Here is a 140213-nt window from a genome sequence, read left to right as displayed (position 1 = left end):
TAGTTATTATACCCTATAATATGATTTATGTGTATGTATCATTTTTTTAAAAAGGAGGGGTTCTCTTTTATCATTCTTATATTATTCAACATATTTTTAAATATCTTATTTCTATTTAATTTTTTTATACATTTTAATTTACTTATTTAGCTTTGGTTTTCTCTTATTTTGATATTGTTTAGTTGGTTAAATGTTACATATTATTTATTTTGTATATTAGCATGAAATTAATTATTTATGGTGATTTGCATAAGACATTATCATATGTATATTGCAATTTATATTTGTTGTATTTGTTATGCATTATATGGTATTTAGCATGGAATAATAATACATGAACATTTATGTTGCTTATGATGTATAAAGTGATAATGTATATTGTGTAATTTATACCATTATTACTATTTTCTATACTATATTTGCATGAAATGATGAAACATGTATATTGTAATTAGATTTATTTAATTCTTTGTGATATACAAAACACATCATTATTTTTAAAACCGAAAGATATATTCCACCTAATTCAAAAAAGAATTTTAAAAGTGAGGCAATGTTTTAATGTTTGGAAGCTTCGAGAAAAGTAGTGCCCTAACTTACTGGGTTGCAACTTTTCTCGTTGAGTTCGAATAGTCAAGCACCCTTCTAAGTTTTAAGGTTTTTCAAAATACGAGCAACTATCTTGAGATTTCAAAACATTGTGTCTTAACTTACCGGATATGGCGTTTTGTCGTTTTGCGATAGGGATTTTCAAAAAGGGCTAGCTTAGCTTTGAATGTCTTAAAAACATTACTTCCTAACTTATTGGATGTAATATTTTGATTCATTTGATACAAGTGAACCCTAATTTTCAAAATTAAAATATTCTAAAGAGGATTGCATTTTAAGAATTTTAAACTTCCGACATTAAAGACATTTGATAGTCAATTAGGTACCAATTTTTTGGGCGTTATGAGGGTGCTAACCCTTCCTCGTTCGTAACCGACTCCCGAACCCATTTCCTTGATTTCATAGACCAAAACTAATGATTTTAAACAAAATGATTTATTGGTGATCCAATCACACCTAAAAAGATTGGTGGCGACTCCCGTTTTCGTTTTTCTTAAAGTCGATTCTCATTTTCCAAAACTCGATTTTTAAAAATGGTCTCGATAGCTTGGCGACTCCGCTGGGGACTAATAAGAGAGTCAAGCCGTGTAATTGATTATCTCTTATCTTAATGTCAGAAATTAAAAATTTTAAAATTTAATCCTCTTTGCATTACATGTGTTTGTATTATTGCATGTGTTGCTATATTCTGATACGCATTGCATTTGCATGACCGTTGTGGTCACACCCTTAAGTGGGAGTGAGAAGCTACGCCTTCGTGAGGTTTTCGCCTCCGTGCAGGATAGTGGATCACTTTCGGGATACATCCGTGCCTATGGTTTCGTGAGATTTTCATCTCCGTGTAGCCATAGGGAAATGTATTCCCCTGAACTGAACTCGATTCAAATAAGCCTATAATGGGTGAGGATCGAGGAATCTGCTGGTTCGGATACCTCAAACTTTAGAAACAAACCACATATAGAAAAACCGTAAGAGCTCAATATAGACAGAATTATACTTAGGTTATCTTTGTGTTTATTAATATCATATGATACTGACTGTTTTCTTTCTTTTCTGCATGTCATTTTGCATTTAAAAGGTATCGATTCACGGTCAGTTTCTAAGTTAGAAAGTTTTATTATGGAGAACGGACTTCTTGATAGAATGGAGGGCAACGCTAATGTCCATAGATTGTCGGAGCAAACTCAGCTAGGAAAAGGGGATAGCATAACTGTGGGATATATGTCGGATGTCGCCGACTACACTCAGTGTCGTTGTCACACAGAATAATCTGCAGGAGCTTAAGGCGATTTAGGATCAGTGGGGCAATGAGACCAAGCAATCATTCTATGGTAAGTACGGAGATTTGCCCTATTTGTTTGATATTCAGGTTGATGAGAACTTGTTTCGAGCTCTCACTCAGTTCTGGAACCCAGCATACAGTTGTTTTACCTTTGGGGAGGTAGATTTAGTGCCTACTGTGGAGGAATACACAGCCTTACTTTGGTGTCCTAGATTTCAGTGTGATAGGATTTATTCTCGAGCTGCTTGTGTCCCAACCTTTGGTAAGAAGTTGATGACTATTACGGAGATGAACGAGCAGTGGATTATGGCTAGAATTAAGGAAAAGAGTGAGAGTAAGTGCATCCCATGGGGAGCTTTGAAAGATCTGATCCAGACACATCCAGACGAGGTGAAGAGGGTAGATATTTTTGCCTTAAGCTTATACGGATTGATGGTTTTCCCCAAGGCCTTGGGATATGTGGACGAGAGGACTACAGATCTCTTCCATCGACTTAGCAAACGGATCACTTCTGTTCCTGCGATTTTGGCGGAGACATTCAGGTCCTTGAATGCATGTAGGAGGGCCAGTGCGGGCAGGTTTGTTGGTTGTGCTCAGTTACTTTTAGCTTGGTTCTACAATCACTTCCGATTGATAGATAAGGTGGTTTGTCGGGTCTTCTTCGAGGATTACTCTCCGTTGAAGGACATAGCAGCTTAAACTAGGAAAGTTGATGTTTCTGAAAAAAATTGGATAGCGCTACTTCAGAATTTGCAGTCAAAGGATGTAGAGTAGAGGGCTCCATGGATGATTCCTGGTGAGATCCTTTACCGATACGGCGGTTTTGATTGGGTCTCTCTGTTGGGAATTTGGGGCGCCATCGGTTATTCCCTTTTGCTTGTGCTGAGGTAGCATGGATTGAGACAGTTCATACCGGCAACTTACGGTTTGGTTCAGAGTGAGTTCATGTATAGAGGAGCTGACTACAAGAGGAAGGTCAGTGAGATCTTTAGTGCTTGAAACAAGACTTGTCGATTAAAGGGAGTAGTTATTAGCCCTGCTACGACTCCGGAGTACTTCGAGTGGAGAGGTAGAAGAATTAATGATAACATCCCTAAGCCAAGCATGGAAGTAACTCGACTGATAGAAGAATATTTGCAAGTGACGCCCTCGGAGTTAGAAATTATGAAGCAAGAGTTTGAGAGAAAGAACTTGGAGTTCGAGAAGAGGATAGCAAAGCTCGAAGAAGAGAAAATGTACTTGAGCCTAGACGTTGACGTTCAAAAGATAGAGATCGAGAAAGAGAGGAAAGAAAAAAGGAAGATCGAGGAGGACCGAGACGATTTAAAGGAACACTACAAAAGGGCACAGGTAGCTTTGAAGAAAGTAGGACTAAGAAGGTTTTCAGATCAGGGGCAGAAAGAGGTCTAAGAGGAAAAAACTAAAGCCGAATATTGGGAGAAGAAGTTCCAAGAGATGCAATCGCGGAATTTGACCTTAGAAAAAAAATCAAGGTTTAAAGACTAAAGTAACTGAGCTCGGGTGATCCCTTCATCTGCATCGAAGTCATGATTCTACGGTTGAGGTAAAGAAATTAAAAGGCAAAGTTGAGGAGTTGGAATCAGCATTGCAGGATAGTAAGCTCTTAATCGAGCAGCTTGAGGTACGAGAAGATCATTTGAAGGGAGAGCTTCATCAGTCTAGAGGATAGGTTAGAGAAAGGGATCACGTCATTAGAGAAGCTGTAGCCCAGATTCAAGAGGTTGCTGAACACGTGCAAGACTTGGCAATACGAGCTGATGTATTGAGTTTGATGTATGAGTCATCATCGGATATAGGACGAGAGTTAGCCATTTTATTAGATAAAGTTAAAACTTTGGGCATTAGGGCGAAAGCGTATTTGTAATCCTCTTATATGTAAAGATATTCTTTTTCTAAATAAAGTTTTCTAAATGAGATTGAATCAGAATCGATGTCCTTTTTGTATTCATGCATTTGCATCTCATAGTATTTCATCGCATCGTTTGCATTCAAAGTTATAGAAAGACCCTAATTAGTTAAAATTACCACAGAAGTAGAAAAGAAAATCTGGAAACCACGCATTAGTACGGAACTCGTGCAAAATCTAGGAATATGGATCAAAGGTTTGAACAGCTACAAAAGGATATGCAGGACCAATTGCAAGAGCAATTGGCCAAGATGCAAAATGACATGAGGGAGCAAATGCTAGAGGCTCAGAGGAATATGATAACTGAGATAGCTCAGTTACTGAGGGCCACTAATAAGGGAAAAGCCCCTATGGCAATCATTGGTGAGGAGGAAGAGGATCATCCTCCAGGCTTTACTCCACCCCACGGGCCTACACAAATCGAGGCACTTCTTAGGAGGCCGTCTGTCACTATAAGGCCTCAACATGGACCGGTTGATGCTGGGATCCACATGAATAACCCAACTGGTTCAGGATTCAATTTAGGTGACAACCCTACCAATCCTCTCATTCCTGACTTAGACGTGGCTGAAAAGGAAGATTTGAGAGCCGAAGCTGCAAAACAGTTGGAGGAACGTTGTAGATGGTTGGAGGAGAAATTTAAGGCTCTAGAGAGTGCTGATGGGCATCATGAAGTTGATGCCAAGGATTTGAGTTTGGTCCCAGACTTGGTGCTTCCCTATAAATTCAAAATGCCGGAGTTTGAAAAGTACAACGGGACTACTTGCTCAGAGGCCCACATTACGATGTTCTGTAGAAGAATGACCGGATATGAAAACAATGATTAACTGTTGATTCATTTTTTCCAAGATAGCAATCAGTTGAGTCGGGCCAAAATAAATTCATGGAGGGATCTTGCACAAGCCTTCATGCAATAGTACAATCATGTGACCGACATGACTCCTGATAGGATCACGCTGCAAAACATGGAGAAAAAGCCTAATGAGAATTTTAGGCAATATGCTCAAAGATGGAGAGAGGTTGCCATGCAAGTTCAACCACCATTGTTGGAGAAAGAGATCACCATGTTGTTTATCAACACTCTGAAGGCTCCATTCATTACTTATATGATTGGAAGCACTACCAAAAGTTTTGCGGACATAGTCATGGCGGGAGAGATGATTGAGAATGCCATAAGAGGTGGAAAAATTGAGGGGGAAGCGGCTAAAAGATCGGCCATAAGGAGAAAAGACAATGAGGTGAACAACATAAGTAACTTCAACTCGAAGGAAATTACAGTTGGTCAACCCAAAGTAGCTGCGGTTGGGCAACAGGGTTCTCAAATGCAGGAATCGGGCACAAGGCACGAGAGGATGCAATTCATACCTATCCCTGTGACGTATCGTGAGCTTTATCAAAGTTTATACGATGTACATGCTATTGCTTCTTTCCACTTAAAACCATTACAGCCTCCATATCCTAAATGGTATAATGCAAAAGCCAGATGTGAGTACCACGCTGGAATATCGGGGCACTCAATTGAAAATTGTACCGGATTCAAGAAGGCCGTGGAGAGGTTGATCAAGATGGGGGTTGTAAAATTCGATAGTACCCCAAATACTGAAAACCCTTTGCCAAATCATGACATTCAAGGAGTAAATGCCATTGGCGAAGCTAGTGAGAGAAGGATGAAGAAAAATGTTGCTGAGGTGAGGATGCCTATGAAGGTGATTTGGGAAGAGATGATGAAGAGAGGGATGATAATCTCTAGGAGAGAAAGAGAAAAAATGGGGAACTACTGTGAGCTCCATGGAGAAGAGGGTCATGAGACCCAAAATTGTGAAGAATTCAGAGCCTTGGTGCAAGGCTTTATCGATAATAAAGAGCTACAAATTTTTGAAGGTAGCTCTTATAAAAGAGAAATAAGTATGCTAAAAGGTGAACAAAAAGGAACCAGCCGGCCGAGGATCATTATCTCCCTGCCAAGGAATAACGAAGTGGGGACACCAGCAGTGCCCAAGGTCATTATCCATAAACCTACTCATTTCCCTTACAAGGATAGCAATAGAGTACCATGGAGTTATGACTGTAGTGTGACAGTGTCGGAAGAAGAAAATATAGCCAGTGCATCTAAAGACGTACAAGTTGAAGGTTCCCACACGCGGAGTGGGAAGCGTTATGATACGAAGGGCATCAGAGTGGAGCCCACAAAAACAAAAGGTGTCGAGGTTGAGAAGGAGAAAGAGACCGAATTACCCATCAATGAGCCAGTAAAGAGGGAGGAGGCTAAGGAATTTCTAAAGTTCCTTAAGCATAGCGAGTATAGCGTGGTCGAGCATTTGCGTAAACAGCCAGCTCGCATATCAGTGTTGGTTCTACTTTTGAGTTCTGAGGTGCATAGGGAGGCGTTGATGAAGGTACTTAACGAAACATATGTCACCCATGACATAACCGTTAATAAGCTAGACCGATTGGTGAACAACATTAGCGCGGATAATTTCATTTACTTTAATGATGATGAAATCCCATCGGGGGCAGGGGGTCAACTAAAGCCTTGCACATCACAACTCGATGCAAGGGGTACACACTCCCAAGCGTGTAAGAGCCTTTGACGGTACAGAAAGGAAGGTGATGGGAATAATTGACATTCTCTTAGAAATCGGGCCGAACGTGTATAAAGTAGACTTCTTGGTAATAGATATCAAGCCTTCCTACAATTTCTTATTAGGTAGGCCATGATTACACTCAGCGGGAGCAGTACCCTCGTCGTTGCACCAGAAATTGAAATTAGTGACCGATGGACGGTTAATAACCATCAATGCGGAGAAGGACATTATAGCCGCAGTCACTAGCAAAGCCCCTTATGTGGAGACGAATGAAGAGTCTATTGAGTGCTCCTTCCGCTTTTTAAAATTTGTGAATGCAACTTTCATTTTGGAGGGGAGCAAGCTACTGGTGTCAAAGATAGCAAAAGCTACGAGAATGGCTCTATGAGTGATGGCGGAAAAGAGAGCCTTACCAAGAAGAGGTTTAGAAAAGTATCTGCAAGGAGGGACTCAGATCCCAAAGTTGATTGAGAAGAAAGATTGCTTTGGTTTGGGCTTCAAGCCAGACTATAAGCAAAGAAGGAAAGACATCGAGAAGCGTCAAGAAAAGAGAATGGCACGTTTAGATGGAAGAGAAGTGGGGTGGGAATCGATGACGTTCCCTCCTATATCCAAAACCTTCATATCAAGAGGATTACTTATAAAGAAGAGTCATCAGATTAATACTGCACACGACGAAGGATCGGAGCAAAGGAACCTTGAGGGCATTCGCCCTTACGAATCGGGAAGCTCTTTGAACAATTGGACTGTGGAGGAACTTCCTGTAGTCTTTAGGAATTCTTCAGAGTAATTCTCGAAAAATTCTTGTTACTCTATAGCCTAGGAGTAATAGGATTACATTTGTGAAAATAGGCTTATGTTCATCTATTATTATTTAAATAAAACATAACTTTTATCAATTTCAGCGAGTATTGTTTCATTTTTATCAACCAATATTTCGTTAGAATTTTAATTCTTATTCTTTCATTCATAGTACATAAATAATCATTCTTCAATTCATTCATTCTTTGTATATTCTTTATACTTTGCAAACCCCTATATATCAATAACATGAGCATTGATATTACAAATCCTGATTTCTCTCGCGAGTAAGACATGTGTTTAGAGGAATCTCAGGATTTTGAAGATGTCCAGGATTGTGATGTGTCTCCGAATCTGTTGAGAATGGTAAAACAGGAGGAGAAACAAATTATGCCCCATGAAAAAGAGGCAATAGAGAATGTAGCCCTTGAGGAAAGGAAAGATGTGAAAATTGGGACACTTATTGCCAAGGACACAAGGCAAGGACTGATCGAGTTGCTATGTGAATTCAAGGATATCTTCGCATGGTCCTATCAGGATATGCCAGGATTATATACCGATATTGTGGTGCATTGTCTTCCAATAAAACAGGATTGTAAACCAGTCCAACAGAAGTTACAGAGAATGAGGCCAGATATTGTTCTGAAAATAAAGGACGAAGTTAAAAAGCAGTTCGATGCGGGTTTCTTACAAGAGGTAAAGTACTCGGAATGGGTAGCTAACATTGTGTCTGTTCCTAAGAAAGATGGAAAGGTACGAATGTGCGTTGATTACCGAGATCAGAACAAAGTTAGCCCAAAGGACAATTTTCCTTTGCCACACATCGATACTTTAGTAGACAACACGGCGGGATATTCGTTGTTCTCTTTCATGGATGGTTTCTCGGGGTACAATCAGATAAAGATGCATCTAGAGGACATGGATAAAACTACCTTCATAACCTTGTAGGGTACCTTTTGCTACAAAGTGATGCCGTTTGGGTTGAAGAATGCGGGGGCAACATACCAAAGGGCCATGGTAAACTTGTTCTATGACATGATGCACATGGATATTGATGTGTATGTTGATGATATGATTGCCAAGTCGCGTACAAAAAAAGAGCACATTGAGGTCTTCAGAAGATTATTCTTGAGATTGAGAAAGTTTCAGTTGAAGCTCAATCCGGAAAAGTGTATCTTTGGAGCTAGATCGGGAAAGTTATTAGACATTATAGTTAGTGAAAAGGGAATTGAAGTTGACTCAGACAAGGTCAGAGCCATACGAGAATTACCTCCCCCACAAACTCAGAAGGAAGTTCGAGGATTTCTAGGAAGACTGAATTACATTGCTCCGTTTATTTCACAACTAACTGAGAAGTGTGATCCCATTTTTCGTCTCCTTAGAAAGCACAATCAAGGTACTTGGGATGAGGAATGCCAGAATGCTTTTGAAAAGGTTAAACAGTACTTTTTGAATACTCCGGTGTTATCTCCACCCAGTCCAGATAGACCACTAATACTGTATTTATCAGTATTCAGCAATTCCATGGGATGTATGCTTGGCCAACATGATGAGTCAGGAAGGAAGGAGAAGGCGATATATTACCTCAGTAAGAAATTCACCGAATGTGAAATGAGATACTCGCCTATTGAAAAATTGTGTTGCGCTTTAATTTGGACAACTCGAAGGTTAAGACAGTTTATGCTATATCATACTACTTGGCTTATTTCAAAACTTGATCCTTTGAAATATATGATGGATTCAGCAGCGTTGAATGGGAGAATGGCGAGATGGAAAATACTACTTTCAGAATTTGATATAGTCTATGTGAGTCAAAAGGCTATAAAAAGAAGCACGATAGCAGAATTCCTCGCTAGCAGAGTGCTAGAAGACTACGAGCTTTTGAATTTTGATTTTCCAAATGAGGAGTTGATGTGTGTAACAGCTGCAAAGGATCATCCTTGGAAGTTGAGCTTTGATGGGGCATCCAATGCAGTGGGAAATAGAATTAGGGCAGTCCTGGAATCCCCGAATGGCGATTGTTATCCATTCACATGCAAACTAGATTTTGATTGCACAAACAATATGGCCGAGTATGAAGTATGCATCATGGGACTCCGAGTGGCTATAGAGCTAGGAATAAGAACCATATAAGTATATGGAGACTCTGCATTGGTGATTTACCAGCTTAAAGGAGAATGGGAGACAAAGGATCCTAAATTGATTAATTATCGAAAGGTAGTTCTGGGGTTACTTGAGGAGTTCGATGACATCACTTTCAACTATATCCCACGAGACGAAAACCAAATGGCAGATGCTCTAGCAACTTTGGCTTTAATAATTAAAGTGAATAAAGAAGAAGAAATGATACCCATTCAGATGAGTATCTTTGAGGCTCCAGCTCATTGTTGTAACATTGAGGAAGAAGAAAAGGATGATAACCTTTGGTATCAGGATATATTGCGATATGTGAGAGATCGTAAATACCCAGAACAGTCAACTGAGAATGATAAACGAACTTTAAGAAGATTAGCATGTGATTACGTTTTGGATGGAGACATTTTGTACAAAAAGAAGAAAGGACCAAGTACTATTGAGATGTGTTGACGCCATGGAGGCTAAGTTAATCTTGAAAGAAGTTCACGAGGGTGTTTGTGGGACATACGCTAATGGTTTCACGATGGCTAGACAAATCATGAGGTTCGGATATTATTAGTCTACCATGGAAGGGGATTGTATCAACTACGCCAAGAAATACCATAAATGCTAGATCTATGGAGACAGGATTCACGTACCACCTTCACCTCTACATGTTATGACTTCTCCATGGCCTTTTTCTATGTGGGGCATGGATGTCATTAGGCCAATATCACCAAAAGCTTCAAATGGACATCACTTTATTTTCGTGGTCATTGATTACTTCACAAAGTGGGTTGAGGCTGCTCCTTATGCAAATGTTACTAAGTCGACTGTAAGTCGATTCTTGAAGAAAGAGATCATTTGTCGATATGGGATGCCTGAGAGAATCATATCAGACAATGCATTGAACTTGAACAACAGAACGATAGCAGAAGTTTGTAGTTAGTTCAAAATTAAGCATCATAACTCTTCTCCGTATCGTCCAAAAATGAATGGGGCAGTAGAAGCAGCCAACAAGAACATCAAGAGGATAGTGGGGAAGATGATTGAGACTTATAGAGATTGGTATGAGAAACTACCATTTGCGCTCTTAGCTTATCGAACGTCCATCAGAACTTCTACAGGGGCAACTCCTTTCTCATTAGTTTATGGGATGGAAGCAGTATTACCCATTGAAGTAAAGATACCGTCTCTCCGAGTCTTGTTAGAAATAAAGTTGGATGAGGCTGAATGGATACAATCGCGATATGATCAGTTGAACTTGATTGAAGAAAAGAGGCTAAGGGCCATTCATCATGGTCAGATGTATCAAAAGCGAATGATGCGTGCTTACGACAAGAAAGTGTGACCAAGAGAATTCCATGAGGGGGATCTTGTGTTGAAAAAGATCCTTCCTATTCAGAAGGACGCTAGAGGAAAATAGATGCCGAATTGGGAAAGGCCATATGTCGTGAAAAAGGCTTTCTTTGAGGGTGCATTGATCTTAGCGGAAATGGATAGGAAGAGTTTACCCAACCCAGTAAATTCAGACTCAGTCAAAAAGTACTTTGTCTAAAGGAAAGGAGAATCCAAGGTGAAAACCCGCAAAGGGCACCTTGAGTTTTTTTTTTTTTTAAAAAATGATGGAGAATCCAAGGTGAAAACCTGCAAAGGGTGCCTTGTGACCAAAGGAGTTTTTGAGTTGAAAACCCGAAAGGGCAACTCAAATTTTGAAGAGCACACGGTAATCTTGATATATCTGATTCAACAAAAAGTGAAGCGCATTGCATATCGGGGCATCGACAAAGTAATTTAGGTCTTTTAAACACATGTTGAACTCAAGAAAGTATTCATGGAGCTGGCATATAAATGCTCAAGCGGCGATATCTAGGGCATCTAACTTTTGTCCTGTTAGCTATCTTTAGATTCTTATTCTTCTCAAAGATAGTCTTTCAGATTAATTTCTTTTGTATTTTTGACAAATTTATTCAAATCTAATTATTCTCAAGATTAAATTCATATTCCATTATTCTTGAAGTGTGTTGCACTAAATAATGATAGATGAACTAAATAATTTTCACAAATGAAGTTTTGCGTATTACTCTGAAAATTTCTAGATGGTACAAGAATCTAAAATAGGACAATTGTTCGAGAAATTCACATAAGTGAAGGTTGAAAGAACTTGAGGAATTTTTTTCTGCCGGTTCGAAATGATGATAGGACAAATCAAATGATTCAATTCTAAGAAAAGATCATCTTACAAATATTCTCAGTGAAGAATGATACAAGCCTACAGGCTGAGCAGGAATAATACTTTGAAAGAAGTAAAGATAAACGAAAGAATGAGTGGTGACATCTGGAATAGGAGTCATATTCATAACATTTTGCATCATAACATGTCTAATTAGGAGCATTTGACTCACTTCGATTATAGCATCCTAATCATCAAGCATGAGCACATATGCATTCTACAGGTTATGTAAATCAAAGATGATGCGCCTTAACCCCCTAAGCAGTAGGGTAACAGACCAAAACATAGCAGATCTAGCCTTCACGTGTTTACACTGAAGCAGGTCCAAGATAATAAGATTTGGCTTCTCTATCTTCAATGAGAAGCAAATTGAAGACATAGCAGATCTGACTTTTAGATGTTTTCATATCAAAGCAGATCCAAGATAACAGATCTGGCATCTTCATTTCGACGGAGAGCAGGTACATAGTAGGTCTAACCTTCAAGTGTTTATACTGAAGCAGATCCAAGATGATTTGGGCATTCTTGTGTTTACAAGAAACAAATCGAAGACATAGCAGATTTGACTTTCGGATGTTCTCACACCAAAGCAAATCCAAGATAACAGATCTGGCATCTCCATTTCGATGGAGAGCTACATAGCAGATCTAACCTTCAGACGATTTTACTGAAGCAGATCCAAGATGATTTGGCATCCTTATGTTCACAAGGAGCAAATCGAAGACACAGCAGATTTGGCTTTCACGCGTTTACGCTGAAGCAGATCTAAGATGATTTGGCATCTTTGTATTGTCAGAAAACAAATTGAAGAAGCAGATTTGGCGTCTCTGTGTTCGACGGAGGGCAGATCGAACATATCAACATGACAGACTTGAGTTTGCAAAGAGCAGATTGAGGACCATGATCCGATAAGGCCGGGCAAATTTGGTCTTTCTATGAGTCTTTACTCGATTCCTGTTACATAGCAATGAGCAAAGAGGGGCAGCTGTAGTAGCGCAAATTTGACCGGGCTCAAATAAAACAAAAGAAAATAAATAAATAAATAAATAAATATTTATTTATTAAATAGTCCATTAAAAAGTCCACGTTACAAAGGCCAAACATTGGGGTCCAATGTCTAAACATAACAGACCAACCCAAACTCCACATCGGGCCCAAATTTTAAAACCTGTTACACAGTAGACCCCTAAAAACACTTGATCCACCTATCAGGCTAACCCAAATCTAAAAGCAGCCCAAAAGGCCCAAATGACTTAAGAGAAATAGGAAACCCTAGGGTTTCCTAAAGACTGCAGGGCTGCAGCATCTTCTGAAAACCTCGGGGAGCATCTGTTCAACTCCCCAAATCGAGGCCATCAATGCATTGTTGACACGCCATTAATGCGCTGTCCAGAAGCTTGTCTCTCTCACGACCGTCCAACTCCTGAATCAAGGCCCGATCAACTCTATTCCAGTGACCTTTTCACTGCCGAGATCATTGCCCCCGTAGCAGTCCTAGCCTTGGATTGTGCCACCATTGGCGCTTCAGCACTCATCACGCCAGCGGCCCTTGAATCACAGAGATCCTCGCGGTCACTTGCAGGAAAAGAAAAGAAATCAAAGCAAAATTGCAGCAAATAGATTAGAATAGGGTTTGGAAAGAAATCTTTCGATTTCTTTCCAAAATAGGCAGTAGATTAAGGCTATAAAGCCTTTTCTCTAATCTATAAAAAAGAACACACACACACAGAGAAAAAAAACACCAGAGAAATATACCAAGATACTGTACACAGAATATTTTTGCAATAATACACCAGAGATTTTTACAGGAAACGAAGGTGATATATTTTTTATTTCATTCTCTTTAGCGCAAGTTCATGCATATAATACATGGAAAAACAGAGGAAAAAAGGTACCTTTAGATTCGTCGCGAAAAGCAAAGCTTTTCGGATCCCGACTGGCGTGTGTGGCGTAGTCGGCGACGGCACGTGGGTGCATGTGTGCCCGATGGTTGGAGCTTGGCCTGACGGAGGCCAGAGCCCAGAGGGCCTCTCCTCTCCCCTCTCTTAGAGAATTCTTTTAGGTTTTTTTTTTTAAACTCGGGTTTCAAAAGAATTTTGAGCTAAAATTTGATTTATATAGCTTAAATGAAACGGTGGCGTTTTAGTTTAATTCAATAAGCACAAAACGACGACGTTTCTGGGCCTAGGATCCGCGTGTTGACCCGATTACTCGGGGAGGATCCGCGTGTTTTTGTAGAGTGGGTTAATTGCCCAATTGGTCCTCTCGCATTTTTAATTTTTATAATTTCATCTTATCTATTTTTCAATTTAACTCTAATTTTCTGAATTTATTTCAATTTAATCCTAGCGCGCTTTTAAAATCAGTTCCAGAAAAAGACGTCGTTTTGGGATTAGGGCAAATTGCCCAGTGAGTCCCTCGGCTTTAGTCCATGTTCCAATTTGGCCCAGTTTTTTTTATTTGTAATTACCCTAAATTCCTTAATTAAATTTAATTTTAATCCTATGTACCTTTAATTTAATTTATTTAAAATACTTTATATATATATATATATATTTTTTAATAAACATTAATTATGTATATAATAATATATTATTTTATTTATATCACTTGTAACATTATATATATATTATTATATGTTATATATTTTATTATTTATTTCATTATATTCATATATGTAAAATATTTGTTACATTATTATTATTATTATTATACATATTTCATATTATATTTTACTATCTGTCATAATATTTTTATATATTATATTATATATACATTTTATATTATATAATTTATATTATTATATATTTTATTTGTAAATTATGTTGTACACTATATTACATTACCTTTATTTTATTATAAAGTATACATTATTTTATTATTTATTAATATACATTTTAAAATTTTATAAATAAATGTAATATTAATGCTTGGTATATTTTATATATAGTTATTATACCTATAGTATGATTTATGTGTATGTATCATTTTTTTTTTAAAAGGAGGGGTTTTCTTTTATCATTTTATATTATTCAACATATTTTTAAATATCTTATTTCTATTTAATTTTTTATACATTTTAATTTACTTATTTAGCTTTGGTTTTCTCTTATTTTGATATTGTTTAGTTGGTTAAATGTTAGATATTATTTATTTTGTATATTAGCATGAGATTAATTATTTATGGTGATTTGCATAAGACATTATCATATGTATATTGCAATTTATATTTGTTGTATTTGTTATGCATTATATGGTATTTAGCATGGAATAATAATGCATGAACATTTATGTTGCTTATGATGTATAAAGTGATAATGTATATTGTGTAATTTATGCCATTATTACTATTTTCTATACTATATTTGCATGAAATGATGGAAACATGTATATTGTAATTAGATTTATTTAATTCTTTGTGATATACAAAACACATCATTATTTTTAAAACCGAAAGATATATTCCACCTAATTCAAAAAAGAATTTTAAAAGTGAGGCAATGTTTTGATGTTTGGAAGCTTCGAGAAAAGTAGTGCCCTAACTTACTGGGTTGCAACTTTTCTCGTTGAGTTTGAATAGTCAAGCACCCTTCTAAGTTTTAAGGTTTTTCAAAATACGAGCAACTATCTTGGGATTTCAAAACATTGTGTCTTAACTTACTGGATATGGCGTTTTGTCGTTTTGCGATAGGGATTTTCAAAAAGGGCTAGCTTAGCTTTGAATGTCTTAAAAACATTGCTTCCTAACTTATTGGATATAATATTTTGATTCATTTGATACAAGCGAACCCTAATTTTCAAAATTAAAATATTCTAAAGAGGATTGCATTTTAAGAATTTTAAACTTCCGACATTAAAGACATCTGATAGTCAATTAGGTACCAATTTTTTGGGCGTTATGAGGGTGCTAACCCTTCCTCGTTCGTAACCGACTCCCGAACCCGTTCTCTTGATTTCGTAGACCAAAACTGATGATTTTAAACAAAATGATTTATTGGTGATCCAATCACACCTAAAAGATTGGTGGCGACTCCCGTTTTTATTTTTCTTAAAGTCGATTCCCATTTTCCAAAACTCGATTTTTAAAAATGGTCTCGACAACTACCAAAGGGATATGTGAAAATAAAAGTGTGAAACGCCCTGAGTTAATTAAGTTTGTTTTACAAATTTTGTCATAAGTAAGTATTTGTAGTTGTGGTTAAGTGCTCTAATTTGATGTTTAAGGTCTTAAGTTCGAGTTGTAGTTCAATTATCTTTTGTTTCTAATCCTATCTGATTTTAAATAAAAATATGCTTATTGTCAAAATAATTTTGGAGCTGTTTTATTATTTTATTAAAAAAAGAGATTGTTAGAACTAATAATAATAATAATAATTGTCTTTTGTTTTAACTCTTGGGCTTGTTTTGAATTAAACAAAGCAAGTGTCTAATTCTGGTCAAATTCTATTTTATGAGTAAACATTTATTTTATTTATTTTGTTTTTGAAAATTAAAAAAAAAAGAAGAAGAAAAAAGGATCCCAAAAACCCACGTTTCCTCTTTTTGGTATTCCTTAAGTCACGTCCCAATTTCAATTGCAAAAATTTGGTTTTCTTGTTCATTTGTTCGTCAGTTCTTTTTGGGACTTTGTTTGGAAATCTTCTTTAACATTGGTTGTTGTTCGTTGGGTTTGCAATTTGCTTCTATTAGGTAATGTTTTAATTAGTTATTTGATTGATTAATTTGGGAGTTTTGAGGCACAACAGGTGTTGTTAAAATTTTCTTTTTAATGATTAATTAGTTCGTTGCATTTAGGAGAGAATCGTGAGATGTTTAGCACTCATTCAGCATCGTAATTTTGTGGGGTTGCAGTTTGATTATTGGTAAGAGTTTGGAAGCGTGTTACTGTTATTAATGAGTTCGATTATTAGCTATCTTGTGCTTGAATGTTGCAACTAATCTTTTTATTTGGCATATTTAGGTCTCGGGAGTTCTCTGGTTGCGTTCTTGTCAAAACTGATTCAGGTGTGTAACGAAAACACAAGAAAACAACGACCGGGGAAAGCTGAAAATAGGGCTTTTCGGCGCCACACGGCCATGTGGTAGGCCATTTTGGGCCGTATAGGTCACACGGGCATGTGGGCCCACACGGGCAAGCCATATGGGCATGTGAGCCCAAATTTCAAAAATTTTCCTTAGGGTCGTACATGTCATCTCGATTGACAGTGGGCTTTCCGTAGGGTTAGTATGTGTGGTATAAGCCTTAAAGCATGAAATCTGTTACTATGTTAGATTGAAATTAATGTAAATGACATTTATATGAGTATTATGAAATACAGTATGTATGATATGTTCTGTTATGTAGAAGCATGTGAAATATCTGTTATACAAGCATGCATGATATGTTAATTCTGATATCTGTTAGTTTGTTTTATATGATAATCTTTCTGTAATTGGCTATAGGGCGAGATTTGTATTATGAGGAAGAAGTGTTCTGTGTGAGGCGATATTTCGCCATTATATTGACAGCAACGCTGCGATTATTTTGAAAAGTGTCGTATAAACACTATACGATGTACAGGGTTGGGTAGTTGTTTTATACCCCACGTGGTGTGATGGGATGATTAGAGTTGATATGTAGAGGATGGGGGTAGGATTTTACATATTTGTATCTGCATACTTCTGATTCTGTAAAAGGTTTACAGCTGTATCTGTTCTGCATGAGATTGAGTCTGAATTTCTGTTTATATACACATTACATATTGAGTTTCAAAACTCACTCTCTGTTTGTTTGTTCTATTCAGGTAACCCTCAGATTTAGGTGAGTCGGTGTGACAGAAGCTCAGTGGTGACCACATTTCCGTAAAATTTCATTATCTTAAAATTAAGTTAAACTTTGTTGACTTTTGAGAATTTTATAATTTTGGGACTCTCCGGACTTTTTGGGACTCTTTTTGGTTTTGGATTTTATTTTGGTTATTCTAAGTGTAACAACCAATAAAAAGATTTTCTGAAAACGACAACTTTTCTAAAATAACGGTTTTCAAGAAACAATTTTATTTTCCAAAATATGACATTTTAAAGAAACTCCTCTACAAAACATTCGGTTTTATAGAAAGGCGTAAACGAGCAATGATTTTAAATCAAATAAGTATATTAATAAGTTTTCCAAACAAATCAGACATATTAAGTAACAACGGTTACGACGATTCACAATTAAAAAGGAATTTTTTTTATAATTTTCCTTTGTAACATTTTCAGATTCAGCCATAACGTTTGGGCCGGATTTGGGGTGTTATATTTAGTGGCATCAAAGCCAAGTTGCAAAACTCGGGATATGAAATTTTGGGTTCAAAATTTTATTTGTAAAAAACTAGTTTTCAAGTAAAGTTTATTTCTTGCAATTTGAAAAGTAAGTATGTGGTACACCGAGTCTCCAATGCCAGTCCTGTAATTACTTCTAAACTTAGAAATACTGTAGTTAGAAAACTCTAAAAAGTCTGAAACTACACTGAGTTAGCTAGGGACTGAAACTTCTGATAAATATTTGAAGCATAAAATTCTTGCTAATGAACACCGGAACTGATGCATAAAATTTTGTAATGTAGATAAACCTTTGATTACGATAAGTGTTTAAGGAACATGTGGTTGTGGTACTCATGGGCACGACGGGCACCGTAGAGGGACTCGAGCTGAGTCGTCCTTGATAGGCAGTATGCCTAATTTGGATACAAGCAAGACACCGGGTACACCTTCAATTGAGACTGGGTCTCAAAGCCACTCGGCTGGGGACGACGCATTGTCCTAGGCCATGCTTAGAGTCACGGAGAGGGTCACTGGACCCCATTCTAGTTTTGAGAGTCGTGGGTCGGTAACTGAACGACTCCAGTCTAATGGTTCTGAGCTTTTTAGGGGCATCACTAGAGTCGCACCTACTGTGGCTGAATACTTGGTGGAGGCTACCAAGAGGATAATGAATGACATTCACTGTACTTCTGAGTAGAAACTAAAGGGTGCAGTATCTCTTCTTCGCGACGAGGCATACCAGTGGTGGTTATAGGTTGAGGAGGGTACTCAGCCAGATCATATTAATTGGGAGTATTTTAAAACCGCCTTTTAAAGAAAATATGTGGGAACGAGTTATGTGGATGCTCACAAATGCAAGTTCATGAACCTCACTCAAGGGGATAGGACTGTGGCTAAGTATGAGGTTGAACTTCTGAGATTGAGCCGTTACGCTCGAGGGATGATGTCATCTGAATATGAAAAATGTATTCACTTTGAGGATGGTTTGAGAGATAGTCTGAAAGTTCTGATAGCTCTATAGAGGGAGCGAGAGTTAGCCATTTTGGCGGACAAGGCGAAGATCACCGAAAAGGTTAAGCACTTTAAGCATCAAAATAGGGACCGATAGAGGGGTAAGAATAAGAGGGATTCAGAGCCCTCTAATTTTGTTCAAAGGCCTAAGAAATGGGCCAAACCTGATAGGCCTTCTAGAGTTGGAGTTCCAATTGCTCCTCCTGTGGCTCAGCTGTGCAGTGACTGTGGTAGACGCCATTTGGGCAAATGTTGGAGGAGGTTAGGAATGTGTCTACGATATGGGTCGATGGAGCACCTGTAATACCCCAAAAATTTCTATAATAAGATATTATCTTTGATATAGTAAAATAAGGAAATAAAGCAGCAAAAAGAAAAATTTTGAGTTATGAGAACATTGGTATGTATATTATGATATCTTGATTTAGGAAAGGACTAAATTGTAAATGTGAAAAAAGTTTTGTTACCTAAAAGTAAATACTCAAAACTTGAAGGGCTAAAGTTTAAATATGAAAAAGTTGAAGGACCAATAGTGAAAACATTTTAAGGGTGGAATGATCTAGAAATTAAGGAAAATGGATGAATTATGACCAAATTAAATAGGTGAAGAATTATGAGGGACTAAATTATAATTTACCAAATTAAATGATGACTCAAGGATGAAATTTTAAAAGATAATAAAGGGCAAAATGGTCAATTAGAAGAGAGAGAAATCTAGAAGGTAATGATGATATTGATGATATTTTATAATTATTTAATTAGATAAATATTATTTTATTAATGAGATATTTTATTATTTTATTATTATTTCATTATTATTTTTTATTATTTATTTAGTATAAAAGGAAGGATGAAAGGAAGGAGAGATGAAGAATTATCATCCTTATGAAAGGAAGGAGAGATGAAGAATTATCATCCTTCCTTTCCATGCATCAACGTGAGAACAAGAGAGAAAGAAAGAAAGTTTTACTTTATTTACAATTTGGTCCTTTCACCAAAAATCTACCATTTTCACTTAGAAATCAAAAGAATTTCCATAGCCATCAAGAGAGAAAGATGACAAGGAGACTATGGGGAGCTAGAATATAAAGTTAGATTCAAGAAATAGAAGCTGGAGGAGAGAGAAAATCAAGTTAAAGATTGAAATCAATAAGAAAAAGGTAAGAACATTAAGATTTCAATATATTTTTAAGTTTGATGTTACTGAAAAATCATGGAATTGATGTTAATGTAGAGTTTTCTTATATAAGGTTTTATGTTCTTTATATGTTAGCGAAGGAAAATAAGAGAAAGGGATGGGAAATATTGTAGAGAAAATAAATAAGGGTGTTATAAACTTAGTAATAAACATTTTGCACTAAAATAGTTTTGGACAGATGCAATAGTTTAACTTTAAAAATCATAAAAAATTTAGAAAATGAATTATAGATTTCATTAAAAATGAAATTAAATTTTATTGAGTCTAGTTTTTATAGAAGAAACAGTGTAAACAATGGAATTGTAAATTATGAGATATAATAAATTTAGTGAGACAAGGTCAAAATGATTTCGGGTTCCCCTGCTTTGAATTTGGAAAATTATTAAAAATTGTATAAAAATACTTTGGGGTTTAAATTCTTAATTATTCTATTTTCAAGAGAAACAAACGGGAACATCATCTGAATCCCGTACTAAGAGATAATTAATTTTTAGTAATGAAAGGTCGAAACTGTCAAACAACAAAACAAGGATAAATTTAAAGATTTTACTATACTTATTGGCTAAATTATAAATTTTAAAATTTTTATGTTAGAAATATATTTGAGTCTAGTTTCAAAAAAACCAAGCAGATATTAATTTGGAATTCTGTAACTCAAGATATAAATAATTTAGTTACTATAACTCAAATGGATAGCTTGACATGAACATATAAGAAAATAGTGGAATTATGTATATATTAAGGATGTGGAATGGAGAGGAGGAGGAGGAAAATAAATATATGTATGTTTAGCTAGCAAGGGTTTACATTAAAAATGGACAATTTACATGTTTTAAGCTCAGAGATTAAATTGAACAAAAGTAAAACTTTAGGGGCAATTTTGTAAAAATGTCAAAAATGACCAAATTGAAGGAAATGAATTGTTTTATTGTTTAAATTAATAAATTGAATGAAATTATTAATTTAAAATTTGAAAAAAATCGGGAAAAATAGAAAATTACCAAAATACCCCTAAATCTTGGTATTTTTGCAATTTAGCCAAGTAAGTTTGTGTAACTAAAATTTGTATATTTTTATGCTTGTATTGGATGTGTGAATATAAATTATATAAATGCTATGAATATATTTGAAATTATTTGCATATGTCCAACAAAGCCCGATAAATGATAATGCCTGATAAGTGAGAAGTTCTAGTTGAATATTGAATATTGATGGATAAAGGTGATTTCCCATAAGGAATGAGGTCCTGCATGTGTTGCTGATGGGATTTAGCTCGAACGAGTGATCCTTGACCTCATTACAAAAAGGATTTAGCCCGGACGGGTAATCTTGATATAAGCCTTCTCAAGCATATGTTAAAGACATATTTAGCCTGGACTGGTAATTCTGATCCTACATTGAAATTGGGATTTAGTTTGGACTGGTAATCCTAATCTCACTGATTATATGTTGTAGACAGGATTTAGCTTGGACTGGTAATTTTGCTACATAGTTCTTGCGAGCATCCTGATTGGTAGTGAATTTGCATGTGTTGCATACTATTATAGCTCTTTGTGAGCATCCTATTACATGATTCGATCGATTGTGATCCTGCATACGTTACAGACACAAACACAGATATTTGTGAGCGTCCTGACATGGCTCGCTTGAACTCTCTAAGACATGGCTATCCGGTGCTCCTGTTACATGGCTCTTTGTGAGCAATTATAAGTTTCCTGATTTAAAAGTTCTTTGTGAACTTCCTGAGATTTAGCCCAGATGAGCATCCTGATATGTGGCACGAGAGTGTGCTTTTCGATTATGTGCCCTAAAGGGGTACCACTAGATACAAATTGACAGATTACAAACTTGTATACTTTAAGTGTATTATATGAGGATCCATCGATATTTCAAATAAATTCAATTGGCAAAGTTTTGAAAGGGTTAAATGTAAACTAAAGATAAATTACCATGGAATGAAATATGAGACAGGGGCGAAGCCAGAAATTTTTTTTAGGGGGGGCCGGTTGAAATTTTAATTTTTTATAGTTTATATTTTTATAATTTGTAAAGGACTAAATTGAATTTTTATAGTTTTAAGGGGGCCAAAGTGCAATTTTACCTTTACTAATTTAAAATTTTTAAAAAATTTCAAGGGCCTAAAATGCAATTTTCCATTTTAGGGGGCCGGGCCCATGCCAGCCCCCCTGGCTACGCCTCTGATATGAGATATGAAAATATGACATGAAAAGATATTATTTTTACATGTATCTGCCTGAAATATATGAAAATAATGTTACATGAAATATGAAAGTATGAAATGTTTATATATGAACATGAAATGGTTTGATGAATACGTTCATCTATGAGAATAGATTTGTACACCTTGAGTGTACTATCTATATAGTTATTGTTATCTGAATTGATTAATGAGTAAAGTTCTGACATGAAATAGATTAAACTTGAGATGAATTAATATGAATAGCAAATGACATAAGTTAACCAAAATTGTTCCAAAAATTTTGGTAATACGCCGTAACCCTGTTCTGGCGACGGATGCGAGTTAAGGGTGTTACAACACCGTATTAGAGATTGCCTACAGAGCTTTGATCATATGCAAGCTCCAACTTCAAGTTTTGTTCAACCTCAGAGGGCAGTTCAGCAGCCACCTAGGGGTCGTGGTCCAGCCAGGGGTGGTAATGGTACAAGTAGAGGACAGAGAGCACCAGGCAGAGGTGCTAATCAGACTGAGGTAAGGCAGCTTGCGCTGGTTTATGCTGCTAAACGTCGTAAGGACAGGGACGCTGCTTGTGTGATTATAGGTATGTTTCTGATTTTTTATGTTCCTTATTTTGCACTGATAAACATAGGGTTAACACACTCCTACGTAGCTAGTTCTGTCTCTGAAAATTTGGGGATTCCTGTTGAGAGTACCTTTGGTGAGATTTATGTATTGAGTTCACTAGGTCAATCTGTTCGGGTGAATAGCCTATATAGGAATGTACTGTTGGAGGTATAAGGGGTTGTATTTTCGACTAATCTAATGGAGCTACCGTTTGGGGAATTTGATTTAATTCTAGGTATGGATTGGCTTGTGGAACATCGAGTCAATTTAGATTATGCGACTAAAAGGGAGTTATGAGATCCAAGAGTGATGTAGAGGTGGTTATGATCAGTGAGTGTCATGATTACTTATCCAATGTGATATCCGCTCTTGTAGCCGAAAAACTAGTTCGAAAAGAGTGTAAAGCGTACCTGGCTTTTGTAAGTGATTTAGTTTTTGTGGACTCTTCTATTGGGAACATTAGAATAGTTAAAGAATTTTTTAATGTTTTTCTCGAGAAATTACCGGGTTTACCTCCGAATTGGAAATAGTGTTCTGTATTGATCTTCTACTGAGTATAGCTCCAGTGTCCATTGCTCATTATCATATGGCACTGAAGGAGCTTATGGAGCTAAAGGCCCAATTCCAGGATCTTTTGGATCGTGAATTCATTTGTCCTAGTGTGTCTCTATGGGAGGCACCGATTTTGTTTGTGAAGAAAAAGGATGATACCATGAGAATGTTCATCAACTATCGGTAGTTGAATAAGCTAACTGTGGAAAATAAGTACCCACTTCCGAGAATCGATGACCTATTTGATCATTTTTGTGGGGTTTCGGTATTCTCCAAGATAAATCTCCGTTCTGGGTATCATCGACTTAAGGTTAAGGAAGTTGATGTCCATAAAACTGCTTTTAGGACTCGTTATGGGAATTACGAGTTCCATGCCCTTTGGTTTGACGAATGCTCTAGCTGCATCATGGATCTGATGAATCGGGTATTATAGCCGTATTTGAATCAGTTCATCGTAGTTTTCATTGGCGATATTCTGGTATAATCTAAGACTGAAGATAATTATGATGAGTATCTTAGAGTAGTTCTTTAGATACTTTGAGAGAAACAGCTCCACTCTAAGTTAAGTATGTAACACCCCAAACCCGACCCAGACGTTATGGCCAGATCCGACATGCCACATCGAAGCGTTCAAAACATTTTATATTGTTGATCCAGAAAAACTTAGTTAGTGTTTTAAAAGATAATTTCATTATAGGATAAAGTGAATGGAAGCTGTGCACCAGGTAGGAAATCAGAAAAGAGGAGGTGAGTCCATCGGACTGCTTAAGTACCAAGCTCCCTTCGAATCCAATCCTAGACATGCATACCGCCATTGCCACACCTTAACGTCATTTTTATTTCTAGGAAACCGATTTGATTAAGTCCTTTTTAGGAAAAGTGATTAATTTTGGAAAATACTTTCATTGCGGAAGCTTTGCTTGTTGTCGTGTTATTTTGAAATCAATTGTTGTTTTTGAAAACGCGCCTTAAAGCTATCCAATTTCAACAGTTAAAATAAGTAATACCTATCTTAGTAATACATATTAAAACCATCAAAAATAATTAAGCGGCCTTATTACATTTAAAAACCCAAAACTTCAAACGTAAATAAAAAGATTCTAGTTCACCAGAAGAAAATCAAACTTTCAGAACGGGTAGCCACTCCGAATTCCCTCACAGCTCTAAGCCCACTATGGTTGGGGATTAGCTGCGTGGATGAAAATAAAAGGGGTGAGTTTGGGGAAACTCAGTGTGTAAAATAACCCAACCATAGTCTAAATCAGCTCAACCCACGTAAATGAATAAGTTGGCCTTAGCCGAGCAATGTAAATTCGAATAAAGCCCATAGGCCCATAATGAGCGTAGCAGATATTACATGTTTATGCAGAAACCCAACCCAGATTCATCCATAACACCCCCGTACCAGCCTTACACCATGTGGGGAGACTACTCGACCCACCCAACCGCTACACACCATAGAAATCGCACCGAGGCTGCTAGATATTGTGACGAAGTCACCAGATACAGATATTGTGGCAGAGCCACCAGATCAGATAATTGTGGTTAGCCACCAGGACAGATATATGTGGCAGAGCCACCAGATCAGATAATTGTGACATAGCCACCAGGACGCTTCCTCCATAGTATAACCCAAGTCCCCATGCAACTGATATATAATCATGGCATACATCGTACAGAATCAGATCGTCATGCTTTTCAGTCAAAAGTAACCCTAGGGGTATAATGGTAATTTTGCATACATAGGGGTATTCAAGTAATTTAACTATTCTTAAGGTTTTCATACATAAAATAGCCATTTACGTGCGATCGAAACACTTACCCGTTTTTTACCAATTTGGGCCCGTTGGCCCATTATCCGCTTTTGGCCCATTAAGCCCAAAAATATCGAAATGCATGTAATCGCGCACTCTGCGGTCTTATCACTTTAATTTACCATATACATCAAACTATTAATCTCATGAGCATTCACACACTCGCAAGATCTCAAAATACCGATTTTCGGCATTTCAGCTTTTCGACTTGTGCCGATCTAGTTTATAAGAGGGTGTTAGTTACACACCTGTTTGCGACGATATGCTGACGAGATCCACACACGAAGTACCTACAATTGGATTACTAACATGTTAATCTAGCTATTCAAATAGAGCTATGTATTAACCCCTTACAATATTCGGCCAACCACACCTACAGATCATAGTAAGCTTATAAGAAATCAATAAGCAACTCATTAACAAATTTTTGTCAATGTTTACCACATAATCATAATTTCACTGCAAGCTATCTTCCTAAGCAACAGTCACTAAATCATTTATAACTGGAGCTACGAAACTCCAAATCAAGTGTCGTTAATTTTCCCTGAAAATAGACTCATATATCTTCTATCCATAAATTTTTCAGAATTTTTGGTTTGGCCAATCAATACCAGATTTTTCTTAAAGTTTCTCATGTTTCACTGTTTGACTAATCTGACCACTCTTTATTACGAATCAAATTTCTCATTGTACAGAATTAAAAATATGTTCTCGTTTATTCCATTTGAAACTAGACTCATTAAGCTTTAATTACATAATTTATACAGCATCTAACTCATCTCCCACAATTTATGGTGATTTTCCAAAGTCACGTTACTGCTGCTGTCCCAAGCAGATTTATTACCAAATCACTCTTTCACACCTAACTTGCATGCTTGTTATTTAAACATGTATATCACCAATCAATCATCACATATCTATGATTTTACTTAAGTACAATCTCCATTTCATCATTTTAAAGCACAACATGTTAGTCGATTTTTCCCCTTAGCATCTAAGGCACATGCATGCTCATTTATTTGGCTCAACTTCACCTATCTTCCATTTTTCATCAAAAGAACATGAAACAACAACCATTTCCTTCATTTTAATTCATGACTAAATGCTCACAACACAACTAAAAACCAAAATATGCTTCAAGAGTTAAGGTAGAATCAAGAAGAACTCATGAACATCAAGATAGAAGCAAACTACCATGAACTTACCTTCAATTTTCTTCCCCAAGTGACCGAACATTCAAGAGCTTTCTCCTCTCCTTTCTCTTCTCTAACTTTCGGCTATGATGAACAAAGATAGACAAAACTTTGTTCTTTTCACCCTTTTTTCTTTTAATAAAATTTCATATTTCATCCATTTAATTCTTTAATACAAAAGACATGAAATGCCCATCATGGAACATTTACCTAAACCATTATCATGGAACATTTGCCTAACCCATTATCATGGAATATTACCTAATCCATTATCATGGAACATTTACCTAACCCATTATCAATTTGTACCATGAATTATGGATATCAAGTGCTCATATTGTCTACAACAACATGATGGTTGGCCACTTCATGTAAAATGGGAGGTTTGTCATGCAAATCCTCCTATTTTGCACTCCTATTTATTTGGCCACTTCAATTTAGCCTATAGCATTTTCAAACATTTTCACATAGGTTCTATTTCATAATTTCACCCCATTTTTCTTATGGAACAAAAATTAACTAAAATTGCCGGGTTCTATCTTAAGCTTGGGCCTCCTAGAAGCCCACTAACATAATTAAACCTATGCCAACATTCACAGAATTCCCGAAAATTGGGGCGTTACAAAGTAAGTATGAATTCTGGTTGAGAGAAGTAACGATTTTGAGGTATGTGGTTTCTACTGAGAGGATCCAAGTTTATCCTAGAAAGATTGAGGCTGTACTTGATTGGAAACAACCTAAGAATGTTTCTAAGATTCATAGTTTTCTGGGTCTTGCAGGCTATTACCGGAGGTTTTTCGAGGGGTTCTCGTTAATTACAGCTCCTCTGAATAAGCTGTTGCAAACGAATGCTCATTTTGTCTGGATTGATGAGTAGCAATCGAGCTTTGAGAAGCTTAAATTTATTTTGACTCAAGCTCCTGTCATGATACAGCCTAAATCTGGTAAAGAGTTCGTGGTATATAGTGATGTGTCACATGTCGATTTGGGATGTGTTCTGATGCAGGATGATAATGTTGTGGCTTATGCGTCCCAACAACTTAAAGCATATGAGGGGAATTATCCGACACACGATCTCGAGTTGGTTGCCTTAGTTTTTACCTTAAAGACTTGAAGGCACTATCTGTATGGTGAGAGGTATATCATCACAGCGATCACAAGAGCCTTAAGTACCTTCTTACTCAAAAGGAGTTGAACCCTAGGTAGTGTAAATGGATTGAGCTACTCAAGGATTACGACTGCACTATAGAGTATCATCCTTGTAAGGCCAATATAGTGGCCGATACTCTTAATCGTAGAGTAATGTCTAATTTGAAGGTGATGTTTGCTTGCCTAAGTCTGTTTGATGATAGGAGTCTACTAGTCGAGTTGTAAGTTAAACTGACTTGGATTGATTAGATTCGAGATAAATAGTTAGGGGATAAATCTCTGATTCTGTGTTTCTGTCAGGTAAAGGATGTTAGTACGTCTAACTTTAGGCTGAATAGTAATAGGGTTCTGTGTTTATGAAGACAGGTTCGTGTACTAAACGACTCTAATTTGAGACAGTCTATTCTGAGAGAAGCACATAGTAGCCCATATGCTATGTATCCTGGTGGAAACAAGATGTATCAGGATCTCGAAAACTGTATTGGTTGCAGGGTTTGAAACAAGAGGTAACAGATTTTGTTTCTCGATATTTGATGTGCCAGCAAGTTAAAGCTGAACATTAGTTACCTTAAGGTTTGCTCCAACCCGTTAAGATTCCTTTATGAAAATGTGAGCGTGCGACTATGGACTTTGTTAGTGGGTTACTCTTAACACTTACTAAGAAAGATTCTGTATGGGTCATCGTGGATCGATTGACCAAGTCTGCCCACTTTATTCCTGTTCAGACAGATTATTCTCTTCAGAAGTTGGCCAAGCTATATATTTCTGAGATTGTGAGACTTCATGAGGTTCCGATTTTGATAGTCCATATAGAAACCCTCGTTTTACTTTTCAGTTTTGGAGAAAGCTTCTTGAGGCTTTGGTTTGGGGTTGGATTTGACTACTGCATTCTATCCTCAGACAGATGAACAATCTGATAGAGTGATTTAGATACTGGAGGATATGCCCTAGAGTTGCGTGATCAATTTCTGATGTAATTGGAAGGATTTTCTACCATTAGCCGAGTTTGCCTAAAATAACAGTTTTCAATCTAGCATTTAGATGGAACATTATGAGGCTCTGTATGGTCGTAACTGTCGTACCCTGCTGTGTTGGATTGAGTTGGGTGAATGACGGATTTTGGGTCCTGAGTTGGTTTCTGAAGCTAAAGACAAAGTCAAACTGATTCTGGATCACCTTAAATCGGCTTCAGATAGACAGAAGTCCTATGCAGATTTGAAAATGAGAGATATTGAGTACTCCATGGGTGATTACGTATTCCTTAAAGTATCTCCGTAAAAGAAATTTCTATAGTTTGGACGTAAGGCCAAGTTTAGCCCTGGGTTTATTAGGTCGTATTAGATTTTGAAGCGTGTGGGACCGGTTACTTATCAAGTATAGCTACCTTTGAAATTAGACCATATCCATTACGTATTTCACGTCTTTACGTTGATGCGGTATTGGTCTGACCCATCTCACGTTGTTTCTGTTGAGGAGATTGAGATTAGACCATATTTGACTTTTGAGGAGGAGTCGGTTTAGATTCTGGATCGAGATTTGAAAATTTTGAGGAAGAAGTTTATTCCGTTAGTGAAGGTTCTGTAGCAGAATCATGGTATTGAGGAAGTCACGTAGGAACCTGAGGATTTGATTCGTCAGCAATATCCACATCTATTTGAGTCAGGTAAATTTCGAGGTTGAAATTTCTTTTAGGGGATAGAGTTGTAACGCCCTAAGTTAATTAAGTTTGTTTTACGAATTTTTTCATAAGTAAGTATCTATAGTTGTGGTTAAGTACCTTAATTCGGTGTCTGAGGTCTCGAGTTTGAGTCATAGTTCAATCGTTTTTTATTTCTAAGCCTATTTGATTTTAAATAAAAATATGCTTATTGTCAAAATAATTTTGGAGCTATTTTTATTATTTTATTAAAGAAAAATGAAGTTTGTTAAAACTAATAATAATAATAATAATAATAATAATAATAATAATAATAATATGCTTTAATAAATCAAATAGCAATTTTAAAAAAAAATTTATTTTAACTGTTGGGCTTGTTTTGAATTAAACAAAACAATTGCCTAATTCTGGTCAAATTCTATTTTATGAGTAGGCATTTATTTTATTATTTTTTTTTTTGAAAAAAAAAAGAAGAAAAAATGGGAAATTTACTTAAAAAAAGCCCTTTTTTCGTTAATTACGGAAATGAACCAATTTTTTTATTATTTACGGAAAATGACCATTTTCCCCGAAAGCCTTTCCACGTCAGCAAAACGAGTCACTAGGGGAGCGTTTTGCCACGTCAGCACAAAGCGCTTCCTTGAGGGCGTGCTTTGTGCTGACGTGGGGACGCGCTTTGCCTCGCTCCAACGGTAACCCCAAGGGTCACCCCCAACGGAAAAAAAAAAAAACCTATAAAAGGCCCCCCTTTCATTTTTTCACACAATAGTCCTCTAAAAAACAATTCTCTCTCAAATCTTTCCAAATTCTCTTAAATTTCTCTCAATTTTTATCAAAGTTGTCTCTAATTTTTGCAAAAAAGCTGAGTTTTATTTTTTTTGAATTAGTTTTATTTTTTAAATTATAAAAATATTTGATCGTGTTAGCAATGGCCGGTTCATTAATTCGTCTCGATAAGAAACACATCTCCGTCGAGCAAATGACAATGGTAAGTAATCAACTTAATTAATTTATGAATATAGTATTTAATATTTTTTCATTTATGCAATTTTAATTAATATTTATTTTATAATTTTTTTATAACAGTCTGTAAATCGGGTGTTGCAATGCTATATTCGTAATATGCTTGGTCCTTCATCGCCGTTGATAGAGAATTACTTGTGGGAAGCGGGTTTTTGGTACGTTGCCACAATAGGCCAGGGGTGCAAGTTGGACCTAAAATTAATCAGTGCATTGATAGAGAGGTGGAGACCCGAGATGCACACTTTCCATCTTCCATGCGGAGAGTGTACTATCACTCTAGAAGACGTGCAATTGCCATTGGGATTACCGGTGGATAGGTACGCAGTCACCGGGTCCGCATAATCTACTGATTAGGGAGCCGTATGCTACGAGCTTTTAGGTGCTATACTGGATAATATTAACGGAGGTCGGATCGAGATGGATTGGTTACGAGACACATTCCCGAAGCCAGATAATGATTCGACTGAACTCAAAAGAATACGATATGTTCGAGCATACATTCTTGAAATGATTGGAGGTTATTTGATGCCGGACTTGTTATGAAACCGCGTACATCTGAGATGGCTGTTGAAGATCGTTGATTTTAGAACGGCAAGTGAATTAAGTTGGGGGTCTGCCGTGTTAGCAACATTGTACCGGGAGATGTGCGGGCGATGCGACTGAATAAAGCCAAGATCGGAGGATGCCTATCACTACTGCAATCATGGGCACGGTTTCGCTTTCCATTTTTACGTCCTTGAGTGAACCACCCATATACATTCCCACTAAAAACGAGGTAAATTTTATATTAGATTTTACATTTATTACGTAGATTTAAAATATAATTGTATGCTAAAAAATTATTTAGTTAGGTGGAACCATTCGGCGAGTTATGTTGGAATACCCACATCTCTTGAAGATATATGACTTTTATTAGACCAACGGTCAGAAGCACAAGTAAGTATTAAATAAAATATATATACATAATAAAATAGTCGTTTCGTATTTAGTATTTAGTAATTAGTATTGCCTATATAACTAATATTATTATCATGTTCATATAGTTTCAATGGACACCATACGAGGATCTAGCAATTCGAGCAGTAATTTTCGGATGAATTTTTTCAAAATCCGAACATTTGGCATGTGAAGCTCCCATTGGTAAACTATGCTATCGTGGAGATGCATCAGTCAAATAGGGTATTATGGTAATTTGGATTTTGACAACTGATTCCCGTGGAACCTGAGGTGCTCGATGATGAGCACAAAGTCGACTTACGGTTATTGAATACGGATTGGCCGAGACACTGATCAGAATATATCGAAATGTGGGAAAACCGGTATAACTATATACCTACTCGGGAACCGATCATCGTTCCTAAGTTAGCATGCGTGCCAGAATACATGCCATGGTTTAGGATCCATGGCAAGACATATTTACTGTCTGAAGAGGAGATGTGAGGACAAATTCGTGTGTAAATGGAACGACGGGGCCCTTTAAATCCAAAAAGAAAGGATGACCACGCAGGCCCATCAGCAGCGCCCACATAATCACTGGGCTCATCAACAGCGTCCACACAGCCACCTGGGCCAACACTTCAACCGACGACACCTATACACAGCCTTTTCAGACTATGCCAGGAGCGTATCCTAGCCTTTATATATATCCTAACCCTTTTATGTTTCCTTTTCCTAGTCCTATGGCAAGTTGGAATGCATGGCTCGGTTCATCTCCGTTCCCAATTACTCCGAGTCAACTTCCGATCAATAGGCCACTATCGTATGAAGGATTGTACGAGGCTCCGTTAGGGAGCTCTTCTTTTTACCATTCCCCATTGCCTTATGGGATTCAAACACCTCCACCATGGGCGATGCAAACACCTCCGTACTCATTATTTTATCAATGTGGGTCATCCTCCCAACACCCACAACCAGATCCCCTATCGGAGGAACCACAATCCCCACCGGAGCAACCACAACCCTCGTCGGAAGCTGAACCAAGGAGGAATCCAGCGCGTAACCGTCGACGACCCTCATGTGGCACTGATTTTGACCGGCACCAACATTGATTTTTTTAGTATATTTGTAGAAAGTTTTTTTATATAGTTTTTCCTTTTTTAAAAAATTATTTTTAATATTATAATTGTACTTTACTTTTTTTAATTTTAATACAGTAAATGTTCTTTTAAATTAGCCAATAATTTTTATTAAAAAAATGTTATTTTGACTACGATAATATTTTTAATATTTTTAATAAAATATAAATAATGCAACATAATTTTATTACAATAACTATCAGCTTTTCCGATTTGGACATGATCGAGTTATATGGCCTAGGTTCCTACACCATCCGCACAACCTCTGTTGATTCGTTCTTTCTCGGATATCCATGTTGTTACATATTCTAGTCAAGCAAAGTCGACCCTTTGGTTTGCGACCCAATTCTCTATCCAGTAACCGCTTAAACGGAGTAAGCGATACAGACGGCCACTTACATTTATCTGGGATCGGTGGGAATACGTGTCTCCACACGTTGTACATGTAGTCTATTTTGTACACTTGGTCGACATACGTCATAGGATCCAAACAGAGATTCTGACAAGCTACAATTACATGAGCGCATAGATAACGTAGTGCGTCAAACACCCCACAGTCGCATGTCCTATTTCTCAAGTGTACACGATATTGTCCGCCAATAATACCTTGGTTCGGTCTGTCAAACTCCATCACACGAAACTATAGGTTTTTGCGATCTTGACAGACTGTGTGCATGGTGTTGGCTCTTGCCTTCTTCTTGTTAATCTTTCATAATACCTTTGCACACAATACATGGCCTCCCTGCATTTGGCCTTTATAACTCGCTGCTCGCTTTGGAAATAGTGCCGTTAAACGAAAATATGTCTCTCACACAATAGCTGTTATCGGCAAATGACGCATTCCTTTTAGAACAGAATTTATGCATTTAGCCAGGTTTGAGCTCATATGACCATATCGTAGGCCGCCGTCATATGCTTGTGTCCACTATTCGAAAGGTATGTTACAAAAGTAGTCTGCGCCTTCTTTGTTAACTGAACACAAAACCGCTAACATCTCATTAAACGGTCCTTATTTATCTCATACCCTGCCAATATAAGTTGATAACGAAAATTACATAACACTCTTCCATTCAGAATAAATTGAATATTACAAACGAAATTATATTAATAGAGATTAAATACCCATGTTGGTCACTTATTGTCGTTCAGTTGTTGATCGATATTGCACATAGTAGTTGAACACAACGTACTTTAGGCAATACCGATGGTGTGTGCTATGCCATTGGCTTCCTTGTCACTCAATTGCAGCTAGTATTCCAGTGCCCCGATCCGATATAACGTATATATCAGGTTGGGGGCAGACATGCCTCTTTAACCTAGAAAGAAATAAATCCCAGTCATAAGCTGACTCCCCCAGTGTTATTGCAAACGCAATTGGAATGGTTCTCCTACTACCATCCTGTGCCACGGCTAGCAATAGCCGATGGGTATATCTACCATGCATAAAGGTACCGTCAATTTGTACCAATGGCTTGCAGTATTAAATGGGTCCCGACATTGCTTAAAGCTCCAGAACAGACGCTTGAACACTTGGCATCCACGGAGCAATAGGTCGTTGTAGTATGCAGGTGCCATTTCAAGGTCTATTATGCAACCTGGGACATATCTCTCCAGCACCTGACACCACTGCCACACTTCATTATATGAAGCGTCCCACCCACCATGCATCTTTTCCAACGCCTTCTGCTTAGCTATCCAAACCTTGCTGTAAGAGGGCGTATACTTCAATTGGCTACGAATATTGGAAATTAATATCGGCACTGAAGTCTTCGGATCCGCGTTCAGCATCGGTAGTATTAAGCTAGCAATTATCTCTGAATCCATCTTGGGATGATCTTGCCAACGAAGTATGTTAAATAATGCAACATTACGTAATAACAGTTTTATTCAAAAATCGTAAACACCTAGTGATATTCCATGAACACGTGCCGTCTTGCACTGCACACTTGGCCTCAAACTTATCAAATTTGGATTTAACCACGTTGTAATTAACCCCGTTCATAATGCTATATTGTTTCAATGCAGCAATAAAACTATTCTTATTGGAAAACTCCCTACCAACTTTAATTTCACCCGAATCCAATGACGAACTTGTATGGTCACGCATTCTGTGTGGTAGATATGGAAACTCCAATTCATCATCTTGAGATAGATCGACATTATGCATGTGGGTTGAAGGCGAGTACGCCCTGAATCGCGGATCTTCTTCTTCTTCATCTGAACCCCCTTCAACATCTTCAAGTATGGTTGGAACAGGCTCCGGTTTAGAAAATAATCCAACTTCTGCACCATTGGGGCCGGGCTCTCGAGGTGGATCCATATCGGACTCATCGTCTGACCCACCATTATCTGCAATGAACGAGGTCCCTTCGCTGGTGGATGTCATAGGGAGTACATCATCCCTTCTTCTGGATGTTTCATAACGTCCCCAATCTGATGTGGATTGCCAACCGCTAGAAGTTGATGTCATTCCTCAATACGTATTTCCAGTATCAAACATAAGCCCACTGAGGTGCATGTCCCATCCATCAACGGAGTGTCGTGCAGGGGTTGTGTATTCCATACTGCTACCAAACACAGGCGCTTCCATATTTTGCCACCCACTAACGGAGTGTCGGGCAGGGGTCGTGTATTCCTCTCGAACAGCATTAGATTTCGAGGTCATAAATGCATTAATTAGTGATGAAAATTGTACATATAACACAAGATAGGGTGATCCACTAGCAAGATGAGTCTGCACCATTACCTCCAAGCTACGAGGACCTTTGATATCGAATGAGTCATATCTCACGGGATCAACAGAAATACAAAATTGATACTTAATAGACAAAACATTCATTGACAGCTGTAGCGACGTAAAAAAAAATTTTAGTTTCGCTTGGTCGCTAATTGTGGTGATTTATTAAACATTTGAAAACCAACTTTCGATTTTATTAACAAAGGGAGTCGCCACCGATCTTTTTTCCAGGTGTGACCGGACACCTAATAAATCATCCTTTTTTAGAAAAGAAAACTTATTCTTGCGCAAAAATGAAGGCCGAATGTAGGTCTATGTCAAAAGCCAAAGTAAAGTTGGGTTCGGAGTTGATTCTGTGAGGAAGGTATTAGCACCCTCGCGACGCCCAAAATTGGTATCTTATTAAACAGGTATTGTCTTAATTTTCAAAATTGCAAGTTCAAAGTAACATTGAATCGTGATCCAATCAAAACACGAGAAATTTCAAGTTTCGTTTTCTTTTGAGAAGGACGCACTGTTTTAACACGAGTCGATTGATATTCACCCAACATAGCGATGAAATCAATGACTTAATATTAAATCGGCATGTTGCCTTATTTATTGAAATTAAAAATTATGAGTAAAACATTATTTAAAATAAGAATTAGTAAATAATACAAAACAACGATGCAATTAATAATGAAATGTTAAAAGCGAGAATATTAAAACAACAATATTAATATTTACAAAAAAATAGAAATGATGTACTACCAATATAATAAGAAAAATAATATATTCATAATGACAATAAAAATAACAATATATACATAAAACATACATATACATATATATATATATATACATGACATACCAAAATGAAAATATACAACATATATTAGAAATATTAATATGAGAAAAATATATTTTATATATATATATATGCTAAAGACACTACATGAATATGTACTTATATGTATTAAAATATCTACATATATAATGGACATGAACTAATAATGATAATAAGAGTAATAATAAAAGACGATATATACCAAATAATACATAATAATTTAAAACAAAATAGTAAGTAACATTAGAGAAAATGATAAATATAATAATAAATATAACGATATATGAAAATAATACTATATAAAGAAAAGAATATATATACTCCTATAATAAAATATGTGTACTAATATTAATAATAAATATAATAAGGATAAAATAAATATAATAATATATACATGATATGGTATTAAAAATACGTATATATATAATAGTATTTTGAGTATGTACATGAGACACTATAAAATATATACATGGAAATATACAAGAAGTATACAACTAATAACATTAAGAATATATATATATTATAAATATAATATATACAATATACACATATGATAAAAACTATTAATATGTACATGTATATCTACATACACATTAAGTAAAAGTACTAATGCTAACAATATTAATAATAAATATAATAATAGATATATATGCATACAATAGTAAGAAACGGAACATAAAGAAAATATATATATAGCTAAATATAATATAATATTAACAATATATAAAAATAATAGTGATAACAATATTACATATATAACATGGTTAATATTTAAAGCTAAATTAAATAGCAAAATAATATGAAATCTAAGGTAAATCTGAAAAATAAATGAAAAAGAAGAGAGAGGGAAGAGAGAAGGGGGGAAGGGAATCGCCAAGGGCAGTCAATAATGGTCAACTGTCATCATCGTCGTCGTCATCGTGGCCACCACCGCCTTATATGATGGTAAAAAATGTAATTTTTTATATTTGTTTTGTATATATATATTTATTATATTTTTTTATTATGATGTATATATATATAGATTAATAGATTCGAAAAAAAGGAAAAAAATAAAAATAAAAATAAGAGTAAAATAATAAAGAAGATAAAATCACCTTTAGGTATTTTTTGAAGATAAATTTTTGTATTAATCAAAATTCCTCTTCTTGAATCTCAAAAATTTCTTCTCCAAAATACAATAAATTCCTCTCCAATCCCCCTCCCCTCTTTTACATTAAGATTGTGGCTTTTTATAAGCTTTTACCACTTGTTCTTCTTTTTTTTTTTTAATTTATTTGCTTTTTCCATTGTAGGCAAGTGGAGCAAAATGGGGGTGGGTGGCTAATTATGGTGATGGAGTAGATAAGATTAGGTTTTTTCTTTTTCGGATTTTTTTTTTTTTTGGGGTTGGGTTAGTGTTTTGGGCTAAGTTTTGGGTTTGTATTGGGTTTTAATTGGGTAGTTGAGTTATGTTTATTTGGGTTTGGTTTTATTGGGCCCCGGGCAAAATTTGGGCCATACAGCTGCCCCTCTTTGCTTGTTGTTGTGTAACAAGAACAGAGCAAAGACTATAAAAGGACCAATTTTGCCCGGGCTCGCCGAGTCTTGAGTTCTTGAACTGCTTTGGAACTCTTCTTATTTAGTTAGTCCCTTTTCAGTCCACCGCATCTTGTAGCTTTGGTTCAATCCACTGCAAATTCGGAGATATGCCTTGTAGCTTCAATCTGTTCCAATGTAACTTCAAGGATATGAGATTTGTGGCTTCGATCCGTTTCACTGTAACTTCAGAAAGATAAGATCTATAACTTCAATATGCTCTTCTATCGCTTTAGTGAGATAAGGTTTTGGTCTTCTCTTCTGCGACTCGGAAAGACAAGATCGATGCCTCGATCAACTCCATCGCAACTCTAAGGAGACGAGAATCGGCGTCTTCAATCGACTTCAATCTTTATTCTCTTCTCGGCATGTGATCCTCTCGCAATATGAGTTGATTTTGAAACTTATCTTGAAAAGCGATTTTGAAAATACCTCGACATATGACTCGAGGCTCAACTCACCTCTCGCAGAAATTACAAGCTCAACTCACCTTTCGAATATAAATTAAAAAAAAATACCACAGTGTGTGATCTCAAGCTCAACTCACCTCTCACAATATGAGTTGATTTTTTTTTTGAAAGCAGAAATTGAAAATACCTCAACGTGTCTTGAGGCTCAACTCATTTCTCTAATATGAGTTGAATTTTGAAAAGAAATTGAAATTACCTCAGCGTGTCCCGAGGCTCAACTCACCTCTCGCAATATGAGTTGATTTTTCAAAAATTGAAAATACCTCGGCGTGTGACCTGAGGCTCAACTCGCCGCTTGCAATACGAGTTGATTTTTTTGACAACAGAAATTGAAATTACCTCAGCGTGTCCTGAGGCTCAACTCACCTCTCGCAATATGAGTTGAAATTAAAACACAAAAATTGAAAATACCTCAGCGTGACCTGAGGTTCGACTCACCTCTAGCAATATGAGTTGATTTTGAAAAACAAAAATAAAAAGGCTTAACTCACCTCTCGCAATATAAGTCAATTTAAAACTAAAAATACCTCAGCGTGCCCCGAGGCTCAACTCACTTCTCGCAATATGAGTTGATTTTGAAAACAACAATTAAAAATACCTCAATGTGTCTTGAGGCTCAACTCATCTCTCGCAATATGAGTTGAGTTTCCTTGAAAAGTATGAATTAAAAACATCAAAATACCAAAACCTGTCCTTTGGTAGAATTCAGGTGTCTTTTCCTTTGATTCAGTGCGACTCTCATTCAAGATTTCTTGCTCTGTTGGAGTACCTGTATATGTCATGTATGATGTTATCATGATATGCACATGTTTGTCTTAAATGGTTTTATGCCTACATGATTATGCAGTGCTCCTTAAGCATGTTTGTCGTATGTACATTTAGCCATGATTGTTGAGGATCTGTGTTCATTGCTTTGATTCTCGACTTTCTCTTGAGCCTTATACTGTCTTCAAGCTTCACGAGTAATCGGCGTTTCTCGAGATATCATTCTTACGCTTTGATTGAACTTTGTTCTTACTTTGAGACTCTTGTGCTTATCAAATTTTCATCCGGTAATGCTTAACATTTCTTTTGTTTGGAGTATGTCATTTCACCATTTATCATGTAAATAATGAGATGCATGAAAAAGGTCAGATAGGGACAAAAATGATATTTCATATTCATCTATTTCAAATGTGGCAAACAAAGCAAGTTAAACAATGTCAAAAAGAAAGAAAGGATCGTATTCAACGGATACAAATGCTCTAGATATTCAACACATGAACTCTTCCTCGTTCCTCAATCAAAAATCTTTTTGAGCGCGGCTTCTTGCGTAGAAGATTTCAAGCTTTCAGAAATGCTTCAAATACTGTAACCTCACTGCTTGACCTATCGTTCGACCGCCAGGTTTGTTTCATTAGGACGCCCTCTCGGGTTTTCATTCTAATCTTTTTGTAATAATCAAGACGCCATTTTCGGGTTTTCACCTCGATCTTTTTTTTTTTTTTTTTTTAAGATGCCCTTTTCGGGTTTTCATCTTAAGCATAATATTTCTTCACAAGATCTCGAGTTCCTTTGGATTCGACAACTCTTTCCCATCCATCTCGGTAAGGATCAAAGCTCCTCCCGAGAATGCCTTCTTTCTGACGTCGGTCCTTCCCGCTTTGGTGCCCATTTCCTCGCAGATCTTTTTGTATTGGGAGAATTTTTCAAGACGAGTTCTCCTTCATGGAATTCTCTTGGTCGTACCTTCTTGTCATGGGTCGCTATCATTCTTTTTGGTACATCCGCGTGACAAATTGCCTGAGACGCTTTTCTTTAATGAGGTTGGTGATCATATCGAGCTTGTACCCATTCGCTTCTTCTAACTTTGATTCCATTAAGACTCGTAGAAGGGATCTCAACCTCGATAGGTAGCGGCTTCCATTCTATAAACCGAGAGAAAGGAGTTGCTCCGTAGATGTTAAATGCAGATGTGCGATATGCAAACAAAGCAAATGGAAGCTTCTCGTGCCAATCTTTAAACATCTCGATCATTTTTCCAATGATCCTCTTAATATTTTTATTGGTCGCTTCAATGACCCGTTCATCTTTAGGCGATAGGGCGAGGAGTTATGATGCTTTATTTGGAATTGCTCGCATACTTCCTTCATCATATTGTTATTGATTCATGGCATTATCTGAAATGATTCTTTCAGCAAACCATATCGACAAATGATTTCCTTCTTCAAAACCTACAAATTGCGTCTTGGTCACATTGGCAAGCAAGCGGCTTCTATCCATTTTGTGAAGTAATCAATGACCACAAAAATGAATCGATGTCCATTAGAAGCTTTGGAAAATAGGCCCTATGACATCCATGCCCCACATAGAAAAAGGCCACGGAGAAGTCATGGCGTGAAGGGCGAAGGGCTACATGAATTTTATCGCCAGTAGATTTGACATTTGTGGCATTTTCGGAAAAACTAATGCGATCGCTTTCCATCGTCAACCAAGAGTAACCGAGTCTCATAATCTTTACGCCATCTTGAAACCATTGGCATGTGTCCCAGATTCCTTCATGGACATCTTCAAGTATCTTTCGGCTTGAACATCATCCACGCATCTCAAAAGTACTTGATCCTTTCCTCTTTATCTGAGATATTCCCATCAAGAACAAATCCACCGCCATTCTTCCGATTGTTCTTTTGTCGTTCTCATTCGCTTGTTAGGGATAGCTTTGATTCTTGATATATTCTAAGATATCATGGAACCATGGCCGTCCGTCGCCTCTTTTTCAATACTACAAACGGTGCGGGGACCTCGTATATGCTCATTTTGAGGGCATTATTTCGCTTCTTTACTTGCTTTGAACATTGAAGCCAAAGTGGCGTGGCATCGACCAATTGGTTTTCTTCTCATGGGAAGTAATGAAAAGTTATTTCTTTGAATTCTTTGATCAATTCACTACTAAATCACTGTACTTAATCAATTTTGGGTCCCTCACTTCCCACTCTCCACGGATTTGGTAAACCACTAGATCGAGTCCCCGTACACCTCTAACATTTCGATGTTTCGTTCAATGGATGCACGAAGTGCCATGATCTGAGCCTCATATTACGCTATGTTATTGGTACGAAGAAATTCAGTCTTGCGGTGAGCGGATAATGATTCCCATTTGGTGATACCAGATTGCTCCAATTCCATGCCCTAAAGCATTTGGCGCACCATCAAAGCACATCTTCCATGACTTCTCTTTTGATGACTCGGATTCCATTTACGTGATGCACATTAAGTCTTCGTCGGGAAATCAAATTTCAAGGGCTCATATCCTCCATCGTTCGAAGTCGCTAAGAAATCAGCTATTGCGCTCCCTTTTATTGACTTCGACTTACATAGGCAATGTCATATTTCGATAGGAGGATCGTCATCGTGCCATTCTTCACGAGAGTGCGGTGATTCCATCATGTATTTTATTGGGTCTAGCTTTGAAATTAGCCATGTCGTATGATACAACATATATTATGCGAGTCTCCGAGCTACCCAAACTAGGCGTAATGAAGATTTTTCAATGGACAAATACTTTACTTCATATTCGATGAACTTTTCTTGAGGTAGTAGATCGCCTTTTCTTTCTTTCCCGACTCGTCGTGTTGCCCTCAAAGATCGCAACCCATTGAATTTTCAAACACGTTAAATACAATATCAATGGTCTTCCGGAGTTGGTGGTACTAGCTTTGGAGGACTAGACAAATATTGCTTTATTTTATCAAAGGCCAACGGCATTCCTCATTCCATTCTCGAGGTTATGTTTTGAAGAAGTCGAAAGATTGGGTCGCATTGGTTGGTAAGGTGAGCGATAAATCGGGCGATGTAATTTAATCTCCTAAAATCCTCTAACTTCCTTTTAAATGCTTGCGGAGATGGCAACTCTTGAATGGCTTTTATTTTAAGCTGGATCAACCTCGATACCTGTTTCGCTAACAATGAAGCCTAGCAACTTCCCCGAGGTAGCCCCAAACGTACATTTGGCTGGATTGAGCTTTAACTGGAACTTCCTCAGCCTGTCGAACAACTTCTTGAGATTCACTACATGCTCTTCTTCCCCTCGGGATTTAGCAATCATATCGTCGACGTAGACCTCTATTTCTTTATGCATCATGTCATGGAATAACGTCACCATAGCCCTCTGATATGTTGCTCCAGCATTCTTTAACCCGAATGGCATCACCTTGTAGCAGAACGTTCCCCACATTGTTATGAAGGTAGTTTCTCCATATCCTCGGGGCCATCTTGATCCGATTATACCCGAGAATCCATCCATGAAAGAAAATAATGAATGTTTTGCTGTGTTGTCCACCAACGTATCAATATGCGGCAAGGGAAAATTATCTTTTGGGCTTGCTCGATTCAGGTCACGGTAATCCACGCACATTCGTATTTTGCCATCTTTCTTTGGTACCGGGACTATGTTTGCCACCCATTACGGATATTTGAGGCTTGTAGGAAGCCAACATCAAATTGCTTCTTGACTTCCTCTTTTATTTTCAACAAACATTTGGGTCTCATCCGTCTTAATTTTTCTTTGGATAGGCTTGCATTCGGCTTTAATGGGAGCTTATGGACCACTAAATCTTCATCTAGCCACGGCATGTCTGGTATGACCATGCAAAAGCGTCTTTGTACTCACGGAGTAAAGTGATCAAACTATGCTCGGTACTCTTTGAAATAGAAGTCCCAATCTTCACTTCTTGTTTCCTCTCTTGATTGCCCAAATTTATTGTTTCCACAGATTCTTCATGAGGTAAAATGTTTATCCTCTTGTTCCACCATTCTTAACAATTCAGAGACGAGACATAATCTTGACATTTTCTTGACTTCAAATTCTCTTAAGCAAACGACCTTCTCAAAATCAATTTCAAGATTCAGAATTCGGGCTTATTCATGTCGTCAATATCGAGCACCGAAAATTGAATGGAAAAGGAAGCTATAGAGGACATCCAAGTATTGGAAACAACAAACAAAATATTATGTCGTGGCAATGAGGCAAATGTAAGGATAGGCTATGAAATGAGAAAATGATTAGTGATAATGCGAAAAATCGTGACAAAATGCATCTCCATTGATATTCATGATAAAGAGCGAATGCAAGTTCTTACAAAAGAATTCTATTATATCTAAGGACACAATAGAAGGTTAATGTTTAGCATTACTCAAGACTTATAAACTACAAGAAGCTCTTGGTGTCCAATTGTTCAACACGAAACCGAGAAAGGCAAGGCGTATCCTCGAGACATCTTTACTTGCACCACTCCTTTGTCAATGACATTTACATCGACATTTTGAAAACCCTTTCAATTAACTTGACATGTTTCGTGGATCATCTTGTCCAGGTACATCATTCCATGAGATGTAAATGTTTTTGACAAAGGAGGGTACTCTATTGGTTCCCATTCGGTTCTCGGCCCAAAGTTCTTGCGATTCTTCTTTCTTGATCCTTCTTCCTTGTCTTCTTCTTTGGCGTATGTCATTTGGAACCCCAAACCATATCGGGCCTTGTGGTGTAATCGGCTTTAAAGCCCTAACTATTCCTTGCGATGTCTCCTAAACCTCTTCTCACACGAGCTCCCTTTCCTACGGTCAACTTGACGCCCATTCGGTATTTCTTGATAGTTTTGGCATCGAATTTGTTTCCCTCGGCTGACGAAAGTGGCATTAACGAATTCAAGAGATCGAAAGGAACATTCCACTGCGTCCTTGCTTACTTCCGGTATGGCGCATCGGCAGAGATAGATGCAACAATGTCTTCTTCACCTCGATCGTGACCAAACGACCATCCATAATGAACTTTACTTTTTGATGGAGAGAGGACAGGCGCCCAGCAGAATGGATCGTGGTCTTCCCAAAAGGCGATTATAAGAGGTGTAATGTCCATGACTTGGAACTCGACATCATAAATGTAAGGGCCCACTTCCAAAGGGATTTCGATCTTTCCCATGACTTCGCCTCGTCCGTCGAATGCCCTTCTTGTGGAATGACAGGCCTTAAGTAGGACAAATCCATCGGATTCGGAAAGCGTGGCCAATGGCATAACGTTTAAATGACCCATTATCGATGAGTACGTTTGGTATTATGTACCCTTGCAACGAGTCGTGATATGCGGCGCTTTCACCAAGCCTCTACCATTTGGCGGTATCTCATCGTCATTAAAAGAGATGAAATTGTCCGCATTCGATTGTTTACCCACCTATCAAGCTTTTCGACAGATATGTTGTTGGCCACATAAGCTTGATTTAACACCTTCAATAAAGCATTAGGTGTGGCTCTGAATTTAATGAGAGAGATAGGCGAGATTCATACCGGTCGCTTGCTCAATTGTTCCACCACACTATACTCATTGTGCTTAATAAATTTCAAGAATTCTTGAGCTTCTTCCTCATTCACGTGCTTTTTAGTTTCTTGCACGGTGGAATTTCTTGCTCGACTTCGACTTCGTGCATCACTTGCTTTCCCTTTTTGCTTTAAGTCGCTACTTTTCTTTATTGGTTCAACTTCTTTAGAATAGCACCGCCCACTGCGGGTAAAATGACCTACTTCCCCAATGTCTTCAGTTGTGGCTTCAAGCTTTTCACCTTCAGGTGTAACGATGTTGACATCGTACTTCCACTGATCTTGCTTTTATTGTCCTTATAAGGGAAAGGAGATGGTACTTCAATTATCATTTTGGTTTCACCGGCTCCTTCTTCGCGTCATAATAGATTATTAACGATTATTGCGCTATATGGGAAACCTGATGATTGATTGTGAGAGGAACATATTTCTCCACTATCAGCCTCTTTGGCTTTACAAAAAATCCCAATCTCCTTATTGTCCATCATACTTTGCAGTACACTTCTGAATTCCTCACAGGACTGAATGTTATGCTCCCCAATACCATGGAGCTCGCAAAAGCTGTGACCTTTTGCATCTTTTCCTTTGGATACTCCGTTAAAACGACAGAGCAACCCCTTCTCACTTAGTACCTCCCAGATTCTCTGCAGAGGTGTTCTTACTTCAGAAACCCATCTTCTACTTTGTCGTTTATCCTCCTCTTCTACTGCGCTCACATTCCCTTCGGTGTGATTTGGGAATGGATTCCCGGTCGTACTGCCAGTACCATCAAATCTCAAAATGCCCGCATCGATGAGCCCTTGAACTTTCCTTTTGAAAGCAAGGCGGTTCTCGAGAGAATGCCCTCGGTTCCCCGCATGGTATGCACAACTAGCGTTTGGATCGTACCATTTGGGTATGGAGGTTTAAGGGGGCATGTAATGGGAGATATCAATTGTTTCTCCAAAAGTTTTGGGTACAATTCCCCATACGACACGAGGATGGGGTAAATTGCGATATCTCGGGATTATGCCTTGCTGGTCTTGGTTCGTTTCTGGGTTGGCTTTGGGCGGGTACCGTGTTTTGTGGGAAAGTGGTGATGGGTCTTTGGTTGTTCGTGGCGTATACGGGGTAGGACGGATGTGGTGCTTGGTAGTAAGGGGTTTGAGGGGGATAATAGAAATTCGGGGGTGGATAATTTCGAGGTCGGGGTTGGTTAGGATACGAATTAGGAATGTAACCACTCCGGTTCCCACCATGTGGGCTTAGGCTCTTTCTTCCTTACGGTCTCGCTTTTCTTGAGCCTTCGATCTTTCCATTCTACCGCTCTTGACGGCATTCTCTATGAGTTCACGGATATTACGATATCAGAAAAATCCTTCGTAGCACTTCCCACCACTTGTCATAGAATGGTGCTTTCAAAGTATTGATGAAAAGGACTGTTATCTCAGTCTTAGTCAGTGGAGGCTCCACTTGAGCCTAGATATCTCTCCATCTTTGCGCATACTGTCTAAAGGATTCTGCTGGTTTTTTCTCCATCATTTGCAAGGTCATATGGTCTGGCACTATGTCCGATACATGCTTGTACTGCTCGCAAAATGCTGACGCCAAGTCCTTCCAGGATCGAATCTTTTCTCTACTAAGTTGATTGTACCACCGAAGAGCTGACCCTGTTAGACTATCTTGAAAGCAATGTATGAGTAATTTATCCTCGTTCATATAACCGGTTATTTTTCGGCAAAACATGACCAGATGCGCCTTTGGACATCTCGTGCCATCGTATTTTTGAAATCCAGGCACCTTGAACTTCGGAGGCAGAACTAGATCAGGCACCAAACCGAGCTCTTTGGCACTTAGTGCCAGAGAAGGCTTCAGTACCCTCTATTGCTTTGAGTCTTTCCTCTAAGCTCCTATACTTCTCTTGAGCCCCATGATCGTCCATTCTCAACTTTGGCTATTTCATTGGATCGTCCAAATCTGGAACAATTGGATTGGCGTGATTAGCCCTTAATTTGATATGAATATTCCTTGCCCTAAATGAGTATGTGGCACCGGCCGTTGCTCTGTGTCTGTGGGTTTTTCTTGGGTGTACCCTTTTTGTGCTGCGTGGGTGTGTGGTGGAGTGAATCCGGGGGGATAGAGTGGGTCTTGATTGTGATTAACTCTTGATCGAGATTCCTCAATGTCAGGGCTCCGCATGGGTCCCTTTTCTTTGACTAAAGCTGACATCATCTCCATCATCTTGGCCATTTGATCTCTTTGCTCGAGTGATTCCTCTCGAGATCTCACCATTAGGTCTCTCGTTTCTCGTTGTGATTTGGCCAGTTGCTTTTGTAATTCCTTTTGAGCCCTTTCCAACCTTTCAATTTTCTCATTGAATTCAGCCTCCATCACTCTAGCTTGTCGGCGCATTTTATACGGATGATGTGGTTCCAGTCTTGTGGTATTACAATTGCGAATTATATATTTTGTCTTCAGCGACCGAGTATGGGATATGCAATGTATGAATGAATGCATGAATAAATGCATGAATGTCAAAATGTTAGTTATGCAAAGAATGCAAAAAATTGGTGTTGATTTCAAGATAGCCCCATATTTAGGCATTTCATTTATCAACATAGTCCATTACACAAAGTTTTCATTTCTCCAACAGTTCTGTAAATTTCCTAGCCGTATTGCCTTGTTTCTTCACTTGCTCTAAAACTCGATATACTCGATCTTTGGCTCGGAGGAATTGGCAACCGAGAACTTGGCTTCATCGATAATTGAACAACTTGCATAGCGCCTTGCAATTTCATTGATCAAGAACTCAAGTTGCATTTCTTTTCTTTGAGAGTTCCTTCATACGCGTGAATGTCTCTATCGTCTTGGTCACTCTTTTCTTCTAGAGCCTTGGAGGTTATCTAATTGTTGTTGACGAGATTGCGGCATGTTTTCTAGATCTCGTGTTTTCCTTTTAATTCTTGATATTCAGATTGACTATTCGCAAATTCTGCAGTCATCATTTCATACTCGGCGTTCTTTCTTCTTAATTCTATCACGGTCTTGTGACCTTTTCCTCCTCTTTCTTTGCTTTTCCTTCCAAAATTCCATTCCTCCTTGATATTGCTAATTTCTTCCTTCCACTCTGCCGACTTGCCCAACCCACTATTCTTTTCGGTGCTTCTTAATTTCTTGTTTTCCAAATGAAGGTCCCTTAAGTCGTTTCTCACGATCTCGGCTTCTCTTTGTACTTTTTCGATTCTGGACCTTTCAACCTGAACTTCAATCTTCAGTTGATAGTTTTCTTCTTGAAGGGCACTAAGGTCCCGAGACATCTTGGCCTTTTCTCGTTCAATTCTTGTCTTGCCATCTCTAGCTCGACGGCGTTTCCTCCAGAAAGGATTTCGGATAGTGTAGTTTGTTGACGAGATTTGCTGACTATTTACCCGTTGCTTCCTCCATATGTCGTAATCTTGGGTAAGGGTATCAGCATACAAGGCTAATTCCATGAAATGAATTTCCTTCCAAGACTTTGCAATGTCTCGGACTCTCTTCATATATCCTTCACCATGAAAGCTTAACTCGAATCGTGCTAATCCTCCAGTTGCGGGTAGGAATTGTCGCGAAGAAAATTACCTTTGGACCAATAGCGGAGCATATCCAACTCCTCCCCATAACCCGAGTAAAGGTACCCAATCTTGGCTTCCACATTTGTATAGCAGAATTGAAGGACGGATCCAGGGTGCTCTCCATGTTATATCCTTGGAGCGAAGATTCTGAAAGACTGATACCCAATGTTGCTCGGTGACTTCCTTCGGCCATTCTTTCTTGAGATAAGCTTCTAGCGGGGCAAATGTTTTTGAAAACATATAAAACAGAGTGCGCTCTACTTTCCAAAAATGACTCAAAATCCAAACATTGAGCAACTGAGCACATCCACTAAATCGTCCCTTTCCAACCCTTCGGCAAGTACTCAGGGATCTGAAGGTCTCGGCTAGGATAGTCGGGACAGGGTTGACTCCTTGTTTTAACCTTTCGAAGAAATCAACCACTGCAACTTCAAGATGTCCGAGAACTTTTGGGAAAATGACCAAACCATAAATGGCCAAAGCGAATAGATTTACCCTTTTCAGCATGTCGGGATGGTTCAGAACCAAATCTCGTAAGGAGGACCATGGAATGCAAATGGTTTCATTCTTCTTCTTTATCTGTTTTTCAGCCCATGCATCAGTCATGTCTGTCAGTCTCACTAACTTTTTCTTGAAGGTCATCGGCTTAGGCTCCTTCACATATATTTTGCCAAATAGTACATTGTCGATGCGAGTAAAGCAAGATACTCTTCTATGGTTGGAGTCATGTCTTCTTGATTGAAGGTGAAACATTGATAAGTCGGATCCCGAATCGAACCATGGCTTGAATCAACTGTTCGCTCACACGGATGGTGATCGGTGAGCTATATCTCCATACCTCTCGGTGAAAATGTCCCTAGTGTCCGAATCCCACCGATTCCAAATTCAACCAAATCCTCAAGGTTATTTTGGCGAACATTTACAGTTATATGTTCGGAAAATTGGCAACACACCCTTCCACTAGACTATCCCCTTTTCTCTCGAAGTTTTAGAGACCGATCTGAACCACGGCATTCTTCTCGGTTATTTGTGTAATTGACTCCTCCATCAGAAACCCGTTTTTTGGCAACCAACCTTTAATCAACACCTTCCTAATATGATGCCTATGATGCATGATGAAAATAAAAATAAAAACAAACAAACTTGGTAAGTAAACACAACAAATATAATTTGAAAAACAAATTAAACTACCCAATCCAATTCTTTTGCATAAACAGTGTAAATAAAAGGCAAAAGGCATTTTCCCCGTGTACTTATTTTGGTGACTATAAGCGGACAAAGGTTCGGCATAGTCTAATTGGATAGCTCGTATGGTTCATTATATGCAGTCTCGGTTCTAGACAGGTACTCGAATTGCTCGTACTATCATCTGCTAAGATCAGCACGAAGCCTCGGTCATAGCCCATCACAGGCTCACGAGTTCAATTCGAGGGATTACATTTACTTATGCCTATGCGGAGGGACAAGTTAACTCACGAAAGCATAAGTCATATGTAACCCGAAAGTATTCACTAGCCTGTGCGGAGGGACGAGTTAACTCACGAAGGCGTAGCGTTTACTTTCACTTAAACAGGGACGGAGCCCGGGTATAGAGCTCATGTTATGCAACAAAAATGCACGTGCACGGTGTGTGGGGAGAAACTTGCAAACCTTTACGTTTTATTTAAAAAACTAAACCAAAACTAAAATCACAAAAATTTAAAGCTGAAAAACAACCGGATAAAACAAGTTAGAATATATACAACACGATGCAAATGCACGATTTTCTTGAAAACAAAAAATTTGAGGATCACGACTAAATGTTAATTTGAACAAAGAACTTTGAAAATTTTGACAACGCGAGTTTAATTCGACTCGACTCTCAAAAAGCGTCCCCAGTGGAGTCGCCAGCTGTAGCGACGTAAAAAAAAATTTTAGTTTCGCTTGGTCGCTAATTGTGGTGATTTATTAAACATTTGAAAACCAACTTTCGATTTTATTAACAAAGGGAGTCGCCACCGATCTTTTTTCCAGGTGTGACCGGACACCTAATAAATCATCCTTTTTTAGAAAAGAAAACTTATTCTTGCGCAAAAATGAAGGCCGAATGTAGGTCTATGTCAAAAGCCAAAGTAAAGTTGGGTTCGGGAGTCGGTTACGCGCGAGGAAGGTATTAGCACCCTCGCGACGCCCAAAATTGGTATCTTATTAAACAGGTATTGTCTTAATTTTCAAAATTGCAAGTTCAAAGTAACATTGAATCGTGATCCAATCAAAACACGAGAAATTTCAAGTTTCGTTTTCTTTTGAGAAGGACGTACCGTTTTAACACGAGTCGATTGATATTCACCCAACATAGCGATGAAATCAATGACTTAATATTAAATCGGCATGTTGCCTTATTTATTGAAATTAAAAATTATGAGTAAAACATTATTTAAAATAAGAATTCGTAAATAATACAAAACAACGATGCAATTAATAATGAAATGTTAAAACTGAGAATATTAAAACAACAATATTAATATTTACAAAAAAATAGAAATGATGTACTACCAATATAATAAGAAAAATAATATATTCATAATGACAATAAAAATAACAATATATACATAAAACATACATATACATATATATATATATACATGACATACCAAAATGAAAATATACAACATATATTAGAAATATTAATAACAGAAAAATATATTTTATATATATATATGCTAAAGACACTACATGAATATGTACTTATATGTATTAAAAATATCTACATATATAATGGACATGAACTAATAATGATAATAAGAGTAATAATAAAAGACGATATATACCAAATAATACATAATAATTTAAAACAAAATAGTAAGTAACATTAGAGAAAATGATAAATATAATAATAAATATAACGATATATGAAAATAATACTATATAAAGAAAAGAATATATATACTCCTATAATAAAATATGTGTACTAATATTAATAATAAATATAATAAGGATAAAATAAATATAATAATATATACATGATATGGTATTAAAAATACATATATATATAATAGTATTTGAGTATGTACATGAGACACTATAAAATATATACATGGAAATATACAAGAAGTATACAACTAATAACATTAAGAATATATATATAATATAAATATAATATATACAATATACACATATGATAAAAACTATTAATATGTACATGTATATCTACATACACATTAAGTAAAAGTACTAATGCTAACAATATTAATAATAAATATAATAATAGATATATATGCATACAATAGTAAGAAACGGAACATAAAGAAAATATATATATAGCTAAATATAATATAATATTAACAATATATAAAAATAATAGTGATAACAATATTACATATATAACATGGTTAATATTTAAAGCTAAATTAAATAGCAAAATAATATGAAATCTAAGGTAAATCGAAAAATAAATGAAAAAGAAGAGAGAGGGAAGAGAGAAGGGAGGGGAAGGGAATCCGCCAAGGGCGATCAATGGTCGACAAATCGGTCAAGTCGTCTGTCATGGCTTGCCAACCACTAGCGTATGATGTAGAAAAATGTAATTTTTATATTTGTTTTGTATATATATATTTATTATATTTTTTATTATGATGTATATATATATAGATTAATAGATTCGAAAAAAAAGGAAAAAAAATAAAAAATAAAAATAAGAGTAAAATAATAAAGAAGATAAAATCACCTTTAGGTATTTTTTGAAGATAAATTCTTTGTATTAATCAAAATTCCCTCTTCTTGAATCTCAAAAAAATTTCTTCTCTCCAAAATACAATAAATTCCTCTCCAATCCCCCTCCCCTCTTTTACATTAAGATTGTGGCTTTTTATAAGCTTTTACCACTTGTTCTTCTTTTTTTTTTTAATTTATTTGTTTTTTCCATTGTAGGCAAGTGGAGCAAAATGGGGGTGGGTGGCTAATTATGGTGATGGAGTAGATAAGATTAGGTTTTTTCTTTTTCGGATTTTTTTTTTTTGGGGGTTGGGTTAGTGTTTTGGGCTAAGTTTTGGGTTTGTATTGGGTTTTAATTGGGTAGTTGAGTTATGTTTATTTGGGTTTGGTTTTATTGGGCCCCGGGCAAAATTTGGGCCATACAGACATTGTTCTGAAGATTTTACGCGTAATTCTTTTACGAAATTCTGTGAAATCTATGTTCTGGTTAAAAACCAGTCATGCTGTACTCTCCGATAAAAAAACAACGCTGTTCTCGGTGTCACGGACCTCACCATCATAGTAAATAACAGCACTAACACGTTCACTCATCCTCAGTTTCTCTTGCTATAACTTATACAACCTGAGAATGAAGTTTGACTCAATTATAGTCTAAGGTTTTTTCAGATACCACTGTAGCAAAAGAGCGTCCATGTGGGAGCTTTTTTCCGAAATTTTACTGAAAGTGCATCCTTCTTGAAGCGTTTTTGACACTATTTATTCAGAAACATCTTCTCAAAATTATTTTATCAGAGACCACTGTAGCAAAAGAGCGTTCACGTGGGAGGTTTTTTCCGAAATTTTACTGAAAGTGCATCCTTCTTGAAGCGTTTTTGACACTATTTGTTCAGAAATATCTTCTCAAAATTATTTTATCAAATATCACTATAGCAAAAGAGTGTCCACGTGGAAGCTTTTTTTTTGAAATTTTGCTGAAAGTGCATCATTCTTGAATGTGTTTATTAATTTCTAAGCGTTTATTAATTTCTCCCTTAAAAACCACTAAAAACCCTAAACCACTAAAACCCTAACCCTAAAATAATCAAAAACCCTAACTTTAAAAAACTCAAAATCCTAATTTAATTGATTTTTTTATTCTCATAGTTAATTTAATTAATTAACCCTCAACTCTAAGTGTTCATTAATTTCTCCCTTAAAAATCACTAAAAACCCTAAACCACTAAAACCGCAACTCTAAAACAATAAAAAACCCTAACCTTAAAAACTTGAAACCCTAATTTAATTGATTTTTTTTATTCTCATAGTTAATTTAACTAATTAACCCTCAACTTTAAGTGTACATTAATTTTTTCCTTAAAAAACCCTAAAACCCTAAACCACTAAAAACCCTAAACAACTTAAACCCTAAAACCCACTAAAAACCCTAAACTTAAAAAACCTTAAACCTTAAAAAAAAGTTGCAAAACGCTCCCTCCGAGACGCGTTTTCTTGACGTGTACAGTGAATTCGCGCTGACGTGAAAGCGCTTTCGGGGAAAATGGTCCTTTTTTGTAAATAATAAAAAAGTCGGTCTATTTTCGTAATTAAAGAAAAAAGGGCTTTTTTTAGTAAATTGCCCTAAAAAAGGATCCCAAAAACCCACGTTCCTCTTTTTTCTATTCCTCAATTCACGTCGCAATTTCAATTGCAAAAATTTGGTTTTCTTGTTCATCTGTTTGTCAGTTCTTTTTAGGACTTTGTTTGGAAATCTTCTTTTAACATTGGTTGCTGTTCGTTGGGTCTGTAATTTTTCTTCTATTAGGTAACGTTTTAATTAGTTATTTGATTGATTAATTTGGGAGTTTTAAGGCACAATAGGTGTTGTTAAAATTTGGTTTTTAATGATTAATTAGTTCATTGCGTTTAGGAGAAAATCGTGAGATGCTTAGCACTTATTCAGCATCGTAATTTCGTGGGGTTGTGGTTCGATTATCGGTAAGAGTCTGGAAGGGTGTTAGTGTTATTAATGAGTTCAATTCTTAGCTATCTTGTGCTTAAATGTTGTAATTAATCATTTTATTTGGCATATTTAGGTCTCAGGAGTTCTCTAGTTTCGTTCTTGTTGAAATCGAATCAGGTGTGTAATGAAAACATAAGAAAACAACGATCGATGAAAGTAAAAAATAGGGCCTGTCGATGCGACACATGGCCGTGTGACAGGCGTGTGCGAGGCCGTGTGCGACCATGGCATAGGCTATTTTAGGTCGTGTGGGCTCGCCCATATGGGCTTAAATTTCAAAAATTTTCCTAAGGGTTGTACATGTCGTCTCGATCGACTGTGGGCCTTCCGTAGGTCGGTATTTGTGGTATAATCCTTAAAGCATGAAATCTACTACTTTGTTATATTGAAATTAACATAAATGACATTTATATGAGTATTATGAAATATGGTATGTATGATCTGTTCTGTTATGTATAAGCATGTGAAATATCTGTTATACGAGCATGCCATTATAGATATGTTAATTCTGATATCTATTATTTGTTTTATCTGATAATCTGTTTGTAATTGGCTCTGGGGCGGGATTTGTATTGTGAAGAGGAAGTGTTTTGTGTGAGGCGATATCTTGCCATTATACTGACAGCAACGATGTGATTATTTTGAAAAGTTTCGTATAAACACTATGTGGTGTGTAGGGTTGGGTGGGTGTTTTATACCCCACGTGGTGTGATGGGATGGTCGAAGTTGATGTGTAGAGGATGGGGGTAAGATTTTGCATATTTGTATTTGCATACTTCTGATTCTGTAAAAGGTTTACATTTGTATTTGTTCTGCATGAGATTGAGTCTGAATTTCTGTTTTTATACGCTTTACATACTGAGTTTCAAAACTCACTTTCTGTTTTTTTGTTCTGTTCAGGTAACCCTCAGATTTAGGTGAGTCGGTGCGACGGAAACTTAGTGGTGACCACATTTTCGTTAAATTTCATTATCTTAAAATTAGGTTAAACTTTGCTGACTTTTGAGAATTTTGTAATTTTGGGACTCTCTGGATTTTTGGGACTGTTTTTGGTTTTGGATTTTATTTTTTGGTTTTCTAAGCGTAACAATCAATAAAATGGTTTTTCTGAAAACGAAAACTTTTTTAAAATAACGGCTTTCAAGAAATAATTTTATTTGCCAAAATATGACATTTTAAAGAAACTCAATTGCAAAACATTCGGTTTTATAGAAAGGCGTTTTAAATCAAATAAGTATATTAATAAGTTTTCCAAACAAATCAGACATATTAAGTAACAATGATTACAGCTATTCACAATTAACAAGGAATTCATTTTATAATTTTCCTTTGTAACATTTCCAGATTCAGCCATACCGTCTAGATCATGTTTGGGGTGTTAAAGTGTTTTAGTGATACATCTGTTTCAGTAATACATGTAAATTAAATGTTAAATGATATATGTGAATTAATTTTTTGTTATGTTTGTGATATGAGAAAAAAATTGGTATGTGAATATGAAAGTTGATTAGTGACTATATGTGTTAAAGTAAAAACTATAAGTTATAAAGTTAATTTAAATGATTTAATGTTTTGGGAAATAAATTAAAAGTTTAAGTATGTTAGTGAAAGAAATTGTGTGAGTAAGTATTATTAAAAAAAATTATTCAAATTGTAGCCACAAGAGTTAAGTAAGATGACAATGATCTCTTTTACCTTAACAAGTGGTCGAGGGTTCAATCATTGCCCTGGGTATGGAGCAGCTTTAAAACTCGTGGCCAGTGTCTACTCCCTTAATAGACTACAGTATGTGAAGGATTAGTCACTAGGCTCGCTCCAACGAATACCTTTGATATGTTAGAAAAAGTTTGGGAATGATTAGAGGTTGTTTAGACATGTTTTAGTGATGTTTTGAGCTGTTTTTGGGTTCCTTTACACTAATGGTGTGTGAAGAGGAAGTGCTCTGTGTGAGGAGATATCTTGCCATTATACTGACAGTAATGGTGCGATTATTTTGAAAAGTGCTGTATAAACACTATGTGGTGTGTAGGGTTGGGTGGGTGTTTTATACCCCACGTGGTGTGATGGGATGGTCGAAGTTGATGTGTAGAGGATGAGGGTAGGATTTTGCACATTTGTATCTGCATACTTCTGATTCTGTAAAAGGTTTACATCTGTATCTGTTCTGTATGAGATTGAGTCTGAATTTCTATTTATATACGCGTTACATACTGAGTTTCAAAACTCACTCTCTGTTTGTTTGTTCTGTTCAGGTAACCCTCAGATTTAAGCGAGTTGGTGCGACGAAAGCTCAGTGGTGACCACATTTCCGTTAAATTTCATTCTCTTAAAATTAGGTTAAACTTTGCTGACTTTTGAGAATTTTGTAATTTTGGGACTCTCTGGAATTTTTGGGACTGTTTTTGGTTTTGGATTTTATTTTTTGGTTTTTTAAGCGTAACAATCGATAAAACAGTTTTTCTGAAAATGACAAGAAACTATTTTATTTTCCAAAATATGACATTTTAAAGAAACTCTATTGCAAAACATTCGGTTTTATAGGAAAGCGTAAATGAGCAACGATTTTAAATCAAATAAGTATATTAATAAGTTTTCCAAACAAATCAGACATATTAAGTAACAACGGTTACAACTATTCACAATTAACAAGGAATTCATTTTATAATTTTCCTTTGTAACATTTCCAGATTCAGCCATAATTGTAACAGCCCGTTTTTTTAAGGTTGATCGGAACAGTGGTTTCGGGGCCACCAAATCCGAACGAGTAGGTTGGTAAATATTATATTTAATATTTACGAGTTAATTTTGATTTTAAAAATGTTTTTAATATTGTGATTTTTGTTTTATAAGCGATTTATTAAGTTCAAGTGGTATGACCCTAAGGTCAAGTGGGTTTAGAAAATGAGGTATCGGGACCTTGTTTCTATAAACCGAGTCATAAATATTTTTATAAATATTTACGTAGTGGCAATAAGATGGTATTAAAGTTTCGTTGAAAAATTTTATCGTTTCGATAGTTAATTAAACAAAAGGACTAAATTGTGTAAAGTGCAAAAGTTGTGTTCTATAATCTAAAGGTATTAAATAGATATAGAACTTAAAAGTAGAAGTCCTTATTTGGTAATTAGCCCATTAAAGAGATAGTGGGATATGATGGCTTGGCATTTGGTGTAATAAATAAAGTGTATAAAGGTTAATATTGTAAATTGGTTAAAATAATAATAAAATGAATATAATAAAAGAATCAAGGTGTCATCTTTTCATTCTCTTTTTACCAGCCGAATATGAAGGCTTGAGAAGCCATGGAAGAAGCTTCCAACTTTCACTAATGCATGGTAGGCATTTCTAGTCCGCTTTTAATTATTTTATATTTTCGGGATCGTTGTTGCTTAATCTATCTAATGAGGGACTATTTTGCAAAACCATTGAATAGTTTGATATTTTCCATTGATGAGTATAATAAGGCTTTGAAGTTTAATGGAAGAATATGAGTCCTTGTTGATAGTTAAACACTTTTTGTTAAGTGAATTTTTGTGAAATTGACAATTAAGGGCTAAATTGATAAATGTGAAAAATTTGTGGTTAAAATGTCAAATAAATGAAATGTGTGGGATGCTAGAGACACTAGTGATATTCGTCTATAGTAGAATTTTACTCAATTTCATGAATTTGCATTTTTATGATATAGGGACTAAATTGTAAAGAAGTTGAAATATTAGGGGCAAAAATATAAATTTTCCATAAAGTGAATTATTGACTGTTTTGATACCATGAACATTTGGCTAAGCTTAATTATGGTTAAAAATGGTTAATTTGCATGTTTTGAGCTCAGGGACTAAAATGAATAAAAGTAAAACTTTAGGGGTAATTTTGTAAAATGACAAAAATGACCAAATTGTATGAAATGAGGTGTTTTAATGTCTAAATTAATATACTGAATGAAATTATTAATTTAGATCAAGATCGGTGGAAAATCGAGAAAATGAGAAAATTACCAAAATGCCCTCGAACTTTGGTATCTCTACAATTTAGCCGAGTAAGTTCGTATGCAATAAGCATTGTTAAATTGATGTTTCTAATGCTTTAATATTGTATAAATTGTATATCGTGAATATTTTAATGTTTGACGACATATCGACAAAATGTGGCACTTAGTGTGTGGGCAATCAAATATGGTACTCGATTATACGAAATATTGAGAATGGCACTTAGTGTGCGAGATATTGAGAATGACACTTAGTGTGCAAAATATCGAATGATTCAAAGGGAAATTATAAATTGTGATTGAATGATTAAATAGAGCAAAGTGAACAAGTATACATGCTATATTATATGAATTGCTTATGAAACGACTTTATAATGGTGATATTTGGGCTTTGAGCCTAGCAAGCTTTAAGCTGGTGAATAATATTATTGGGTTTAAAACCTAGCAGGCTAAATGTCGGTGATTTGATAAAAGTCTAAGACTATGAGACCTTGTGTTAAATCGGCAATTGAATTTGTTCAATGCATTAAGTTGGCCAGGTATGTGATATATTCTTATGCATGTTAGATCGATTGGAATTGAATCATGAGTGTGAAATGAGAAGCATAGGTGAAAATGCCTATGTCATATATGTGAGTAAGGGCAAAACCATCGTAAATTATCGATAAGGGTGGACTATATGGAATCATCTTATAATTGCTAATTTGAGCGGTTGTGTGCGAATCATTGAGCATGATGTATTGTATTGAGATTATGCTTGAGTGAAATTATAGATATGTGATGAAATTGATTGGTGATATACATGTTTAAATAATGTGAATGCAAAGAATGTGTGAAAGAGTAAATTTGTAATAAATCTGCTTGGGACAAGAAGAGTAATGTGATTTTGGAAAATCACCATAAATTGTTGGAGTTGAGTTAGAAGCTGAATAAATTAGGTAATTAAATCTTAATGAGTCTAGTTTCTTATAAAATAAACCGTGTAAGCAAAAGAATTGCTGATAATGAGATATTTGAAGTGGCGTGGGATAGAGTCAAATGACTTGAGGTCCCCTGCTCGCTTTTTAGAAAATCATTATAATTTGTACAAAAATGGTTATAAGAGAAAATTTATATGCTTAGACTCCTTAATGAGTCTAGTTTCAAATGAAATAAATAGAACATATTTTGAATTCTATACAATGAGAAATTTGATTCGTAGTGAAGAGTGGTCAGATTAGTCAAATAGTGAAACAGGGGAAACTTTAAGAAAAATCTGGTATTGATTGGCCAAACCTAAAATCCTGAAAATTTTATGGATGGAAGATATGTGAGTCTATTTTCAGGGAAAATTAACAGCAATTGATTTGGAGTTTTGTAGCTCTAGTTATAAATAATTTAGTGACTATTGCTCAGGAAGACAACTTGTAGTGAATTTGTGATTATGTTGTAAACATTGATAAAACTTGTTAATGAGTTGCTTATTGTTTTCTTATGAACTTACTAAGCGTAAAGCTTACTCCCTTTTCTTTCCCATATTCCCTAGGGTTGCCGAGTTAGCTCGGGTTGGAGGCCGTCGAGATATTATCACATTGTCAAGTCTACGCTATCGCGTAAGTAAATCTTAGTGTTTGAGTCTATGGCATGTATAGGGTTGTAAAGTTGAGTAAGTAAATGATACAAGACTAAGATATTGGTAAATATTTAATAATGCCTCATGAATATTTTGGGCCTTGTAAGCCCGATTAAAGGATAATATACGTGTGTATGAAAAGTTTAAAATTGATCAAAAATTTTTACGGTCTGGTTTTATATAAATGGATGAGTTTAAATCTGGTAGCACCTCGAACCCTGTTCTGGCGAGGGATACGGGCGAGGGATACGGGCGAAGTGTGTTACAATAACGTCTAGACCGTGTTTGGGGTGTTAAAGTGTTTTAGTGATACATCTGTTCCAGTAATACATGTAAATTAAGTGTTAAATGATATTTGTGAATTAAGTTTCTATGTTATGTTTGTGATATGAGAAAAAAATTTGGTATATGAATATGAAAGTTGATTAGTGGCTATATGTGTTAAAGTGAAAACTATAAGTTATAAACTTAATTTAAATGATTTAATGTTTTGGGAAATAAATTAAAAGTTTAAGTATATTAGTGAAAGAAATTGTGTGATTAAATGTTATTAAAAAATTATTTAAATTGTAGCCACAAGAGTTAAGTGTGATGACAATGATCTCTTCTACCTTAACAAGTGATCGAGGGTTCAATCATTGCCCTGGGTATGGAGCAGCTTTAAAACTTGTGGCCAGTGTCTACTCCCTTAATGGACTACAGTATGCGAAGGATTAGTCACTAGGCTCGCTCCAACGAATACCTTTGATATGTTAGAAAAAGTTCGGGAATGATTAGAGGTTGTTTAGACATGTTTTAGTGATGTTTTGACTTGTTTTTGGGTTCCCTTACATTAATGGTGTGACAACTTTGATATATGTATTGGTACCTAAAAGTAAAATGTTAAAATCTACAATAAAATGGTAGAGGTACCAATACCTCTGCCCCAAACCCTTAATTTGTATTGCTTTGACCAAAAAATGTCTCGAACAAACTCGGATCGAAATTAATCATGAGGAATACTTAGAAATAGTTCAAAATGCTTAAAAAGGAGTTTAATAAGGTTGAAATGAAAGGTGTAAAATAAAATGAGTGATTAAGTGATTTAGTGTCCAAAATGTGACACCTATTGCTCGGGTTATCGATTTAACCCAAGTGAGGGATGTTACACTTTTTACCACTTTCGTCGACAATACATCTTACATTGGTAAAAGAAATGTGAAGATTGTTATAAAAATTAATGATGGCAAAGATAGGTTATATTACCTTTCTAAATGTTAGTGCATTTGAATGTAAGTTTTAGAATATAGTACAAACTTTATGATTGTTATTTTCAATTTTAAAATTAGTACAAAAATTATTTCCATGTCCAAAATTTAACTTATGGAAGAACGACCTCACTCATTTATTGAAAATATTTATACACTTTAACACAAATTTTCATGTTATTGTATCACATTTTATTATTGTGTTTATTAATTACATGTTCTTAATAAATTTTTAATTAATAATCACAACAAAAACTAAAACATTATTTTTTTTTCTTTTAGATAACTTTTTATGTTAAAAATAAATTATTTCTAAAAAGAAAACAAAAATTAATATTATTATAAATTTGTATAAAAGATATCATCAATATAGCATAAATTTGTATAAAATATAATAATAAGGATAATTATTATCTTTTGAAATAATTGTAAAAGTACAATATTACAATTAAAATATGATTTTTGTTATAAATATTTTATTATTATAAAGTGGAAGTTGATTAAGATAAGAATTTTGATTAAGATAAGAATTTTGATGCTTTAGGACTTTAATATTTTATTATTATCTTTTGTTTTCCTATTTTTCTTGTTCTTTACTCTGTTTGTCTTTATTTTGTAACATGTTATCGGCACAATACTTTTAAAAAACTTGATTCATTGCCTTTCACCATTTGCCCATCCTATAGTGACATGAAATTATAAAACCAATTGCCACAAGAGAGAAGAAAATAAAAGGAAAGCCATTAGGACTTAGGAGAAGGATACGAACGTACAACCTTTAACAGTCTTCTTCACCTTAAACCACTTCACTACCCCAAGATTTCTAAATCATATACACCAAGAAACTTAAATGCCTATCTGATATGTTTTCTTCACTATTTTTTTTATTTTCGATAAAGCTATTTTAGGAAAGAAATTTATCATCTTAAGGTTTCTTTTAAACTAGAGTTTTTGTAGTGAGTTCTATTATGCATGATATTGGGATGATTATGTAACACCCCGTACCCGAGTCCGTTACCGGAATCGAACACAAGGTGCACACAGACTTAACTATTTTCACAGTCCATTTAGAAATTTCCAGACAAGCTGGTTACTGCATCACTGTCGCATTCAAAATCATATCTTGAGTTTCAGAGCTCGAAAATTTGTTTCGTAATTTTTCCCTGAAACTAGACTCATATGTCCATCTACAGATTTTTTTCTAGAATTTTTGGTCAAGCCAATTGGTACAGTTTATTAGTTAAAGTCTCCCCTGTTGCAGGGATCGACTACACTGACCTTCGTGCGTTACGAAATGGATATCTCCCTGTAAAGGGCTTCAATACTGATGCCGTTTGTTTCTATAGAAACTAGACTCAGAGAGGAATCTATACATATATGGCATGACTCCTAATTATCTCTGGTTAATTTACAATAAATTTCTAAAGTCGGAATAGGGGATCCAGAAACCGTTCTGGCCCTGTTTCACAAGAACTTTAATATCTCTTAACAAGTAACTCCTATGACCGTTTCGTTTCTTCCATATGAAAGTAGACTCATCAAGGTTAATTTACATAATTTATTCACTATTTAATACCATTCCTACTATTTTTAGTGATTTTTCACATCCACATTACTGCTGCAGTCAGCATCTGCCTTTAAGGTAGGCTTTACCTATTTCATGATTTCCATGATTCAATTGGCCCTTTTTGCATACATAGCACAAAGTGTGATCATGATTAACCATTCCAATGGCTAATCGTTTCAAAACAATTCCATACCCCATAATGATCAACATACAAACGATTATAGTATTATACTAAAACGATATAAGCCATTTTCGCATGGCTATCCAAGTTTACACAAAACCGAAAGGTACATGACCTTCAACAAAAGGGTAGTCCTATACATGCCATTTCAAAGTTCAACCAAAATTATACCAAAATGGAGGCTTTGATAGTGTGGATGACTTGACTTCAATGATCCCGAATCCGATAGCTAACGAGCAAAATCTATAAAGCAGAGAAACAGAGAAAGCGGAGTAAGCAATTTATGCTTAGTAAGTTTGAGCAAGAAATTCCAACACAACAAAAGCATAGCATTCATAAAGCTAACGGATAATTTCATATGCACAAATTCTCAATATCATACTCATTTCACATTCCAACCCCTATGTTCATACATAAGGGATCACCTTAGTCAAATACCGGAAACTCATTACTCGACTGAGCGAATATTATTCGAAGGGAATCAACTAATTCAAGCTCATATGAACATACCTCATTGCTGGAAATTTTTTTTTCAAGCGCATTAACTGAAATTTTACAGCAAGATCGCTTATTCTAGAATCACGTACCTTCGGAATTTAACCGGATATAACGACTCGCTCAATTGCCTTCGGGACGAAGCCCGGTTATAGCGACTCGCACGAATGCCTTCGGACTTAACCCGGGTTTAGTAACTTGCACAATGCCTTGGGCTTAGCCCGGATTTATTAACTCATACGAATGCCTTGGATCCTAGTCCGGATATAGTCACTTAGCACAAAGCCTTGGGACTTAGCCCGGACATCATTGAATAACCGAGCACAATTATCAATAAATTATGACACATTCAGTATTTCATTTTCAATAGCAAAACTCAAACACAAGGCACTTTTTACACTTGCAATTTCGGCTCAATAGCCACACACAAAGAGCATGATTTTAATTTGCTTTAAATATGATCTAATCAATTCGAATTTAAGCTCTATTACTCAAGAACTTACCTCGGACGTGGTCGAACGATTTCGACGGCTATTCGACGACTTTTCCTTCCCTTATCGGATTTAGCTCCCTTTGTTCTTGAGCTTAATTTAACAAATAAATTGGTTTTATCATTTGAGCATCGAAGAGGAATTCAAGATACTTAGCGAATATATATACTCATTAGGCATCAAAGTCGCATATGTACGAAATCATGAATCGAACTCAACACATTAGTTAATATTCCTCTTAGCGAATTTTCTAAGCCAAGAATAGGCATCAATATGCTTGCCTCTAACCGAATGCATGCACACCAATTTCCCTCATGTGGCGAATATACATGTCCATGTTGAGGCCAATTATACACTTAATACCATACAAAAACAGCATACGTTTTACTACTAACGCATTACATATCGTAGCTCAATGCACATCTCTCATTTACTTCATAATCGAGACATCATCACAAGCAAATATACACCTTGAAATAGCATATATGTCATACCAATACATCGTGTGCAAACATATATACATATATATATATGCTAGAGCCGAATCTCAAGTTGATTGTAACTAAACATGAACAAAATTTCAATACACAAATCTTACTTTCCATGCAATGAGCATAAATCACACATTTACTTTGGCCGAATTTCATTCCTATGACATAGCAAAGATTTGAACCATGGGCTACCAAGAACATTAAGCTAGCAACTAAAAACATGCATGAATCTCATGGCACAACCTCAAACATACCTTAATCTTGATGCAAGTATAGCCAACCTCTTCCTAATCCTCTTCCAAAACAAACATGAAGCAAAATCCCTTCCTTCCTCTAGTATTTTCGGTCAAGAGAGAATGAAAAGATGGATGAACAATTTTTTTTCTTTTCTCTTCCACAATGCACGGCAATGGGGGGGGTTTCACTCACACACACACATTTTTTTTCTTTCTTTATTACCCATACTTATTTGTTTATTGTTTCTCCCTAATGCACCAACAAAACATGTTTCATGACATGTTTAGCCCATGATTCCTTGTCATGGCCGGCCACTACAACTTGGGGGGGGAATTTGACATGCAAGTCCTCCCCTTTGACTACATGCACTATTAGGTCCTTATAGATTAGCCTTTCACTTTTCAAAAGTGTCACACAAGTCCTACTAACTGAATTCACATTCAATCGGCTAAATCGGAACTTGAAATTTTCACACATTCATAATTACATATTCTAGACAATAAATATTACATTCAAACATTTCGGTGACTCGGTTTAGCGGTCCCGAAACCACTTCCCGACTAGGGTCAATTTTGGGCTGTCACAGATTAAGAATTTGACGATTACAATTTTGTTACTAAATATACTTGAAAATTGGTTAAAATTGTGATGGAGAGTGTTATTAACTTGATATTGTTGATTAAAAGGAAATTTGCCAGGATCTAATTGATTCTTATTAACATAATATTGTTGAACGCTTGTATTATACTTTTTAAATTGAATTATTAATTGATTAGATCGTAAGACTATGACATATATGTGTATGGTCTGAATCTGGCTGATTATTATTACCTTTTAGTTTGGTAGCATCGAGTAACTTTCAAGCATCGTATAGTGAAAATTTTGATTGTTTTATAAATGGTTTTTACTATAAGTTTATGAATGTTATTATGAAAGCAAAGTTGTTTTAATATTTATGATAATGCTCATGATAATAGCCAAAGTGATGACGATGATGCTAACAACCTTCAGGTATATTTTATTATGATTTATTTTATTATATCAGTTTATTATAATTGGAACATTATTGATTAATCATGATAAAAACGTAAACGATTAGATTTTAAATTGAATTTCATGCATATTTGCGATGGTGGTTATGAAAACAATTGTTAGTACTTGCATCATATCAGATTTTGATGTTTGAGATATGAGTTTTATCCATGCAATTTTATTATTTTCATAAGTAATTGTCATTACTTTAATTATTAGAATTTGTTGTGATTTATGTGTTTAATTTGCTAAATATGGTTGCTAATCTTTAGCCATAGAAATCTTGTGGTAGATTGAAATTTGAATTATTTAATTTATCAATTAATAGATGCATTGGAGTTCTATTATATTATTTAGATAAACTATAATGTTTCCAAATTTGTAAATATACATGTTAGAATAATAATGGTGGCAAGTCTTCTATGAAAAATTGAATTGATTGTGATCATCTGCCCTAATCTTTCTTCGTCATCAATCCCGTGGAGGGTTGAAAGCAAAATATTTGACTGTAAAATATTCACTTGAATTTTGGAATATTTTAAAAGAAATATATGACCATTAGAATATGATAATTCTATTTAAAGCTTGTTATGACTAGTTGCAAGATTTTAAAATTGTGAGTGAGTATAACTTTGTAGTAGTTAGAATAAGTTTTCAATAATTGATGAGAGCATTTTAGAAAACTTTTTCAACCTTTCATGCTTCAAATATACTCATGCAGTAGCAATATGGTAAAAAAGTTTTAAGATATATTTTGAATTAATATCATGTTTACTTATGATTGAATAAAATAACAAGCTATTAATTGAAAAATCATAAAGTTCATCTTATTGTATCTACTCTATTAACTGAAATGAATGCATCAATATATAACAAATTTGAATGATTTAACCTTGGACGCGGATGTGGTAAGCTACCTTATAATAGTAAAAAGGATGGTCATAATAATTCTTCCCGCAACTAGAACTGAAAAAATGAAAATAATGTGAAGATTGATAATAAGATTAATGTTAAAATTCAAATTAATAGTTCCCTACTATGTTTCAGCTTTTAATTGTTGTGCATTTATGGTATGTTCATGCACTTTACTTAAATTTGCACATATATACAATTATGCAAAGAAAATATTCGTTAGTGTGCATCCTATAAATTGATAAATTTTATTCTCAACAAATGCATATGGCTTCGGCTATGATTTTATTGTACTGAGGATAATGTTCTATATTTGACTACTTCAAAGATGACTTTCAGAAAAAAAAATTTGCTTGATATTTATAACTGCCTTTGGACTTATTAATTTGATGTTTTCTTCGATAGAATGCTAGTATATCTATTTGCATGGTATTACCTTCTATTTGTTAGAATATAGATTAGAACTATCTAATTGCTATGGAGTATATAAGGTATGTTATTGAAATCGATGTTAGATTATTCTCTACCTAGTATATTGAATGAACTTTCTAGTGAAAATTATCTACATTATGCATGAATTGCAAGTATAGTAAACCTGAATATATTAATTAGTTGATATGATCGGGTAGACCATCCCGATCAATAATGATGCAACAAATGAGAATTTTTATTTATATTTACTAAAGAACCTGAAGATTCTTCATTTTAAAGATTTATCAAGTTTCGTTTGTTAATCAAAGAAGATGATTTTTTAGAACATCACTAGCAAAGTTTGAGATTGAATCTATTGCATTTATGAAAAAAATATGGTCTCATTTATCCAACAAATGGAATGTTCTGATATGATTTTAGTAAATGCATCTATAAGATAATCACATGTGCGATTACTTATTTAATGATTTGTTTAAGAACAAAACTTTTAGATTATGCAATCGAGACAATTTTTACTAATGTTGATGAGTTTATTTCTGAGACTTTCAATGATTATTGTATGCTAGATTGTCTATGAGATTAACTATCACAATGGCTTGTTGTTTATACGTATAATGGTTTAACAGAATTAATATGATTAATTGTGGGAATAAAACATTTTGTATATGTATAAGGATATGATATTGTACATGAAATAAGACTTACGCTTCATGCCAATAAATTATGATAAATAACTTTTATAACAATTGGTTTTACTCAGAAGTCACACATAATCCATTTTAGACTTTTTGAATATGCAATATATGTTCAAATTGCTCCACCGCAATGCACGAATTGGGTATTCAAATAATGTAGGGAATATGTATTAATTATGAATCTTCTTGTATTATTAAATATTTTGACTAAACTAGAAATTCAATTATGACATGATTTGGTGATTATTATTTTGATTTGACAATTTTCTCAATATTAGGGGGAAAGAAATAACAGTTACATGAAATAAATTATTCGGAATGAATTATCATTATTTATATCCTTGTAGAAAGTAATTTAAGCTAGAAATTCAAAATGATAGTTCACTTTATTGGAAGTTAGTTTTCCGATGTATTTAATGACTTGATGAGAACAATCAAGTATTATATATTAGCTTATGTTTTGAAATCCTAGTAGGACAACTTGTTAGAATAACTTAAAATAATGCATGCTTGAAACATGGTAGATTGATCCCAAAGATGAAAAATTATCGTCAAAGAAAATAATAAATCAATATAGTCATATAGTAGAGATGGGTGCTCTTGAAGAGATCTAATACATAACTAATTATTAAAATCGCAGAAGAGATTTTACTACTTGAAGATGGAAATAGTGAAAATAAAGAGATCTCAATAAATTATGTTAATACGAGAAAATATGAAACTATGGCAAATAGAATGCACTATCATATTAATTAATATTTAATTAAAATTAATTGATGGAGGAATCATGATTAATTTTTAATGATCTAACCGTTGAATTTATCGATTTAATTATACTTATCATACATGTATATTTTTGAACCGATCCGAAATATCTATCATATCGATTTAAAATAATATATATTAATATTTATTTAACGGTTAAAAGTTTTTTACTTAAAACAAATAGTTAAAGTTTTTTTTAATTTACATCAAAATTGACATGTATAACCTATATAAATGGAATATGAAATACAACAGTTAAGTCATTAAAATATTAATCGTATAAAAAGATATGAGAGCGTAAAACTATTATTATTATCACATAATAATACTATAAATTATTATTCTAATGCCAATTTAGTAATACAATTAACAAAAAAAAGATATTCTCGTCTGTACAAAATATTTTCCAAATTCATATATATATATATATATATATATTATAAATAAATTAATATTATAATATTAAAATATTAAAATTTTTCAAATTTTTCAAATTTACTTTTATTTTTTGAATAATAGACTCACATAAATATAGTTTAAAAATTATAATGTCACAATAAATCAGTATAAAAATTGCAAATGAATTATTTACTTCTCACAAAAATCAATATAAAAAGTTTCCTTCAATATTTGTGTACATTGTAATATAATATAGATGATATGGATATAAGCTTAATAGCTTAACTAAAAATAATAGTAGTTTTTATGAATAAGGTAATAATAAAATTTAAAGATAATTAATAAAATATTTAAAATTTTATGTATTATCTATTTTAGTTTTAAAATTGTGATCGAGTTGGTGTCACGTAATTTCGTAATTAAAATAAGTAATATTATTTGAGAGTGTATTAATTTTATGTATTAGTTCTCACGTGCTACAATGGAAGTACATTTAAAATTCTTAATATGATGTTTTTACCTATTTCAATTTTCTTTTACTTACAATTTAGACTATTTTTATTTTAATTTCATAAATATTATATATGTATTGTTACTATTATTAGTTTCAAATCTTATATCTCATTGAAGCTAAGGCTATGTTAGAATGATTGAAATTAGCTTGAATCAGAAGTTTTAAATAGGCTGAATTGCAATGTGATAACGTGTTATTAGTTGATATTTTGCAGAATGGACTTGCAGTAATAAATAGTATTGCCGAAATTAGGTTGATACATGAATGGTACTACAAAGATTGGCAAATTAAATTTCGTCACATCCCGTAGGATAATAATAAAGTTGTAGATCAACTAGCTAAGATGGACGAAGACATAATTAATTGCTTGGTCATGCTTGAAGATCCACCTCTCTCTATGCGAGATCTGTTGGAGGAAGTTATCTATAACTCGAGCATAGGTGAAAGTTGAAGTTATTAAGCTCATTCACTTAGACATGTTTTAATCTATTTTCTTGTAATAAAAAAAATCTTATATCTCATTATTTATTGAATATTCTAAATACATGATTTTAAGAGAGTTTTAAAATAAATATTAAAATATTCTTTATTTCAATAAAATTAAAAATGTCTCGAACAGATTACTTACTCTAAAGGAATCACTGAACCTTAAATATAAGGTTTTTTTTTTTTTTTTTAAAGAATTAGAAATCTTTTTTCGAGTGAACCAAATCTATAAAATAAGCGAGAAACACTCAACACTAAGAAGAAGAGCAGAACACACAAAAAAGAAGAGGAAAAAAAACACTTTGATTAGGGTTTATGAACCTTGAAATAACCCCCTTTTTCTTGACGAAAAAAGCTCTAAATTCCTAGATTTCCAAATTCTAGGGTTCGTTTATTTTTCTTCGCTCTCCATTTCCCCGCTCACTTTCAACTGGTAAGCTACCGTTGCTATGATTAATTCCGGCTTATCTTTTCATTCATTATTCGTTTTTAACTTAGTTACTTCGATTCTTTCTTTCTTTTCTTCTTTTTTATTAGTATAGTCTTTTTACCTGCTTAATTGTTAATATTTTTGTTTTTTTGTTGTGTTGTTGCTGAGAAAGTTGATGGAAAAGAATGGGAAATTCTTCTCTTTCTGAAAAAAGTCTTTTTGGAGTGTCTTCTGGATTTGGATTGAATTCAACATTAATTTTTAATTTGAATACGTGAAATTTGAAGCTTCCTTTTTTCGGCATTTGCAGTTTGTTTGACAGTATTGAATTTATTTGAATTATGTGGAAGCAATCTTGAGTTTTTGGTGGATATTTGGCTTAGTTTGTATTTTTCTTAACAGTTTGAAATTCTTGAATTTGAAAAAAAAATTAAAGGGATATGCTTATGAAATTCTGTTCGTTCTTCTTAGTTGTAGTGAAATACATTTGATTCTGGCTGTTCAGCCCTTCACTTAATGTGAAAAACCATCAAGGAAGTTCTGAAGTACAATTCGTGCTTTGAAGTGTTGTGCTGCTTCCATTATCTGATCCTTATTGTTTATTTAGAACTGGCTTTTACTGAGATATCAACTTATATTTTTGTCTAGTTTCTGATTTGAGTTCTATTTTCTGCAGGGGATTTTGGTGACTTTAGTTGAAGGGCTATATCTGTGTTAACACAAACTGTAAGATGTATGCTCAAGGGAATCGTAATCCTCAGCCTGGGCAGGGTCCTCCAGAACCCATATCATCTCCATATCAACAGCTCCCTCCCGGTCCGCCTGCTCCTCCACCTCAATTCCAGCAAGGCCCATCAGGCTTTCCACCATATCAGCATGGTCCTGCTGCACCTCATAAAAATCCCCCTGGTGGGTTGCCAAATACAGGTCAATCTTATCTACACCTACCTGCGCATGTTCATGCAGGTGCCCCATTGCCACGAATGTATCCGACAGCTCAACAGAACTCACAACACCATTTACATTTAGGGACCCAGAATGCACTTAATATGCCTCAGCAGGTGCGTCCTCCTCCAATTAGTGCATCATACCCAGAGGTTTCACAGACCCAGCCACGTTTTAGAGCATTACCTCCTCCCCCTCCTCCTCAATCCCAGGGGCAAACATTTTATAGAGCAGCAGTGAATCCACTACCTCAGCAGCGAGGACTTCTACATATCTCACCACATCAACCGCTCCCTCCTACGACAAGTTTCTTCGCTTCAGCTCCACTTGGAAGCTTTGTACAACCAACAGGTGGAGATCACCGTGTTCCATCTACCTCTTCTCTCCCCCTCCCACCACCACCACCTCCACCCTCTTTTCCACCACCTAATCTACCATCTCCTCCAACTTCCACCTCTACTGGTCTTTCATCTTCTAAGGCTGTGCAAAATGTTTCCAACTTACCCTGTAATTTGGACTCGGATGGCTCTAATTTAAGCACTTCAGGTTCTGTCGGTGTAGCTGTGGCTCCAAATCAGGCCAACAATTTAGTTACAGATAATGGCTCTCCGAATATGAGAGGGGAAAATGGCTGCAACATGAGTTCTCTGGTTGGAGATAAGTTACTGTTACAAGAGGGTTTGACCATGGACCTTTCTTCCACTCCTCCTAAGCCAACAGATGAAAATGTTATTGAAAGGATTGAAGCTTTATGCCAGGGCATTGCTAAGAATGGGCCTGATTATGAGGACATGGTTCGTAAAAATGAATCTGGAAAGCCAGACTATGCATTTCTGTATGGTGGTGAGCCAGGAACTGAAGCTGCAATAGCACATGATTTTTTCCAGTGGATGAAAAAGAAAAGTATGTTTGCATGTAAATTAGATGAACAGCAAGGAGTTTCATCTTTGAGGCCATCAGGAAAAGAGTCCTTAGAGCAAGCCTGCCATTTGGTTGCAGCTGCATCTCATTTGCCTGATGATTCTGACATGGAGATGGAAGGTTGGCTTTTTCTTTTCTTTTACTATGATTACGCTTTCTAATATCCTCAATCTTTTTAACTTGTGCTTCCTAATGTCTGGAATCTTTTACGTTTGTCTAAATTGATTGTCCATTTTATGTGTTATGAGCTTTGGAAAAAACTGTAATGATCATTTTGGGATAGACTTCTTGGAACTTGTTAATGACCATTTAAACTCAATATAGCAAAAGTTGTATATTCTATTGTGGATATCCAATGATTTTATGTTATCTATATTCTGAAGCAAATTATCTGATTATCTGTTGGTTACATGCTGATTTTTTTGTTGTTATTCTGGTGGGTGATTTCAAGACGATATCACCCAAATTGATGATGATCAGGGAATGAATCAAATGCTCGAAGGCCGTAAGAGTCAGTGTGATATTAGTGATAACATGCTTAATGAAGAAGAGAAGTTACGTCCACCGCAAATGTCGACTGGATGCAGTGCATCCATTTTACCAGAAAACACATCAGCTGCAGGCAGTTCTAGTTTGGGTGAACAAGGTAAAAGTTATATCTAGCGATCATATTAGGCCCTTTTTCCAAAACTCCTGTTTCTTGCTTTATTATATTAGTTAACCAGATATAAATAATTACTGCCCATGGCTCCAGAGTCCAGAATAGTTATTACCTAGATATGTAGTATTCCTGAATATTCATTTACGAGTCTTTATCTCTTGTAGTTTGCAATTATCTGTTGTATGTTTAGCAAGTTTAGAATTATTTTACCTCTTAAATTCAGGTCAAGAAGGTATTACCAAAGTTGACCAATTGGCTTTTGAGGCATCTGTTTCTGAAGTTAACTTAGTCAAATTAACTGTACGTACTAAACAGCCTATAGTCACTAGTTTGGAGAAATCGAATACTTCCGATCAACTTGCAAAAGGTGGCTGTCCATTCAGACTTCTACAAGACTATACTTCTGATGACAATTCAGAAAAAGATATTGAGACTGGCATTGGAAATATGAATGCGCCATTTGGTGCTAGTTTGGAGAATGCTAGTAGTCCCAACCAGACTGGAAAGGGGCTTGGACCACTATCAAACATGCCATACAAAGTTGCAAGCTCAGAAGTGGTTGAAGGTACTATCACAACTTCCATCATGAATGAGAATGAACATGCTGATCATAAGGATGTACAGAAAGTGTCTAGAAATCATGTTGCTTCTGTGGAGGTTCTCCAAAAGGAAAACGTAATGGTTGGTGATAGTGTTGAAAGTATTATGTTTAGTGAGGAACATAGAGAAGAGGAAGAGAACTTGACTCTTGGGTCTCAACATAAGGTAGATAAGTTTGGGCGACTGGCTAGGAATGATGGTAGTGACAGTGATTCTGATGATTCAGACTATGTTGGGAGGCACAGAAGGGGCAGAACTCGAAGCAGAAGTCAGAGTCGTTCACCTCCAGATAGAAGGAAAAGGAGAAGTCCACGGAGGACTAGGAGAAGGGAGAAACGAAGCCTATCACGCAGGTTTTCATTTTGTTTATTTATGGCTTGGATTCTTTTCCAATTAATATTTAAAAATATGACATAGTAAGAAAATTATCTTCCGTACATTGCAATTCCTGTTTGTTTTATGATCTGTGAAAGTTGTAAATTTGTTGCTTGTTGTTTTAGTTGGTCTCCCAGAAACCGGAGAAGCAGAAGCAGGTCTCCCAGAAATCGTAGAAGTAGGAGCAGGTCTCCTAGAAATCATAGAAGCAGGAGCAGGTCTCCCAGAAACCGAAGAAGCAGGAGCAGGTCTCCCAGAAATCGAAGAAGCAGGAGCAGGTCTCCCTATTTGCGTCGTGCTGATGAGTTCAGTGCTGAGAATAAGAGACGAGCGAAGGGACAAATGCAATTCTGTTTTGACTTCCGTCGAGGCAGGTGCTATCGTGGAGTGTCTTGTCGTTTTCTGCACCATGATTCTGGCAAGAGTGATGAATCAAGGTGGCAAAAGAGCAAACAGCAGCTGGAGTTTCCTCATAATTCCAGGACCAATATTCGTGATGAGGTCAAGCGGATCTCTGAGAAAGTTGCTGATCATGAGCATGGTGAAGTTAGAGGTCCAGAAGTAAAACCGTATGGCAATTTTGTTGCTTCAAGAGATAGGATTACTAATCTGAATATTGAAGATTCTGTTGGTGGAGGTATTCTTAAACAAGATGATCAATCAACTGAGTATCACATGGTTAAATATGAGGAATCTAGAGACATTCCAGCCTCTGTTTCTGAAACACACTTGGTAGAAGACATGAAGGAAGGGCCTAATCTCGTCACTACTGAAAATTGTCAAGAAGCAGCAGTAGAGTCTCACCACCTATCAACTGTTAATGCAGTGTCAGTAGGGGATACTGATAAACTGAATTCAAGTGGTCATGCTTCTCAGAAAATACTTATTTCTTTCAAAAAACCTGTTGACCAGAAATCTCTCTCCAGAACTTTAGATCCAGTGAGCCAAAATGCTGATTGCCTGCATCAACAGTCAGGTAACTCGTCCATATCTGATTCTTCTCGTAAAACATCTGCATCCTCACCAAATACTCTTTGGGAAAGAAATGCTTATGAAAATACAATGGAGCTCCATAACCATTCTTCTCATATTGGCAATCCAGATACGAATCAGCGGCAGGCCGCATCTTCCATGTCTCATTCTTCTGGGGAAAGCTTTCCTTCTTACATGTTACCTGACCAACAGTCCTACTTTGCTCTACAGCCAAAATCCTCTTTGGCTTCCTTGCCTCCACCACCGCCACTGAAACCACTTGATTCAACTATAACTCCTGGTGTTTCTTCACATTTTCGGCAGAGTCACTTGCCTTTGAGGAATGATTTTGGTTCAGAAACTATCCCAAGGCCTTATCCAACTGAATTGCCTGCACATTCTCAGTCTGATGGGTTTCAACAGCGAGCTTATATTCCAATTCAGGAAGCTAATCGACCTGTTATACATACACCTTTACCTGTCAGTAACCTGCCCATTCAACAACTTGGAGCTCCTAGTAAGTCGGGAGATGATGGTTTGACGCACCCTCCAACGCAGAATGTGTTTGGTTCAAATTCTTTTGCTCAGGGAAACACTTACCCTCATGCTATGCCCATTTCACAGCAGTTTCTGGGTAACAAAATGCAACCATTCCCCGGTGAGAGTTTGCCACCTGGTGGACTTTCTAACTCATCTTCATATATTCATCCTTATCCACAGAAGCAACAACCTCCGCACAGTTTGCACCACCCTATGGCAGACCGTATATATAATCCTGCAGGGAAGATGAATTCTTCATTAAAAGATCCACCAGATATTAAAGATGCAACATCCCACCATATTGATATTGGAGGATCTACTACCTCAACGTTTCCAAATCAGCATGCACCTACTCTTGATCAGCCTATAAATTTCAAATACCATTCTCATGTTTTGCAAGAAAAAGGTACAACCTACAATAACACACATTTCAGTTTGGGTCATGCTCCAGTTGATGGGAGACGAATTGGATTGCAAGAAGCAACTTCCCCACCCAATTCTGCCCGGGCCATTGGGCAGAATTCTTCTAGATCAGGTGGCGATCAGTATGATCCGCTTTTTGATAGCATTGAGCCTTCTACAAGGTTATCCAGAAAATTTGATCATATGCAAAAATTGGAAGTGACAGGTGATTCTGGCATCTTATTGGGGCTTAGTGATTCCAATAAACCACTGGATATGGAGGAAAAAGCCAAGGATGCTGGAGCTGTTACTTCTGCGGCATCGGCAGATAATGAGGAATTTGGTGAGACTGCTGATGCTGAAGTTGGTGCTGTTGAGAATGGAAGCCCAAGTCATCCAGTTGAAGTTAATATGGCTGCTGGTGAGATTGAGATGGATCAGATAAAGTCTCCAGGGAAGAGCAAGAAGAGCAAAGATTCCAGATCAATGAAGCTTTTCAAGGTTGCCATTGCAGATTTTGTGAAGGAGGTTTTGAAGCCGTCGTGGCAACAGGGTAATATGAGCAAGGAGGCTTTCAAGACTATTGTAAAGAAGACTGTTGATAAAGTATCAGGAGCTATGAAGAACCACCAGATACCCAAATCGCGTGCAAAGATTGATCACTATATTGAGTCATCTCAGCGGAAATTGACAAAACTTGTGACGGTAAATTCTCATTTCATGCTTTTCTTTTTCTTCTTGATGAAATTTTCACAGCAAAGGTTATTTGTTTGGGTTTATTTTGATCTTTTGATTTATTCAGTTTGGTTGGATTGTTTTGCTTTAAGAAATTTTCTTGGAATCTTTATGCACGTATATGTTGCTGTAGAGAAGACGGTGATGTTTTATCAGCACTGTGCATATTAGTTAGAACCAACCTTTCCATCAGGCTTCATTCGTGATACTTTCAGTGAATTTGTGTAGAGACTTGCATCCAATCTGCAATTTTATCCATTTTGATTGGCATAATTCCCAAGTCGCACTTGGTACTTGGTAGTATCTAAGTAAGATATATTGTTAGGACACACAAAATGTGTAGGCTAGGCCTTACAGTAGACATGGAGCTACTTTTAGCATCCAAAACCACCAAAAAATCCTGTTCTCTCCTGACCAAAAAAAAAAATAATACAAAGGGAAAAGTTAAAAAGCCTAATGAATCGGTCCCCTTTTTTTTCCAGCCATGTCTCATGATTATTTCTTAGGGAATGAAGATGTGGTTTAGCTATTTTATATTCTTTATTGATCTTTTGGATAAGCTAAGTTTGCATTTTATATGGCATGACAGTGATGTTTTAAATTTTCAATATCATGTCTTGCAGGGTTATGTTGATAAGTATGTCAAAGTATAAGATGCCATCAAACTTGTTCCCATGCATCCACCGATAAAAGGTTTTGATTAAACACGTAAGCTTCTTTCCTTATTTTTTCCCACTCGAGGTTGAGGGCCATTGAAGCTTTTAGAAGTATTTCTATTTGTTGCCGTGTTTTGAAAAAGGATCTAAAACCTAGAGCCGGTTGCTTTGTGTAGTTTTGAATGGTTAGGGAGGATAAAGGAAAAGCTAAGCTTATGAGAAGGTGAACAAGGCAAGAGATTATCAATACATCTTAACAAAGTTCTATGGAACATGAATGAACATATATGTAGTACTTTGTTTGTATATTGTCATTCCTTGTAGATATCCAGTCTTTGTCATTGACTAATGCTGTATGTGATCATTATGATGAGAAAATCATGCTTTACGTGGAAACTTTATATATGAAAATGAATTTTTTGATGATCAGAATACAAAGATTCATTAGCCAATTGTTGTTCAATATATCCACAAAGGATAAGTCTTAGCTTTTCTGTTGCATTGGATTCTTCAATAATGACCGACATGTTTGAAACTATGATTTGGAAGTCAATTTTTGCGGAAACAAATGGACCCTGAATGGATGCATCATTTATACATGTATTTAGCATACAACATCATGCATATCATGCATGCAAGATCAAGATCATGTCTATAGTCACATCCAAAACAAGTTAATTTTCTTAATTCATATGCTAATGGTTTCGATTTGTGAATGTGAAGTTAATTAGCTTCCAAACGTGAAAATTTTGCTTTTAAAAGATTTTACCATAAAAAAAATAGTGTGATTTTTTCCGACTTTTGTTGTAGCTAATGAGAAATATTATCTTAATAGTGGGATAAGAAAATTCTCATTGTATCTATGATTATATTACAGTATATTATGCCAAAATATAGAAAAACATAGGCGTGCAAGGACCTAGACTTCAAATTTTTTTGAAAATACTTAACTAAAGCTTGGTTCGGACTTGAAGATAGTTTGTTTTATTGTTAAAAAATTATATAAAAATATTTCTAAATATATTAACGGTAATTCGACTCTTTGAAGCTATTGAGGATAGCAGTAATTTTGAATAACAGACGGGGAAAAAGAACCGGTGGGCTGATGAACCAAGCTTTTTTTTGTAGAAACAAAAAACATTTTATTGAAGACGTAATCAAACAAGCCTCTGTAGCATAGTGGTAGTGCGTTCGCTTCGTAAGCGAAAGGTCGCGAGTTCGATCCTCGCCAGGGGCTATTTATTTTTATTTTTATGTTCAAGTCAAGTATTGGGCCACTTTCGGCCATGGATCAACCCATTATTATATCCCTTCACTGAAATGTTGCTCTGAATTTAGAGTTTCAGTTTTCTTTTTTCTCAATAATAGTTTCACGACTTCTGATAATTAATGTTTACTAATTTAAACGGATACATATTTTTATATTAAAATAATTAATATATTTTATTTTTACTTTAAGAAATTAAATACATATCTTAATTAAATTTATCTATGTTTGTATGAAATTTTGCATACATAACAAATTCTTTAAAATGTTTTACTAATTTGAACAATATTATGACACTGGGGTGATAAAATTCACTTGATCTTTAAGCCTGATTTAGTTTAACATTGGAGTTATAATATAAGATTAAAGATGTCAAAATATGACTTGCAATTGTTAAATCCCTGTTTAACCTACTATCAATCAAAACATTATTTCAACAGAAATTGGATAAAATATTTTTAAAAATATAACATTCATATTTTCAAAATATTTTATACTTTTCATTTCATTCTTACCATTTATATAATAAATCAAATTTAAATATGTAATTTCTGCTTCATTTATATTGAAACCCAAGGCATACACTTCAAATCTAGATCCATGTTTCCAACATCACACTTCACTAGTGTATTTGTCCAATAGATTGGAATATTCATCAGAAGAGAAAATGCAAAATGATTCACATTTGAGCTCAAGATGAAGCAATGCAATGATGAATGAAAAATGATTCATTTCTTAATGTTAGAAGAAATCCAATGGAAACCACATATTCAATTCTTCATCAACATATCTGATTCATTTCTTATTGTTCATGGTTCAAAAACCATCAAAAGCTTGAACGAGTCAATTATATCATTCATCATCCAACTGCTGTTGCATCTGGATTAATACAAGCATGCTGATTAACTGAAAAAGAAAAACCAAACAAATAAAAAAAATGTGGACAACCACCCTTATTAATGTCGGAAACCCCGAAACTGCAACCCCTTTTAACTTCAAGTGTCTCAAGAAATTGCTATGCTACAATACCTGCATTTGTTCAATAACAAGCTACTAAGAGAGTGAATCAGATGGGACCGGTGCACCATTAAATTCAGCCATAAGTGCTCAGTGCTCAGTGCTCAGTGCTCGCCTGTTCACATGCCAGAAACATTTTTAAAATCGGTAATATCAGCTTCGTAACAACATAAGTATAAGATATAATCTCACTGAGATTACTGGTGCAAGGAATTATATTTGGATTACAGATTAATATAACATGTAAGCCTTTTCCAACTATTGGAAGGTCACCTATACAGACCATATAGCAATACTACTCTATTTTATCCTTTTAGACTGAATTATCGGTAAAGCTAAGAAAAAGTGAGGTCCTTTCTTGTAGGTTCAAATATGAATCTAACTTGAAATAAAACAAACATACAAAACAATTCAAGAAATCAGGTGATAAAAAAATAGTGCATTTAAATATCTTGAACCCTCGTACTTATAATTTATAACCAGCATTGAGGAATGGAAGGAATTTCTAGAATGTAACCATGCCCTTATAGTATATGGATGGTATAAAATCCAAGATATATACAAGCATCCTCCACCTGAAGATAGTAGAAATGCTCCACTGCAGTTTACTTTGCATTGCAAATAGAGAGAGAGCAACTTTATAGATCCAATCTCTATGGAATACAAATAACAAGAACATGCAGGAGGATCTAACCTTTTCTGCTAGCACCAGAAGTTCAGAAATGAAACTTGGCTTTAGAATCTAACAAGGCTATCACAACATTCAGAATTGTCAACACCAAAAACTAATACTCGATGTACTCCGCCAGCAAATGCAGGCACGCTGGTCTTATTATCTTACCCTAAAAAAAGGAGGTCAGGATAGCTGCCTCCAAACAATTCTAGAACAAGGTTTTTAGTGGAATGCTATGGGAATTTAAAGCTCGTAGCACTTAGTGTATGGATGAAGGCGTTTCCACAAAGTTTGATAGGGTACTAAACTGGTTTGTATTCTTTTCTTTTTAAATAAATGAAAATACCTCAAATATGTACCAAGGATAAGCCAACCACATACAAAGCTAATTCTTATACACAACAAAAGGGTGTTTTACAATTTAGATGAGTTAGAAGCTAAAGATAAAAGCACTTTTTGAAAGGCAATGTGCTTATAAAGTAGGATTATTGTTTCTTGCACTTCCTTTGAGGTTTAGCGCGATAAAAGAATCAAAGTGTTTAAAGAGTTAAATCGTTATTTTTCTTTCACAAAAAAGAGATAGATGAGTGGATATTTTGTCATTCATTACCACATTATTTCCAAACTACCATTTAATCCAATCCGGTTAATATGAACTTGATAATCCCAATTTTCTTTACATAGAAATCCATTGTCAAAAACATGTAGGGCATCACAATACATTTTTACAAGTTCTCATAGAAAGTATAGTGCATTGTCATCAAACTTAAACATCTGTGTACCAATATTTAAATCTGATGATAACCCTAATACGGCCCAAAACAGAACTTTCATAAGCCTGACACAATAGGGAAACCCTCAAGACCGCATAATTCAGAATACTAAAGGTATCCTCAATCTTGAGCACCAAATCCATCAGTCACAAACTCGGTATCCGCTTGAGCCATCCAATCTCATCAAAAACATTAAAAATCAGTATCTCCAATCTCGCCAATAAACATTGCTCAAAACTTTTAACTCTCAAACCTAAAATAAGTAGTCAAAAAGGCATTATATCAACCCAAAATCGAAAAACAAATAATAATCTTAAGTGTCATCTAGTTCCAATGACCCCACTTCTGCATATTTCATACATTAACTCAAGTCAAGCCTCAATCAGATTCCCCCGGAATCCCGGTTTCGGAAAATCCCAAATCATACACACTACATTTACATAGAAATAGTGAAAAACTGATCATTACCCACATCTCAAAACAGAAAATTAACCAAAACCCAAATCTTCAAAGCATCAAATTCATCAAGATAGGGAGAAAAGAACAATATCCAAAGCTCAAAACATCAAAAATCGCTAAATGAAATCTCATTTAAAGAAATAACAATAAAAAATTTCCGAAATCTGACCTATTTCTGGTAGCCTCCACCAACGGCATTCTCATCCTCTTCAACTTTAGCAGTCAAGTAGACCTTTGGAAAATCGTTGACATCAAATGTTTTCTCTCTCATCATCTTCACCACGTCATCTTTCTTCAAGATGGTACGGCGGATCGGAGGGCGGTTCCGGCGTTGATCGCGGCTGTAGTATTTGATGTCGAAGACGGTTTCAGGGTCGGAGGTAGGGACGATGGGCTTTTGCAAAGTGGTGGCGGGGCAGCGAACACGATACTCCGTGGCTTTGGGCACTGCGTTTTTGTACTCTGGGTCGGCGCAGGGTCCAGTTATCTCCCATGGCTTCTTGATGTAGCGTCTCAGGCTTTGGAAGAGGGAGCTGCTTGCTTTGGAGGCCATTGTTAATTGAAAATCCCACCACAGAAATTGAGAGGGACTGGATTTGGTGAAAGTGCCCAGGGTCGAGACTGCTCTAGGCCTTATTCGGTTTTACCAAAAGAAAATGGATTTTTTACAAAACAGTCACTCAACTATTAATAAATTTTCTTTTTATCACCTAATAATAAAAAACTATAAAATGATCACCTAATTATTATTAAATTCAATTTACTAGTCCAACTTGTTAAATTTTTGTTGTTAAGTGAAAATTTTTAAACACCTTTCTAATATATACACAAAAAATTATTTCAACTTGATAAATCAAGATGGATATTTTAAGAAAAAGATTGACGTCACTATATTTTAACTGAAATAATTTAAGATAAAAACTACTTGGATTAACTAGTAATAAAAAAGTATTAGAATTAAATTATATCAAATTAAAGTATAGATCTTAAATCTTAAATTTAAACATAATAATGAGACTATAATCATAATTTCACCTAATCTATACCTAACACAATCATTTGTCCTTTGATTTGATTTGATTTTTTTAAATTCAAAAGTGAAAGAAATTTTATTTTTAAATTAAAAAAGACTAAAATTTTGAAAATTAAATTACATGACTCAACCTTGAACATATTAGTATATGGATTTGAAATATTTTTAACTTTTAAATTTTTATTGTATAATTTGATAAAAAAAATAAGTAAGTTAGTACGAAGCTTAAGGGTATATATAAAAGGAAATCTCCTAAGGCCTTCCATATGTCCTTTTTCTTTTTCACTTATAATAAAATGATTGTATTTTAGTTTTAAGAGTCGAATAGGATACATGTGGTAATCAATTAAGAAATTCAATACTCATGAGTGTCAAAGTTATATGTGAAACTTGTCAAGCACCAATTAAAGTTGAGAAAAAAGGTCGGCACCTATAGGAGCTGACTATTTTACATATTTAGACATATTTGAATAATCTGTAATTTTATGACATTTGGCATGTTAGTATTCTTACACATGTAACACAATAAATTTACATTTAAATTATTTTTAATTTAAATTTATAAACTTATTTTATCGCGTTGGGTGAAAAAGTCTATTACCCTAGCACGCTTTTTGTCTGCCGCCCCTGGTATGCGTTTTTAGGTTTTTCAACTGGTGTTTTATTTTTTTTTCTGTCCAGTACTGTCCGGAGTACACAGTACGGCATCAATCTACTATTCGTCAGGAATTTATCATTATGCTTGGTTTCGTGACCTGCAGGGATGGAGAATGAATTAGTGGTTTTGTTTCTTAACGATGAGGAAAATGAAATCTTACAGATTCCTACAGATCCACTTGCAGCAAGGGATAGAGAGTTTCAACTGGTAGGCTGCTTCTTAACAGCCAGTTTAATTCACTTCCCAGCTATGAAAAGTACGATGGCTAATCTATGGCATCCTGTACGGGGTGTTCAAATTCGGGATTTGGGAGAAAAAATGTATTTATTTCAGTTTTTTCACATTATGGGTTTGGAAAAGGTTTTAAAAGGATCACCATGGACCTTTAATAATCATTTATTGATTCTGTCACATCTACAACAAGAGGGAGATCCATTGAAAGTTCCATTAATTTATACCCATTTTTGGGTTCAAATTCATGATGTCCCTATTGGCTTGTTTTCTGAAAACTTAGCAGTAAAGTTGGGGAATTTTTTAGGAGAATTCCTAGAATATGATGGATCAAGTAGAGGGAAAGAAAATTACAATTATATGAGAATTAGAGCTAAATTAGACATCAGACGTCCGTTGAAAAGGAAGAAGCAGGTGATGTTTAATGGAAGATACTCCTATGTCAGGTTCAAATATGAACTTCTATCCCTTTTCTATTTTTATTATGGTCGGTTGGGACAGTGATTCTTTTTGTGAGGCTAAAATGATGCTTGGGGTGGAGGTTGCTGATATGGGGTGGGATTTATCATTGAAAGCCCAACCCCGTAGAGCACTATCAATGACTAGTATCCAGCTTAGAGAGGAAGGCGAGGGCAATAGTGGAGGATAACAGAATGGAAGTCGAGTATTGGGAAACCGATTACAGGAAAAGGTAACTGTTGGAAGAGGTGGGATGAACATTGATGCAATTCTGGGTTTTAATTTCGAAGGGAATATGCCATCGTTAGATCAGTCAATGAGGAATGTATGGATGTATCAATCACAAACTGCCATGGAGTATGATCTTAAAGATGGTGTCATCATCAGAGAGGAAGAGAAAAAGAGAAGTAGAGGAGTGATAAAAGAGTCATCCAGTAAAGAAGGGTATGAAGCTCTTACGACAAGGACTAGGAGAGGGGTGGATTCTAATCATTTATTATAGCCGGCTGCCAAAAGGCAAGCCTACCGGTCGCAATAAAAATATTGAGTTGGAATGTTCGTAGTTTGGGAGGCCACGAACGTTTCGACGACTTCGACATATGCTGAAGTTACAATCCCCAAATTGTCTTCTTTATAGAGACGAAGCTACGTGGAAAGCAAATGAAACGAATACGACGAAGTTGTGGTTTCCAAAACGGTATTGAGGTCGACGCTGAAGGCACTAGAGGAGGTTTATGTTTGGCATGGAAAGTGGATGTTAACATAACACTTCGAACATTTTCCAAGAGGTATATTGATGTATTTGTTGATGACAATGAGGCTAGTGTAAAGTGGACATACACTAATTTTTAGAGCTCCCCCTATGCACAAGATAGGAATGAAGCTTGGAAGGTGTTGAAAAGTTTGATAACAGTAGAGAATATTCCTTGGTTTGTATGTGGAGACTTTAATGAAATCATGTATGGGTTTAAAAAAAAAGGAGGATTGCTAAGAGATGAGGGAAGAATGGAGTCGTTTCGAAGAACCTTGGAAGTCTGCCAATTGATTGATGTAGGGTATTCTGGCACTTGGTTTACGTGGGAGAGAGGTAATCTGCTGGAGACAAATATTCAAGAAAGGTTGGACAGAGGAGTTGCTACGGGTAGATGGATTTCCATGTTCCCGGAGGTCAAAGTTTAACATTTAGTGCATACTTTTTCAGATCATTGCTCACTCTTGATTAATACGAAGAAAGACGACGAACAACCAATAAGTATTTCTTTCAAATTTGAAGCTTGGTGGGTGTTAGAAGATACTTTCTTTGAAGAAGTCAAACGTTTAAGGGAGTCATCTTCAGGAACACTGCTTTTAAAGTTAGAAAATCTGAAGAAAGGTTTGAGTCATTGGGTAGGGAATATTCGAGTGAGTCGAAGGAGAAAAAGACAGATTCTTACCGATAAACTGACTGAATTGCTGAGTAATGATAGAGATGAGAGAAATATGGCGGAAATAATTGATATGAGAATTCATCTGAATTTCGAAATAGAAAAAATAAACGCTATTAGGAGCAAAGGGCTAGACTCAATTGGCTGAAATTTGAGGATAAAAATACAGCTTTTTTTCATAATACAACTGCCCAAAGAATGATGAAGGCAGGGAAACTGAGGTTTTGTATGAAATATAAGCTGTTGCTTCGTCTTATTTTCATAACTTATTTACGGCTGGAGATAGAGGAAATTATGATTATGTGCTGTCTGGTATTAACCGTTGTGTATCTGAAGGAGATAATGAAAAACTGACAGTAAAGTACACCAGTGAAGAAATTCAAGAAGTGGTATTTGAGATGGGGTAACTAAAGCTCTAGGGGAGGATGGGTTCCCAGCCTTGTTTTACCAGAAATGCTGGCACATTATTGGAGATGAGGCTGGCTCTTTTTGCCTACAGATACTTAATGGAGATATGGAGGTCAGTTCGTTAAATTCCACTAATATTGTGCTTATTCCGAAAAACTCTAATCCAATGAATATGTCGCATTTTCGTCTAATTAGTCTATATAATGTTTTATACAAAATATTGGTGAAGGTGATTGCAAACCGTTTCCGAAGAGTGATTGGAAAATGTATTGATGAAGTGCAAAGTGCCTTTATGCCAGGACGATTAATCTCGAATAATGTGTTGATAGCATATGAAATCCTTAATAAGCTTAAGCACAAAAGGTAGGGAAAGAAAGGATTAATGGCGATGAAGTTAGACATGAGTAGAGCGTATAATAGGGTTGAATGGAACTTCTTAAGGGCAATAATGATTCAAATGGGGTTTGCTACAAAATGGGTTGAAGGGGTTATGAAATGCATCACATCTGTTTCTTATTTAGTTGTCATTAATGGATTTATTAAGGAGAGAATGGAGAGGGTCTATCGAGTTTGATGAGACTAGCGATGCAAGAATGAAGTTTAAAATGGGTGAAGACCAGCAGGAGTGGGCCAACGGTATCGCATTTGTTATTTGTAGATGATTGTATTCTATTTGGGGATGCCACAATTAGGGGTGCAAATCTGTTAAAAGTAATTTTAAGCTACTACAGATCTTGTTTGGGTCAGCAGGTTAATTTTGAAAAGTCCACTATTTTCTTTAGTAAAAATACTTCAGCAGTGGATAAACAGTTGCTAGTCTATTGGCAGTTCGATGCTTGGAGGAACCGGAACGCTACCTTGGTTTGCCAAATATGGTGGGTAGGAGGAAGAAGGAGTCTTTTCAAAATTTAAAGGATCGTATTAAATTGCATATTGTCATCTAGAGTAATAATTACCTATCTCAAGGAGAAAAAAAAGTCTTTATTAAAGCCATCCTTTAGGTGATTCCAACTTACACGATGGCCTCTTTCCTATTGCCGAGAACTCTATGTGATGATATTGAGAGTATTATTGCAAAATTTTAGTGGCAGAAGGAAAGAGGAAAAAGGGTATTCATTGGTGCACTAGGAAAAATCTTTGCAGTTTAAAGGAAAATAGGGGTTTAGGGTTTCAAAATTTAAGTCAATTTAATATCGCGCTATTAGCTAAACAAGGTTGGCAATTGACAATCTATCCTAACTCATTATTAGCAAAGGTTTTAAAGGAAAATTATTATCCACAGTCTAATTTTCTTGAAGCTAGGTTAGGGAATCTACCTTCCCTTACCTGGAAGAGCATTTGAGCGTTGAAGGGACTTCTTCAAGGTGGACTGTGCTGGAGAGTGGGAAATGGGAGGGATATATCCATTTGTAATGATTGTTGGATTCCCAGGATAGACACAATCAATATACAGAGCAGGACAGACAACGAGGAGCTGGAGTTAGTCTCGGATTTTATTGATCATTCGAGTATGAAATGGAAAATAGAGTTGATATGCAATACCTTTCATGACGAGGTTGCTCAAAAAATATTGTAGATCCCCCTTGCAGAAACAGGTCATGCAAACTTTTAAGTTTGGAAGGGAGAACAGTCTAGGGAATTCTCCGTACGTAGTGCTTATAAACTATTACAGGACTCTTTACTAGATCCTAGTAGTAATTTAATACAGACCGAATCTAAAAAATTTTACAACAAACTCTAGAGCCTACAACTTCTCACAAAAGTTACAATTACAATCTAGCATATCTCCTGGAATTACATGCCCACGCTTGCAAACCTTAGGTGTAAAAGGGTGCTCACGTACGCTCATGTACGCTCATTGCCTCCGTTGTTATTCGGGGGATGAAGATTGCTCTCACGTATTCAGAAAATGCCCTACAAGTATAGAAGTTTGGCAGTTTTTAGATCTTTCTTGGGTCACCAGTAACTTAATCTCTGAGTTTTGGGACTGGCTTACCTGGGTATTCATGCAAGGGTCCGAGGAGCAGAGTCGACTTTTCTGTTATGCCTTATGGCTAATCTGGTATTCCAGAAACCAGTTAGTACATAAGCGAATATCTATTACAGGAAGACAACTTGCACAGAAAATTCTAAGTTATAAGGCTGAACAAGATAGGACGAGAGCAAAGCAGAAGATCCCAGATAAGGCTAGAAGTTAGAGAAGTATGGAAATCTTACCAAAGGTTAAGATGCACTTTGACGCTGCGTTTGACAAGGGAACTTCTAGATCTGTGTCCGGGGTAGTGGTTTGGGGTCTCAGGGACGAATTTCTGGCCTCGAAGACGGTCCTTCACAATAATGTTCCATCTCCATTTGCGGCAGAAGCATATGCAGGATTGGAAGCAATTAAGTTAGGGATCTCAATGGGTTTTTGAGAAATACAAATCAAAGGGGATTCGCGAACAGTAATCAGAAAGTGTTAAACAACAGAAATAAACAAATTAGCGATAGGAGCAATCATACGGGATATTCAAAATAGGAGTGTCCATTTTCAAATAATAGAATTCCAACATATTCCAAGAATATAAAACTTGCGTGCCCATAAGATTGCAAAAAAAAAGCTTTAGCGAGCGAAGTAACCTCTTACCTGGTTCAAGTAGGCCCGAATCTGCATGACTAGTTTCCGGAAGGACGCTGGGTAAGAAGACCGGACTAGAAGATGATGAAGAGGAAATGGGTGAGTTTTGAAGATAGCAATGAATGTATATTTTTTGGGCAAAGCTATCGACATAACGGATGGATAATTTTGAAATGGCGATTCGTATAGCATTATGGAGTCCAGCCGTAGTTAAAATGACTGGGGTTGATTAGGTTTATCTTTTCTCTATACTCATTTATTATTTTTGTCAGTTTCTACTTTATTCATTTTCTTTTAATTTTTGTTTTAGGAAACTTAGGCTTTTCGGTTATGCCCTGAGCAGGGCCTTTACTCTACTTTGTTTGTTGGGCAGGTCTAAGGCCCACTTTTGTAATAATTATTTTCATTCAATAAAAGCCCAATCGTTTATAATTCAAAAAAATTATTTCTAATTTAAAAGCATTTAAAAATTTTCCTTTATTTTATACATAAATAGGGTTCAAAGATCGAAAAATGTCTTATAAGATATAGTAAAATAAATATTTAAAAGAAGAAGACATATGACAATTTTTAATATCGCTTATAAAAAAAAGTACATCGCTAATATACCAAATAATAATCCTTTTAAAAATTCCATCTATATATTTAAATTATGAGAAAATATTTGATCATTAGAGTTGACAAGCACATGCTAATATACTGTTTTGTGTTTCAGGATAATGCTTGGAGTACGAAGGATATTATCAGGACCTCTTACAGTTGGGCAAGACAGTACGTTATCGCTTCAAAATCACCCTTACAAAAATCTCATCCTTTTGTTACTACTTCTCCTTTGGTACGTGATTCGGTGTGCTTAAACACTGATGAGTTGGTCAGAGTCAAGGGTGACTTCGCTTCAGCTGGGGGGCTTGTACGGGACTCAAATAGGGCTTGGATGTTTGGGTTTTGCAGATATTTTGGTTGTTGTTCTGTTTTGGATGATGAACTGTGGGCCATTTTGGATGGATTACATCTCACATTAGATAGGGGATTTAACCATATTTTAATTCAAATAGATAGTCGCAAAGCTATACTCGTCATTCAAGAAGAACCTGTAGGAGGTCACAAATCAACTTTAATTAGGAGAATTCAACAACTGTTGATACAAGAGCATCATTGGTGCATTCAACATGATCCTAGTAAAGAAAACAAAAACGGGGATGCTTTAGCCAAAATGGTTCACGATAAAATACTCGATGTGCGCTTTTTGAATAACCCCTATTAGAGGGAAAGCTTAATTGCTTTTGTTTAATCTTATTTGTATCACACAAAAAAAATACAAACCCTTAAATTATTTCCATCTATATATTTAAGCATTCTCAATAATTTTGACTTGATTTGTATTTTAGTCCTTTTCTAATATAAATCTGAGTACAAAAGTTAATGAAAATTTATATAAAATTCTTAACAAAATTAAAATTACTAAATTATTAATTTACTGTTTCAAATTACGTAAATTTTAATTATGATTAAAAGTAACTTTGTAATATTAAATTTATATAAATAATTTGGATTTTTTCCTTTTTCAGATTTTAAATTAATATTTTAATTTACTTTAGTTGGATTCTGATATTATATTTGGTGAGTGTTTTGTTTAAGAACTTGAGCACCTAAATGTAGTAGGAATAAATTCTAGCAAGAGGGATCAATTCATTGGGTCTGTCCTGCTACTTGGTTGCTGTAAACATAAACTACAAAACCATATACTCACCCGAATCTGAGATAATCGGTATCGTACAAATGCTTGAAAAGATAACGAGTTATAAAATAGAAGAGCATTATCTAGTGCTTCAAAAAAATTAATCTTTTTAGAATTTATGACTACTACACATACATGCTCAAGTTCTTAAACAAAACACTCACCCAAGATAATATCAGAATAATCTCAAATCTGAAAAAAAGGGAAAAAAATCCAAAAATTAATCAATTCTTCCATCAGTACGATGATTATAACATTTTTAAACAAATATTGAAACATATTTTTTAAATATTAAATTCATCTCCAGTTTTATTTTTATTTTTTAGGAAAGAAAATGTTTTTTCCCGATGAAAATATTGAAAATAAGATTAAATGAGGAGGGTAAAATTGCAGTGAAGACCCTTCGTATTTCTGCATTTGTTAAAAAAAGTGTTCTACATGGAACAATTTTATATTTCCCTACTTTTAGAGAAATATTTCAAAAGTACAAAGTATTCAACACTTGTAATTTTAGTTATTAAAATTAGCAATCCTTTTAAAATTGTACCAAATATAGATTACAATTTAATGAGTTCTGGCCTAAAGTTTCTAAAGAAATAACATATTGGTCCCCAAACAAGTTTTCTAATTCAATTCTATGTTATTCCAAAAAAAATTTAATATTCACACCTAATTTTCATATGTTGTAAATTATTAAAATTACCAAATATTATATGAACTGGACATCCTTGATGATCAGCATATCATCATATTTTAATTAATTAAAAATAGGCATTGTTAGATTAAAATTATCAGTTGATAATCAACTTTTATTTTAATTTTAAATATTAAAGTGAATGTTGAATAATGACTAAATGCAACAAATTATTGCTATTAATGAGAAAATTTTGCATAAGTAATTTAATTAAAACATACATTATTTTTTTAAATTTTTTGACCTACTGGACGGTTGAAAAGGTAGAGCTTGATTTAGGCCAAAAGGAATTTTAAGGATCAAAGTGAGGAAAAGTATACTTTTGAGGACTAAATGATAGATTAAAACATCTAATTTTTCAATTGTCCATCACATTTGCTATTTTGTACTCATACTGTCGTTTGCTTTGGCTTCTCTTTCCTCTGCTTACTCTCAAAGCTCAGGTCTCTCTCTTAAGCTCAAATCACCAACCAATTAGGTAATTCTTACCTTACCTTTTCTTTTCCCATATATTTTTATTCCAATTTATCTATGTTTGATCATCAGTCATAATGTTTGATTGATCCGCTAATCACCCGCAAGATCCTGCTTTTTTCAGTCTATTTTGGTTGTTAAATCTGCTTCATACTCTTCGTTTCTATAAAGAGTTTTCTGGGAATCTTTTTTTTTTTCTTTAATTAAAGGGTTTATTTTGTTCTTTTTAATTACTGTCTTAATTGTTTTAGACTTAGATAACTAAGTCTTCAAGTAATAAACTAGCTTTAAGTTCAAGATGTTTTGCTTCTTACATCTCTATCATGTTCTGCTTTATGTCTGTCAAATTTGTCTAGGTGGTTCAATTATGCTAACACTGTTTTGATTGTTACTCTTATGTTTAAGGTTCTTTCTAAATTTGAAGTAGATAAAGTATTTCTCTATGTTTTTATTGGTTGTAGTGAAAGATTAGAGCATGCAGTTGATAGTGTCTTTATTTGAAGTTTTTATTTATTGATTTATTGAAACTATGTGCAGATGGCTATGCAGGAAGGAAGTCCTGTCTTTACTCCAAGTACTCAAGTTATTGGAAATGCTTTTGTGGAGCAGTATTACCATATTCTTCACCAATCTCCGAATCTAGTGCATAGATTTTATCAAGATTCTAGTCATTTAAGTCGGCCAGACATGCATGGCAACATGACAACAGTGACAACCTTGCAAGTAAGTTCGTTAGTAGTTAAGATAGTTTCCGATATGAATGAGCATGAGCATGTTATTGTTTTGAAGAAACCAAAATATATGGCCTTTTTCCTTTTCTACCTTTGTTTTGCCTGTGTGCTTTAATGCTGCTGCCACTGGAGATGAAGCAGTTATGTTAAGCTGATAATAAGTTGGTAAGAAAATTTGTGAAGAAAATTTGTTTTTCTTTTTCAATTGAGAAGTTCACTTTAAAAGATATGGAAACAAATGAAACCTCCAGTGAAGCTTCACTTGTCTTTTAGATGCATATCTCTATCACTAGTAATGGACATTTCTTAATTGTTTGTTTCTGCAGACTCTTATGTTTTATATAAGATTATATTATTTGATCAACTTCAATGGGCATTTTATTTTCAACTGTAACTTAGCTTGAACATGGTTTTGAGTGACAAGTGCACTGATATTTTTTTGAGCAGGCAATTAATGAGAAGGTACTATCACTGAATTATGAGGACTATACAGCAGAAATAAAAACTGCAGATGCTGAGGACTCTTTTGAGAAAGGGATTATTTTACTGGTAACTGGATCCTTAACTGGGAAGGACAATGTGAAAAAGAAATTCGCACAAACCTTCTTCTTAGCTCCACAAGACAAAGGCTACTTTGTCTTAAATGATGTTTTCAGATATGTTGAAGAGAAAGAGTTGCAGAACTCTGTTCCGGCTAATGGAATCAGTGAACAGGCTTCAATATCTGCCTTGACACCAGAACCAGGTTTGACCCAATTCTTCTCTTTTTATGCATGTTGTTGTATTTGTTTTGTGCTCAAACTCATTAACTTTTGCTTCCAGAGCTCACTGATGACCAACTTGCTAAGGAACCATTGAATTACTCAGAAGAGGAAGATATTAATAATGGTGCTGAAGTTTGTGATCCCTTGGATAAGGAGGAAGGATCAGTAGTTGAGGAAGAGGTTGTTGAACCCCAAAACATTGCAGGTCAGAACAAGAGGATAGTTGCTGTTGATTCATCTCCTATGGTTCCAGATGATGCTCCAAAACAATCATATGCTTCGATTGTGAGTCAACTTCAATGATCTTTTTTCCTTTTCCCTATTCATGTGTTGATGGTTCTTTTGATGTTTGATTGAACTTGCGGAATTATATCAGGTCAAAGTAATAAAAAGTAAAGCATCTACTCCAGTTTATGTTCCTACCAATAATGTGGGGGCAAAACCTGTAAACCAACGGCCAGTTCTATCTGCAAAAATTGCTCCAATTCCAGCAGCAGAAGTACCCAACAGTGATAATGCGCCTGGAAGTAGCAATGACAATGAGGAAGGTAATTGCTAACTTCCTTTATGGCATACTTGTATGACAATAGAACTGCAGCTCTTATCTTTGTCAATTAGATAGGTTCATAATAAAGATATTGATTAAGGGTGTTAAGAAGGTGTATTTGATTTGGCACATGGTTAATGTTTATGTCTTATGATTTTTCCCTTTGATATGTTTTCGTTCTTGTTTTAAAATATAAACATCATTTACTTTGCTCTTCCTAAAGCTGAAGGACACTCCATATATGTACGGAATTTGCCTTACAACGCAACACCTCAACAACTTGAGGAGGCATTCAGAAAATTTGGGACCATTAAGTGTAACGGCATCCAAGTTAGAAGTAATAAGGTTTTAACTCTTATATATCAATTAGGGCTTCTCCTTCATAGTTGGCATTTCTAGTTCAAGTTCTCGGTTCTTACATTTTGTGATTTCTTGCCTCCTGCAGCAAGGGTTCACTTTTGGTTTTGTTGAATTTGAGAATCCAAGTTCAGTGCAGAGTGCACTTGAGGTATGGTCATACCTTTTTATCTCTCGTGTTATAAATCTGGTGGAGTATGATCACTGTCATAGGGTTGCTTTTCCATTCAATTGCTTACACAACATCTTATGATTATAGTCTTTTAAATACATGCTATATATCTGACCGCTCAGTTATTCCTCAAATTTTTATTGCAAGTTTACTCTAATGGTGAACTGAAACAGCAATAATCTCGTTAATAGGCTTTAAGTTGTCTTCGAGTTTACAGTCATGTCAAACCTCCCCAACCCCTTCACCAATAACAAAGTACTGCTTAAATACAAAAATAAGAGAGGAAACATAAACCCCTAAACTAGACAATGTCTTATGAGCTTTTGTGTAGTTCAATCTCAAGTTATCTTTGTAGAGGCGCAACCGATACTCCTTCGCTATTGGCATGATCGTTTTGAAATATTGTTAGAATAATTTTGTGGTACTGCCGAATGCATTCCAGGCTTCACCGATCACAATTGGGGATCGTCAAGCAGCTGTGGAAGAAAAAAGGACAAATTCCCGAGGTAATTCTAAATTTATACGGGAAATATGCATTTTAGATGCTGAAATTTTCACAAAACTGCCACTCTATTACCGATATTGTTTTGCATGAATTGAACTTTTAGTTCATCCAGTGATAGTACTGAGCTTACGAAATATATGGTCTCAAACGGTTCACTTTGGTGCAATATGATTCATAGTTATAGAGCATGCCATGCACAGTAAGAAGAGGCTTACTCTGTCGTAGTAATTTTAACCTTTGGTCATATTTGTTTGTGGTGGGCGTTGTTCTGCACCTTGTTCATAGCATTTTCTTATAAAACTTAGTATCATTAGGGATTTCATGTTCGAAACTTGATCTTGTTTAAATGCATTTTCTTCTAATATATATACACACTCACTTCTTTCAAAGTTACAAATTACGATAGATATATACACTCATTAGTTGCAAAGCACTAGGATGATTTGAAAAAGTCTCTTTTTTTTTTTTTTTTTTGTAATAGTTCGTAGCAGTGGAAGAGCAAGGTATAATTCTTCCGGTAAAGGTGGTCCCTGGGGTGACAGTTTCAGGGCAAGAGGGAACTTTGGCAGTGGCCGAGGAGGCTATGGCAGGCATGAAATCAGACACCCGGGTGACTTTTTGGGACAACCTAAGGGTTCTGGTGGATGGAATGGAGATAATAATCCGAAAAGAGTAAACAGAGTGGAAGGGGTAGCCATCAAGGGTGGGCAAAAGCAGCATGATTCTACTTGGGAATAGCGGGGAAAGTGACCAAATGACTTTTCCCTTTGGTTTTTTGACAGTTCTAATGGACTACAATTGATGATTCTAGTTTACTTTTAATTCAACTGCTTATGGAGAGATTATTGGGTTTTTTTGGTTTCTGCCCATAAACTTGAGGCATCTCATAAAAGCTTACGTGACATACGGAAAAGGAAAGGGTGAGTTCTACATTACATGAATTCAGTATTGTTGATCAAATTTTTTGTTACAATCATGATATGTTCTGAATGATAAATTTTGATTCGTCTCATGGATTTCCCATCACTTTGTTTTAGGGGCGTCCATGGTTCAAGTTTACATTATTATAGTTGTCTTAAAATATCAAATTTTATTTATATTTGTAAATGATTAATTTGAATTTGATTAAGTTTATACATATTTTTATACTTTTTTGTAAAATATTTAGTTTTCTTTGTTTTATTAAACTTTTGAACACAAACAAAATTCACAAACAAAATTAACATATTTTTAATATTTATATAATAGTTGATTATATTACAATTAAAAATATTTTGACACTCCTAAAATTCATATTAATCTAATATTAAGAGCATAATTGATTATAATAGAATTGTGTAACACTCCTAAAGTTGGAGCATATGCAAATCATTCCCAACTTGTTATAGAGATATTCAATTCAAGCTTTAGTCTAAGTTTAATGTCTTTATGCATCCATCACAAACAATCAGCCTCAGTATGTTTATTAATTTATATAAATTACTAGAATTGTAGCGAAGAACAACTTAATTGTCACATTAAATTTCTTCTATTTTTTTTTTTTTTGAAAGTTAATCTTTCGACCTAATTCCTCACAAAATTTATTAAGAACATTCAAGATGAATGCATTTTAACAAAGAGAATAATAGCGTCTGCAAAGAAAAAATAAGAAGGGTTAGGACTATTACAAAAGTCTTGATAGGGAACTAAAATTTCTTATTACAAGTTTTTGGACCATATGACTAGGTTTCCTTTGGATGACCAATTAACTTCATTTCAGTGTGTTTGAACCACTTTTTAAGTTCAATCTTACTGATGAGGTGTTTGGATAATACTTCCAGTTGCCCAGTTAGCTGATTCTCACTGTGCTGTACCTCCAATTGCTCACTGATAATTAAATTATTTTAGTGCACTCAACGCAGCCCTTTTTTTTTTCCAATTTTACCCATATTCCTTTCTATTTTTTTTAACATTTCTTTTCCCTTTTAATGTCTAAAGTTGAAAAGCCCAAGCAATTTTATCTCTAGATTAGGTTGGATAAATACTTATATTATATAATAAATTAATAAATATTGTAATTTATAGGATAATAAGTAAATAACAATTGAAGTGTTTTAATATTATAACTATCGTTTTTTCACCCAAAAAAAATATTATAACTATCATTTAAATAAATATTGTAACACCCCTAACCCGTCTCCGTTGCTGGATTAGGATTGCGGAGCATTACGGTACAAATCAGAACACTTAACTGCAATAGAAACAATTATACAATTTAATTGATAACATTCAATGAAATAAATTAATTATAGTAAAAATATACTCACAAGCCTTAAATGAGCATACAATGCCCTAAAAATAGTTTGAAAACATTCAGAGGTCATTTCGAAACAAATCAAAAAATTTTAGAAAAACTTGAAATTTTAGAAACAGGCGTCACACAGCCGTGTGGCCAGGTCATGTGATATAGCCTATACCGTGTGAACATTCGAAGTCTAGATATATGGTCATGTCTCAGCCAGTGTGTCCACCAATGTGGGTATTCAAAATAGGGTCACATGACCGTGTTGCATGTCGTGTGCCAAATCATGTGTGCATTCTATGTTGGGTCTCACAGCCATGTGCCAGACCGTGTCACATACTGACTAGAGACACACGGCCGTGTCGCAAGTCGTGTGTCAAACCATGTGTGCATTCGATGTTAGGTCACACGGCCATGTCGTAGGTCATGTGCCAAATCGTGTTACACACTAACTGGAGACACAAGACCGTGTCACAAGCCATATTTCAAACCGCGTAAAACCTGCACTAAAAATTTAAATAGAACACATGGTCGTGTGGTGTGACAGTGTGTGGCACACAGCTATGCAACAGCCCATGTCCCAGGCCATGTGCTCCCTAAATAAACCCTAATACAAATCATTTCAAACCCAATTGCTTGGGCATCAACCCGAACCAATTCAAGACATTTTCACACTATTAAAACACATTAAAACATATAAAAAATCACTAATCCTATGTCTAACCAATATGTCATCAATAGGTACCACAATTCACACATCAATTTTAATCTAAATCAACATTTCAAAATCACTTACTAAACCTCATTCAAACATACCAAATTCTTTTCACCTATTCAATAAACATCACTTTCATACTCATACACATAAAAGATCATTTCCATCTCATTATGATACTTAATGTTAACCACATATATCCATCACAAAAACACTTCATGAACCAAATATCCAAAATAACATTTATAAACTACTAATTCAACTAAAGTTATTTATCAACTAAAGCCTATAGATATATGTATATAAACAAGGATGCATAGTTACATGCCACTTCAAACTCACCCAAAATGAAGAAAATGACTACCGAAAATAGAGCGAATAGTGTATGATCTCTTGAGCTGGTCTAATTAATGTCACGATTCCAACAAACCTACAAAAAATTTAAATCAAACAAGTAAGCTCAAATTAAGCCTAGTAAGTTTGTGAACTTAGCTCATTATACTCAACAATTTAAACATAAAAATGCAAAAACATATCTTGATATCAACAATCATAATTTGCCTACCTTAACTATCAAGACTATTCAACTTTTAACATCCACGTATCATAAAGTAAAACTTTATATATAAAATCATATAGCCCGAGAACATTCTTAACTTATAGAATACTTGAAATAATACTTCCCATATAATTTTACCTCATACAATTCACCGACATGTAGCCTACTAGGTCAAGGCCTGAAATAAATCTAATGTCACGGGGCTAAATCTTTCATCTCGCGATCCGTGCAGCCTTAGACAATTCATTCATCCAAACTCGCCTAAGTCAGCCTTTACTCAAGTGAGGATTCATTTAGAAGTCCTCCAAGGCACCAATTTGTATAGCGGAAGCAATTTATGCCAAAAGAAGCTTACAAAGAATAATAGAAAGAGCACACACTAAGTGTTTGAGTACATGCTCTCAATATTCTCTTTAAAGAATAATGAAACAATGAATGGAATGAGTACAAATGAGGGGGAGGCTCTCTATTTATAATTGAGCTCCTCAAAACCGATGATTAAGATACATTTACATTGACGGACGAGATTAACCATATCCCTTGATTTTAAGGATTTACAAGATATGCCATATCAAGTCTAATCTAATCTTTACAATATATGATTCTCTCAATCTTTTAAGATTAGTTACCAAATTAGCCTAAATTGTCATATCTTCATTATCGGGCCAACCAAGCTTTAATTTGACAGGCTTTTCCAACAGCTTACCGAATCGGGTCAGTTCTTATGGGCCAAATGATCCTCATCTACACAATAGACCTCTATTGGATGCATTTGGTACAATGATCACGGGCTTTGAACTGCGGCATACGAAATTCTCCCCCATCCATTCTCGCAACGCTCTCGTTGCGACTTCCGAATGGCACTGACTTGATTCGCCTCAATCTCATCTCGACGCCTTAGCTTTTCTCTTTCTTCGGGGCTTTTACCTTGACTTACGTCGCTTCTTAACTCGAATCGTCCCACTCATTGCATTTACTCTAGTCAACTGTCCCACTTGCATTATTTGTTTTCCCTTGAAGTCTGATGCACAACCCACCTCTCCCATAGGTGGAAGCCTTGTCGATGACTCGGCCAACTCTGACGCTTCACTCAAATTGAGCTTCATTGGTCCCAACTTCACTATTTTCATCGTAACTTTTTCCCTTAAGTTTGATGACAAACTCACCTCTTCCTTGGGTGAAAACCCCTCCGACGACTCACCAAGCTCAGACGTTGCCTTTCCTTTGGCTACAGCTTGCTTTAGACAGTTCCTAACTCATGCGGACCACAGCATAAGAAGCACTTTACTCACTTCTTTTTGCTCTTCTTTACCCTATTGGCTTCAACTTTTCCCTTGCTCGAACCAAGCTTCTTGGGCTCCTTGTCTGCTCCATCGTTCCCTTTAATAACAGACTTCTTCAGACACTTCCGCAACCTATGCAGACCATGACATAAGAAGCACTCCATTGGCTTCTTCTCACTTTCAGGCTCTTTGGGTTTGACACCCCTTATGCTCGAACTAAGTACCAATGCCTTACCCACCGGCTTTTCTTTCTTAGAAAGTGTAGATTTCTTAAGACATTTCTTCAACATGTGTGAACTGTCGTAGAGAAAGCATTTCAACTTGTTTATTTTCCTCTTGGGTTTCTTCTTCCTAACTCATGGTTTCCCATTACCACCATTATTGTCGTTGCCATTACCATCAACAACATCTTCCTTGTGATCCTTTTCACATACTCCCCTTTCTTCAGACTTGGAAAACCCAAGCTTGTCTTTCCCTAAACCAAGCTTAACCACGGGCTCTACTACCGTCATGGCTTCCGACAGCTTTTAGATACCCTTTTTTTCTACCTTCTGTCTGACCCAAGGCTTCGATCCATTCTAAAAAGCAAGTAATGCTTCTTTCTTGGTCACATCTGAAATTTAGAGCATGAGTTCTTGAACTCTCGAACATACTCCCCCACTGTACCCCGTTGTGTTATCTTTTGTAACTTTGCCCAAGCTTCTTCTTTGAAAAATTCTAGGTAAAATTGTCCCTTCAATTCACATTGGAACTCTAGCCATGTCCCAATCTCACCTTGCCTTTTATCTGTGGTTCTGCCTCGACACTATAAAAGCGCAATATCAGTAAGAAACGTTGAAGCAGTGTTTACCTTAATCGCATCATTCATGATGCCTTTGGCACGGAAGTAGTTTTCCATCCTCCACAAGAAATTATCCACATCGCATGCAGACCTTGTCCCCACAAACTCTTTCGACTTCGAGACATCCTCGTTACTAAGTACTGCACTTGACACTCCTTTCCCCATAACTATTCGGCACAAGGCCAACTCTCCTTCAAGCTCCTCTATTCTTTTGCTCAAAGCCATCATCATAACCATTGTTTTCTCTTTCAAAGCCATCACTATGGCCTCGAGAGCATTGTTCCTCTCTGTCAGCTTCTTCCTTTGGGAATCTAGCAACTCTTGCACGCTATCCCTATTGGAAATAAGACACATGGTCACAAAGTCCCTGGACTGCTCCCTTAAGTCCTCAATGTTTTCCCCTAAGCGCATTGTCTAACTCTTTTGCGTCCTCCATAGACTCCTCAATTTTACCTAAACGCTCTTCAAAAGCCGACAGCATCTCCTTCAAAGACTTTCTAGCCCATCTTTGTTCGAACTCTTCTTTCGACATCCCAACGGTGCCTTTAAACTAATAGCTTTGATACCACTTGTCACGGGACTAAATCTTTCGTCTCGTGATCCGTACTGCCTTAGACAATTCGTTAGTCTAAATATGCCTAAGTCAGTCTTTACTCAAGTGAGGATTCCTTTAGAAGTCCTCCAAGACACCAATTTATATAGCGAAAGCGATTTATACCAAAAGAAGCTTACAACGAACAACAGAAAGAATGCACACTAAGTGTTTAAGTAAAATGCTCTCAATATTCTCTTATTCACAAAGAATAACAAAATAATGAATAGAGTGAATACAAATGAGGGGGAGGCTCTCTATTTATAGTTGAGCTCCCCAAAACCCACGGTCAAGATACATTTACATCGATGGACAAGATTAACCATATCCCTTAATTTTAAGGATTTACAAGATATGATTCCCTCAATCTTCTAAGATTAGTTACCAAGTTAACCTAAGTTGCCATATCTTCATTATCTGGCCAACCAGGCTTCAATCTGACAGACTTCTCAAACAGCTTCCTGAATCGGGCCAGTTATTGTGGGCCAAATAATCCTCATCCACACAATAGACCTCCATCGGATGCATTTTGTATGATGGTCACGAGCTTTGAACTGCGGCCCGTGACAGTAGGCTCAGGGCTTGATTCAATACACCAACACGAAACTTGCTAGGCTCAAAGCCTGATATAATTCATTAGTACGAAGCCTGCTGGACTTAAAGCCCGATAAATCATCTCCAATACAACTCAATTTCAATATAAATTTTCATCAACTGGCATTGAATAATTACAAACATCATAGTTTTTAAAATGAATCATATATCAAGAAATTAATATAACATATTACATATAATACGAATTTACCGAGATGCGATAAATTTCAGATACGTGACGAAGCCTATTTGACAATCTTCTCTTTTCCTTGATTAACGATCGATGGACTTGCTTCTTGATCTAATTATAATAATTAATTCAATTAACTAATTTAAACATTTTAAAAGAATAATTAAATTCATGTAATTAGCTCTTTTATATTATTATACACATTTGACCTAAACTTTTGTCTTTTTTTTCAATTTAACCCTAAATCCCTAAACTTTCAAATTTAAACAATTTAAACTAAAAAGACTTGTGTCAATTTCCTAATAGTCCCTAAACAATAGAATATTCACTACTAGCCCTTAAAATTTCTATATTATATCAATTAAGTCCTTAATTACAAAACCGTTCAAAACCATTTTACCTAATAATCTAAAATCATCCTAAAAATAAAAAATTCATCTACCAACACCTAAACATTCAGATTTCAACCATGGCAAATTCTACAACTTTCAAAAATTTCACAAACTAATCACCGGGTTAGCTAAATTAAGCTAACACGAACTAAAAAATGTAAAAATCAATAAAAACAGATTAAAATTTCACTTACATGCTCACTTATAACCCTTGGCCGAACCTCAAGCATGAAAAACCATGGTATTTTTGGTGATTGAAGAAATTGAAGAAGAAGAAGATGATTTCATCGAACCTATCCTTTATGTTTTAATTATTCAATTAGGCTTTTACCCTTTAATTAACCAAAATTTTACTTAGTAACCTACCCATAACCATCCACCATAAGCAAATGTGGCTAATTGTCATTTAAGTTCATTAGTTTTTATTCCATAACTATTTCATTAGTTTTTATTCCATAACTATTTAACTCATTTCACTAATACAACTAACTTTTGCAACCTTTCTAATTTAGTCTTTTTTTACTTAATTAATTATCTAAAAATTAAAATTTCTTAACCAAATTTTTATATGACTCTCACACGACCGTTTTTATTAAATTAAATAATAAAAATTGACTCTCCAACTGGAATTGTGGTCCCGAAACCACTGTTTTCGATTCCACTAAAACTAGTTTGTTACAAATACAAATATTATAATTTATAGAACAATAAATAAAATATCAAAAGATACATTTTAATATTTTATTAAATTAATTTATAAATTAACATAATTTTAATAATTTTGTAAAATTAAAATAATTTTAAAAACTTCTATTATATATCATTTCTACTCTAATGTCCTTAATAGTCATTTTTTATTCTCATCTCACCATTATAATTACATTTAAATCCAAACACATATCCCATCATTGTTTTTAATCTCACCGCTACAGTAACTAATCTCACTACCATCACTGTTTTTAACATCACCAGAAGTAAATACACCACACATCCAAACTAAAACCTAAGTACTCTATACAAAGAATGGATACGTATGGAGATATCAAATCCTCAGAGGGTTCAAAACTTTTCAAGTGTTGATATTCTTGAAAAAAAAAAAAGCAACTTAAATGAGTCAAATCCATTTAAAAGGAAAGTAGAAAAGAGTGAGGATTTTCCTAATAAATCCTTATTCAAAACAATTCAAGAACATTACCATACAAGAACAATTCATCTTCTTCCTTAAAAGGAGGGTCAAGAGAGTTTGTCTTAAATGAGAGTCTCCATTTTAATCATTTCTTATTTCATGCCACTGTTGCCTTCTTTTACTTTATTATATTATGAATTTAATAACATGTGATTATTATTAATATTATTATTCAGAATACAATATAATTTCATTGACTACACTTTTGAAGGATTTAATTTTACGCTTCTGTTGGATAGATTATTTATTTGTACTAAATTATAAAATACAAATTTGAAGGTTAAAATTAGAGGTGTGCATGGGCCAGGCCGGGCCGGGTTCGGGCCGGGCCCATAAAAAAATTTTGGCCGGTTTTCATGGCTCGGGCCAGGGCCGGCCCGAAATATGGGCCTAGAAATTTGTCCAAGCCCGGCCCGAGAAAAAAATAGTAGGCCCGAGCCCGCCCGGACCAGCCGGTCATATTAAAAAAATTTTGCTTTTTTTATTAAATAAAAACTTTAAAATATAATAAATCAAATACATTTAAAACATAAAAACAAATATTAAAACAAAAACAAATAAAAAATAAGACTAAAATAATTCTTAAAATAATACACAAATTAAAAATAAAATAAAAATTAATTATATTAAAATTGAAAAATTGAAACAAATTAAAATTAAATTAAGAACTAAATTATATTAATAACAAAAGTTTTACAATATTAAAATAACATTAAAAACAACAAAAAGAGTAAAGTAAAATAATAAAGTTACTTAAAATTAAAAATAATTTTTTAAAAATAATTTAATATTAAAATCGGTAAAATTTGCCCGCCAAAAAATCTTACCGAGGCTGACCCATTTTCTAAACGGCCTCATTTTTTGTCCAAGCCCATTTTTCAGGCCTATATTTTCACCCAAACCCTCCCATTTTTAGGCGGGCCCTTTGGTAGGCCGCCCTACCATGCACACCTCTAGTTAAAATATACTCTAATCCTATTTCTATTGTCAGATTTTCAAACTCTTTACTTTTTGGATTTAAAAATTTAGGGCAGTTGGTACCATTATTAAAATTCTTTTATTGAATTAATTTGTTAGGCATTTTGAAATTAAAAAAAATCATTTGATAGTCATGTAACGGTTAAAATAACATTGAAAATGTTTATATAGATTTTTTATTAAAACATTTATTTGAATCCGTCATGATAAAATATTTTTTTAAATAGTGTCCCAAAAAAATTGGGGTTAGCATTTTGATTAAAATAGTTAACAATATTTTTTTGGAAAGGAAATTCATTAATTCATTTCATGAATGGGACCATACAATTTGGGGGGAAGGGGGGAAATAACGAACACCCATCATAGGCAGTGAACGACAAGCTCCATCAACACAACAAAGGTTTCAGCCTCAACATCAAATAAACATTATGGCACGTTGACAATTAACTCTCTCACAACTCAAGTACGACCTATTTAGAGTGATTTCAAGCATTTAATACGATAAGATAATTAGCCCCGGATGGTCCAAAGCGGCGTGCAAAAATGGGCAAAAAAACAAAGCGTCCACAAAATTGGAGAGGACGTCAACACCTTAAAATCACTTATAAAAGCAAGACTACATGCATAAGTAAAAGTAAAAAATGTGTTATAAGAGCAAACAAAAACTTCTAAAAGTGAAAACTTATTAAACAATGAAAAAAAAATAAAAAATGTATAAAACTTAAGACAACAGGGGTCCAAACTGACTCGTGAAATCATTTATTATTCTAAAATACTTTCAAAACAAAAATAGATTAAGAAACCAACGAAGAGCCACCCACTTTTCAAGAGAAATTGCTAGTGGTCGGTAGAGTTTCAGCAATGAAATACATTGTCATCTATCCATCACAAATTTTAGAAACAATAAAGATACCCACAAAATATTTCTGCAAATTGAAAAGAGAGAAAGCAAACACAAATTAAAGAGTGAATGAGAAGAAAAAAGAAAGAAAGAGAGGGTTGGTGGGACAGAGAAAAAAGCAGGCACTAACCAACTCGAAGGATGGCAACGCCGTTGGACAAAACCAAAGAGATGAAGCAAACAACCATAGGTAAATAGTTAACAATATTAAATATTCAAAATAACTAATGATATTATAAAAATAGAATGATCAAATTATGTCAAAAATAATGTATATGGATTACATCTCAAGTTTGATCATTGCTTATAATATATATATATAAGTAAGGTTACCCTAAAAGAAATAAAAATGTAACAACTCGTTTTTCAATGATGTTGAAAATAGTAGTTTCGAGATCACAAATCAGACAAGTGAGCCCATAAATATTATTATTTAATAATAATATTTATGAGTCAAATATAGTATTATATTAAATTTTTTTATGATAATTTTTGTTAATTAAATGAATAGTTAAGTACAAGTGATTTGTCCCTATAGTCTAGTGGTTTTGGAAAATGAGGTATCAAGACCTCGTTTCTTTAAACTAAGTCCATAAATATTTTAAAAATATTTACGGAGCAACTATACAAGTATATTAAAGTTTGGTCCAAAAATTTTAGCGATTTGATAGTTAATTAAAGGAAAAGGCCTAAATCGTAAAAGTCATAAAACTCAATCTCTATTAGTTAATATTGGTTAAATAAGCATAGGAACATATTTAAAGGGTTTTAAATGGTAATTTAACCATAATTAGGTCATGTTGGACGGTTGGTAAGTTTTATTGTGAAACTTGGATTGTTTTTAAAGGTTAAAATGATAAATTAATAATTAAAAACAAAAACAAAAGAAGCCAAAATGTTGTCATCTTCCAAAATCACCTTCACCGAATTTTGAAGGGAAGAAAAGCCATTGTTAAGCTCTCAAGTTCTGCTATAGCTTGGTATGTAATTCAAGTTCATTTTTAGTAATTTTTATATTTTTGAGTTCGTTGTAGTTTATAATAGTTAATCTAGGGGCTAATTCATAAAACCGCTAAAATTTTAGAATTTTCCATGGATGAATTTGTGATGTTCTTGAAGTTTGATGATAGATTATTAAGTTTGATAGTTAAATAGGACTATTTTGCAAAGTAATTTTTGTTAATTTTAAAGTTTAAGGACTAATTTGTTAAAATTGTAAAATAACATGAAATTATTTTAATTAAGCTATTTAGGGACCATATAGAATTTGACATAAGGGCTTTTTGGTTAATTTGTGATAAATGTGAGAATTTCGATTTTAGGGACTAAATTGAATAAAAGGTGAAAATTTAGGGTAAATGTGTAAAATATCATTAAAGGGTTTATTGCATGAATGTAAGTGTTTTAATATGTTTAAATTGGTTAATTTGAATTAAAATATTATCTTTAGATCAAGAAACGAATTAGTCAATTGATAAATGCGGGAAAGGAAAAGTCGTTAGGTAGATGTCGTTGCGTGTCATTAGCTATCGTATTTTGGTAAGTTCGTATTACAATTTATTATGTTGTTAATGTTTTAACTTACTTCATGTTTGATAATGTGAAATTTGAATGATGTTATGTTTTATTAGATGATTAATGAAATTGAAGGTTAAAGTTGAATATGAAATGTCTCAGAGAAACAGAATAAACTCATGTGAACTTAGTGAATAGTTAGGATACAAATGACATGTCATTAGGGCATAGCAAACACTTTGTGTTGGTGTATATTTAGTAGGCATTAGTTGTAGGTGATTTCAGTAGCAGGTACTTTGCACTGATGTTTCAGTAGCAGGCACTTTGTATCAGTGTTATATTTAGAAGGTACTATGTACCAGTAATGGATATCGTACTGATGGCTTAAGATCCTGCATGTATTGCAGATTCTCTGAAGCTTGTGTGAGCAACATCATGTATCGGTTAAAGTCCTTATATTAGCTTGTATGAGCATTACCCTCACGTGTATCCGAAGTTGATTTACTATTGTTTTCCAGGGAAATCAATTAACTATCGAAATGAAAATTATAACACCCCCTAACCTTTATCCGTTGCCGGAAGAGGGTTACAAAGCATTACCGAACCTTTCAGGTCAATTACAAACAATACATAATTATCCAGACAAAAACGTCATAACTCAATCATATCGTCCCTTTTATGAGCCATCGAGGCCCAAAACACGTGTTAGAAACAAATCGGGACTTAATCAGGTATTTCGAAAATTTTTTCATGAAATTTCAAAAATTTTCCTAGATATAAGGTACACACGCCCGTATGGTCAAGGGACATGCCCGTGTGACCATAGGACACGCTCGTGCCTCAGGCTGTGTTCGACCTTGTGTAACTCTCTAACTTAAATCAGACGGCCAGCCATACGCCCGTGTGCTAGGCCGTGTGACATACACGGCTGAGACACATGCCTCTGTCTCTGCCCATGTGGAAATACCTGAGCATTCTATTTTAAATTTTTAAAATTGCAGGGGACACACGGCCAAATCATATGCCCGTGTGTTAGCCGTGTGCCTGGCCGTGTGGACCCAAAATGAACCTTAAGCATCAAGTTTACCATACCCTGCAATCTTTAACAACAAGCAACTAAAAAACCAATCGTTTAATCAATCCAAAACACATTCAAATACATCTAAAAGATGTCAAAACAATCAACTTATTGACCTAATCAATGTTCCCTTATAGATACTTCATATATGTTATAAAAAAATCCATTAAAATTTCATTCAATCTAATTCTAAAATCATGTCAATTTCAACCCAAAGATACCTATATCATACTCACTTATGCATTTACTCATACATCCCATATTAAACCTCAACATATCACATATATAAGTAACCAATATCATCTTATAATATCATTTACAATTATGTCTCAAAATGACAAACATAAGACATCCTACATACATGCCATTACCAAAAAGAAATATACTTTACCACGTTTTTGAGTTTGGGATTGGCTTTGGATGTTGATTCAACGATCTGACTTTAACCTAACCTGCGCACGAAAAACAAACAGTACGTTGAGTATAAACTCAGTGGTATTTCTATAATTCGAACACTTTAAAAAAAATATCATAATATAACATGCATATTTAACTTAACATAAGCATTAATCATACAATAAATCAATTCATACATTAACTTATTTCTCATTAATATCTATCTCAAATGGCTTTTCTCCTTGATTTAACTATAAAAATTTCCATTCATGAACTCATGGTTCATGTATATCATTTGCATAAATCATTTCACTATTCGTAGACAATATCATTCAGTATCGATCAATTTTCCAATTCATTTAATACCCCTATTAACACGACTCGAACTTTGGTGGATACACGGATCCAACCAAAACATACCAGTATGGCACCCAGTACCTCATCGGATAATTCGAAGTAATAGATTGACACCCAGTGTCTCATCGGCCTTGCCGAAGTAAATTGGTACCCAATACCTCGTCGAATTTATCCGAAGTAATAGTTTGACACCCAGTGTCTCATCTACTCGAAGTTGAAGTAACCCCTGAACACTTCCAATCCTATGGCATGCCAACTATATCCGACTCAGCCCGATATAGTTAATAGGGTTTCAAATCACTTTTCAATTTCCAACCAATATATATATTTCATTCAAATAATCACAAATACTCATAAATTCAAATCAATTCATTTCAATACCATAATACCAATACTCACTTCTATCCACTTACCATACACATGAAATAATAATTACAACAATTAATTATTAAATTTAGATTATAGAAATACAAACCATAATTTTCGAGTCACTCCTCGTTGACTTTCTCTTTTCCCTTCTTAGCCGATGTTTTCGGCACAATGTTAGCTACGGAAATTAAAACAATTTAAAATCATCAATGCACACAATTTCACATTGAATATTTCAATTTATACTCAAGTTTTTCCTAAATTCCAATTTAATCCCTAAACCGAGACTAACTGTATTTTTCTAAAACTAATTCCATATCTTATTCAATTTCCACTTTAAACTAATCTTAAATCTCTAATTTCACCATAAAACCCTAATTTTGAAATTTCACAATTTAGTCTTTATTACTCAAAACTTATGATTTATTCTATAATTCAATCTCTTTTTCACTTCTAACTTGAAATTCTATCAATTTAACCCCTAACACTTCAATTTATTCAACATGAACAACTATTAAAAATTCACTAACTTCTAAAATTTCAACATAAATTAAGTAGTATTTTGTTCTAGGATTCTAAAAATATCAAAATTACAAGAAAAAGGACTAAATTGACTTACCGATTAAACTTCAAACCTTAAAAACCCTAATTTCCCTTCTTTCTTTTCTCCCTTCTTTTCCTCCCTATTCTTCTCTGTTTCTTTTCAACCTTCTTTCTATTTTCTATTCTTTTCTTTTATTTATTTATTTTGTTTATTCTTTTATGTACTTTATTATTATTAAAATATATAATATCTAATATAGATTACTTAAATTTTAAGTAATACTTGTTTATTATTTTATTCATGTGTATATTATTTATACATATGTATTCATTTATTGTCATACACTTGTTAGATATGGTTTAATTACTTATTAAGTCCCTTTACTTTTTCTTTAATCTATAATTAAACTTTTACCGTTTATTCAATTTAATCCTTATACCTAATTACTCTTAATTCAAACTAATTCACTTAACCAAAACCTAATCAACCACATATTTACGATCCGTTTTATGAAAACGGAGACCCAAAAGTACACTTTCTAATACCCATGACTATCGGGTCATTATAAAAATGGAATAGAATGATATGATGATTTGTATTTTAAGTACATGATTATTTAACATGTTGTGGTTTCATGATAAGAATCATCTAGGTTTAATTATTGTAGATAGTTGAAATGATGAAATACTAAAAAGGATTGTTAGTTTCAAGATATGTATGATTTGTAATTAAATTAACTGGTATGTGATGTTTTGCTTTACGAACTCACTAAGCTTTATGTAAGCTAACTTTAGTTGGTTTTCTTCTTTGTAGATCGTCGGACCTTCATTTTTTATTGGAGCATCGTTGGATATCACACTATCCGACAACTCATTCAGTAGCTATATGTTTATTTTGACCCATTATAAGTTATATGTAAATAGGGTTTTGGTTATGTATGTTATAAGTACTATGGTTATATATTGTGTCTATTGAATAATATAGTGAATGTATTGATGAAATTCTCAATTGGTATTATGTTTGATTGAGGTATGTGATGATGAATGGATGATTTTGTACCTAATGCTATTTAAATGGTTGTTTAAGTATGATTATGTTAATGGGCATCTTTAGATGTTTTGTGCTTTGATGAAATGGTCAATTTGGTTATGGTAAGGTATGAACTTAGGATGAGATATATGGGCATTTGATGATTTGGTTTATATGGTTGAACTTTTGCACTTGGTATCTAGAATTTGGGTGATGATTGATTGAGTTTAACTTGAGTTATATGCTTCGGTTGAATGGATGTTGTATAGGTTTGAGTTGTGGTGCCAATTAGGGCATATTGGTTAGGCACATAGGTTGATTGTGAATTGATGTATTTTGGCATGGTTTGGCACAATTTGAATAGGTTTGAATGTTGGTTAATGCATAGCTTGAAATCTAAGTTTTGGTATGTGAAATGGCTTGTGTTTGAAGGTCTTTTTGGGGACACACAAACTGCGACACGGTCTACCACGTGGTCGTGTGTCCCACACAATCGCATGACACAGCCATGTGGCCTTTTTAATTTTTGGTGTAGGATTGTCCACACAGTCTTAGAGAGTTACATGGCCTGGCGACACGACCATGTGATCCTGAGTTACACGGGTAAAAATTATTACATGGTTTGGCCACACAGGCATGTTTAGGCGTCACACGGGCTATGCTCTATCACACAGCCTGGCCACACGGCCGTGTGACCCCTATTTACACATTTTACTCAAATTTGTGTAAATGTTTCAATTTTACCCAAAATTGATCGGTTTGTTTTAAATGTTCCATAAGCTCGAATTAGGTTTCAAATTGATTGATTAGTATGGAAATGATTGTAATAAATTATTTATTTGTTATTAATAGAAATTATGAAAGATGTTCAAAGTTTATCGTCATAACGCCTTATAACTCGGGTCGAGCGATCGGACCGAGTATAAGGTGTTACAAAAATGCTATGTATCCATCTTTAAGATATTTAGGGCATCAAATTATATATAATCACGTAATGTTTTAGTTAAAAATTTAATGATATTAACTATCCGGACTAATTAATAACATTAGAAAACTATATAGACATAATTACATTACAAATTAAAGTGTGGCAGTTAAATCTCAAATTTAGGCAAAATAAAGGGATCGGAACTAAAATTTAACCATTTTTTTTTCAAAATTGCAAAAATAATAGGATAAGCATTAACGTAAACCTAAATGAAATAGGAAGTCTGTCAGTCTCCCAGAGACTCTTAGTGTATGTAATTATATATAACCACATAATGTTTTAACTGAAAAATTAATAATATTAACTATTTAGACTAATTAATAATATTATAAAAATATAATGACCAAATTATGATAATGACTAAATTATGTTAAAATTAAAATATATAGATTAAATCTCAAATTTAAGCATATTAAAAGATCAAAGGTGAAACTTTACCATTTTGTAAAACAAGAAAAAGTGAAAGGGAGCATGGTGAGAGAGCCATGTGTTATACATAATTATATAGATGTTAGAGGGACCAAAGGTGGTAAAGATTTTTGTATATAAATTTTCATTAAACTCAACTCAATTTTTCTTAATTTAAGTAGTTTTTATTTAAAGATTTTATATAAGAAAAAATATTATAATAATATTATTATTTGATATAGTGATAATGGAGTTTTTAATTTGATAAGTAGAGTTAACATATTACAATGTGCCTCATTTATTTAGTTTTAATTTTTAAAATATACTTGACATTTTTAATCTCAGTTGGAGTTGCAAAACTTCAATGTTAATATATCAAAAAATTTTATTTTTAAAAATAATTTTAAATATTTTTCCAACAAAATTAATGTTGGATTAATTTGTGAAACTATCATAACTATTATAATAATATAGATACTAATTAAATATAGATATTATAAACATTTTAAAGTTTAAAAATTATGAATATCTTATTGAGAAGAGATCGCAACATGTTTATTTCCTCTTGATTTTGATTTTATTTAATGTAATTGTTTAATGCTGTCTTTTCTACCAAAAAATATTGTGAATATCTTTTTTTACGGTACATAAAAACTAATCATTTTATGGTTTCTCTATAACAATATTTATGACTAATTTAGAAAGAAAAATAAATAAATGTGTTTTAAGAATTTAAGATTATTATAAAAATATTATGAAATTGAAATTCTATGTAAAATAATAAAATTTATAAAAGAAAGAGTTTGAAAATTTTTTGAACCAACGAGAATATCATTTATTTTTAAATATATTATTAAATTGGTACTAGAACAATAATTTATTAGTATTATTATGTTATAATAATAAAAATAATATTAATTAATATGGTAGTATATTAATTATGGATAATTATTTTTTATTTTTAAATAAATGTTATAATTTATTTTTATATAGTTTTAAATTAGTACTTATACAATTTGTAAAATCTTTTCTTGAGTTAGTGTTACTCATCAACCTGAACCCAACTTAGTTAGGGAAATTACTTTAGTATTCATTCGCATTTAAAATAAATTATATTATTTGAGGAGATTTTAGTCCTTTTATTTTGAAAAATCATTAAAAATATTTATGATGGAATTTGAGTCCAAGTTAATTGAGTTATCAAAACCTTAATTTTACCACAAAATCAAAGTTTTATTTTAATATATTTATATATTTTAATTTTATTATACACGCTTTATTACCTCCGTCAATTGTATATCTATACTATTTATAAAGTTATTTTCTGAGTTCTAAACACATAGTTTCAACATGCATATGTATGTGAGATTTCTAGTATTATTTTAAAATTAAGAGAAAACGTCGTTATCAATAATAGCTGAAAATTAATTAAAAATACATTATTTAAAAAATAATTAAAAATTAGTTAAGAAAAACCCTTAAAATTTTCATTTTTTTCTCCAAGTCGTTTGCTTCTTATTTTTTATTTTGTTCAGCAGCAATGCCAGCCTTCGAGCTGGTTACCGCCCACCTTTTTCCCCTCTCATCAACTCTTTTTTTCTTTATTCTTCTCATTTACTACACGTGTCTTCTCACTTTTCAATTTGCAGATTTATTTTGTGGGTATCTTTGTTGTCTTCACAAGTTGTGATAGATAGATGACGGTGCTTGTCGTTCGCTAAAACTCCACTAGCCATCAGTAGTTTTTCTTGAAAATTGATGACCTTTCGTCAACTTCTTAATCTGTTTTTGTTTTGAGAGTATTTTAAAATAATAAATGATTTCACGTGTCGATTTAAACTCATATTGTCTTAAATTTTATATTTTTTTGTTTATTTTTCCATTGTTTAATAAGTTTTTAGTTTTAGAAGTTTTTGTATGCTCTTGTAGCACATCTTTTAGTCTTACTTATGCATGTAATAGTAGTTTTACAAGTGATTTTAAGGATGATTTTATTGTCGACCTCTCTAGTTTGGTAAATCCTTGATTCTTTTGTCGATTTTTGCTTGTCGCTTTGGACCATCCGGGGCTGATTTCCTTATTGTATTAAGTACTTACAATCACTCCAAATATGTCGTGTTTGAGTTGTGACAAAGCCAATTGTCAACATGTCATAATGTCCTATTGATGCTGAGGCTAAAGCCTTTGTTATGTTGATGGAGCTTGTTTTTCACCATCTACGACGAGTATTTGCTATTTTTTTCTCTAAATTATATGGTTCCATTTATTGAATGAATTAATTTTACCTTTAAAAAAACTAATTAAAAATTAAACACAAAAAATCACATGCGCATGTAAAAAAATTAGTCACTTAAACTATGTGTAAGTTTTCGTTTTGGTCACTTAACTAAAAAAGTTACAATTTAGTCATTAAACTATTCAAAAGTTTTGATTTAAATCATTGTGTTGTTAAAATTGATGTTATACAATTTTCTCTATTTGTATTCTCTGCATCAATCGAAAGATCTCTTTCTATTTCTCTTTTATAATTTAGGTTTTTTTTTTCATGAAACAACTTTAGACGTCACGAATTTGTGAACCAAAATTCAAATAACTTTTTTCTCTGATCTTTGACATTGACTACCGAAACGACTTGGATCTAAGGTATGTTCTTTTATCGGTTGATTGGTACTAATCCCTTGTATCGATCATCAAACTTGAAGCTCGTTAGTCGAACTTTAAAAAAAAAAAACTTAAGGAGTCCATTGACTAAAAAATTTTTTGAATAGTTTAGTGACTTAAATGAGAATTTTTAAATAATTTTATAACAAAATTATAATTTTTTAATTAAGTGATCAAAATAAAAACTTATTTATAGTTTACTGACTAATAGTACAGTTTACCTAAAAAAATTTTTTTTTCTCTTAAAAATTCTTTCGCACGTGTTAGCTAGAGCTAAAGAAAGGGTCCGCCTTTTCTCAACAATAAAACCCTAAATCCAAACCCTCCCTTCAAAGACAAACCTCTGATTTCAAAAGCAAAAAGGAATCCTTATTCAGAGCAGCAATGGCGGACACTGTGATCTCTCTCGATAAGCTCAAAGCCTTCTGGAACTCTCAAGTCCACGATGAAGAAAACTGGGCTCACAATATGGTATTTCTTTTTTCTTTATTCCTTTTATTCTTCTTTTACTCTCATAGTCTTCTTTTTTGTTCTGGGTCTTCCGCTTCGTTTATGGTATTTCATTTTTCTTTATTCCTTTTATTATTCTTTTCCCTTCACAGTTTTTCTTTTATTTTTGGGTTTTTCGCTTGATTTAGTTGCGTTTCAATCTGATTCTTTATCGTAATCTTGTTTCTGTGATAATGGATTTGTGGGAATTTGTTTAGAAATTCAGATTTTACCTCAACTGATCTAGAAAAGGCAAAAAAAAAAAGGGAAAAAAGAAGCAGGATATGAATATTTTGGTTTTGAAGATATGAACTTATTTGCAGCCATAATGGTATCTCAAAACCAGAAGTCGTTTCTTAGTCTGGAAGTTCTCATTGTTTGGGGGCTTTGAAAATACATGGCAATGGCATGATGTCGGTCTGAATGATTTGTTCTCACTTTATCTATTTGCGTTTAGTTGATTATATGAACATAACTGTCACTGTCTTAACTTAGTTTAGTTCTTAACTGAAATCATCGATTTAGTGAAAAGCATTCCCTAAAGGACGAAATTGTGGGGAGAATATATAAGACACAACTGGAGAAGCTAAAATAACCTTAGAAATTTTGTGGAGGATAAGAAATTCCTTCATTAGCTGGATATGTTTTTATTACCTATGTACTCTGTTTTCCGTATGTAATCCAAGTATTGGTTTTCGTGGCCAGGCCAGGCCGATTTATATATTGGTTGATTATGATCTCAGGCTCCATTAGTTTTGGTGGACATTTTCGTGGAAATTATTCAAATTCCGTTAAAGTACACGAAAAGAAAATTTTTTACATATCTGTGTTGTCCACATGCCTACTCTACGCTCATACTTCAGTTTGAGTAAACATTTCTATAAGCATTAGGAGTTGGAAAGCTTTTGGAAGATGGCTAAAAGCTTTAAAAATGTCATTTTTTCCCAAACTGGTTTGAAACACTGATTTCATTCACCCAAGAAAAATTGAATTTCTTTTTATCTTTTCTTCCTTTGTCCATCTCCTCTGAAATATGCTTACAAGGTTTAAAGAATATTAAATTGGAGAAGAGTGCTATGTAAGGCTGAGGGTTTCTGTGTCAGACATTGAAATAATGTGTGGTGCAGAATGGAAGGTCAATTTATATGCTCTTTTGGGAACGAGCAGCTTATTGGTTTAGCATTTAAATGTACTATTTTCCTATGTGAAGGTTTTTAGTATCAGCCTTTCTAGTCCCTTCTGATTTTCATTGTCATGGCATCCGCCCTCCAGAATTTTCAGCTATATTGGCTTGTAGTGGTAACGAGCGGGTTACTGGCTGTAGCATTTAAATATTTTCCTTTTCCCTATCCAAAGGTTTTCCTGAACCAGCCTTTCGTGGTGCATCCATGTTCCAGAATTGAGTTATATTGGCTTGTACTGGGGGTGTCCAAATATCTGTGGATGGGCAAGTGTTATAAGCTCATATCGCACTAAAACCACCATGAACACATGTCACTTACTGTTGTGGTATACTTCATCTGCAGAAGGGAAATCTTGCATAAAATGCCTGGAAATGTTTAGACTTTTCTGTAAGCTTGGTTATTCATTCCTAGGTTTTCAAGACAAGGATTTTTTGTTTACAGATTTATGAGCAACGTCAATGAGAATAGATCCCTGTAGTTATGAAATGTGCATTTTAGTCTATATACTCGCAGTTTTCATAGAATTTGAACATGGTTTAAAAAGTTTTACGAACTCATCATATTAGTTATAACTTAAATACTTGAAATGGAAATTCTCTTCAGAGTACAATCATGTTTCTCTTATGTTATTTACTTTTCTTTTATGCATTCGCATACTGAAAAGCGATGTATGATTTTACCCTTTTTGCAGAAACTGCTGCGAGCCGTCGGGTTATTTGCTGGATCGATTCTTCTAATGCGCAATTATGGGGATCTCATGGCTATATAAGGAATTGAGGATTGATTAAGAGGGTCGGAGTAAGATCAGTTAGGAAATGGATGCATCCGTTACTTTAGGAACTATATACATGGTTAATGATGATATTGAAACAACGTTAGTAACTTTTTGAAGTATGATGCTCATATATGCTTCTAAATGTTTTGGAATTTGAATGAAATGAACCCGCTTCTGGATTTATTTTGAATGAAATGGATGGCTTTCCTAACGTACGGAACGAACCAATGTCAAGTAATTCAGTTTTAATGTTGATGGCTTTTTATTATTTTTAATGAGTATTGAAATATAAGTTTAAATATTATTTTAAAATGGTAAATTTTATACCACATGAATATATAAATAAAATGCTTCATTTTTATCATTATTAAAATATATAAATAAAGCTTTTTGTCGAAAGTAGGAAATCATCTATTAAGAAATTAGAATCAAATAAATAACTAATGAATAAAGGAAAAATTTTGAAAATATATGAATAATTTTATCTATTTAACTTTTAATATTTAATAACAAGTCTTTTAAAAATATATAAAATTTATATGATAAAATTTTGGGTATTTTAAAAATTAATTACTATATTATATTAAAATGAAATTATAATTTCCATTGCACATAAAATTATAGATAAATTGTGAGCAAAGTTAGATACTTGGTAAAAACTATTAAATTTATTTAAAATTTAATGGCAAAATTAAGAAACTGTTAAAAATTTAGTTTCCTAAAAACAGTGAAAATAAAATGTATTAGACAAATTAAAACATTCAACTTCCTAGAAACTACAAATAAAAACTAATTATATTACAAAACCATTTTAAAATTCTCAATCTTAATGTTTTGAGTCATCGAATTCTTATTTTATTACGTTAAATCTCTATCTATATCAATAAAGTACAAGATTATTGAGAGGGAAATCTTGAAAATGATTGTTAAAACCTTGATATCTATTAGTGTCTAGTTCATAATGAATTTTTATCATCACCAAATGATTGAGCAATATATTATATACCTACTATTCAACACTTATAATCAAACTTGATATCCAAGGATATCGAAAGTCCTAAAAAATAACACATTTTAATAAATAACTTTTTAAAATAGGGTAAATTATAAAAAATAGTCACTTATATTTGAAACGTTACGTTTTAGTCACTTACGTTATTGTTTTGTTACGCAGTGGTCACTCTACCGTTAAACTTTGTTACCTCGTTAAGAGCAGTTCAAATGGGTTTTAAATGTCAATTTGAATTTTCAGTCGTTAAAATAAAAAAAAAAATTTAATTAAAAATTTTAATTTAGACTACCACGTAAGACCTTGTTAGGAAGGTAACGGAGCTTAATAATTTCACAACAAAATAATAACATAAATAACTAAAATATAATTTAAAGTACACAAAATAACTATTTTTATAATTTATCTTTATGGAATCCAAATAAAATACATATCCACTTCATATATAACTTTCTATTCTCATACCCTCCACGTATAACTTTATGTATTGTTTTTATTTTCATTTACATTTAATAACATTACTAGTTTAAAGAATAGTTTTCTTTCCAGTGCCATTAATTCTATATTAAATTATTCATAACACTGAAGTGGTCTATTATTGGGGAGCCCTAAAATGACTTTAAATATCTCCTAGTTAAGGCCTTGTTAAAATTTTTTCAATGTATCGAAAATAAAAGTTTTTAATGCTTTATTTTCTTTTTCAAATATATTTTAAAGTCAATTTATTTGGGAATAAAAAGTAAATAATGACACATAAGGTAAAAAAATTCAATATATATTTCTTAAAATTTTGTTTTTAAATTTGGAAAAACTAATTTGTAATTGAAAAAATTAATTAGCTTCATAATTTTATCCCAAACTAAATATAAAAAAGAAAAAACAAAACAAAACTTGACAAAAGTCAGATTAAACTTTTCCTATTTCATATTTTGCCATTGTTGGCTTATATTTGAGTTATTGGTAACATGAAAAAATTGATTTTATTTAGAATAATATAAAAATAAAAATATATAATTGTTAATATTTTATATTATCAAATAATACATTTATATTTAAAATATCAAAAAATTATGTGGAATCTAATTTCAACAATTCAATTTTTATCAGTGTAATCAAAATCGATTTTGTATCATATTTTTTGGACCAAAACCAACAAATATCAATGGCTTCATTACTTGCAGGATCAAATTGTAGTAAACTTCTACTCCCAAGTCTCATCATGCTAAAAAACCAAAATAAAATGGATTTTGCTTGTAACATAACTTTCTGAAGAATCAATAAAATACCAAAACAAATAATTAAAGATTTTAGACTCAGGAACACAATAGTACAAAAAGGAAAACTTATAACTGGTTTTCCTGAATCATAAAGCCATAAACATAGATCTAAACTACATAGTAAGTTCAATTATAAAATCTACTGAATCCCATCATTTACAACCCAAAACTAAAACAATCTACTGAGGATTTCTCATCTTCTTGATCTCTTCAAGCAGAAACCTGGATTCTTCAGCAAAGTTGATTGGAGCAACAGCCCTTACTGTTATCCTTTGCCGCTTCTCATTGTTATACTCATTTTGTGTAACACTGACTTTGAAAAGATGAGGAACCCAAGTTGCTTCCTTCAACTTTTGTTGGTATCCATCAATATCCCCTTGCTGAAAAATGGAAATTTCATTAGGGAATGAGTCAATATTCTATATCGTATATGCATATGCGTGCATGTGTATGTGTACGTGAACATTGCTATGTTTTTTTACCTCCGACTTGAGTTTATCAAGTTCATCAGCTGAGCATCCAACAATTTTCTCTGCTTGTTCATTAAAGGCTGAAACCCAGGCTTCACCTCTTGTATCAGAGATCTTTGAGACCATTATGTATCTAATTAATGCCAAAAAGAACATTAGAAACGCCATGTACACTACTTGTCAATTGCATAATAGCTTAATATAAGATTCAATATCTCACCTTAAATTACACTCTTCATCATTTTTCTGGCATCCCTCACACCAATAGCCAGATCCAACAGCTTCAGTAACTTTCTTGTTGCATGTTTTGCAAGCACGGTACCACATTGCTTGCTCAGGCCTGATCAAGCTGACAAATGCTTTAATACTGAAAAATGCAGGCTGCACAAGACATTATACCATCAAAACCATATTTTGTAGTCATCTATGAAGTCAAATGCTGCAACATAAATGACGCTACTATATGTTAAATTGTCTTGTATCGTAACAGATTAAAACAACAATCATAGCATACTTTAATCTACAAAGCAATACCTTTTCATCACCCAAAGATGGGTTACTAGTGATATGAGTAAGGGAAACCCTATCAGTATACATAGATCTTGCCCCAGTCTTGGATGAAGGACTCAAACCTAAGCCGATGGAGGCCATGGAACTCCCTTTCCCTTCCGAATCATACCTTCACAGAAATAAACTTAAATCAGAAAATGCTACTTGAAAAGTAATAAACCATTAGTTTCTTAGCAACAGTAGCTTACCAAGATCTCAACTTCTTTGCTTCAGGTATATCTGGATTAATCATCACACTACTTTTGCCCAATGTTGACAAAGATACACCTAAGATATCAACACCAAGATTTCAGGATAACTATTTCAATGCAAGAATTCTAGTTTATTTTGACAGAAAAGGCTCCAACTTCATTGTACCTTGAAAATCACTAACTTTGAGTGATTTAATTGCTACTATAGGAGATTTATCAGCATTGTCAAACAATTCCTGGCCAATATTATTTGCAAGCTCATTCCACAAAGAAACGACTACTGTCTTCTTCCTGGCATCCGGAAATGAACAGCATCAGCAAATCATAATTTAAAAAAAAAAAAGAAGGGAAAAGGTAAAACATATAGCAGTCAATGAGTGAATATTCACGTTTCATCTGCAACAATCAGATCCCTCTTTGGAATATTCTCATTGTCAATCTTCCTTTTAATGTTTGATACAGGGTTGACACTTTGAACAACTCCAATAATATCTGAGATTCAAAGCATTAAAAACAGCAATGAGTAAGAATCCAAAACGTCAAACAAAGTCTCTAAATTGCTAGGAATGAGCTCTTACCAACAAGCTCCCGTCCATTAACATAAGGGCCTAATTGATCAATAGGGACAAAGTTGAATTTAGTTTCAGGAATAAACGTTTCTTCATTAGAAGCCTCTTCCACCACGGAATTCTCATTCAAAGTCATTTCATAATCATTTTGAACAGTCTTAAACTGTTTGTTTGCAACTTTTAGTGTTCCTCTTGATATGTAATAGACCTTCCCCAGTTGAAACTTCTCATAGAACTTCCTAGCAGCTTCATTAAACATTGTGGCTTGTATTTGTGTACCCTACAAAATGCAAATATACAATCATGCATCATGCCACAAGTATAAAGGCAAAAAAAAAAAAGGAGAAGAAAAGCACAGGCTATATAGCTGCTTACATCTTCATCTGTTAACTCCACATTGAAAACACAACCTTCTCCTCTAGCATTCTTATAAGTACGCATGTTTCCCTTGCTTGTGAGACGAACTTTAATCATCCAATTGCCCTGGTAAGGATTCAATGAAACAAGAGGATGCACTCTTCTTGTCATTGCCATCCGTGATGATGGAGCCATGCTGGAAGTATAAGAACAAAGTTAAAATTAATAAAGAAACAACTCTAAAAGACAATAGAATATTGACCTTCAAACATTTAAAAAAAAAAAAAAAACAGGAAAGAAATTTACTTTGTTCGTTGCTCATGTACTATTTGAGCCGCAGACTTTGAAACAATTTCCTGCTTTGGCTTCAAAATAATACTAGACACGTCAGCTTTAGCCTCATACCTAGCTTCATTTTCAAGCTTCGGCTTCTTTAAAACAGTGTCATGTTCCTCAGTTTCGACTTCAGCTTTAATTTCTGTCTCAAGTGCAGGAGATACTACCTCGCATTTTGTTACAATCAAATACCTGAAACCCATTTTGAACATCAACCTTAAGAAACCTTAAAAAATCAAGGGAACGAGAAGTGAAGGGCAACCAATAGTTACTTTTCAGATTTGTTGGGGATATCATTGAGGGTATAATCAAGAATCCTGACAAGACCCTTGTTCTGGACACTGCCTGTAATGATTTCAGATGACATGTTTGATGGAAAAATCGCTCTCAGTTTCATCTTCCCATCACTTGCATTAAACCTTCAAAACCAAAGACCCAACACAATATAATCAGTAAAACGATGTTGCCTGTGAGGTTCAGATCACTACACAATATTTCCATTGAAAATAAATAGCATAGATCCAATAAACTTATGAAGTAAATAAATCCCAGGACTTGTTTGGGTATTAATCAAGTAAAAGGAATGCATATACACAGAATAGATTGATTGAAGAATAGGAAGAAACATACGTGTAACGGTTGCCAGTGAGCTTAAGATCCAAGACCTGAACGATGATTTCAGGGATATCTGAAGAAGAATCGGGAGATGGGTTAGCCAAAATCGTTGAAATCGCATCTTGGCTCACAGATTTCGCCATTTCTGCTTTTCTTTTTGGTATCTGAGAAAATGCGAGGGCTGAAGGTCGAATATGAAGTGATTTAAGAAGGAAGAAATTGGGAGGGAGATTTGGTGTTTTGAGTGAGTTTCCCGCTCACAATTCCTTTTGGTTTATATTTGGCTTTTAAATAAATATTTTCACCGTTTTAGCGGGAGTTAATATTTATCGTTTCGGGCCCCTTTTTTTTCGAAACTCTGGGGGTGGCGCCAAACGTATTATTAGGCTTCAATTACTGTTTTACCCCTAGGTTAAGTAGATAATTACCACGCGGCCCGCCCAATTGACATTTTTAAAATGGTTATATTATTATTTGGGGCCTGAACTTGTTTTTTTTTTCAATTTAGCCTGTACTTGGTAATTATTCTCATATTACGGCCTAAACTAGGCAATTGTTCTTGTTTTAGATCTTGTACCTTTTTTTGTCCAAGTTAATCTTTGAAATTGCCTATTGTTCTCATATTGGGCCCTGAACTTGATAATTATTTTTACATTAGGGTTTTCAAAAAAATATTATAGATTAACTTGAAAAAAAAATTAAGGCTTCAATATAAGAATAATTGCTAAGTTCAAAGATTAATTTGGACAAAAAAAAGTTTAAGCCCAATATGAGAATAATTACTAAGCTCAAGGATCAACTTAAACAAAAAAAAAAATTCAAATGCTGATATGGAAAGAGTTGCTAAATTCATACCCAAAAAGTGATTTAAATCTTTTCAAAACCTCTATATTGAAATTAGGATAAATTATATCATTAGTCATTTCACTATTAGTATTTTTTTTTGTCATCAAACTATAAAAATTTTTAATTTCGTCATTAATGTTTTCGATCAGTTCTATTTTGATTACTCTTTGTTAAATTGTTAATGGAAATTATGAGTTAATTTTTTAAAAATTTGGTATAATAACACATTTAGTCATCAATATTTATACAATCTATAAATTTGATATTAATTCTAAATAATTCAAAAAATTTACTCTCCATATTTACAGATTTTATTAATTTGATCCTCAAATACACATGTTGACCGTAAATTCGAATTATAAATCAGCTGTCTTGCTTTATGAGAGATTGAGTGTGCTCATGTCCAGGACCTATTTAGGGAAAGAAATTTCATGTTTTGTAGTCTCATTGAAATATGTTGTTGTTTATGGTTTGATGCAAAAAGAAAAAGGATTCATTGATGATGGATGGTGAATAATGAATTGAGATGGTGGCGAAGAGCTTGAACAACACTCGGAATCCTGTCAATGCTCTTCTGTTCCTTAGTGGCGTTCTATGTGATGCTGATTCAGGTCTGTTCTAGAAATTCACTCCCATAATCTATAAAATTATAAAATTATAAAATTACATTTTTAGGGTAAAAGTTATACTACAAGTCAATTTACATTTTAGTCTATCTACTTAAAAATAAATTAATTAATTCATGTATATTAGATCAAAAAGCAAACTATTTTTTTGTTAAAAATTCTATCAATTTATTCGTTTTTTTGTACTAAAAGATTCAACTGGATTTTTATTAATAAAATAAACAAGCTAAACAAAAATGGGTGAAGTCCATAAATAAAAGCCCAAATAAAATACAAAGCTTGCACATATAGCAAAGCCGGCCTAATAAAATTAAATGGTCCATGAATCCGAAAAATTAAAAAAACAAAACAAGAAACCTAATAAGTCTTGTCCAGTCAAATCCACAGCTGGATCTTTAATGTGTCGTCTTTTCATGCCCTCTCCAACATTGTGACGGTAGCAGTTTCCAAGGGCAGCAATTAATTTTTCCTATTACCTCTTCCAAACGGTCATTCATCTTTATTTTCTTTCAATCCGATTCTCTAGGCCTCCATTCCTCCGATGCTTGGCCAGCAAATTTTGGAAGTCGTCCTACCAGGTAATGGCTATCTCCTCTCTTTAGCGCCTCTTTCGCCAAAGTATAAGCGTAGAAATTTTCTGTTTTGGGTATGAAATGAAACTTTATCTCTTGAAATCTACCTTTCTTACGCTGAATATCTCTGATGATCACACCGATGTTCGATTTGTCTATCTCTGTGTTCTGGCATTTTTTAATTACAGTCTTTGAATCTCCCAAAAATTCCAGTTTATTAAGACCCATGAATAACCTTAACTTGACTGCTTGTAACCCAGTATACGCCTCTACCACAAATGGATTTACGATTTCAAAATGGATGGTCGTCTTTAATGCTAGAATTCTTCTTTCCGCGTCTCGTACTATTAGTCCTAAGGCCGATCTGAAGGCTTATTGGTCAAAAGCTGCGTCAAAATAAATTGTGACCTCTGATTTTCTTCTTTCCTGTGTAGCACCTCCATTAGACTGAACAATAAGTCGCTTCTCTTTGATCCCGTGCAACTCATAAATATAACTGTAAGTTTGCTTCGCAATGTCCCTCCCTGACACATTTATTTTATCATATATTAACCGATTCCTGTTGAACCAGACTAGCCAAAGTCCGCAGCAAAAACAGTGAATCTGTTCAGTCGTTCCCTAATTAAAAACTCAGGTAAGCCATTCCCACACATTCTGGTAATTATGATTAAGTACCCATGAGAGCTTTAAATGATTCCAAACCTCTCTTGTCATAGGACACTACTGAAAAATATGATAATTGTTTTCCTCATTTTGTTGGCATCGAGGGCAAAGAGCATTATCTACTGCTTTATTCTACTTGAGATTGACTAATGAAGGGATGAAATTCCAAGATATTCTCCATAATGTTAATGTAACTTTTGAAGGGATGTATAGCTTCCACAATTTTCTGTAAAAGTTATTAGTCTCAATCTGTAAATTAAGATTACTAGGATCCTTGCTAGTCTCTTGTAATAGTTTATAGAAACTTATTACCGAGAACTCACTAGAAAACTCCCCCTCCAAACTTGAAAGTCCTCGTGTGCTAACTCTGCCAGTGGGATTTGCAAAATTTTCCTCTCAATTTCCAGTTGAAAGGTAATCATTACAACATCTGTGTTCCAAGTTCTATTATTGGTTTCTATTAGATCTGACACTAACTTGATGTTTTCTTGATTTCCATGATGTTGCAAATAGTCTGTTTCGTTTCCTGATATCCACAAATATCCCAATACAGAAATTTTATCACCTGTTCCAACCCTTCAGCATAAGCCTTTCTCCAAGAGACCTCTTGCTGCCTAAACGCTTCTCCAAGTAAGCGAAGGTAAATTCCCTAACCGAGCTTTATAAAAATCTGAGTTGGGATATATTTTGCTTTCAAGACATACGCTAATAATGAATCTGAAAAATTAACAAGACGCTAACCTTGTTTTGCTAACAACGCTATATTAAATTTTGCAAGATCACAAAAACCAAGTCCACCATCTTCTTTTAACAAACATAATTCCTTCCAAACGCACTAAGAAATGCCTTTTTTATTTCAACCTCTTTGCCACTAGAATTTAGCTATAATTCTCTTCAACTCGGTACACAAGGATTTAGGGAGTAAAAAACGAGCCATAGTGTAGGTAGGGATAGACTGTAGAATGGCTTTAATGAAAATTTCTTTTCCTCATTGTGAAAGATGTCTTATACTCCAATTGTGGATCCTTTGTTTGAATCTATCTTTCAAAGCTTGGAAAGACGATCTTTTCTTCCTTCCCACCAAATTTGGAAGCCCTAAATACCATTCTGGATCTGTTGATCTTCATACACCAAGGATGCTTGAGACTGATGTTTTGACCCCATCTTGTGTATTTGAACTGAAGAACACCGTTAACTTTTCATAATTAACACACTGTCCTAAGCATATTTCATATTTTTTTTAAAATTAAATTGAGAGATTGCGCTCCTCCTTCAGTAGCTTATGTAAACAGAATGCAATCGTTCGCAAAGAGTAAGTGAGAAATAGATGGCCCACTTCGACTTGCTTTCACTCATTTAAGAATTTTCCTCGCTATCCTCATCAGGCTAGAAAGACCTTTCCCATAGAATAGAAACAAAAATGGACTTAAAGGATCTCCTTGCCATAAACCTCTAGAAGGATAAAAAGTTTCCCCTGTATTTCCATTAAGAATAACAAAATACGAAACTGTGGATACACTTTTCATTAGAGACTCGACCTATCCTGCATCAAACCCCATTTTCTTCATAATCTCTTTCACAAAATTCCATTCAACTCTGTCATATGCCTTGCTCATATCTAACTTTATCGCCATTAGACCCTTTATTCCCAATTTCTTTTGCTTTAAGATATGCAGTATTTCATATGAAAGCAATACATTGTCAAAAATCAACCTCCCTGGTACAAAAGCACTTTGTGCTAAATCAATACATTTTCCAACCACTACTCGAAGCCGATTGGCAATCACCTTAGCTATCAATTTATACAGCACATTGCATAGACTTGTAGATCGAAATTGAATAATACTAGTAGGGTTAGAAATTTTTGGTATGAGCACAATGTTTTTTTATTGATGAAGCCTAAGTCCATATCTCCGTTCAGTTTCTGAAGGCAAAATTCTAAAACATCCTCACCAATAATGGGCCAACACTTTTGATAAAATAAGGTTGGAAATCCATCATCTCCTGGTGCTTTTGTGGGACCTAATTCTGATAAAGCTTCCCATATCTCGTCCTTTGTATACCTTGATGTTAATATTCGATTGTCTTCTTTGGAAACACATCAATCAATGCCAGATAGAATTTGATCCAAATTTCCTTGCGCAACTATCGAGAATAATTTCTGAAAATAATCTCTCGCGATTTCCCCCATGTCCTTATCTTTTTCTGTTATCTTGTCATCTTCAAATTGCATTTTCTGAATCGGATTTCTCATTTTCCTTTGAGTTGCTTGTTTATGAAAAAATGCAGTATTTCTGTCTCCAAGTTTCAACCAATTAATCCGAGCCCTCTGTTCCCAGTAACATTCATCCTTCTCAATTTCAAAATTCAACAAAATTTTAGTATCTATTATATCTGCTAGATTTTCGTCGTTTCTATCAGCTTCCAATAAAGTTGACAATTTGGAGGTTAACACCTCATTTTTAAACTTTCTACTTCTGCTAATCTGCTTTGTCCATCCCTCTAAATCTTTCCTCATATTCTCCAACTTGTGTAAAAGATCTCCATTTGAATTTTCCCAAATTCTTCAGACCTCTTCTAAAAACGTATATTCCAAAATCCACCAAGCTTCAAACTTAAAATTCTTAGCAATCTGTCTTCTTTTTCTCTTATATGTAGAGATGAGTAAAGGACAATGATCTGAAAAGGAATGAGTAAGGTGTTGAATTGACAATTCAGGAAACAAATATATCCATTCTTCAGTCACTACACCCCTATCTAATCTCTCCTGAATATTCGTTTCTAGCAAGTTATCCCTCTCCCAAGTAAACCATCTTCTTGAATATCCTACATCAATCAAGTTACAGTCTTCTAACACTTTTCGAAAAGCTTTCATCCTTTTCTCATCTCTAGATAATCCACCTTTCTCTTCAAACCCATATAGAATCTCATTAAAGTCCCCACAAACCAGCCAAGGGTAATCACCATTATTTCGTAAACGTCTCAAAAGATGCCATGATTCATCCCTATCATGTGTGTAAGGAGAGCTATAGAACCTTGTAAATCTCTATTTTTTCCCATCATCTGTATCTCCAATTAACACCTCAATATGTCGAATTGAATAACTTTGAAGCTTTATATCAACCGCCCCTCGCTATGCTAAACATAATCCTCCTTTGGAACCAACCGCATCCATTTCTACTCCATAATGAAAACCACAACCACGTTGAACTTTCTCTATCTGACTACTATTTAATTTTGTCTCCATAAAGAAGACCATATGGGGACTTTGTAACTTCAGCGTATGCCAAAGTCTTCGAACTGTCTGTGGATTCCCCAGTCCACAGACATTCCAGGTCAATATTTTTATTGCGTCTGGTCGGCTTGCCTTTTGGCAGCTATCGATAATAACTGGTTGATTTTCGGTATCCTTCTATTTCTATTTGCCATAGTGTTAGTCTTTTCAATCATTCATCTAGCCCTTTTTTTTGCCTTATTCCCCCATTAACAAATTATCTTCTTAGTCATGATCCATAACGTTTTGGATTTGACTAGATACAAAGTTTCCCCCCAAGCTGTGGAGATGGCATTATTCCTTCTAAACTTAAACCCAGTATATGGTCAATCGCCTTTATGCTTTCATCTTCTTTAGCGATCCCCCCACTGTAAATTCTTGATTTTGTCCTCTACCATTTACCCTACCAAACACACTCTCTTCCCCTCTTAGCCAAACACTATTTATTGCTTGAGCTCTTTTTGATTGGGCACATAGAGTTAGGTCCCAACCCATCTCAGTAACTTCCACCCCTAACATCATATTTGCTTTACAAAAGGAATCACTATGCCCTAACTTGCCACAATAAAAATAGAATAAAAACAATATTTCATATTTAAATCTGACATAAGAACATTTACCACCGAGCCATGACTTGTTTCTTTATTTTAGGAGGCCTTCGAACATCAACTTAAACACGTATCCTCATAAAATTTCTATTTTCCTTTCCCAAACTTGAACACTCGTATTCCATAAAATTTCCATGAAATTTCCTAATTGCACAGCCAAATTTTCAAAATAAAATCCTATGGGAACGTCATAAACTTGTACCCAAAATGGTGTAGAAATTAAAGGGACTGTTAATGGATCCTCCCCCATTGCAACTTGTGTAAAATCAATAAATGATTATTAAAAGACCACGGTGATCCCTTTAAAACCCTTTTCATATCCATGATATGATAAAATTGGAATAAATACCTTTTCTCCCCCAGATTACAAATCTGAACCCCTCGAATGGGATGCCATATATTAGCCATGGTGCTCTTCATTACTGGAAAATGTATGTTAATGGCTGTTAAAAAACAACCCACCAAGCATAAACCCTCCTATTCCCTTCTTGAACCTGGATCTGCTTGTAATTGTAAAACTGCTTCTTCCTCTTCATTAAGGGATAATCCAACAAACTCCGTTTCCATTGATTCAAATTCAATCTATACCTTGATAACTTCTGCTAATAACTCTAATAAATCTGCATCAACTATCGCAACCAAAATAAGAGAACGAAACAAAATAACAAAGAAAAACCTAGAAAAAATCGTGCCAAGAGGGCAGACAAAAGCGTGCTAGGGTAGCAGACCTTAAAATTGATTATCAATTTATATTGTTAAAAACTAGTCTTATATCTCAAAATGAGGTATATGTGGCATGCCATGTGTAACTATCGATTTATTTCATTAGCTATGTCAATTTTTAATAGTGAAAATTGATAAAATTTTTAACAGAAATGACTAATTTACTCTTTTATCTAACATCTAAGGACTAATTAACTCATTTTTTCGAGTAAAATGGATAAAATGCAATCTAACTCTTTGATGTGATTTGGCTCGGGAAGATGGAGTTGAATTCACGTTGTTGCTAGATCATCGATGAGAAGAGTCGTTCACAAAATTATCGGTTTGTTTGTAACGCCTTAAGAGGATGGTTATTAATGAAATGGGTTCAAAGTGGCTAGGTATAAGATAGTAGGTTTAGCTAGATAGAGACAAAGTTAGAAGATATGTGGATAGCTTGGTTTTAAGATAATAGGATAAACAAAGAAGGATAATGGAAATGGATAAACGAACTTAAACTTCAGGAGCGATTCAACATTAAAGAGTGTCACCCCGGTTCCTATATTGTTTAAGGCGATAAAGATGGATGGTAGAGGGATAGTTGAACGCCACACCAATGCTTGGTGATAAGTTCAGAAACAAGTTTGGGTTGACGCTACTAGCGAGCTAGATAAGTCACTCGAGACTTGTACGAAATTGGAGAGGAATTTAACCTCATAAGAACAAATGTTCATTCAATAAGTTGGCAAAAGTCTCTTACAATTAAAAAATGCTAAGTATTTATAGCCTAACATATGATAACCGAATAGAAAAAATAACTAGCTTAAAGGCTAAGTAATTCAACTATGAATGCACTTGAATATTCTAGAACAAATCATTAAAAGACTAAGTCCACATTCGGCTGAATGGAGCTTCAATAGTCAGATTCTTCCTTCCCTTTGCTGTGCATGAATTTTTAGCATAGAAGAAAGCTTCAAGTGCCTTGTATGAGCACCAAAAGTTTCATTCATCTCTTTGGGTCATTCATGCACTTGCATGGAACATTTATTCTCATAAATAGGCACTTTAATGGAATGTAGGTTTATGAACAGTAGCATGTATCTTGTAAATTAGTCCTCCCCATTGTGCATGCATGTTGTTAATTTCATGGGCTGAATTTATGTGTTAATTCCCCCCTTGGACATTCTTGAATTCATCCATTCATGCATGTATAGAAGCTGATTGGTCAAAACAAGGTGGGAACATGTTCAAGGCTGCCTTGGGAGCTAATCAGTCAACTTTGGAATTAATTGGTAGCTACTCCTTGGCCGAATAGGTGCTTAGGGAAGCCAACAATCAGTTCAAAATGCATGTAACAAGTCATTCATGACTCCTTCTTGGCCTTGAACCTGGACGTACATGAATCTTTCCAAACATTGAACCAAGACGTGCATGCACCTAGCTTTAAATGCTCTTTCAAATTCGGCTGCACCTACAAAATTCATGAACACATTAAATCAAATGCATATTCAGCTGAACATAATTAAAACAACAACTAGACAACTTAAATAACAAATTAAACTAAATGGGACACGATTAATTTTAGACTAGCTAACACATTAAATTCAGCTAACTCAAATAAGTGAAAACAATTTTAATGAGCTGATTTGAGCTAGGATATTCGGCTATAAGCTGTAATAAATAAAATAAAATAAAATAAACATTTAATTTATTTAATGATTAAAAAAATAAGCTGAAATGAAACTGAATTGAGCTCAAATGAGCTGAAATAAGATCAAGTGAGCTGATTGGAGCTGAGTTGAGTTCAAGGAGCTAGAGACGAGTTGAGATCAGCTTGCACTAAGGTGCAAGGAGCCTTTAACAAATTGGCCTGGACTTCTTCTTTATCATAGAGCTCAATGTCACTCCAAAATTGAGCTAACAATGTCCAAACAACTTCTTGAAGATGCTTAGCACGAGAGTTATGGGTCCTTTAGGCAGCTTGAGGGATTCTTGGCTCATGCTTGATGAGCTCCCAGACGTGCTTACATCACTCTTGATACAATGGCCTTCATTTATTTTTACCCGTTTTTAGTAAGCAAGGTTTATTACCTATACCCATCTATTAAAGTAAGGTCCAAAAGATCTTCATCGTGCTGACACCTAGCACACACCCATAATGCTTTTTTTTTTTTTGATGTTTTAGGTTGTAAAAAATCCTCAAATTAAAAAAAAAAACAATTAAGCCCCTTTTTTTTTCCACTCAATTAGGTACATAAACTTTCAAAATGCATAAAAAAAAACACTCAAACTTAAAAAAAAAAAATTAAGCTTTTTTTTTTTGCACTTAATTGCCAAAGTGTATCAAAAAGCCCCTTTGACCGCCCTTAATTTTTTTCAGTTAAAGTCACCACATATCACAACCACAACGTGACATGAGGCAAAAAATAATAAAAAAATAAAAATTAATAAAATTTATAAAAATTATTAAATTTTAATAAAATATAAGAAATATTTAATTTTTATTTAAAATTAGAAAAATAATTATAAAAATATTAAAATATATAGAAATATATAAAATTTTATAGAGTCGTAAGAAATGATAAAAATGTAAAGAAATATAAAATTTGTAAAATGATTATAAAAATTATCATACCAAAAATTTTATAATTTATTTATAACTTTTATTAATTTTATTATTATCATTTTTCGCCACATGTCACGTTGTGTTGCAACACATGATGACTTTAACTGAAAAAATTAGAGATTGTTAACTTTAATGGTCAACGGTTAAAGTTAATGGTTAAAGGGCCTTTTGATGCATTTTATAATTTTTTATGATTTTTATAAAATTTTATATTTTTTATATTTTTTACCATTTATATATATATTTTTTAATTTTAGTAAATTTTAAATATTTCTATATTTATTATTAAATTTTAATAATTTTATAACTTTTATTTATTTTTATTTTTTATAATTTTTTGTCACATGTGACGCACTGGTTGTGACACAGGATAACTTTAACTAAAAAAATTATGGTCAAAGAGCCTTTTTTATGCATTTTGGCAATTTAGTGCCAAAAAAAAAAGAGTAAAGGCTTAATTTTTTTTTTTAAGTTTGAGGGTCTTTTTGATACATTTTGAAAGTTTGAATACTCAATTGAGTGCCAAAAAAAAAAAGAGTAACGGCTTAATTTTTTTTTTTTAAGTTTGAAGGCTTTTTACACCTTTAAAACTTTTTTTTTTACATTTTTATAAAAGTGGTTTTTTTTTTCAATTTTGGTGGGTTTTTTTTTTCAATTTTGGTCCTAGTATGCTTAAATTTGAAATTTAATACTTTTTCTAATGTAATTTGGTCTCTATATTTTTATAATGTTATTATTTACTTTAATATTTTTATAATGTAATTAATTAATTCAAATAGTTAATATTGTTAACTTTTAAATTAAAATGTTACATGATTATATATAATTTGAAAGTAGATTTATAAATCTAATAAGTAGAGAGATTAAACTCTTAAAAATAAAAGGAGGAGGACTAAATTCCAAATATACAAAGTGTAGAGAATTAAGAGTCACGGTTGCTTGAACGGAACCGGTCAAGGCATCGATTCAGAGAGAGGCATAAAGCTAGTTGACTTGCAAACAGTACAAACCAGTTGAACCAAGCTAAAAATTTGATTGAATTATTTTTTAATATATTTTTCTTTTTTAAATGATTTATTCAATTAAACCATGTGAACAAGTGGGTTGACTAGTTTGATCACTGATCCGGTTCTGAAAAAATTTCTTAGAGTATATTTTAATTTTTAAATTTTTACTCTATAATTTAATATTGTTGAGGATAAACTCGGTTAAGCAACGAACAAGTAAAATAACAAAGAAAATTGAAAAGATCAAACACACATATTTTACATGGAAAATCCCTCCGAATAGGATAAAAAACCAAAGATAAATTTACTAAAATGGAAAAAACGAAGAGTGCAAAAGATGGAGATAAAACTAAACCTTGAAACTTGAAAAAAGAACCCTAAAAATGTAAACACAAAATTCTCTGAAAGTTTGAAAAGCTAATACCTAAATGTATTATGGCTTATTTTTCTAGGGTGGAAATGGGCATATTTGTATGTTAAATTCATAGGTCAAATAATATTAAAATAACCTACATTAATCAAAGTTTAAGTGGAAAACTAATATTAATATAACCTACACTAATAAGAGTTTAAGTGAGAAACTAAAAACAAAGTTTAATATGAGAAGAAAAGTAAAAAAATACGAGGCATAACTCCACAAATCTCCACTTGTACTCGTATTTCCACAACGCCTTCTCTGCCAAAGCCCGCCACGAGCTTATCTCAAACTATGCAAGATATTAGGTGAGTCGAAGCTGGAAGTCTTCTAGTCTTCGACTTGTGCACTGCCAAATCAAATCTGACTTAAGTCTGATTTCCATGAACGCAGTGCCCTATCTTGTCAAAACATATATCCAAAAAAGAACATATCTTACATGAAACAATCATACCTTTTCCCCTCCTATGACCAAGTTGTCTTCACTTCAAACGAGTCATCTTCGACTCCTTAACAGATGAGGGATGTTCTGTTTCACCAGTCACCGTACATTGACCATTCCAGAACATAAAGTCTGTCAATCTTTTTATCTTTACTCAAAACAAGAGCCCCACAGGATACTTTAATGTCGCTTGAATCGATGTTAATTTTACAACCCTTCGAGTCCAAAATTCCCAAGGAGATGAGATTTTTCTTTAAGTCAGGCACATGTTGACATCTGATAGTGTTCTAATTGTCTCTTCATGCATCCTGATATGAATAGTACCAATACTAGTTACCTTATTGGGTGAACCATTCCCCATGCATACAACTCCACCTTCAATTGAACTGTGTGTGGAGAACCAATCCCTATTAAGACACATGTGAAAAGAACACATCGATTCCAGGATCCACTCGGATGTAAGCTTGAAGCTTTCACTTGTTGAAACCAACAAGAAATCATCACCCTTGTCATTGGCCAAATTAGTACCAACTAAATCTTCCTCGTTGCTCTCAGTAGTATTTTATTTCGCAGTTTGTAACAATTTGCCTTAACATGACCTAACTTCTTACAATAGTGACATATTTTGTCTCGTTTCCTTGATGCTACCAAAATTGAGGCTTGCGTATCTGACTTGCTATCAGAACCAAACTCATTGTCGAGTTTTTCTTTTCTTAATAGATGACCCTTCATATCCTCGAATGATAGATTATCTCCGTCATAAATCAATGTCTCTCTGAAAGACTTGTATGAAGAGGGTAAATAGCACAATAATAACATAGTTTGATCTTCATCATTAATCTAAACCTCAACATTTTTTATACCATTCAAAAGAGTGATAAATTGACTAATCTGACCTCTAAGGTGCTCACTTTTGTCCATGTAGAATGTATATAGACGTTGTTTCAATACCAACCGGTTAGCCAAAGACTTTGTTACGTAGAGGGTTTCTAACCCTTTCCACAAGGTGAATGTCGTTTTCTCCATCAAAACCTCCTGCAACGTATTATTTGTTAGACATAATTGAACTGTGGATAGAGCTTTTTTATCTAACCTATCTCATTCTAATTTATCCATGTTTGTAGGCTTCTTCTCTGTAAGGACCTTCTCAGAATCATTCTGAATCAGAATTGTCATCATCCGACCTTACCATAGATTGAATTTTGCGGTGCCATCAAACTATTAAACATCAAACCTTGATGCTACCATATCTGAATGGGTTGATTGCAAAAATTAAACTAGCTTTGATATCAGTTTTTTAGGATAAACCTGGTTAAGCAATGAATAAGTAAAATAACAAATAAATTTGAAAATATCGAACACAAATATTTTACATTAAAAAACTCATTCGAAATGATAAAAAGTCACAGGCAAAGATAATTTCACTAAAATGACAAAAATGAACAGTACAAAAGATGGAGATAAAATTAAACCCCAAAATCCTAAAGAAGAACTTTCAAAATATAAACACAAAAATTGTTTGAAAACTTGAAAAACTAGTACTTAAATGTGTTATAGGTTATTTTTCTGGGGTGGAAAATGGTCTATTTATAGGTTAAATCTATAGGTTAAATAAGATTAAAATAACCTACACTAATTAGATTTGAAATGGGAAACTACTATTAAAATAGCCTACACTAATCAAAGTTTAAGTGAGAAACTAAAAACAGAGTTTGACGGAGAAGAAAAATGGAAAAATATGAGGTATAACTCCACAAATATAAACAAATAATCAACCTAGCATGAAGAGTGAGTCGACCATACAAGTATAAATTAAAGTTGAAGCCATTTTTGAACCATGTCTTTGACTTAAAGTTGTAAGACTTGAAGACCATTCTTTTGCACAAGACACTACCTTTTTCATCTATTGCAGAAGACTTTAACCTATTGTACGTTGATGTTTATTTACATATTAAACTGGAATGTTGAACTTATGCCATCTTACTTTTTTAAGGATAAATATTAAAACTGCACATGAATTTTGATTTGGTGTAATTATACATGTGAAACTTTAATTGTGGTTCAAATGCATGCATGAAACGTTAAATTTTGTATCAACTATACACATTCAAAGAAATAAACACATCAATTTATTTATATATTAGAAAAATATAATTATTTATGTATGCAATATGTAAACGTAAAATGGTTCTATAATGATAATTGTGTTATGATTTGTGAAAACTGAATCAAATGAAAATCTCGCATATAAAATTTCACAAAATCAAAATTGTGTATACCATTGCACATTTGATTAAAGTTTATGTAAGTTTTGAGATTTATCCCCTCTTTATAAGATTTTTAACATGAAATTGATATTTTTGTATTATTTGAAATCTTAGGTTTTGAATCTAATTTACAATTCTAATTTATGATAAATATATGTTTGATGACTAAATTGATAAAATTTGTAAACGTAGAGGTTTAGGATTAGGATTAAATTGATAGGTTGTGTCAGTATTAAGGACTAAACTTGTTATTGTGCCAATTAAAAAAGGCAACCTCATCATTTTCGTTCATGGTTTAACGAAGAGTGACCAAAACAAAATCAATCGAAAAAGTTAATGACGAAATTGAAGGTTTTGTAGCTTGGTGATTAAAAAAGAAACACGATAATAGTTTAATGACTAATGGTGTAGTTACCCTAATTTAAATTACAACTTTGGAACAAGCATCCAAGAGTGTTGTTTTTATTTGGGCTAATATATATGTAGTTTGTCCCTTGAACTCGTCCATAAGTATCTGGTCGGTATCTAATTTTTTTATTTGGTTGAAACATTATTAGTTTATGCCAACATGACGCTGATAACCGGTCACATGATGACATGTGGCAACCTCTCGTTATGACACATGAAAAATATGAATAAAAATCTTTAAAAAATATTTTTCCCCTATTAAGAATGAAATAAACAAATGATTGTCCAGGTTCATCCGAATCTAGACAAATTCAAGATGCACTTTTATTAATTTTATATGTTTTAGTTTTTTAATAAAAATATAATATTTTATATTATTATTTTGAAATTTTAAAAATAGAAACTTTACAAATATAAAATTAATAAAAAATATAAAACATTATTCACATCAACAATGAACTTGGACAACCATGTGTCCAAATTCATACTTAATGTATTTTAGTAATTTTATATATTTTTATTTTTATAAAATATACGTTTTTTATGTTATTGTTGTTTTCAAAAGGCTAAATGCTCAAATTGGACCCAACCTTTTAGGGGTTGTTCACTAGACCTGTCCATGAGTTGGGTTGGGTCACCCAAAAAGTGGGATGGTTTGGGTAAAAATACAGGCCTGAGAAATGGGCTTGGGAAAAAATAAGGCACATTTAAAAATAGATTGGGCCTCAGATAAGGCTTTTTTATTTGCCCAAGTCCAGCCTGAATATACAAAAAAAAATTACTGTTTTGTTGTTATTTTCTTGTTTTTTTTTTCTTTATTTTGCTACCATTTCACTATTATGGTTCTATTATTTTGTTGTTATTTTTGGATATTGTATAACTCTTGTTTTATTATTAATTTTGTTACTATTTTAGAGGCATTCACTTGTTAAGTTGCATCTATCTTAGAGTTATTTAAATATACATATATTTTTAATTTATTTTCAATTTGTTGGGAAGTTTTTATTTTAATATTTTTAGTATTTTTGATGTATTATTTTTTTAAAAATATAATAATATAAAAAATTAATACAGGCGGGCTGAGCCCGAGTTTTAGCATTTTTATCTAGAATGGGCTTGGGCAAAATTTTAGGCCCATTTTTTTAGGTCGGGCCCGAGTCTAGCAAACGGGCCTAAAATTTTGGTTGGGCCCCGACCCATGGACACCTCTATTGCTCACATAGGGAACTAACCTTTCAAAATGATCATATAATGACCTAACCTTTATAAAAGTGTTCAAACGAAGGCCAACCCTTTCAAAATGGTCAAATAAGGGCCAAACATTTTTGAAAATGCTCAAATAAGGGACATATCTTTTTGAAAATGCTCGAACAAGGGTTTCTCAAATGTCGTATATCATGTTTCAAATTATGTTTTTACTATTTTATTTTCTTTTTAAGAAATATAAGATTAAACTGTTATGTGTTTTATTCTAAACACGTTAGCATTCAACTATCTTTTACTACATATTGGATTTTGGTTCGTGAAAAGCCTTTATTTAAGCATTTTTCTAAATGTTGGGCTCTTATATGACTATTTTTAAAGGTTTGACCCTTATATTAACTACCCTTAAAAGGTTAGGCATTAATTTGAGCATTTAGCCTTTTAAAAAAATATAAAAATGAAAAAAATAAATTTATAAAAATATATACAATTAAAAATAAAAAAACATAAAATATGTTGAAAATATATAATTTATAAATTTATTAAATATAAAATAGGAAATTATAAATTTATAAAATCTATAAATGTATAAAATTGCTAAAAAACCACATCTAGAATGAATTTAGATAAATGGTTGTTTGAATATAGACAAACAATTGTTCAGATTCATTCTTGATGCAATAACTCTTTTTTATTATATATTTTTATTCTATTATATATTTATTGGATTCCAAAACAATAATATAAATAAGATATATAACATGATGTTTTATAAAAATAAAAATCTAAAATTACCGAAAACACATATTGTCTAGATTTGAATGAACTTGGACAACCCAATTCATTCTTTATATTAAAAAAGTATACTTTTTATTATTTTATATTTTTAAATAGTTTTAGTCTTTTATTTATGTTTGCCACATGTCATAATGAGATGCCACCACGTGTCATCATGTGATTGGTTGTAAGTGTCACGTCAACACAAACTAACGGTGTTAATGCGAAGGTACCAAAGTGTGTTGTAACACCTCATACCCGACCCGGTCATCAGGAATTTGAGGTCGCAATGTTGCCCATGTTTTGGCAAATAGCACATTGGTATGCTTTCATGCTTTCTAACCAACATTTACACACTTCCATAATATCATCACACGATAAATACAATATGATTCTATATTCTTTTAGACAAATTCAAGCACATAAGCATTTAGAACCAAGAATTTAATATAACATAGAACACATAATCATCCAACAAACTCATTCAAGTCATTTAACATTCTAGTCATTCCAAATTACTCTGTTGCAAGTCCAACACATTATACCTATGTAATTTATACATCAAAAACACGTATAACCTTAGCATGAACCAAAACAAAGTATAAGCTAACTATATTTCAAACATAACATTCAAACCTATTATTCTCAAAAACCATGCATTGTAACGCCTCAATTTTCGGGAATTCTGTGAATGTTGGCAAAATTTTATGCTTTGATTTTGTCATTTGTGAGTGAAATTATGAAATAGGACCTATATGAAAATGTTTGAAAATGCTATAGGCTAATTTGTAGTGGCCAAATAAATAGTAGTGCAAAATAGGAGGATTTGCATGTCAAACCTCCCATTTTACAAGAAGTGGCCGGCCATCATGTTGTTGAAGACAATATGTGCACTTGATATCCATAATTTATGGTACAAATTGATAAAAAATTGATAATGGGTTAGGTAAATGCTCCATGATGGGCATGATAAGCATTATGGGCATTTTTTTTATTGACATTATGGCATAGGTATGGCACAAATAATATAGGTTATTTTGTGTCAAAAAATGTTGGGTAATAAAATAACAAAAGGATGAAAAGAATAAAGTTTTGTCCATCTTTGTTCATCATAGCTGAAAGTTAGAGAAGAGAAAGGAGAGGAGAAAGCTCTTGAGTATTCGGTCACTAGGAGGAGGAAAATTGAAGGTAAGTTCTTGGTACCTTGCTTCTATTTTGAGGTTCATGAGTTCTTCTTGATTCTACCTTAAATCTTGAAGCATATTTTGGTTTTTTAGTTGTGTTGTGAGCATTTAATCATGAATTAAAATGAAGGAAATGGTTGTTGTTTCATGTTCTTTTGATGAAAAATGGAAGATAGGTGAAGTTGAGCCAAACAAATGAGCATGCATGTGCCTTAGATGCTAAAGGGAAAAATGGGCTAACATGTTGTGCTTTAAAATGATGAAATGGAGATTGTACTTAAGTAAAATCATAGATATGTGATGATTGATTGGTGATATACATGTTTAAATAACATGCATGCAAGGTATGTGTGAAAGAGTGATTTGGTAATAAATCTGCTTAGGACAACAGCAGTAATGTGACTTTGGAAAATCACCATAAATTGTGGGAGATGAATTAGAAGCTGAATAAATTATGTAATTAAAGCTTATTGAGTCTAGTTTCTAATGAAATAAACAAGAACATATTTTTAATTCTGTACAATGAGAAATTTGATTCGTAATGAAGAGTGGTCAGATTAGTCAAACAGTGAAACATGGGAAACTTTGAGAAAAATCTGGTATTGATTGGATAAACCAAAAATTCTGAAAATTTTATGGATAAAATATATATGAGTCTATTTTCAGGGAAAATTAACGGCACTTGATTTGGAGTTTCGTAGCTCCAGTTATAAATGATTTAGTGACTATTGCTCAGGAAGAGAACTTGCAGTGAAATTATGATTATGTGGTAAACACTGACAAAAATTTGTTAATGAGTTGCTTATTGATTTCTTATAAGCTTACTCTGATCTGTAGGTCTGATTGGCCGAATATTGTAAGGGGTTAATACGTAGTTAGTATTTGAATAGTTAGATTAACGTGTTAGTAATCCAATTGTAGGCAGTTCGTGTGTGGATCTCGTCAGCATATCGTCGCAAACAGGTGTGTAATTAACACCCTCTTATTGACTAGATCGGCACAAGCCGAAAAGTCGAAATGCCAAAAAGCCGATATTTTGAGATCTTACGAGTGTGTGAATACTCATGAGATTAATAGTTTGATGTATATGGTAAATTAAAGTGATAAGACTGCAGAGTGCGCGATTCTGTGCATTTCGATGTTTTTGGGCTTAATAGGCCAACGGGCCCAAATTGGTAAGAAAACGCGGTAAGTGTTTCTGATCGTACGTAAATGGCCATGTTATGTATGAAAACCTTAAGAATAGTTAAATTACTTGAATACCCCTATGTATGTAAAATTACCATTATACCCCTAGGGTTACTTTTGACCCCCTAGGGTTACTTTTGACTGAAAAGCATGACGATCTGATTCTGTATGATGTATGCCATGATTATATATCTGTTGCATGGGGACTTGGGTTATACTATGGAGGAAGCGTCCTGGTGGCTATGCCACAATTATCTGATCTGGTGGCTTTGCCACATATATCTGTTCTGGTGGCTCTGCTACAATATCTGAATCTGGTGACTTCGTCACAATATCTGGCAGTCTCGCTGCGA

The 140213-nt window shown here is 34.3% G+C and overlaps 7 protein-coding genes and 2 non-coding genes across 19 annotated transcripts; 5 read left to right on the top strand and 4 right to left on the bottom strand.

Annotated features, from left to right (window-relative positions):
* Positions 1–4843: 4843 nt before the first annotated feature.
* Positions 4844–6791, top strand: LOC108471579 (uncharacterized). Its single transcript, XM_017773178.2, has 3 exons — positions 4844–6099; positions 6199–6395; positions 6547–6791. Exons 1-3 carry the CDS (start codon positions 4844–4846, stop codon positions 6789–6791), a joined length of 1698 nt encoding a protein of 565 aa, XP_017628667.2.
* Positions 6792–69289: 62498 nt separating this feature from the next.
* Positions 69290–76790, top strand: LOC108473547 (uncharacterized). Of its 6 annotated transcripts, none has more exons than XR_008282782.1 (8): positions 69290–69548; positions 70222–71531; positions 71863–72057; positions 72296–73025; positions 73173–74023; positions 74150–75666; positions 76320–76404; positions 76529–76790. XR_008282782.1 is itself a non-coding variant. In XM_017775192.2 (7 exons), the coding sequence occupies exons 2-7, from the start codon at positions 70277–70279 to the stop codon at positions 76347–76349; spliced, it is 4578 nt and encodes a 1525-aa protein (XP_017630681.1). In that variant the 5' UTR covers positions 69313–69548; positions 70222–70276; the 3' UTR covers positions 76350–76790. The 6 variants fall into 6 exon arrangements, 3 of the variants coding, with proteins under 3 accessions (XP_017630681.1, XP_017630680.1, XP_017630679.1); XR_008282775.1 differs by having other exon boundaries at positions 69313–69548; positions 73173–75094; positions 75188–75666; XR_001869766.2 differs by having other exon boundaries at positions 73173–75666.
* Positions 76791–77517: 727 nt separating this feature from the next.
* On the top strand, positions 77518–77589 carry TRNAT-CGU (transfer RNA threonine (anticodon CGU)). Its single transcript has one exon. It is a non-coding gene; the product is annotated as a tRNA-Thr (tRNA).
* Positions 77590–78393: 804 nt separating this feature from the next.
* Positions 78394–81223, bottom strand: LOC128279307 (uncharacterized). 3 transcript variants are annotated; one of them, XR_008282769.1, is made up of 3 exons: positions 80711–81222; positions 78649–78751; positions 78394–78525 (listed from the first exon to the last, which is right to left on the bottom strand). XR_008282769.1 is itself a non-coding variant. In XM_053027798.1 (2 exons), exon 1 carries the CDS (start codon positions 81092–81094, stop codon positions 80711–80713), a length of 384 nt encoding a protein of 127 aa, XP_052883758.1. In that variant the 5' UTR covers positions 81095–81223; the 3' UTR covers positions 78394–78648. The 3 variants fall into 3 exon arrangements, 2 of the variants coding, with proteins under 2 accessions (XP_052883758.1, XP_052883748.1); XM_053027798.1 differs by lacking the exon at positions 78649–78751 and having other exon boundaries at positions 78394–78648; positions 80711–81223; XM_053027788.1 differs by having other exon boundaries at positions 78394–78751.
* An 814-nt stretch (positions 81224–82037) lies between these two features.
* LOC108473387 (uncharacterized) lies at positions 82038–87634 on the bottom strand. 4 transcript variants are annotated; one of them, XR_008282768.1, is made up of 6 exons: positions 87381–87634; positions 86972–87100; positions 86751–86813; positions 86297–86668; positions 86081–86128; positions 82038–82329 (listed from the first exon to the last, which is right to left on the bottom strand). It is a non-coding gene; the product is annotated as an uncharacterized LOC108473387 (transcript). The 4 variants fall into 4 exon arrangements; XR_008282767.1 differs by having other exon boundaries at positions 86071–86128; positions 86972–87633; XR_008282764.1 differs by having other exon boundaries at positions 82038–86128; positions 87381–87632.
* A 2521-nt stretch (positions 87635–90155) lies between these two features.
* LOC108472522 (nuclear transport factor 2-like) lies at positions 90156–94460 on the top strand. Its single transcript, XM_017774061.2, has 9 exons — positions 90156–90281; positions 90815–91000; positions 91456–91753; positions 91831–92057; positions 92149–92320; positions 92543–92664; positions 92765–92827; positions 93291–93354; positions 93835–94460. Exons 2-9 carry the CDS (start codon positions 90815–90817, stop codon positions 94089–94091), a joined length of 1389 nt encoding a protein of 462 aa, XP_017629550.1. The 5' UTR covers positions 90156–90281; the 3' UTR covers positions 94092–94460.
* Positions 94461–113496: 19036 nt separating this feature from the next.
* Positions 113497–115853, top strand: LOC108471194 (mitochondrial import receptor subunit TOM5 homolog). Its single transcript, XM_017772802.2, has 2 exons — positions 113497–113681; positions 115575–115853. Exons 1-2 carry the CDS (start codon positions 113595–113597, stop codon positions 115650–115652), a joined length of 165 nt encoding a protein of 54 aa, XP_017628291.1. The 5' UTR covers positions 113497–113594; the 3' UTR covers positions 115653–115853.
* A 2059-nt stretch (positions 115854–117912) lies between these two features.
* On the bottom strand, positions 117913–121320 carry LOC108470731 (replication protein A 70 kDa DNA-binding subunit B-like). Its single transcript, XM_017772173.2, has 12 exons — positions 121068–121320; positions 120710–120856; positions 120408–120629; positions 120120–120297; positions 119754–120024; positions 119565–119667; positions 119342–119466; positions 119173–119251; positions 118949–119093; positions 118635–118795; positions 118427–118547; positions 117913–118324 (listed from the first exon to the last, which is right to left on the bottom strand). Exons 1-12 carry the CDS (start codon positions 121193–121195, stop codon positions 118124–118126), a joined length of 1881 nt encoding a protein of 626 aa, XP_017627662.1. The 5' UTR covers positions 121196–121320; the 3' UTR covers positions 117913–118123.
* A 4540-nt stretch (positions 121321–125860) lies between these two features.
* Positions 125861–126277, bottom strand: LOC108471578 (uncharacterized). The gene has a single exon (XM_017773177.1). It carries the CDS (start codon positions 126275–126277, stop codon positions 125861–125863), a length of 417 nt encoding a protein of 138 aa, XP_017628666.1.
* Between the last annotated feature and the right edge of the window lie 13936 nt (positions 126278–140213).

The sequence above is a fragment of the Gossypium arboreum genome, chromosome 1 (assembly GCF_025698485.1).
Source record: "Gossypium arboreum isolate Shixiya-1 chromosome 1, ASM2569848v2, whole genome shotgun sequence".
Taxonomy (NCBI): Eukaryota; Viridiplantae; Streptophyta; class Magnoliopsida; order Malvales; family Malvaceae; genus Gossypium; species Gossypium arboreum.
This window is presented reverse-complemented; position numbering and strand designations above follow the sequence as displayed.

Excerpts from the sequence above, each read along its gene's own strand:
- LOC108471579 (XM_017773178.2), top strand. The coding sequence starts at position 4,844 with ATGCAAGTTCAACCACCATTGTTGGAGAAAGAGATCACCATGTTGTTT. Across the intron at positions 6,100-6,198 it reads GAGGCTAAGGAATTTCTAAA|GGAGGCGTTGATGAAGGTAC; the intron begins GTTCCTTAAGCA and ends TGAGGTGCATAG. Across the intron at positions 6,396-6,546 it reads GGGTACACACTCCCAAGCGT|CGGGAGCAGTACCCTCGTCG; the intron begins GTAAGAGCCTTT and ends GATTACACTCAG.
- LOC108473547 (XM_017775190.2), top strand. The coding sequence starts at position 70,277 with ATGTATGCTCAAGGGAATCGTAATCCTCAGCCTGGGCAGGGTCCTCCA. Across the intron at positions 72,058-72,295 it reads TTCTAGTTTGGGTGAACAAG|GTCAAGAAGGTATTACCAAA; the intron begins GTAAAAGTTATA and ends TCTTAAATTCAG. Across the intron at positions 73,026-73,172 it reads AAACGAAGCCTATCACGCAG|TTGGTCTCCCAGAAACCGGA; the intron begins GTTTTCATTTTG and ends TTGTTGTTTTAG.
- LOC128279307 (XM_053027798.1), bottom strand. The coding sequence starts at position 81,094 with ATGGCCTCCAAAGCAAGCAGCTCCCTCTTCCAAAGCCTGAGACGCTAC.
- LOC108472522 (XM_017774061.2), top strand. The coding sequence starts at position 90,815 with ATGGCTATGCAGGAAGGAAGTCCTGTCTTTACTCCAAGTACTCAAGTT. Across the intron at positions 92,321-92,542 it reads TAGCAATGACAATGAGGAAG|CTGAAGGACACTCCATATAT; the intron begins GTAATTGCTAAC and ends CTCTTCCTAAAG. Across the intron at positions 92,828-93,290 it reads CAGTGCAGAGTGCACTTGAG|GCTTCACCGATCACAATTGG; the intron begins GTATGGTCATAC and ends AATGCATTCCAG.
- LOC108471194 (XM_017772802.2), top strand. The coding sequence starts at position 113,595 with ATGGCGGACACTGTGATCTCTCTCGATAAGCTCAAAGCCTTCTGGAAC. Across the intron at positions 113,682-115,574 it reads AAAACTGGGCTCACAATATG|AAACTGCTGCGAGCCGTCGG; the intron begins GTATTTCTTTTT and ends CCCTTTTTGCAG.
- LOC108470731 (XM_017772173.2), bottom strand. The coding sequence starts at position 121,195 with ATGGCGAAATCTGTGAGCCAAGATGCGATTTCAACGATTTTGGCTAAC. Across the intron at positions 120,857-121,067 it reads CTCACTGGCAACCGTTACAC|GTTTAATGCAAGTGATGGGA; the intron begins GTATGTTTCTTC and ends TTGGTTTTGAAG. Across the intron at positions 118,548-118,634 it reads GATGAAGAGTGTAATTTAAG|ATACATAATGGTCTCAAAGA; the intron begins GTGAGATATTGA and ends GGCATTAATTAG.
- LOC108471578 (XM_017773177.1), bottom strand. The coding sequence starts at position 126,277 with ATGAGGAAAGATTTAGAGGGATGGACAAAGCAGATTAGCAGAAGTAGA.